This window comes from Emys orbicularis, chromosome 15, assembly GCF_028017835.1.
Source record: "Emys orbicularis isolate rEmyOrb1 chromosome 15, rEmyOrb1.hap1, whole genome shotgun sequence".
NCBI lineage: Eukaryota > Metazoa > Chordata > Testudines > Emydidae > Emys > Emys orbicularis.
This window is the reverse complement of record NC_088697.1, coordinates 1,344,596-1,480,729: the sequence shown is the minus strand read 5'-3', so window position 1 is coordinate 1,480,729 and position 136,134 is coordinate 1,344,596. Positions and strand designations below refer to the sequence as shown.

The following is a 136,134-nucleotide window of genomic DNA, read 5'->3' as shown; positions in this document are numbered from 1 at the left end:
CGAGGGGTCCCCGTGTCACCAGCCACCCCGCCCCAGAGGTGGCCGCATCTCAGCGCCAGGCGAGGGGTCCCCGTGTCACCAGCCGCCCCGCCCCAGAGGTGGCTGCGTCTCAGCGCCAGGCGAGGGGTCCCCGTGTCACCAGCCACCCCGCCCCAGAGGTGGCCGCATCTCAGCGCCGGGCGAGGGGTCCCAGGCATGTGTGGGGTGACAGGCAAACTCCCCTGTGAAACACGAGGTGGGAGGTGGCCGGAGGTGGAGGAGGGGGGACCCAGTGCTGTCGCTGTGGGGCGCTGCACTGGCCACAGCCCCTGTCGGGGGCACTCAGAACGGCCATGGGGCGCAGAACCATCGCTTTGTGCCAAGTTCGCTTTGCTTAAAGGTGGGGGCGTGGGGCGGGGCTAGGGCCTTTCATCCACCTGGGTAGGAGCTGCAGTGGTGGTGGGGAACCCCCAAAGCAGCCCCCCGACTGCCTTGTGTGCCCCCAGAACTCCTCCCCCTGGGCCAGGCAGACAGGGGCGAATGTACAGGGGGGACACGGGGAGGGCCTGGTCCCTCCTGGCTCTGTGTATATTTTGCTTTAATTATTTTTATTTTGTAACAATGATTCATTAACAAAGCACTTTAAAGCCCTGACTGCGTCTCATGGGGGGCTGGGAACGCCCCCCAGGGGCGGATTTGGGGTAATTCTCGAACTGACCCAGGAGAGTTGGTCCTAGGGTGGGGACTGGCTGGCTCGGGGGGCAAGGAATGGGGCAGGGACCTGTCCCCTCTAGGGGGCGCTGGCTCCCACCCGGCCCCATAGGAGCCCGGCTGCAGCAGCAGAGCAAGGGTTAAACAATGGGGGGGGCACGGAGCCAGCTGATTCCCCTCCCTGCCCCCCTGACGCTGCCTGGGGGCCCCCCGAGAGCCATATGGAGTGTGCGGGGGGGAGTTATGGAGTTCATGGGACCCCCCCAGTATTCAGTTTCCTCTGTACGTTGCTTGCATCTATCAAACCCCAGACTCCCCCTCCCGCGCCGTGGCCTTGAAATTTCATCTGTTAATAAAAAAACAAATTCTATGACTTTCCCCGCCTGGTCCGGCGTTCTTTACCCCCTGGGGGCAGGCAGGGGGCAGCCGGGGGCGGGCACCGAACAGCAGGAAGCCAGTGTCCCTGGGCGGAGTTGGCGGCACCCCGCTGAGCTCGGGCAGCTGGGGCATGGGCCGGGGGTGGGTGGGGACGACAGCCAGGGCACACTGAGGAAGTGGAGTTCCTGGGGCCCGTCCACACTATCCCGTCAGGACCCCGAGTGAACTCTCATCCTCATCCTGAGGGTCCTTATCACCCCAGTGCCTCCTACCTGTAGTAACCTCCAGACCAGTCCCCCGGAGACTCGGGCCGGTGCCGCAGAGAGTTTCGGCAGAACGGTGTCGGTGAGAAGTGGGGATTGTTTAAGAAAATCCCCCAAAGCCCCCAGGAAAGAGGTTAAGAAGCCAGCCTGGCATACAGGGGAAGTGACAGCAGTGTTGAATGTACGACCACCGGAAGCAGGGGGAAGTCGTGACACGTATAAACCAGAACTGTAGGGCACTGATGAGGAAAGCTAAAGGCCAGAGGGAGAACTGGGCAGCCGGCGCATTGTCATTGTATCGGGGACAAACCGAAGCCTGACAAGGGGTAAACACACATTTCAAGGGAGCGTTGGAGGTGAAGTGGCCGGTTAACACCCCTCCAGTCATGGGGGGGATGCTGCTGTCCGAAGCCATCAATCCGGCATGTCAGTCCCTGGTGTTTGGTGTCTGGCGGAGTGACAAGTTTCAGCTCCCGGCTCATCTCTGGGCGGTGGGGGGCAGGTTTGCTTTGCGGACCAGGCCCGAGAGCTCAGACGGGGGGCGATTGCTTTGGGAGAAGGGTTCGCCCACCGGTGACCGGGCGGTTTTTGTTTTTGATCGTTTTTCTGCGTGAGTTCAACCCTGGGGGCGCTGGCCTGGTTCCCCCCACGTAATGGCTGGTGGGGTATTCAGCGCCCTGGAGGCGGTACCCCAGGCGGATGTGGGACCCCGGATCTGGAAATGAAGGGGGGGGTTGTGCCCCTTGTTCCGGCAGGGGCTGGCACCCCTTGGAGTTGGTGGGTCCTGGTCTGCGGGGCGCTGGCGCCCGATGATGAGTCTGGAGAGGTTCGGGGGGGGGGCTTAAAGGCCAGAAGAGGGGGTTTGAGAGAGATTTATTTCCAGGACGTGGCCCCCATCGAGTCTGGGTTCTGTTGAATGATACAGCGACCCTAAGAACATCCCAATGCCCCCCAGCCCCCATGGCCACTTCGCCTCGAATGGTCCCTCGAAATGTGTGTTTAGCTGTGCGGCTGAGTCCCTCTCCCAGCCTGCAGAAAGGCTCTGGGGGGCGCGAAAGCTCGCCCCTCCCCCCCATAACACACATTCCCTCCCCCGCCTCGTCTCGCTAACGAGAGTTTCAAAAGAGCTCGCTGAGCCGGTCCTGTGGATCGTTGGCGACTCCCAGCACTGGGCAAGTTCCCGGCGACGGGACGAAACCCACCGATGTGCCGGTGTTTGAAAAGGGCCGACGGGCCGAGCCGAGTATTTCGAGCCCTGTCAGCCCGACCTCGATCGAGGGCAAGAGACTGGAGCGGCCCGGCGCAGCACTCGAGTCATACCGATGGTAATGTAATGAATGCACATGGGCATGGGGTCACGGCACAGAACCGGGCGAGCCGGCCTGAGCTCTGTTTCTGACGCGCACCCAAGCGGGGTCGCTAGAGGTGACCGTGGTGACGGATTAGACACGGACTCCCATGGTACTGCGGGGCGTTTTGATTAAAACACTCGCCCGATAGAAAAGTAACGCGGCCCGTATTGACCGAACGAAAGGCTGGTGACCGACAGGTCTCAAAGGTACCTGGAAATGCGGCATCATCAGCGAGCGGCTCGCCTTCGGCCGGGCTCCCGCCAGGCTCGGGTCTGGGAACAGTGCTACGTAACAGCTTTCCCGGTGATCTGCAAGAAAACATAAAATCACCCCGATAAAGTTTGCAGGTGACCCAAAAATTGGGGGAGTGGGAACGAGGGAGAGGCCGGGTCCCTGGTTCAGAGCGATGTGGATCACAACCCAATACTGTGGTTTGAATGTGGCTAAATGCCACCGTACACAACACGGAACGAGGCGCGTCAGCTGTACACGGGACGGGGAGTCTCTCCTGGGGAGCAGCGACTCTGAAGCAGATTTGGGGGGCGGGGAGGGTAATCAGCGGAACGTGAGCTCCCGGGGCGACGCTGTGACCAGAAGGGCGAACGGCATCCCGGGCTGCGTAAGCGGGAATCTCGCGTAGGGGCAGAGAGGCGATTTCACTGCTGGATCGGGCCCAGACGGTGCCCACAGTTCCGGCCGGAGGGTGATTACATCGGAGAGGGGTCAGAGAAGAGCCAGGAGAAGATTAAAAACCCTGCCTGCGAGTGAGAAACCCCAGGAGCTCAGTTAGCGTAACGAAGAGGCGGCGAAGGGGTGACGGATCCCGGTCTGTAAGTACCGACGCGGGGAGCGAATGTTTCACTAGCAGAGGCAGGTCTAACCCGGTCCAAGGGCCGGGAGTTGGAACCAGACGAATTCGGATTGGAAACAAGATGGAAAACGTCTAACAGTGAGGGGGGCTGGTGAGTGAGAGCAGGGGGGGCTGGGAGCCAGGACTCCTGGGTTCTCTCCCCGGCTCCGGGAGGGGAGTGGGGGCTGGTGGGTTAGAGCAGGGGGGGCTGGGAGCCGGGACTCCTGGGTTCTCTCCCCGGCTCTGGGAGGGGAGTGGGGGCTGGTGGGTTAGAGCAGGGGGGGCTGGGAGCCAGGACTCCTGGGTTCTCTCCCCGGCGCTGGGAGCGGAGTGGGGGCTGGTGAGTGAGAGCAGGGGGGGCTGGGAGCCAGGACTCCTGGGTTCTCTCCCCGGCTCCGGGAGGGGAGTGGGGGCTGGTGGGTTAGAGCAGGGGGGGCTGGGAGCCGGGACTCCTGGGTTCTCTCCCCGGCTCTGGGAGGGGAGTGGGGGCTGGTGGGTTAGAGCAGGGGGGGCTGGGAGCCAGGACTCCTGGGTTCTCTCCCCGGCTCTGGGAGGGGAGTGGGGGCTGGTGGGTTAGAGCGGGGGGGGGCTGGGAGCCAGGACTCCTGGGTTCTCTCCCCGGCTCTGGGAGGGGAGTGGGGGCTGGTGGGTTAGAGCAGGGGGGGCTGGGAGCCAGGACTCCTGGGTTCTCTCCCCGGCTCTGGGAGGGGGGTGGGGGCTGGTGGGTCGGGCTCTCTCTCTAACATGCTCTCTGGCCTGTCAGCCTCTGGGATGGGGGGGAACAGGTGCAGCGAGAGGGGGGGAGGTGAAAGTGACCTGATGCCGATGGATGCGGGGGGGTCAGGAGATCCAGTGTCCGTCCCACCCCGGAAGCCGGAATCAACCTCAAAATAACTTACCCCTATTTAATCAGCGGTGGCCGGGAGGGGGATTCGGCCGCGATGCAGGGCCTGGGGCTGCTGCTCTGCGCCCTACTGTGTGTGGGGGTCAGTGGTAAGTTGGGTGGCAGAAACCTGAGCCCTCTGGGGGCCCTGACATCTGTGGGGGGCCGATGGATCCAGGCCCTGGTTCCCCGACGGGGGGGGGAGGCTGGGGGATAATCGGGAGGGGTTAAACCAGGACTGGGGCAGGTGGGGGACACAAAGGTGGTGGGAGGGCAGGGCTGGGGGCAGCTGCTCCCCACACACCCGGGCCTGACCCCTGCCTGCCCCACAAGGGGCCCCGGGCGGGAATGAGGAGCTGCGGCTCTACGAGAAACTCTTCGCCAACTACGACAAGAACACGCGGCCAGTGATACGCCCCGACGACACGGTGCCCGTGCAGATAATGCTCACACTGACCAACCTCATCTCGCTGGTGAGACGCCCCCCGCGTCCGGCTGTAGAGAAATCTTTGAGTACAACACGGCCACCACCCCCTGCTCCCACCGCAGCACCCCTCACTCCCACTCCACCGTGCCCGGCCCAGCCGGCGTCCCCCGCTGCCACCACACTGGCCCCGCTGCCCCCCACTCCCACCCCAGCGCCCCTCACTCCCAACCTGCTCCCGCTGCCCCCACGTCCAGCCCGGCTGGCGCCCCCCACAACCCCCACATCTGGCCCGGCCGCCGCCCCCTGCTCCCGCCCCGCCGCCCCCTCCTCCGACCCGACCTGCAGCCCCCGCGTACATCCCTCGCTCCCACCCTGCTGCCCCCAAAACCACGCTGACTGTCTCCATCCTGTTGCAGAATGAAAAGGAGGAGACTCTGACCACCAATGTCTGGATAAAGTTTGTGAGTAACCCCTCGCCCCCACTGGGTCTCCTGCCCCACTCAGGCCCCCCCAGACTCCCTGTTGATGCCCTCAAGTGACCCCCGACTCTGAGCTCACCTGTCTCTCCCCCCCCCCCCATTGCACTTACGTCCTGAGGCTGAGGATAGAACCCAGGAGTCCTGGCTCCCAGCTGCTCCCTCCCCCCGCACTAATCCCCCCTTCTGGCGACTGACCTTGTCCTGCAGGGGGGCAGCTACTATCCCCTGCCCCCCATCTCTGCCAGTGCCCCTCACTCCCGACCCGCAGCCCCCGCTAGCCCAGCCCTGCCCCCCCCCAGCCCTGCCGGTGCCCCTCACTCCCGACCCGCAGCCCCTGCTAGCCCAGCCCTGCCCCCCCCAGCTCTGACGGTGTCCCTCACTCCCGACCCGCAGCCCCTGCTAGCCCGGCCCTGCCCCCCCCCCCAGCCCTGCCGGTGCCCCTCACTCCCGACCCGCAGCCCCTGCTAGCCCAGCCCTGCCCCCCCCCCAGCTCTGCCGGTGCCCCTCACTCCCGACCCACAGCCCCTGCCAGCCCAGCCCAGCCCCCCACCCCAGCTCTGCCGGTGCCCGTCACTCCCGACCCGCAGCCCCTGCTGTCCCAGCCCTGCCCCCCCCCAGCTCTGCCGGTGCCCCTCACTCCCGACCCACAGCCCCTGCTAGCCCGGCCCTGCCCCCCCCCCCCAGCCCTGCCGGTGCCCCTCACTCCCGACCCGCAGCCCCTGCTAGCCCAGCCCTGCCCCCCCCCAGCTCTGCCGGTTCCCCTCACTCCCAACCCGCAGCCCCTGCTAGCCCAGCCCAGCCCCCCACCCCAGCTCTGCCGGTGCCCGTCACTCCCGACCCGCAGCCCCTGCTAGCCCGGCCCTGCCCCCCCCCCCAGCCCTGCCGGTGCCCCTCACTCCCGACCCGCAGCCCCTGCTAGCCCAGCCCTGCCCCCCCCCAGCTCTGCCGGTTCCCCTCACTCCCAACCCGCAGCCCCTGCTAGCCCAGCCCAGCCCCCCACCCCAGCTCTGCCGGTGCCCGTCACTCCCGACCCACAGCCCCTGCTGTCCCAGCCCTGCCCCCCTCCAGCTCTGCCAGTGCCCCTCACTCCCAACCCGCAGCCCCTGCCAGCCCAGCCCTGCCCCCCCCAGCTCTGCCGGTGCCCGTCACTCCCGACCCGCAGCCCCTGCTGTCCCAGCCCTGGGCTCCTCACACACAGCTCTGTGGCGGGGGGTGCAGGGGGTCCCCCAGCCTCACCCCGTCTCTCTGCCCCCAGGAATGGGTGGACTATCGGCTGAATTATAGCAACAGTGAGTTTGAAGGGATCCGCTCCCTGCGCGTCCCCTCCGACATGGTCTGGCTGCCGGACATCGTCCTGGAGAACAAGTGAGACCCGGGAGGGGGGCCTGGCCGACGCCCCGAGGCTGTGGGGGGAGGGAGGCTGTGGGGGGAGCTGCATGACTTAGGGTCTCGGGGACCTTGAGAGATTCGGGGAGAGGGCCGGGAAACGTCCACCCTCCTGTCTCCGGTGGTCCCAGCTCCAGCTCCTCGAACCCGGGACAGGGCCGTGACTCGGAGAACCAGCGGTTAATCGTGAGCCGAGCCAGCATCTGGCCCCACTCGCTAACGGGTCGGTGGTCTTGGTGCAGGGGGGCCTGAGTGTGTTTGGCCCGCGCCTGACGTCACCGTTCGCAGAACGGCCTGACGAGGGGAAAGTGTTTCTGTTTTTTTTACGAATAATAAGTCCCCCCTCCCCTCCCTGCCCGGTTATAAAACACCGATTTATCTGCCTGGCCGGAGCTGTTGTTTTCCTCCTGCTCTCACCAGCTACCCGGCCAGTCCACGGAAATGCCGTCTGGGCCAGTCCCGCCGCTCCGGGGCAGGCCTGCAGCCTGGCTCAGCTGGATCGATCCGGGTGCTCGGAGGGCCCCCCATCCCCACCGCGAGCCCCCAAACCTCCGCCCGGCTGCTGCCCGGGGCCAGAGGCCACTTGGCAACCACACCTTTGTTCTGCAGGTGCCGCCGAGCCCGTGTCCCACTCCCTGGCACCAGCCACCCGGCGTGGGGCTCCTTTGGGTCCGGCTTCGAGAGCCCTCTAAGCTAGAGAGGGGCCAGGGACCGGACCCTGGATCCCCACAGCTCGGGCCTGGTGCTACCGGCAGCTTGGCTACTGATTGCTTGTGCCAGCGGCCGCTGCTTTCATTCAACGCTCTCGCTGCGATTCCCAAATGAGTTGAGACGAGGCCACTTTCTGGGCGCAGAGCGGTCGGCCTCCGTCCTTTGCAGTGGCTGCTTTCAGGTGACCCCACGGCCGATGTGGCCAGATTCCCACGGCTGGTATCTGGGCTGGTGCCATGCTTTGCCATTCGTTCGGTCGCAGCTTGTCGAATAGCTCAGACAGCCGCTTCCTCGGCTCTGTCACTTTCCGTCCACTTCCTTCGCTGCGGCTGCTAGTACGATCCCCACGGCCACACCGAAAGTCAAGCAGAACCGTCTCTGCAAGTGGCTCGTGTGCCACGGACATGTTCCCGTCTTTCTTTGCTGCTGTGTTGCGGGAGATACTGGTTACGTAGCTGTCCCATGGCTGAGGACTCTTCAGCCCCACTTCCCTGCATCCACCCCCGTGGAATTCATCCCATCTCACGGGCGGCGGCGGCAAATTCGTTTGGATTCCTTCCACTTAATCAACTGGGCTCTGCAATAGATTGCTTCATCGTACATGACCCCGGCCCTGTCTTGGCCCAGAGCGTGGGGCATAACTCAAAAAAGGGACCAGATGGCATTCACCCAAGAGTTCTGAAAGAACTCAAATGTGAAGTTGCGGAACTATTAACTAAGGTTTGTAACCTGTCCTTTAAATCGGCTTCGGTACCCAATGACTGGAAGTTAGCTAATGTAACGCCAATATTTAAAAAGGGCTCTAGGGGTGATCCCGGCAATTACAGACCGGTAAGTCTAACGTCGGTACCGGGCAAATTAGTTGAAACAATAGTAAAGAACAAAATTGTCAGACACATAGAAAAACATAAACTCTTGAGCAATAGTCAACATGGTTTCTGTAAAGGGAAATCGTGTCTTACTAATCTATTAGAGTTCTTTGAAGGGGTCAACAAACATGTGGACAAGGGGGATCCGGTGGACATAGTGTACTTAGATTTCCAGAAAGCCTTTGACAAGGTCCCTCACCAAAGGCTCTTACGTAAATTAAGCTGTCATGGGATAAAAGGGAAGGTCCTTTCATGGATTGAGAACTGGCTAAAGGACAGGGAACAAAGGGTAGGAATTAATGGTAAATTCTCAGAATGGAGAGGGGTAACTAGTGGTGTTCCCCAAGGGTCAGTCCTAGGACCTATCCTATTCAATTTATTCATAAATGATCTGGAGAAAGGGGTAAACAGTGAGGTGGCAAAGTTTGCAGATGATACTAAACTACTCAAGATAGTTAAGACCAAAGCAGATTGTGAAGAACTTCAAAAAGATCTCACAAAACTAAGTGATTGGGCAACAAAATGGCAAATGAAATTTAATGTGGATAAATGTAAAGTAATGCACATTGGAAAAAATAACCCCAACTATACATACAACATGATGGGGGCTAATTTAGCTACAACGAGTCAGGAAAAAGATCTTGGCGTCATCGTGGATAGTTCTCTAAAGATGTCCACGCAGTGTGCAGAGGCGGTCAAAAAAGCAAACAGGATGTTAGGAATCATTAAAAAGGGGATAGAGAATAAGACTGAGAATATATTATTGCCCTTATATAAATCCATGGTACGCCCACATCTCGAATACTGTGTACAGATGTGGTCTCTCACCTCAAAAAAGATATTCAAGCACTAGAAAAGGTTCAGAAAAGAGCAACTAAAATGATTAAGGGTTTAGAGAGGGTCCCATATGAGGAAAGATTAAAGAGGCTAGGACTCTTCAGTTTGGAAAAGAGAAGACTAAGGGGGGACATGATAGAGGTATATAAAATCATGAGTGATGTTGAGAAAGTGGATAAGGAAAAGTTATTTACTTATTCCCATAATACAAGAACTAGGGGTCACCAAATGAAATTAATAGGCAGCAGGTTTAAAACAAACAAAAGGAAGTTCTTCTTCACGCAGCGCACAGTCAACTTGTGGAACTCCTTACCTGAGGAGGTTGTGAAAGCTAGGACTATAACAATGTTTAAAAGGGGACTGGATAAATTCATGGTGGCTAAGTCCATAAATGGCTATTAGCCAGGATGGGTAAGAATGGTGTCCCTAGCCTCTGTTCGTCAGAGGATGGAGATGGATGGCAGGAGAGAGATCACTTGATCATTGCCTGTTAGGTTCACTCCCTCTGGGGCACCTGGCATTGGCCACTGTCGGTAGACAGATAGTGGGCTAGATGGACCTTTGGTCTGACCCAGTACGGCCTTTCTTATGTTCTTATGTTCTTATGAGTTCTACAAAAAGCAGAAACTCAGTCAAATTACCAAGGATGATTATTTAAAAAAAAAAAAAAAAAAAAAAACATAAACAGATAGGGACAAAATTAGAAAGGCCAAGGCACAAAACGAGACTCAACTAGCTAGGGAGATAAAGGACAACAAGAATGCATTTTACAACTACGTTACAAGCAAGAGGACTTCCTGCACTTAGGACGGAAGAATCCCATGCACAGCTACAGACTAGGGACCGAATGGCTAGGTAGCAGTTCTGCAGAAAAGGACCTAGGGGTCACAGTGGACGAGAAGCTGGATATGAGTCGACAGTGTGCCCTTGTTGCCGAGAAGGCTAACGGCATTTTGGGCTGTATAAGTAGGGGCATTGCCAGCAGATCGAGGGACGTGATCGTTCCCCTTTATTCGACATTGGTGAGGCCTCATCTGGAGTACTGTGTCCAGTTTTGGGCCCCACACTACAAGAAGGATGTGGAAAAATTGGAAAGAGTCCAGTGGAGGGCAACAAAAATTATTAGGGGTCTGGAGCACATGACTTACGAGGAGAGGCTGAGGGAACTGGGATTGTTTAGTCTCCAGAAGAGAAGAATGAGGGGGGATTTGATAGCTGCTTTCAACTACCTGAAAGGGGGATCCAAAGAGGATGGAGCTCGGCTGTTCTCAATGGTGGCAGATGACAGAACAAGGAGCAATGGTCTCAAGTTGCAGTGGGGGAGGTCTAGGTTGGATATTAGGAAACACTATTTCACTAGGAGGGTGGTGAAGCACTGCAATGGGTTCCCTAGGGAGGTGGTGGAATCTCCTTCCTTAGAGGTTTTTAAGGTCAGGCTTGACAAAGCCCTGGCTGGGATGATTCAGTTGGGAATTGGTCCTGCTTTGAGCAGGGGGTTGGACTAGATACCTCCTGAGGTCCCTTCCATCCCTGATATTCTATGATTCTATGAAGACCAAGGACAGGGTAGGCCCGTTACTCATTGAGGAGGGAAAGATAATGATAAAAAAACCGCAGCAGTGGCCGATGTGTTAAATGCCTTTTTTGTTTTTGTTTTCACCAAACAGTTAGCGGTGACCGGCCGACTAACACAGTGAACGTCGGTGTAAAGGAGGAAGGATCTGAGGCTAACATAAGGGCAGAACAAGTTAAAAATTAATTAGACAAGTCCGATATCTCCAAGTTGGCAGGGTCTGACAAAACACATCCTGGGATACTCAAGAAACGGGCTGAAGTGGTCTGAGCCGTCTGTGACGATCTTTGAGTACATGTGGCGGTGGGCGCACAACTGGTTGGAAAACCGTTCCCAGAGAGTAGTTATCAGCGGTTCACAGTCAAGCTGGAAGGGCATCACGAGCGGGGTCCCCCCGGGAATCTGTCCTGGGTCTGGTTCTGTTCAATATCTTCTTAAATGATTTCGTGTAGGTTGGACATTAGGAAAAAGTGGTTAAAGGCTGGAACAAATGACCTGGGGAGGTCGTGACGTCTCCATCGTTGGAGGTTTTTAAGAACAGGTTGGACCAACACCTGTGGTGGACGGTCTAGAAGATAATACTTTGTCCTGCCTCTGTGTAGAGGGCTGGACTAGATGTATTTAGACGTGTTCTGACGATTTGGGTTAAAGTCAGACTACGCCCTTTTTGCGATTGGGTTATGTCGGCAGAGGTGCGGCTGGTGTCCCCCTCCCTGGCGTTCCCGACCCCTTTTCGGTCTGTCCCTGCTTCAGTGGTTCAGCCTCACGCATCCCAGTCCACCCCTTTCAGGGTATCCCAAAAGCCAGCCCGGCCACAGAAAAGTCTTTCCGGGGATGTCGCCAAAAGTCAGGGTCTCCCCCAGCTGGATTCTCCACTGAGATGAAGGCTTCAGGCCACAGGGCAGGTTGGGGTGGGTGCCGATCTTTTGAGGTGCACAGGCTTTGGTGTGTCAATATATGAGGGTGTCTCATGGGCACCAAGGGAAGTGTGGGAAGTGTCTGGGCTGCAGGGACTTTGGGGGGGCCCCCTTGCTGATGCCCCCTTTCCCTTCTCACCCCCCCCACAGCATCGACGGGCAGTTTGAGATTGCCTACTACGCGAACGTGCTGGTGTACCCTGGGGGGGCCATGTACTGGCTGCCCCCCGCCATCTACCGCAGCACCTGTGCCATCGAAGTCACCTACTTCCCCTTCGACTGGCAGAACTGCTCCCTTGTCTTCCAGTGAGTGAGATACGCCCACCTCTGGGCAGGGCGGCCAGTTACACCGGGACCCCTTGCCCAGTGCTGAGACGCGCCCACCTCTGGGGCGGGGCGGCCGGTTACCCAGGGACCCCTCGCCCGGCACTGAGATGCGCCCACCTCTGGGGCAGGGCGGCTGGTTACACAGGGACCCCTCACCCGGCGCTGAGATGCAGCCACCTCTGGGGCGGGGCAGCCAGTTACCCAGAGACCCCTTGCCCGGCGCTGAGATGCGGCCACCTCTGGGGCGGGACGGCTGCTTACCCAGGGACCCCTCGCCCGGCGTTGAGACGCAGCCATCTCTGGGGCGGGACAGCCAGTTACACTGGGACCCCTCGCCCGGTGCTGAGACGCGCCCACCTCTGGGGCGGGACGGCTGGTTACCCAAAGACCCCTCTCCCGGCGCTGAGATGCGCCCACCTCTGGGGCGGGACGGCTGGTTACCCAAAGACCCCTCTCCCGGCGCTGAGACACGGCCACCTCTGGGGCGGGATGGCCAGTTACACTGGGACCCCTTGCCCAGTGCTGAGACGCGCCCACCTCTGGGGCGGGGCGGCCGGTTACCCAGGGCCCCCTCGCCCGGCGCTGAGACGCGGCCATCTCTGGGGCGGGGCGGCCGGTTACACAGGGACCCCTCACCCGGCACTGAGACGTGGCCACCTCTGGGGCGGTGCGGCCGGTTACCCAAAGACCCCTCGCCCGGCGTTGAGACGCGGCCATCTCTGGGGCGGGACAGCCGGTTACACTGGGACCCCTCGCCCGGTGCTGAGATGCGCCCACCTCTGGGTCGGGACGGCTGGTTACCCAAAGACCCCTCGCCCGGTGCTGAGACGCGGCCACCTCTGGGGCGGGACGGCCAGTTACACTTGGACCCCTTGCCCAGTGCTGAGACGCGCCCACCTCTGGGGCGGGGCGGCCGGTTACCCAGGGACCCCTCGCCCAGTGCCAGGGCTGACCCTAAGGAGAGGGCGCCCCTGCTGACCCCCCATGTGGCCGCAGGTCCCAGACGTACAGCGCCAACGAGGTTGAACTGCAGCTCTCAATCAATGAGGAGACGGCCCGCCCCTTTGACGAGATCGATATAGACCCCGCCGCCTTCACAGGTATGGGGGGGGTGGGAAAGAGGGTGTCTGCCAGCCCCCCCTGAACAGACCCCCAAGGGGGCAGGGGGTGTCTGCCACAGCTCCCCCCAGGGGCAAATGTCTGCCAGGTCCCCCCCCCAGTGGGGGTCTCCCCGAAGGGCAGGGGTGTGCTCCCCACAGCACCCGCTGCCTCCCGCTGCCTCCCGCCCTGCAGAGAACGGGGAGTGGGCGATCCGGCACCGGCCGGCCCGGAAGGTGCTGCACCCAGAGCTGGGCCGGGAGGCGCTCGGCTTCCAGGAGATCCGCTTCTCGCTCATCATCCAGCGCAAGCCCCTCTTCTACGTCATCAACATCATCGTGCCCTGCGTGCTCATCTCCTCCCTCGTCGTGCTGGTCTACTTCCTGCCCGCCCAAGGTGAGCCCGGCCACGGGAAACACCCCACCCGGCCACGGGGAAACCCTCCCAGCCACGGGGATGCCCTGCCTGGCCTCAAAGAGACCTAGCTGGCCACAGGGAAACCCCGCCCGGCCACAGGACAAGGAGAGATGCTCCCTACCACACCCACGTGGGGGACACATTTGCTAGCACTAGGAGCAAACGATAGGGGCATGAACCCCAATCTCTCCTGGCAGCCCCTCTCTGGGGGGCCCCAGGGCAGAAAGCCCCAGGCCCTGGGCAGGAGGGGGCATAGCAGGATATCGGAGGGAAGCCAAACGGCCCCATGTCACCCCTGTTCTCTGCCCCTGGCAGCCGGTGGCCAGAAATGCACCCTCTCCATCTCAGTGCTGCTGGCTCAAACTGTCTTCCTCTTCCTCATCGCCCAAAAAATCCCAGAGACCTCGCTCAGCGTCCCCCTCATTGGCAAGTGAGTGACACCCCCCATCCCGCTTCCCTGGGAACCAGGACTCCTGGGTTCTCTCCCCGGCTCTGGGAAGTCAGTGGGGGCTGGTGGGTTAGAGCAGGGAGGCTGGGAACCAGGACGCCTGGGTTCTATCCTCGGCTCTGGGAGGGGAGTGGGGGCTGGTGGTTAGAGCAGGGGGGGCTGGGAACCAGGACTCCTGGGTTCTCTCCCCAGCTCTGGGAGGGGTGTGGGGGCTGGTGGGTGAGAGCAGGGGGGGCTGGGAACCAGGACTCCTGGGTTCTCTCCCCAGCTCTGGGAGGGGTGTGGGGGCTGGTGGGTGAGAGCAGGGGGGCTGGGAGCCAGGACTCCCGAGATCTCTCCCCGGCAGGTACCTGATGTTCGTCATGGGGGTGGCGACGCTGATCGTGATGAATTGTGTCATTGTGCTGAATGTTTCCCTGCGAACGCCGAACACCCACTGCATGTCTGAGCAACTCAAACATGTGAGCGTTGGGGGCAGAGCACAGTGGGGAGATGAGGGGGATCTGGGGGGAAGTGTCAGGGGGCTGGGGGTGGAGGGAGTGCTCGGGGGGCGGTGGGGCTGGAGACCTGGGGATCGGTGCCAGGGGGAATGTGGGGTGAGGGGCACCAGCCTTGGAGGGAAATTGGAGAACCAAGAACCAACCAAAGGGGGAATAGGGATTGGGGAGAGGACCAATCCTGGCCGGGGGAGCGGGGGCTTAGGGCAGGGAAGAGTCCAAGGGCTAAGCCGGGACCCTTAGATCCAGTATCTTAGATGTCTGTAGACTAATGTGAGAAGGATGGGGAATAAGCAGGAAGAATGCGAAATGCTAGTCAATAAACACAACTATGACCTAGTTGGCGTCCCGGAGACTTGGTGAGATAATACGCACGACTGGAATATTGGTACAGATGGGTACAGCTTGCTCAGGGCCAGGCAGGGGGAAAAGGGAGGTGTTGCCGCCTTATATATTAAAAATGCGTACGCTTGGACTGAGGTTGAGCTGGAAATAGGAGACAGACTTGTTGAAAGTTTCTGGGTAAGGATGAAAGGGGTAAAAACCAAGGGTGATGTCATGGTAGGGGTCTACTACAGACCCCTAACCAGGAAGACGAGGTGGATGAGGCTTTTTTTTAAACTAATAAAATCATCCAAAGCACAGGACTGGGTGGTGATGGGGGACTTCAACTCCCCAGACATCTGTTGGGAAAACAACACAGCAGGGCACCGATTATCCAACAAGTTCTTGGAATGTATCGGAGACAATTTTTTCTTTCAGAAGGTGGAGACAGCTAGTAGGGGAGAGGCTGGTCTAGATTTGATTTTGACAAAGAAGGTGGGTTTGTTTAGTCTGGAGAAGAGAAGACTGAGAGGGGACATGAGAACAGTTTTCAAGTACATAAAAGGTTGTTAACAAGGAAGAGGGAGAAAAATTGTTCTTCTTAACCTCTGAGGACAGGGTAAGAAGCAATGGGCTTAAACTGCAGCCAGGGCGGTTTAGGTTGGATATTAGGAAAAACTTCCTGTCAGGGGGGTTACGCGCTGGAATAACTTGCCCAGGGAGGTTGTAGAATCTCCATCATTGGGGATTTTTAAGAGCCGGTTGGACAAACGCCTGTCAGGGCTGGTCTAGATAATACTTAGTCCTGCCACGAGTGCAGGGGACAGGACTAGACCTCTCGAGGTCCCTTCCAGTTCTATCTCTCCCCCTCCCCCCCCCCCGCCAGGTGTTCCTAGAGGTGCTGCCACGGTACCTGGGCTCAGCCCTGGAGCCCACGGGGGACCCCTGGGCTGCGCCCCCCACCCGGCGGCGCAGCTCCTTCGCCATCATGCTCAAAGCCGAGGAGTACATCCTCAAGAAGCCACGCAGTGAGATCCTCTTTGAGCGGCAGGGCCAGCGCCATGGGCTCAACAGGACCCCAGCCTGTGGTGAGAAACAACCCCCCGCTCCCCGCATGCTGGCTACTGGCACCCCACTGCCAGGGGAACGTGTTAGTGTTAATCCTCGGAGCCAGGACTCCTGGGTCCCTGACTCTGCCCCGCCCCCTCTCTCTGCAGACGGGGTGGACGTCGGCGTCACCAGCACCTTGTACAAGAACCTGGCCAGCGCAGCCCCTGAGATCCGGGCGTGCGTGGAGGCCTGCAACTTCATCACAGAGACCACGAGAGAGCAGAATGCCAGCAGCGCGGTGAGTCCCACACCAGCCTGCCCCAGCACCTGGGGGGCAGATTGGGTCTGGAGCCCCCTACAGGGGAAAATCCATGGGTCCTAGCTCCTATTCTGACTCTTAATCTATTCCACCAGCCCCCATGCCCCTCCCAGAGCCGGGGAGAGAACCCAGGAGTCCTGGCTCCCAGCCCCCCCTGCTCTAACCCACCAGGCCCCACTCCCCTCCCAGAGCCGGGGAGAGAACCCAGGCGTCCTGTCTCGCAGCCCCCCCTGCTCTAGCTACCAGACCCCACTCCCCTCCCAGCGCCGGGGAGAGAACCCAGGAGTCCTGGCTCCCAGCCCCCCCTGCTCTAACCCACCAGCCCCCGCTCCCCTCCCAGAGCCGGGGAGAGAACCCAGGAGTCCTGTCTCGCAGCCCCCCCTGCTCTAACCCACCAGCCCCCGCTCCCCTCCCAGAGCCGGGGAGAGAACCCAGGAGTCCTGTCTCGCAGCCCCCCCTGCTCTAGCCACCAGACCCCACTCCCCTCCCAGAGCCGGGGAGAGAACCCAGGCGTCCTGGCTCCCAGGCCCCGCCTCTCCTCTCCCCCCCCCCTCCAAGCGCAGGGGACCTAGGCGTCCTGACGCCCCTCTCTCTGCCGCGCAGGAGATGGAGAACTGGGTGCTGATCGGGAAGGTGATTGACAAGCTGTGCTTCTGTGCCGCCATCCTGCTCTTCACTATCGGCACCCTCGGCATTTTCCTCATGGGGCATTTCAACCAGGTGCCAGACAACCCCTTCCCCCTGCAGCCGGACCCGTAGCCGGGACCCGGCCCTGCCCTCACCCGCAGGGGTATCGACACACAATGAGGTAGCCATGCGGGCGAGTGCGATGTCTGGATGGGAGCCCCCTGCCCCACTCCCTGCAGCACAGCATCCCCTAGCGGCTTGTCCCAGGGCCAGACGTACCCTGGGGAAGTCACTCGACTTTTACCCACTGCCCCCTGTCCCAAGCAGCTGCAGGCACCGCTACAGAGCTGGGCTCAGAAATGCTGCTGGTACGGGGGAGGGACGCCCCACCCCAGACGCATCTCAGCACTGGGCGAGGGATCCCTGTATAAGCAGCTGCCCCGTCCCGCCCCAGACACAGAAGCATCTCAGCACTGGATCCCTGTATAAACAGCCGCCTCCCACCCCACACACAGACGCATCTCGGCACTATGTGAGGGATCCCTGTATGACCAGCCCCCCACATCCCACCCCAGAGACAGCTGCATCTCAGCCCTATGACTCTCCCCTCCAGACCAGCAAGGAGATTCTGGGGATACAGCTCTTTGGAAGTAGCTCTAGTCACAGCACCTGCTGGGCTAGTGTAGATGGGCCCTGTGGCTTCCTTGCTCCCAACTCCAGAGCAGGCCGCCCCCCCTCACCTTCCCGGCCTTGCTGCTTGTGTCTGGCGCCCTGGGTGTGTGAGATGAATGTGATCACACACCAGCTCAAAGTCAGCTGCTCCGGGCCGGGGGTTAACCTGCGTGCCACCTAGGGTCACCCGCAGTCTGCCGCTTGGTGCCAACCCCCTGGTGTCCATCCCCAGCACCTCCCTGAGGAAGCCACCCTCTGTTCCCTGTCTCCCTTCGCTGCTCGCTTCTCCGTCAGGATGGCCGTCAGCCAGCCCCACACGCGGCCCGAGGGGCAAAGCCCCCATGGGGTGCAGCCTACCGGCACTCAGTTCCACCGGCACAGGGTGAGGCGGTAGGGACCCGAGCCCTGCACGTTTCGTTAAAGCAAAGCAGAAGCTAGCAGAGGTAAATACAGAGCGTGCTTTGGTAGCCCGGTCCCAGCTGGTGCCATGGCTGGCTGAGGTTGCTCGGTCCTGGAAAGATGGGGCCAGCAATTTCACTTCCCTTTTGTCCACTCCAGCAAATAAAGTCACGCGTTTTAACCCAGCGGGCATTTCCAGGCATGCTTTTATGATTGCTATGCAGGGCAGTGCCCGACCTGACTGAGGATTGCTGGCCAGGGGGTGCCAAAGGGCTAAAAAGCTGCTGGAGATAGGAGGTGTCTCCCTCCTAACTCTCTGGGGCAGATCAAGGGAGGAGCCGGCAAGAACCTAACAAGAAGAAATTCCGCACTCAGGCGGAAGATGTGAACTCGGCAGGGGGCTCCGACATGAGGCTAGGATACAGACAGCCTTTGGAGAGAGACAGGTCTCACCTGGGACAGAGCGAGAGAACCAAGATGGCGTGGCCAAGACAGGCAGTGTCCGAACCTGCGCTTCTCTAGGCTATCGTCAGTAATAAACCCTGCTCTGCTCTGGGTCCCTGCAGAGCGGACACGGCTCTCACAGGGCAGAGCTCGCCAGGTGAAGCAGGCTGGAGCCCCGAGGCGCAGGTGACCCTTGGGGGTCTGACCCACTGAAGGCGTTCCTCCCAGGGACTGTTTATCCTGTAGATCCGCGAGACGCTGCTGCAGAGCGTTACCGAGGTGTCTTTCCTCCCCGCCCCCCAAAGCAAACGAGCCCGTAGGACCATGATCAGTTTACTGAGTTCAAAGCAAATAGAAGGGGGAGAGACAAGATAAAAACCTCGGCCCAACGCACAGACCTACACCTCGCACACGGGTCGGCCATTGCTACCCGAGGGGTTGCGTTCCAAGGTACTGGCCCAGTCTTGGCCCCCCCCCAATAAATAATCCAGAGCCTTCTGGAGCACCCCACCCCAGTCCAGACAGAAGCTGTGCCATCCTCCCCGCCGCTCCTTTCACGTGATTCGGGGAACAGGAAAGAACTGTGATGTGACTGACACCAAACACACAGGAAGGGGAGGGGCTCCAGCCAGATCCTTGCTTCGGACCCGGTGAGAGCCGGGTCTGGTTCCCCGGCAGAGGCGCTGCGGTTTGGGGAGGGGGCGCCCAGCCACAGCAGGGCAGGGCAGGGCCTTCTCTTAGGCACTGAGGAAGAACTTCTTGTAGAATTTGTTCATCTGCTCGAGGAAGATGAAGGTCAGGACCGTGTGGGGACCCAGGCGGGCGTAGTAGGGGGTGAAGCCCTTCCAGAGGCTGAAGAACCCCTCGTAGCGGATGACTTTCAGCAGCACATCCTGGAATTCAGAAAGCAGAGGTCAGTACACGGCGGACAGTACTCCAGGGCCACCCCGTGCCGGCTCCGGCTGGCTAACGCCCCTGCACCGGCTAGTCGCTCGAGCAAGCGGTGGGGAGGCAGGACTCCTGGGTTCTAGTTCTGCTTCTGTCACTGACTCTGTAGCCTCCAGAAAGCCACTTCTCAATCTCTCTCTCTCTGCCTCAGTTTCTTTCGCTGTACAACCATGCCTGAGCCTCCTTTAATGAATAGCAGCAGAGCACGGTCAGTCCCATCTCTGACAGGCCACTGCCCCCCAGTGGCCAGATGGATTCAGGACAGGTGAGGAGACGCCCGTCCCCCTCTCGCACGGCGCAGCCTGCGTATATTTAAGGAGGATGCCACGCTGAACGTGACCATCGTAGGCCTTCACTTGACTGTCATCCTGCGTCCCCTTTGCTTTCCCTAGACACGGGCATTTGGAGAAGTGTTTTCTCCCCCGCCCCAGTGACACCGATTCACACCCTGGGTCCACCAGGTGAGTGGCTCCGAGTTCAAAGCCTGATCCGAATGTTCCTCCACACCCATGTCCTGTTCTCCCTGGCAGCTGCAAGGCAAGGCGACCGGAGGGGCTCCCTGCCCAGCGGGAGACGCCGAGATGGGGCAGCAGTACGAATTCCTGAACTGACCACCACAGAGCGAGAGTTCACTGAGGGAAACGTCCTAGCCGCGCAGTAGGGGCTTAGAGCCCCCTGTATCTGGGCTGAGGCGATGGACTCCACGGGCCCGGGCCCACTCTCACCACCAAACATTTACACTTGAACTTCTACAGCTTCCAGCCCTCGGGCCAGGTTCGACCTTACTAAATATCTGTTCCCTGCGTCAGTACTTACAGACCGGGATCCGTCACCCCTTCGCCGCCTCTTCGTTACGCTAACTGAGCTCCTGGGGTTTCTCACTCACAGGCAGGGTTTTTAATCTTCTCCTGGCTCTTCTCTGACCCCTCTCCGATGTAATCACCCTCCGGCCGGAACTGTGGGCACCGTCTGGGCCCGATCCAGCAGTGAAATCGCCTCTCTGCCCCTACGCGAGATTCCCGCTTACGCAGCCCGGGATGCCGTTCGCCCTTCTGGTCACAGCGTCGATTATCCACCCCGCCCCCAATCTGACAGCCCCCGTCCATTTCCCCATGGCCGGGAGGGAAGCACAGCTGCGCTATCAATAGAAACCTGCCCATGGAGCGGCAGCGTGAACCCGCCCTCTGGACACAGGAATATTCATCAAGGGCCCAAGACGGCGGATCCTAGCACCTCCCCTGTCTCCAGCTGTCACTTACCAGCCCATTCTTGTACTCCGGCTTCCCATCTATCATCCGCATGTTCTGAATCCTGCGTGCCCGGGGGAAAGGGGGGAGGAAGCTTTAAGCCAGCAGCAGGCGCTCAGCAGGTGACTGCCACTTATTTATACACCGAGATCCGTTTCCACGTAGCTAGGGATCAAGGGTGGATCTGGGACACAGGGAAGCCTGCAGCCCAGACCAGCTTGCCCTGGGATCCCTGCAAGCTAAGCAAGTCAAGTCTTTGAGACCCGCCCCCAGAACTGGTGCACTATGGGTAATGCTCCCTATGTATGCATCCCTGCCCCTGGAGGGTGGGGGGGGGGGGGGGGGAAGAGTTCAAATCCCGTGGCCTGTTCGCTGCTGACGGGGCGATTCCCTCCCGTGGTGATGGGCACTGCGGTCCCGTTAGGGCTGAGAACTCACCAACTCAGCTCACAAAATACCCACAAGGCAGGGGTGGATTCCCCCCGGCCACACAACCCTCCACTCCCTATTCCTGACCATCGCCGTGCCCCCCTCAACCATCCCAGGCTGTGCCGAGGGCACACCCAGCGCTCCTGCAACTCGCCTGGTCTTGGCGATATCCACCGGCATCGAAGCAGCGGTGGTCACCAGCCCGCTGATCATACTGGCACAGAAATGGCAGAAGATGTTGTCTCGGAAGTAACCTGGAGAGGAGGGAGAGGGTGGATTTTAGGACCCCCCTGGAGGTCAGAGCTAAGCCGTTCGAACACCCGTCTCACTGAGGGTTAGAGCAGGGGGAGCTGGGAGCCAGGACTCCTGGGTTCTCTCCCCGGCTCTGGGAGAGGAGTGGGGGCTGGTGGGTCAGAGCAGGGGGAGCTGGGAGCCAGGACTCCTGGGTTCTCTCCCTGGCTCTTCCACTAAGATACTGGGAAGCAGCCCCGCCCCCAATCTGTGTTTCAGTCCAATGTGGGTAACACGTAACTACCTCCTGGGGGGCAGTCAGGACTGGTTAGCGGGGGACATGCACCAGCAAAGGGCATGTTGGTTGGCTGGAGTGCGGCGCTATCCCTCAGCCGTGCGTTTTATGTCAGACACAACGTGACCGGGACTTACCGGAGCCCAGCAAGAACTGCTTGGACTGAGAGTAGGAGGCCAACTGGGCAGCGTTCACAACTACCGCTCTGGCCATGGTGGGGACACAGCCCTGCGAGGCAAAGAGAGGAGGGGCAGTTAACGGGGGAGGGGGGGGGATGACACGGGAAACACCGTGCAGTCACGAGGATGGGGAATCTAAGCGCTTGCCTTGCATGAGCAGCAGATGCCTGCCACAGACTAACACCCCTTCGGCCCCCTGAACGTGTTTGCCCATCGGCTGTGTGGCATTACACCCCATAGTAATATGATGATAGGATTATGGCATATCTACGATGTATTTTATGCAAGATACGGCCTGTATAATGTCATTGAAACAGTTATGATTCACTGACTACGATTATCCTATTTGTATGCATGTATCATTTGAGTATCTGGAGTTAAGAATATTGTTTCTGCATCTATTACAAATGTGTTTGCACCTGGGGAACGCCCAGCAGACAGAATGCAATCAGGCAAGATGGCTGGCTGGGAACAAGTCACCGGACCATTCGGGAGAACAAAAGGTCTTAGAAGATGCTGATCTCCCCCTGGAGAGGTTTAGGGTTATGGTACTGGACTCCATCTTGGAATGCCAGTATTTTTCCACTGAGGGGCGTGGGAACCAAGTTTGAAAACAAAGGGGTTCCCGCCCTATGCAAAAGCAATTTAAGGCAAGGGAGTGGCATCCTCCTGGTTCTTCTTCACTGCCTCCCCTCCAAAGGAGACGCTCGGAAACACCTGAGGAACAAGGACTGGGCTGGGGGAGAAGGGAGGGGCCCAGGCGCGAGGGATTTCTAGCCTGTGAAAGGAATCCCTGGAGTTTTCAGCTGCAAGCAAGTGCCACTTGCCTTCAAGAATCTCTGCAATCCGCCTAAAACAGCATTTGCTAGACAGCTCCAATTTCTTCAGCATGTTCAGTTTAGATTGTTTGTGTTTATTTACTAGGTAATCTGCTTTGATCTGTTTGCTATCGCTTAAAATCCATCCTCTGTAGTTAATAAACCTATTTTTGTTTTGTCTAAAACCAGTGTGTGGCAGTCACAACAGGAGGCAAAAAGCTGTATATATTCCCCTCCACAGGGAGGGAGGGGGCGAATTTCATGAACTTAAGCTGTACAGTTCCCGGTGCAGCGCAAGACGCTATCATTTTGGGTTTACCCTCGGGGGGGGGGGGGTGCACTTGAGTATCTGGGCAGTCCCTTAGCTGAAGCCTTCCCCTGCAGAGCTGATCTCAGCGTCTGGGCCTGTTTCTGCAGCTGGTGTGTCCCTACCTGTGTGAATGCTGGTGAAAGTGTGAGACCAGGAGCATGTCTGCAGCTTGTCACAGCATTACAGGGTGAGTGGGAGCCCAGGCTGGTGGGTCAGGCAGGCTCGGAGGTACCCCGGGGGGGAACCCATCACAGGCTGATCCCACAAACCCAGCTGCCCCCCCATCTCCCAAACGAATTCTCCCGGGTGCATCTGCCGCCGGGCCTAGCCCTCCAATGAGCGCCGTACCCGCCAGAGTGTCAGCACGCCCTCTTCGCGGGTTATCCTCAGCAGCGCGTTGAAGACATTGCTGTAGCCTCTCCTCTGGTCGGGGGGCAGCCTGGGAACAGGAACAGAGGAGGGGAGCAAGGGGGCAGTTCAGAGGCCCAGACCCCTCGGAGCATGGCCTAGTGGGTTACAGCAGCAGCCTGGGGGCACCAGGTTTCTCATGGGGGCTAGCAGCACCGCCGCCAGGCGAGGAAACAGCCGCATTACTGCACCGCATGCAGTTCAACCCCGCTCACCTGCCGTCCGCCGTCATCCTGATGAGCGCCACCTCAGCCGGCGTGCCCACGAAGGCCCCGGTGGCCCCGGCCGTCATGCCGATCCCCGCCTTCATGAAGAAGTTGGGCGGCGTGCCGTCCGCCTTGGTGAGCTTCTCGAAGAGGATGGTGTAGATGCCCAGGCGGGTGGTGGTATAGGTCGCCTGTCTCAGAAGCCCTGCCGACAGCCTGCCAAGGGCAGGAGGGTTATGGGCCTGTGTGGTTGCTGGACACCTGGGAGTCAGGACGCTTGGGTCCTCGGCCCGGGTCCGCAGCAACCATGAGAATTAGGTGCGTTTGCTCACAGGGCCTGAGGCCGGCCAGTCCAGCGACACAAAACAGGCGTCTCCCGGCTGCACGCACAGCGATGGCTGCCCGCCAGCCCCACGCGTGCCCTGGCCCTCACGAGCACCCAGCGCACTGGGGAAAGGAGCAGAACTGACAGACGTTAACGCTCTGCCCATTTCCCACGGGGCCACTCAGCGCCCGCCGCAGGCAACGATCCCAGTCACTACAGAGCTGGGGCTGTGGTACAAGGTGTAGCCTAGAGGGGAAAGGCCCCATGTCCCATTCCCGGCCCCCCCTCAAAGCCGCCTGTCCCCTGCCTTGGGGACGGATCCGAGCCGGCGCCCCCTACCCTGCCTCCCATTCCCCACCTGCCTGAGCCAGCCAATCTCCCACCCTGGGGCTGACCCCCCTAGAGGGGAATGGCCCCATGTCCTGTTCGTCAACCCCCTGTGCCAGAACAAAGGCACCCCCAATCACCCATCCCCTCATACCCAGTGTAGATGCCGCGGACGCCTTCCTTCCTGAGGATGCTCCTGACGGCGTGAAAGCTGGTTTTGTACTCTTTGGTCTTGGCCCCTTCGCCACTCAGCTGCATGCGGTTCTTCACCAGGTCCAGGGGCTGCACGAAGACAGTCGCCCCCATGCTGTGGGGCCACAGAGAGTATTTGACAAAGGACAAAATGGAGGAGACCGGCCTACGCGGTGCAGTTAATGAGGATCTAAAGCGATCGTCTGTATTGGGATAGCGCCCTCATGGATCAGGACCCCACCGAAGAGCTGACAACCAAAGCTTTGGGGTAATATTCGCCTCCGTTTCTCACAGGGGCCCTGACAGTCAGTCCGCTCCACTAGCCACTCCTCACAAAGCCCCAGCTCTACCCACTACAAACACGCAAGTGGGAATAGCCAGCTTGCCAGGAAGCGACTGCCACAGCCGTCCACAGCCTTCAAATCATCAGGTCCAAAATTCAGACAGCCAAACAACTCTCGGACGCACGCTCCGCTTTGGACTCTGACCCGCGTGGAAGAGGGGGAGGAGACGGTGCTTATTTATTGACCCCACAACCCCCGATTTCGAGAAGAGATTTAGGAAGCAGTTACTAACAGAAAACACTCGCCTCGCTTGCTTTGGACAATCCAGAGATGGCACAGATTTACGGAGGATGGCATGAAGGGGCCCCCTCAGACGCGTGGGGTAGAAAACTCTAACCAGTGCCCTACTGAATATGAAAGATTTTAGCCCGTTCTCGGATTCCCCTGGGCTAGCTGGTCCCCATTCCCGAGAGGGAAGAGACCCTGTATCCTCCTGGAGCCAGCCACTCCCTAGAGGTGCAAGGGTCCCAGGCAGCCAGATGCTAATAGCACATTTGCTAGGCACATTCTGAGGAGGATTAAGAGAGAAATAGCAGCTAAGGAGGGGCCCCTTGTCCCTCTCAACCCTCCTAGTCAGGCTAAATCCCGGCCCCTCCTGCCCAAGGAAACCCTCAGGCCGCAGCAAGTGGATTAACATTTTTGGCCAGGGCAAAGTGGCCAACACCAGGCTTTGCTACACATGTAATCCCCATGCTGTGCCAGTGTGCCAAGTCCTGAGCACAGAACCCAGGCGTCCTGGCTCCCAGGCCCCCCGCTCTAACCCACCAGCCCCCACTCCCCTCCCAGAGCCGGGGAGAGAACCCAGGAGTCCTGGCTCCCAGGCCCCCCTGCTCTAACCCACCAGCCCCCACTCCCCTCCCAGAGCCAGGGAGAGAACCCAGGTGTCCTGGCTCCCAGCCCCCCTGCTCTAACCCACCAGCCCCCACTCCCCTCCCAGAGCCAGGGAGAGAACCCAGGAGTCCTGACTCCCAGCCCCCCCTGCTCTGACCCACCAGATCTTGCTCCCCTCCCAGAGGTCCTGTGTCTCCAGGGCCATGGGGTGTTTGAGAAGAAGTAGGAATTGAGGAGGAGGTTGCATTTGGAAAGGGGACATGGCCATGCAGGGCTCTAGGAGCACTCCCAGTCCCAGCAGGGAAGGAGATCGGGCAATCCCATCCCCACGGGGTATCTTCCCATCCCCAGGAGGACCCCATATTGAGAGACTAGGGCTCAGGAGGTGCAGTCGAGCACACTGTGGGTGTCTCTGATGGTGTGAGGGATGGGCTGTGGGGGGAGCTCTGGCAGGTGTAGGAGGGGTGGTGGGGAGGGGTCACAATGGATCAGGGCTGAAGGGGGTCTCTATGGGGAGATGGGAGAGAGATCACACAGGAGGTGGGGGAGGGGCTCTCAGGGGGTCTCTGAGAAGGACAGGGAAGCGGCTGTGGGGAGGAGCACTGTGGGGGAGGGGTCACATTGCAGGAGGGTCAGACTGAGGGGGTGGGGGAGGGGTCACACTGAGGGAGAGGCGTGCTGGGGGTGGGGGTCAGTGGGGGAGGGGCACGCTGGGGGGGGTCGGGGGGGAGGGACGCGCTGAGGGGGAGGGGTTGGTGGGGGAGGGACGGGCTGAGGGAGGGGTCGGTGGGGGGAGGGACGCGCTGAGGGGTCAGTGGGGGCGGGGTCACTGGGGCTGGGGGGGAGGGGCGCACTGAGGGGTCAGTGGGGGAGGGGGGGAGGGGCGCGCTGAGGGGGAGGGGCGCACTGGGGGGGTGTTGGTGGGGGGGGTCACTGGGGGAGGGGGGAAGCGGCGCGCTGAGGGGTCAGTGGGGGGGTCACTGGGGGAGGGGCGCGCTGAGGGGGGGAGGGGCGCTGAGGGGGGGTCACTGGGGGAGGGGTGCTGAGGGGGGGTTCGGCGGGGGGAGGGGCGCGCTGAGGGGGGGCCGGTGGGGGGTCCCTGGGGTAGGGGGGAGGGGTGCGCTGAGGGGGAGGAGTCGGTGGGGAGGAGGGGCGCACTGGGGGGGGGGTTGGTGGGGGGGTCACTGGGGGAGGGGCGCGCTGAGGGGGGGAGGGGCGCTGAGGGGGGGCGTGCTGTGGGGGAGGGTCACTGGGGGAGGGGCGCGCTGAGGGGGGGAGGGGCGCTGGGGGGGGTGGGGGAGGGGCGCGCTGGGGGGGTGGGGGAGGGGGGCGCGCTGAGGGGGTGGGGGAGGAGGTCAGTGAGAGGGAAGGGGTGGGGGGGAGGGGCGCTGGGGGGGTGGGGCGCGCTGGGGGGAAGGGGTGGGAGGTCACTGGGGGAGGGGCGCGCTGAGGGGGAGGGGTCGGTGGGGGGAGGGGCGAGCTGAGGGGCTGGGGGAGGGGTGCTGGGGGGGTGGGGGGGAAGGGGGCGCTGGGGGGGAGGTCGGTGATGGGGGTGGGGGAGGGGGGCGCGCTGAGGGGGTGGGGGGGAGGGGCGCACTGGGGGGGAAGGGGGGGGAGGGGCGCGCTGAGGGGGGTGGGGGAGGGGGCTGGGGGGGGTCGGCGGGGGGAGGTCGGTGAGGGGCGCTGGGGGGTGTGGGGGAGGGGCGCGCTGGGGGGGAGGGGCGCGCTGAGGGGGTGGGGGAGGGGGGCGCGCTGAGGGGGTGGGGGAGGAGGTCAGTGAGAGGGAAGGGGTGGGGGGGAGGGGCGCTGGGGGGGTGGGTGGGAGGGGCGCACTGGGGGGGAAGGGGTGGGGGGAGGGGCGCGCTGAGGGGGCGTGGGGGAGGGGGCTGGGGGGGGTCGGCGGGGGGAGGTCGGTGAGGGGCGCTGGGGGGGTGTGGGGGAGGGGCGCGCTGGGGGGGAGGGGCGCGCTGAGGGGGTGGGGGAGGGGGGGCGCGCTGAGGGGGTGGGGGAGGAGGTCAGTGAGAGGGAAGGGGTGGGGGGGAGGGGCGCTGGGGGGGTGGGGGGGAGGGGCGCACTGGGGGGGAAGGGGTGGAGGGAGGGGCGCGCTGAGGGGGCGTGGGGGAGGGGGCTGGGGGGGTCGGCGGGGGGAGGTCGGTGAGGGGCGCTGGGGGGTGTGGGGGGAGGTGCGCTTGGGGAGGGGCGCTGAGGGGGTGGGAGGAGGGGCGCACTGAGGGGCGCTGGGGGGGAGGGGCGCGCTGAGGGGGTGGGGGAGGGGCGCTGAGGGGCGTTGGGGGGGAGGGGCTGTGACGAAGTGGGACTGTTCTTAATGTTTCCTCTGAATACTGTGTGAGTGCCTCAGTTTCCCCTATGCATTTCTTAAGTCTCTAGGTGGTGGGGAAAGGCCAGTGTGCATAAATCACTGACACTCTGTCTCCGCGGCAACAAATGGCCAGGGCCCCTTCCCCCCCTGCAAGGAAATAGCTAAAGGTGAACAAAGAGATCAGGTGACCTCCTGGCCCAGGAAAGAGACAAAGCCGGGAGAAGGAGGGGCTGGAGGGGGTTTTCAGAGTTGGAGCTACCTGGGGACTAGGAGTGAAGGCAGGCGTGGGTGTCTGGCTCTCTGAACCCCATAATGGACCCAGCCGAAGGGTCCCGTTCGCCGCTGTACCTACAAGCTCTGTTTTAGACCATGTTCCTGTCATCTAATAAACCTCTGTTTTACTGGCTGGCTGAGAGTCACGTCTGACTGCGAAGTGGGGGGTGCAGAACCCTGTGGCTTCCCCAGGACCCCGCCAGGGTGGACTCGCTGTGGGAAGCGCATGGAGGGGCATATGCTGAATGCTCCCAGGAGAGACCCAGGAGGTGAAGCCGTGTGAGCTTCTTGCCCTGAAGACGGTCTGCTCCGAGGGAGAGGAGGCTCCCCAAAGTCCTGACTGGCTTTGTGGGGAGCAGTTCCAGAGCATCGCCCGGGGACTCCGCGACAACTGGTGGCAGCGGTGGGATGTACGGCACCCCGTGAATGGCGCTTCTTGCAGTAAGTGACTGGGGAGCAGTAAAACAGAGGGGGGACGGTTTCAGGGGTCGATTAACCCCTAGGAGTGTGTGACCAGCGAGGAGGACTGTTGGAGTAACGGGGTCCCCCTGAGGACTGCAGCGAGCAGTCTCAGGGGCGGAGGAGCTTGCCGCTCGACCCTGGGAGACAGAAGGACTTTTGCTGTAACAGGGTTCCCCTGGGGATTGCAGCGAGCAGTCTCAGGGGCGGAGGAGTCTGAAGCTCGACCCTGTCAAAGAGGTGGTGACCACGAGAAGGGCTGGCACACTAGGGGTTCTTCCTGGAAACCGTGGGGGAGCTGAGAGCACACAGGCCTGTGAGTCCAAAGCAACTTGGGATCAGCGGAGTGATGGCCTATCACCATCTCCTCAAGAAGGACATTGTGATCCTGTGCAAGAAGAGAGGGTTACGCATTGGGAAGTTCACCAAGGCCCAGTTAATCGTGCAGCTGGAGGACGAGGACCGCTCTAAGGAGCAGATTCCTGACCCAGACGGGGCTACAAGAGGATCTGGGAGCAGCTGGAGTGGTAGCCAGGCATCCCCAAGAGTCTGGTCCCCAACCAGACAGGGGTCTTCACGATCGGGTTCCCCATCAGGGGATCGGAGACGGATGGGACTGGAGCGGAGTCCGAGAGAGCGAGAGGACCGTGAGAGAGAGCAAGAGCCCGAGGAAAAGCTGCAGGAGAAGCAGCAGCAGCATGGACTGGCGATGGTGGAGCGGAGAGGCATAGGGGGCTCCCCAGGGGTGAGTGGGGATAGACCCCGGGCTGCCAGTTCCGCAGGGAGCCTCGACACTAAATTGCTGCCCCTGGTTAAGGAGGGAAGAGATGTGAATGCCCACCACACGGCCTTCACGCAGGCTGGCGATTCGAACCAGGGGGACCCTGCAGAAAAGCCCCGGTATCTAGCTCCCTTGCTGGGACCCAAGGCCATAGATGCTGTCAGCCAGATGGGTGGGGTGGTGGACAGGCTCCCACTCCTGGCCCAGGCCTATATGTCTGCGTGGAGTCTCCTGGGCTCAGGCCCCTCGGACCCCCAGTGGGAGCAGAAGGTGGCGGTCAATGGGGAGACATGCCCAGGGTGGCGAGACCCTGGGACAGAAAGAACTGTTGTCAGGCCCTGGGTGGTGCAGCCGCAGATGCTGAGGAGCTGTTAGTCTCTAAGGTGCCACAAGTACTCCTGTTTTTTTTGCGGATACAGACTAACACGGCTGCTACTCTGAAACCTGTATGACCTGGGTGAAGGTCCCCGGGATGAAGGCCCTCACCCTGTCTATGGCCCGGATCCCTGTGCAGACCCAGGAGGGGTCGGGCTGGCTGGTCATTGGGGTTCTCCAGGATATCGGCTGTGAGGTCCTGTTGGGGGGTGACTGTGTCTCTTTGGGACAAGATCCAGGCCCTGGCCCTGTAACGGCCGAGGATTTGAATTTGAATCCAGGGAACCAATTGGCTAAGAGGGAAATGGTCAGTGAAAATGCAAATGACCTGGCTGGCAGGAGGGAGGGGCTGCTGGGCTCAGAATACCTGCCTGCCTGTAACCAGACCCCTGGGGCTGAGTGGGAGGGAGAGATGCTTCCCGCCCCCCTGCACACCGGAGAGGGGGCTCACGCTGGCTCTGATGCTGTGACCAGAGCAGAGAGCTTGCTGCCTGCCCCCACTAGGACAACAAGGACAGTGCTGGGCATGGTGGGAGCTGAGACCCCAGCTGAGTGGGGGGACACACAGGCAGGGCAGGTCGGCTGCCAACCAGGCTTGCCTGGTCCAGACGTGCTGCTGGGAAGTGATTACACAGCAGGGAGGGAGCTACCAGGGACAGGGCTCAGGGGGGCTGTGACCCCAGGCCCAGCCAGCGAGAGGGAGCAGGTCCCACTCCCTTCCCCAGCAGCTGAATTCCAGACCGAGCTGCAGAAGGATCCCTCCTTGAAGAAGCTGAGGGAACTTGCTGGCCACAGAGCTGCAAACCCCCTTGGGGACGGCTGCAGGGACAGAGTCCGGTGGGAGAGGGGATTCCTGTTCCGGGAATGGGCTTCCCAAGGGGAAGTAGAACTGTGGGGAATCGGGAGGCAGCTGGTGGTGCCCCAGAAATCCACAGGGTTCTTCCCTTTCGAGCTGCTGTATCGGAGGAAAGTGAGGGGACCCCTGGACCTGAAAAGGGAGGATTGGGAGGAGAAGGGGGAAGACCCCTGGGTGGATCTCTTCCCTGAGGTGGGAGCCAATCTCCCCATCAGGTGTTCCCCGTTCAGAGTCACTGGGAAAGTAGCCCAGAACCTGGAGAGAGAGGTCAAGGACATGCTGGCTTTAGATGGGATCCAGCCGTTCTACAGTCCATGGGCCTCACCCGTGGGGCTGGTCCCCAAGGAAGACGGGATGATCTGGTTCTGCAGGGACTATTGGAAGCTTAAAGTCATCACAGTGTCCGATGCCCACCCCACGCCTAGGCCTGGGGAGATTCTAGACAAGCTGAGGGGGATAGAGGACTTGGCCCTGGCGAACATCGATGACGTGTGTCTTTAGCCAGACCTGGGAGGGACATGTGTCCCAGGTGAAGAGGGTGCTTGCCTGCCTCCAGGAGGCAGGACTGATGGTAAAAGCTGAAAAGTGCAAGGTGGAAATGATCAGAGATTGGCCCATTCCTCAGACCAAAAAACAAGTCCAGGCCTTTATCAGGATGGCGGGGTGCTACCAGAGGTTTGTACCCCACGTTAGATCCCTAGCTGGCCCCATCCCTGAGCTATGTGAGAAGAAGCCAGACGAGGTGGTCTGGACCGAGCAGGGCCAGAGGGCTCTCTGTATACTGAAGGAGGCTCTAATCCAGGGCCCAGTAAATCTGGTAAACCCAGGCTTTGCCAAGCCTTTTGCAGTGTTCACCAACGCCTCAGACGCAGGGCTGGGCACGGTGCTGATGCAAGCCGATGCTAAGGGCGGGAGACACCCCACCGGGTACCTGAGCAAGAAACGGCTGCCCTGGGAGCAGAACTATGCGGCCTCGGAGAAGAAATGCCCGGCCATGGTGCAGGCCCTTAGAAAGCTGCAGCTGCATCTATTTGGGCGGCGTCACATGCAAGGGGCTGATGCCGAGCTGCTGGAGACAGAGACACCTGTTCAGAGGGTGGCAAAGGTCAAGATGGCGGCTCTTAACCAAGGGAGCTCGAATTGCAGCCCTCCAAACTGGAGCGCTGGGAAAAGACCCAATCTCAGTGTAGACCCCAGGGGTATTGGGGTGGCAAAAGGGTACAGGCCGCATAAACCTTCCCACATGCAGCCTGCAAGCGCCATCAAGCACAACAGACCCATGGGTGGGCCTGAAACTGCAATGTCCTGGTGTAACTCCCACCAAGGAATGGGAGAGATGATGGGGCATCCATGGGAACGTTGGTGGGTTCGAACTTCCCCAGGTCACTGGCTAAAGTGACCTCGCTCAGTTCAGTCTCGAAGGGGGGAGAGATGTGACGAAGTGGGACTGTTCTTAATGTTTCCTCTGAATACTGTGTGAGTGCCTCAGTTTCCCCTATGCATTTCTTAAGTCTCTAGGTGGTGGGGAAAGGCCAGTGTGCATAAATCACTGACACTCTGTCTCCGCGGCAACAAATGGCCAGGGCCCCTTCCCCCCCTGCAAGGAAATAGCTAAAGGTGAACAAAGAGATCAGGTGACCTCCTGGCCCAGGAAAGAGACAAAGCCGGGAGAAGGAGGGGCTGGAGGGGGTTTTCAGAGTTGGAGCTACCTGGGGACTAGGAGTGAAGGCAGGCGTGGGTGTCTGGCTCTCTGAACCCCATAATGGACCCAGCCGAAGGGTCCCGTTCGCCGCTGTACCTACAAGCTCTGTTTTAGACCATGTTCCTGTCATCTAATAAACCTCTGTTTTACTGGCTGGCTGAGAGTCACGTCTGACTGCGAAGTGGGGGGTGCAGAACCCTCTGGCTTCCCCAGGACGCCGCCGGGGCGGACTCGCTGTGGGAAGCGCACGGAGGGGCATATGCTGAATGCTCCCAGGAGAGACCCAGGAGGTGAAGCCGTGTGAGCGTCTTGCCCTGAAGACGGTCTGCTCCGAGGGAGAGGAGGCTCCCCAAAGTCCTGACTGGCTTTGTGGGGAGCAGTTCCAGAGCATCGCCCGGGGACTCCGCGACAGGGGCGCGCTGGGGGGAGTGGGGGAGGGGCTCGGGGGGAGGGGCGCTGGGGGGGTGGGAGGAGGGGCTCGGGGGGAGGGGTGCTGGGGGGGTGGGAGGAGGGGCGCGCTGAGGGGCGCTGGGGGGGAGGGGCGCGCTGGGGGGGTGGGGGAGGGGCGCTGAGGGGGTGGGGGGAGGGGCGCGCTGAGGGGGGGTGGGGGAGGGGGCTGGGGGGGGTCGGCGGGGGGAGGTCGGTGAGGGGCGCTGGGGGAGGGTGGGGGAGGGGCGCGGGGGGAGGGGCGCTGAGGGGTGGGAGGAGGGGCGCGCTGAGGGGTGTTGGGGGGGAGGGGCGCGCTGGGGGGGGTGGGGGAGGGGCGCTGAGGGGGTGGGGGGGGGAGGGGGCTGGGGGGGTGGGGGAGGGGCGCTGGGGGGGTGGGGGGAGGGGCGCGCTGTGGGGTGGTGGGGGAGGGGCGCTGAGGGGCGTTGGGGGGGAGGGGCGCGCTGGGGGGGTGGGGGAGGGGGCTGAGGGGGTGGGGGGAGGGGCGCGCTGAGGGGGGTGGGGGAGGGGCGCTGGGGGGGGAGGGGCGCTGAGGGGCGCGCTGGGGGAGGGTGGGGGAGGGGCGCGGGGGGAGGGGCGCTGGGGGGTGGGGCGCGCTGGGGGGGGTGGGGGAGGGGGCTGGGGGGGTGGGGGAGGGGCGCTGGGGGGGGAGGGGCGCTGAGGGGCGCGCTGGGGGCGCGGGGGGAGGGGCGCTGGGGGGGTGGGGGGAGGGGCGCGCTGTGGGGGGGTGGGGGAGGGGCGCTGAGGGGCGTTGGGGGGGAGGGGCGCGCTGGGGGGGTGGGGGAGGGGGCTGGGGGGGGTGGGGGAGGGGCGCTGGGGGGGAGGGGCGCTGAGGGGCGCGCTGGGGGGGTGGGGGGAGGGGCGCGCTGGGGGGGGTGGGGGGAGGGGCCCTGGGGGAGGGTGGGGGAGGGGCGCGGGGGGAGGGGCGCGCTGAGGGGGGGTGGGGGGGCTGGGGGGGTGGAGATGGGGCGCGCTGGGGGGGTGGGGGGAGGGGCGCTGAGGGGCGTTGGGGGGGAGGGGCGCGCTGGGGGGGGAGGGGCGCTGGGGGGGAGGGGCGCTGAGGGGCGCGCTGGGGGCGCGGGGGGAGGGGCGCTGGGGGGAGGGTGGGGGGGAGGGGCCCGGTGGGGGGAGGGGCGCGCGGTCTCTCACCCGGCCAGGCCCCCGAACAGGAACTTCACGGCCTTGGGGGAGGTTTTGGGCCGCTCGGGCCCCGCTGCCGCCGCCATCGCCGGGTCCGGCCGGGCCGGGACCAAGGTGACTCCGGCGCCGGGACTGGAGCGAGCGAGCCTGGCTGCGCGCGCAGCCCACAGCGTTCCGGAGCGGGCGGGTGAGAGGGGAGGGTGCGCGCGCAGCCCACAGCGTTCCGGGGCGGGCGGGTGAGAGGGGAGGGTGCGCGCGCAGCCAGGCCCTCCCCTCCTCCCTCCGTCCTGAGGGGGTTTGCGCGCGTGGCGGCGGTGCAGCCGCTTTTGGCGGGAACGGCGGTTGGCGTTGGCGTTGCCCTTTGGGGCGCGCGGGGCCCCTGAGGAGGGGGAGGGTCCAGCAATAAATAATACTCGGGACGGGGAGGATAAATACTCCACCCCCCAGAAGTAATACTTTGGGGTCTTGCGCCTGCGCATAACACCCCAGGGGCAGTACTCCCCACGCTAGGGTTACCATACGTCCTCTTTTTCCCGGACATGTCCGGCTTTTCCGCACTCAAACGCCCGTCCGGGGGGAATTGCCAAAAAGCCGAACATGTCCGGGAAAATGGCGGCTCTGCTCCTCCCCGACTCTTCGGCTCTGTTTAAGAGCCGAGCGCTACGGGCTTCGGGCAGCCCCCATGCCTCCGGACCCTGCGCCGCCGGAGCCCGGGAGGGGAAGTGCCCGGCTGGGGGCGCAGGGTCCGGAGGCAAGGGGGCTGCCCGAAGCCCAAGTGCTACCGGCTTCACGGTTTGCCGGGCAGCCCCCAGACCCTGCGCCCCCGGCTGGGCGCTTCCCCTCCCGGGCTCTGCTGCGCTGGGGAAGCGCCGGCCGGGGGCGCAGGGTCTGGGGGCTGCCCGGCAAACCGTGAAGCCGGTAGCGCTCGGGCACCCCTTTCCCCGTGGCTGGGAGTGGGAGGGAGGAGGGGGCGGAGTTAGGGCGGGGAAAGGGGCGGGGCTGGGGGTGGGGAAATGGGCGGGGCCAGGGCCCGTGGAGGGTCCTCTTTTTTTATTTAACAGATATGGTAACCCTACCCCACGCACCCCCACCACCGCCAACAATACTCGAGTATTGGTACTCGGCACCTACTAACCTTTCCCGGTGATACTCTGGTTGGGGGGGATACTCCAGGGGCAGCACCACCCAGGAGTAATACTCGGGTGCGAAGATACATACTAAGGCAGTCATACCCCCCCCCACCCCCGAATAATACTGAGGTATCAACGTCCTTGTGACATGCTCAGCTCACAGTATTCTCTAGAAATAATATGCTTGACCAAAAAGTACTCTCCCCCCCTGATAATACTTGGGGTTCAATACTAGACACCCAATGTCCCTTACAACTAATACCCAGGGGGTACATATTCTGTGAACAGCACCACATGTGACTCATACTTGGGGGCGAGGGTACATACTACGGCCACCCAATACTCAGGGATCGATATCCCCATGGCATGCTCGGCTCATGGTGTCCCCAGGAAATAACACCCTGGTGAAAATAGTAAAATACTCCACACATATGAATAGTAAAGCACCCACTGTGGCCTAGAAATAATCCCCCCCTCCCCGGGATAAATACTCCAGGGAAGCACCACTCAAATACTACTTGTGGATCAATACTCTGCACATATTGCCCCTTACAAATAATACCCCAGGGGATAAATTCTCAGTGGACGGTACCACCCATAAATAATACTCTAGGATCAATCTTCAGCACAGTGTCCTCTACAAGTATCCAGGGAGGGAATAAATACTCCATACGCTCCCCAGAAATAATACTCAGGAATCAATCTTCAACCACTAACATCTCTTGAGAAATAACACTGAGGCTACATCTACACTACGGGGGGGGGGGGGGGTCGATTTAAGATACGCAAATTCAGCTACGCGAATAGCGTAGCTGAATTCGACGTATCGCAGCCGACTTACCCCGCTGTGAGGACGGCGGCAAAATCGACCTCCGCGGCTTCCCGTCGACGGCTCTTACTCCCACCTTCGCTGGTGGAGTAAGAGCGTCGATTCGGGGATCGATTGTCGCAATCGATCCCCGAGAGGTCGATTTCTACCCGCCGATTCCGGCAGGTAGTGTAGACCAGGCCTTAGAGGTCAAAGTCAATCTAAGGGTAGGCCTACACTTACCCGGTAGTTCGGCGGCAAGCAAATCGAACTTCTGGGTTCGACTTATCGCGTCTTGTCTGGACGCGATAAGTCGAACCCGGAAGTGCTCGCCGTCGACTGCGGTAATCCAGCTCGGCGAGAGGAGTACGCGAAGTCGACGGGGGAGCCTGCCTGCCGCGTCTGGACTGAGGTAAGTTCGAACTAAGGTACTTCAAACTTCAGCTACGTTATTCACGTAGCTGAAGTTGCGTACCTTAGTTCGAATTGGGGGGTTAGTGTAGACCTGCCCTTAAATTGCCAATGCTGGCACTTAGAAGTACCAGGAGATTAATACTCAATAACCAATGCTGCCCCCTCAGACATAATGGGAGATTAATATTCAACAACCACCATCACCCTCCTCAGAAATAGTACTTGGAGGTTGAGCCTCAATCATTGTGGATTAACACTCAACCAATACCACCTCTGCAGACATAATACTCGGCATTAATAATCAACTGCCAACATTGCTTCCTTCGGAAATAATACTTGGGGGAGTTGATCTTCAACTATCAATGCCCCCCCTCAGCAATAATACTCGGTGTGACGTTGCATTCAGGATGACCACACTCAGTAGATTATAAGCTTTGTAATGATACCTAACAAGAGACCTTTTGCATGAAGCAAATTCCAGTTACATTATATTCACACTCATTAGCATATTTTCATAACATCATACGGAGTGCAATGTCACACTCGGAATTAATCCACAACAGCTAATGGTGCTCCTTCCGAAATAATACTTGGCGATCAGTGCTCAACCACCAATGCTGTCCTCTCAGAAATAATACTCAGGGAATTAATACTCCTAATGCCTCGACATCCCTGATTTAACCACTAGACCCCCCCAACCCCAAGCTGGGGAGTGAACCCAGGAGTCCTGGTGCCCAGACCCCCTGCTTTTACCCCCTGTCTTGGAGTGTGGGGGGACACAAGGCCCTGCACCCCCGGCTTCCTGCAATTCACCATGACTCTCAGCCAGCCAGTAAAGCAGAAGGTTTATTTAGACAACAGGAACACAGTCCAAGACAGGTCTTGCAGGCACAGACAACAGAACCCCCTCAGTTAGGTCCATCTTGGGGTCCCAGGGGCACCACAGCCCCGTTGGGGGGTCAGAGCCCCGTCCGGGCTCCCCTCCATTACCAGCCAGCTCCTGAAACTCCAACTCCCTCCAGCGTCTCCTCCCACAGCCTTTGTCCAGTTTCCCGGGCCAAGGTGTCACCTGGCCTCTAACCCCTTCCTGGGTTCTCATGTTACATGCTCAGGTATTCTCCCTCATGGCCAGTCTCCCATCCCCCAATGCAGACCGTCCTAGCCACACTCCCCTGCAACCTTCCCAGCCAACGCTCCCCACTCAGCATTCACAGACCACATTAAGAACAGTCCCAGTTCGTCACATCTCTCCCCCTTTCGAGACCGAACTGAGCGGGGTCACTGCAGCCAGTGACCTGGGGAAGTTCGAACCTACCCACGTTCCCATGGATGCTCCAACATCCCTCCCGTTCCTTGGTGAGAATTACACTAGGCCCTTCCAGTTCCACGCTCCCCCTTAGGTCGGGGTGCTCGATGGCACTCGTAGTTTGCATGTGGGAAGGTGTATGCGGCCCGTGCCCTTTTCCCACCCCAATACCCCTGGGGTTCCAACTGGGCTGGGGTCTTCTCCCAGCGCTCCAGTCTGGAGGTCTGTGATTCGGGCTCTCTTGGTTCAGAGCCCCCCTTTTAACCTCGGCCACCCTCTGGAAAGGCTCCTCTATGCTGGGCAAGGGTCCTAAAGCCGTTTTCCCCTTGTCCCGGCCTTCCTCCCCCTCTGACAGGGGTCACAGGATCGGCAGTACTGCCGGACAGTAACAAAGACCCCAGGCCAGTAAAAGCTCCGTAGCAGCCTCTGCTGGGTACGCCAGGTTCCCTGGTGCCCTGAGAGGGGAATGTCATGGGCCCAGTACAGCAGCTGGCGGCGATACTTCTGGGGTACCACCAGCTACCTCCTGATCCCCCCTGACTCCATTTTCCCTGGGGGAGCCCATTCTCGGTACAGGAACCCCTTCTCCCACAGGAACCTTTTCCGGCCGCCTCTCCCCATGGTCTGTACCGCACTGAGGTCGGCCAGGTCCCTTATCTTCCGCAAGGAGGGATCTTTCTGCACCTCGGCCTGGAACTCAGCAGCTGGGACAGGGATGGCCACCTGCTCTCTCTCGCCGGCTGGGTCTGAATCCGCAGCCTCCCTGAGCCATGTCCCTGGGCGTTCCCTCTGTGACGAAGTGGGGGGTTTTGCACCCTCCCCACCAGGTTAGGGTCCTGCGCCTCGGGCAAGGTACCCTCCCCGTTGTCAGGGCGCAGTGCCCCTCGCCGGCTCTGGCTACGGGTCACGACCAAGGCACCCTGGAGGTTGCTTGGCCAGTCCTCCAGGTCCCTCCCCATTAGCAACTCAGTGGGCAAATACGGGTGTACCCCCACTTCCTTGGGGCCCTCCTTGGCCCCCCACTTCAGGTGTACCCTCACCACGGGCACCTTGAATGGGGTCCCGCCCACCCCCGTCAGGGTCAGGTAGCTGTTGGGCATCACCTGATCTGGAGCTACCACCTCGGGCCGGGCCAGCGTCACCTCAGCGCCCGTGTCCCAGTATCCATTGACCTTCCTCCCATCCACCTCCAGGGGAACAAGGCACTCACTCCGCAGGGACCACCCCGCGTCCACCCTGTAAATGGAGAACCTTGAGTCCGAAGCATCCAGCCCCCAAGAGGAGCTGGCCTGGGGCCCTCCTCCCTCCTGAGCCGTTGGGAAGCTGTCAGCCCCCCTTGCCTGGGAATGCTGCCCCTCGTCCGGCTGGTTCTCTACCCAGTCAACCCTCTGTGGGTTCGGTCTGCTCAGTCTGTCCCTGAGCCTGGGGCACTGGGTCCGTATGTGGCCTCTTTGGCCAGAGTAATAGCAGCCCATGTCCTGTGGGTCCCCTCGAGCCAGTCGGTTGGTCCTGATGCTGGATGTTCCCCTTGGGAGGGGGTTCTCCATGTTTCCCCTTTGGGAGGTCCCAGGGTCACTCTCTTCCTGCATCGTGGCGGGCCTGTTCTGTTGTACTTAAAGTACTGCACAGGATCTTTTCAGGGGGAATAAGGCAAAACGCCACATTTATTAGTAATACATGTATTCATTAACACTGTATCATATGCATATGATATCTATATATAGTACACTCACACACACATACACACACAAGCACACTCCGTCTTCTTGTTGTTACCAACTAGCTGCTCCCCTTAACTGCACTGGCCAGGTGAGTTAGATGGGGGAGGGGTGGAGCCGGGCTTCTGCCGATCCGGATCGATGCTCCATGTTGACAAGACGAGACCCGGGGTCCTGTGCGAGACACCTCACTTTTATAGCAGCTTCCCTCTCCTGCAAATCTGCACCAGCTCCAAACTCTGCATCTGTGTCCGTTGGTCCTTTGTGCTGCTTGTCTCTGGGTGTTGTCCCACTGCTGTTCAAAGAGGGTGTTTTCCAAAAGAAGGTGCTGGCTCCTAACCCCCGAGGCCGTCAGTATGTCTGATCTTCTTTCATGAGCCCACTTGACAGGTTTTATTGTCCTTGGGTTTGGCTTCCATCCCCTCTCCAAGGCCTTGGCTACACTTGGGAATTCACAGCGCTGCCGCGGCAGCGCTGTGAAGCGCGAGTGTAGTCGCGCCGCCAGCGCTGCGAGAGCTCTCTCACAGCGCTGTATGTACTCCACCTCTCCGAGGGGAATAGCTTGCAGCGCTGCGAGGGAGCGTGCAGCGCTGCAGACGCTGATTACACTGGCGCTTTACAGCGCTGCACTCGCTGCGCTCGAGGGGGGGGCGTTTTCACACCCCTGAGTGCAGCAAGTTGCAGCGCTGTCAGGGCCGGCTCTGGCTTTTTTGCCGCCCCAGGCAAAAAAAGCCTCCCGCCACCCCCCCTCCCGCACCCCGGCGGGGAGTGCGGCAGGAGAGGGCGCCGAGCCCGGCCGCGGCCCCGCTCTCCCCGACCGACCGGAGCGCCGGGAAGGGCGGCGAGCCCGGCCGCGGGCCCGCTCTCCCCGACCGACCGGAGCGCCGGGAAGGGCGGCGAGCCCGGCCGCGGGCCCGCTCTCCCCAGCAGCAGGAGCGCCTGGGGGAGGGCGGCAAGCCCGCCGCGGCTCCGCTCTCCCCGACCGGCCAGAGTGCCGGGAGGAGGGCGGCGAGCCCGGCCGCGGGCCCGCTCTCCCCGGCGGCAGGAGCGCTGCGGGGAGGGCGGTGACCCCGGCCGGGGCCCCGCTCTCCCCGACCGGCCGGAGCGCCAGGAGGAGGGCCAAGAGCCCGGCCGCGGTCCCGCTCTCCCCGGCTGGCCGGAGCGCCGGGGGAGGGCGGCCCCGCTCTCCCTGGCCGGCCGGAGCGCCGCGGGGAGGGCGGCATGCCCAGTCGCGGCCCCGCTCTAGGGGCCTGAGCACCGCCCCCCTCCAGGTGCCGCCCCAAGCACATGCCTGGTAGGCTGGTGCCTGGAGCCGGCCCTGAGCGCTGTACAGCGCCAGTGTAGCCAAGGCCCAATGGTTGCAGCTGTCTGGAGGTGCTGTCTTCCTCATTCACACCTCGTTCATTCAATAAGGCAATTGATTAAGGGAGTGGGGGGAAGATCTTATTCTACTGCTAGCAAAAAGACATTTTTCTTCTACTTTAACTATCCTTAGTGGCTATAATATTATATCAAGGCTTAACACAAAGTTTTCTATAAGTTTTTCTACATAGGGATCTGATACAAAGTGAAAATAGCGTCATACAGAGTTATACAAAATAGCCTAATACAGAGATTTATCTACATTGTCCCCCTTTTGACCTCTCAAGAACAATTCTTGAGTGGTCACAATTTAAATCTTGTGTGTCTGTTTTAAAGCTATGTATTGGGTACATTGACAAACAAAATGAGGCCCAAGTTTGATGCTGCAATAGCCATCAAACAATAAAAGTCACTGAGGTCAGGACCTTCTTAAGCACACACAACAAATAAGATTTTGTAGGAGTACCACAGTTGTCATGCAAGGTTAAGCTGATTTGGACTTAAACTAACATTCAGTTGCTAAAATGTTGCAGAATCCCCTATTCCTAACAGTTGTTCTCAAGAGGTCTCTGGGGACCTGAAAGATGGAGCCCTACAATTATGGGCCAAAGTCTTACAGGTTATGGGGGCCCAAGAACTACCTTATAGGGCTTGGGGAAGTAGAACCAGGGTGCATAGAGGAAAGTGTGGAATTAATAATACAAGCAAATGTAACTAACAATACAAATGTATCAATAACAAAAATCAACAACAAAATTATTATTAGAGAACCTAACAAAAAAAAAAACAAAAAATAAATAAACCTGATGCATTGGGGACCAAAGTCTTTCGGACAGAGGTGGATGTGATTGAGTATCCCCTCTTTCTCTGGACCCAATGCTAGCACAGGACACCCACCAGAGACAGACACAGAACATGCAACACAGACTTTGTCATGACACTATAACCATGGTATTTTATCACTCTTCAGCTGGTACCAGCTCTCCTGATGTTCTGGTTCAGAGCCTGAAAGATAGAAGCTTGGAGACAAATTAGCACAGTGCTTTCACCATGGCAGAACCTGCTCAGTCTCTGCTACAGTGTGTCCGGTTTTTGTTAGTAACGTTGGTATCTATAGCTTAGGAAACCAATTTTAGTTGCGAGACATGAACCCATTTTAGCTTTCCCTCTTTATCTATTCGGTACACCAAAGGACTAAGCCGGTCCACAATGGAATATGGACCTATCCATTTAGATTCCAAATTATGCTCCCTTCTACCCAATTTTAAATACATGACCAGATCCCCGGGCTCCCACAGCTGGGAGTTACCAGCTTTCTGCTTATGGAGCTTGTTATTCATTTTATCAATGGCCTCATTAATCCGGTATTGCAAGGTCAATTTGTCCCCTTGTAATTGTTTGAGCCACTGAAAAGAATCATGCTGTGGTGTTACCACATCCATTTCCCCTGATCCTAAACCCATCTGTGTAGGATCAATCATCAGCCTCATCGGTTCGTCCAAATAACATTTGAAATGGCTGTATTTTTGTTTTCAGGTGGTTGCTACTACAGATAGCTGCCAGAATTAAAGGCAGCTTATCAGACCAATTTTTCCCAGTATCACTTACCACTTTCCTTAGGGCTTCTTTAATAGTGTGATTCATGCGCTCTACTTGCCCTGATGATTGAGGGCGATAGGGGATGTGAAATTTTTGTTTAATGTCTAAGGCTTGTAGCAAGCTGGTAAACATTTCTCCTACAAATGCCCCTCCATTGTCGGAATCAATTATCTCAGGAGTCCCATAACGACAGACCACCTCAGTAAATAACTTTTTTGCAGCTTCTGTGGTGGTGTTTCTTCTAGTGGGGAATGCCTCCACCCAACCAGAGAAGGAATCTATGATTCCAGTAAATACCGGAATCCCTCTTGGCTCCATGGCAATTTATCTACGTAGTCAATTTGTATTCTATGCCAGGGACCTACTCGTCTCTGGTGCATAAGGGGCTGGTAATGTGGTGGCCGGGCTTTATCCTGAGCACACCGAATGCAATTTTGAACCCAAGTTTTAACATCATCTTCCATACCTCTTCACTGTGCTACCTCTCTTAGTCTCCTTAATGTTCCTTCCACTCCCTCATGCATGAATTGATGTGCAACATTAACCAGTTCCTGCTTCTCTATCTTTCCTGGGGTTCTGTTTGGAGAGTCTGGACAGTTATTATCATTAATAAGTTCATCAATTGACTGCGGGTCCCCCATTATCTTCCCTGCTTGGCTTCTGGTTACTACTGCAGCTATATCATACTGCCGTGCTTTAGCATCTACTTACTTATTCCAAAAAGCCTCCGGAGTATCCGGTCTGTTTTGTGCCTTTCCATGCCTGACCTTTAAACAGCCAGGATGTTGTATTACCCATTGGTGAATCCACTTCCATTCCTCTACATACGCAATACTTTTCCCATCTGCTGCCTTCCACCCATTCCTTTCCCAGTCATGCATCCAGTATTGTATTCCCTTGACACAGAAATCGCTATCTGCATAGATAAAGATGGGTCTGGGGTTGTTCTTATATTGCTGTAGTACCTGATATATGGCATGGAGTTCAGCATGCTGGGCTGATCCATGATCCAGATATCCCTGGAGTATTTCCTCTTCCAAGTTATTTGCTGCATATTTAATTTTCCTGATACCTTTTATTACCACTGAGCTCCCATCTGTGACCCACACGTGTCCCTGTATCCCGATGGTATCTAGTTCCTCTAAGGGGGGTGCCTGTATCAGGGCTATTCTTTGCTCTAATGTAACCTCGGGGCAGTCATGTTTGTTCCCTTTCTCAATTAGAGCGTGGGTCAGCATGTCAGGTCTAGACACGGTCTCCGGCGTGACTCCTCTGTTCGTCAATGTGAGGGTCCACTGAGCCATTGGAGTGTTTGAGACCTTGCCCCCAACCAGTTTCCCGGACAGAGTGTACTTTAAAGGGGTGTGGGTGCTTTGGATTGGTAGGGGAGCTGTGCCTGTCAGGGGTTCAAAGGACTGTACCGCCCATACCGCTGCCAAACATTCCCTTTCACAGGGATCGGAATTTAGCTCTGGTCCCTGTAACTTCCTAGACTCCTGAGCTCCCGGCACCACTTTATCGGCCTCATTCTTTTGCAGTAGAACAGCTGCTGATGCCAGGTTGTTTGCTGCTAGTCTGATCACGAACGGCCGGGACTCGTCTGGGAATCGCTCGGCGGGAGCTGTCAGAGCTTTTTGTTTAAGCACCTTTAGAGCCTCATCTTGCTCTGCTCCCCAGTCTCATTTTCCCTTTTTCTTAAGCAGTTTCCGTAAGGGCAATGTGATCTCCGCATGTTTGTAAACATGGGGTCTTAGAAAATGACAGCCTCCCACCAGGCCCCGTCGGGAATGTTGATCAGTAGGAGCCGGCATTTCTAGCAGGGCTCTTACTGTTCCTTGGTCTACCCGCCTCCCTTCCTTTCCTAGAACAATGCCTCCATAAGTCACTTGAGACTGGACCAACTGGGCTTTTAAGCTAACCTTAAAACCAGTCTCTTGAATCAGCCAAAACATTTTCAGTTAACTGTTGTACCTGTGCCTCAGTTTCCCCGAAAATTAAAATATCATCTACATAGGAAAACACAAAGGACTGGTCTTGTGGGCTAAGACGGTCTAGCATCTCCATAACATGTTTATGAGCTATAGCTGGGCTAGTATGAAATCCTTGGGGTAAACGCTGGAATGCCCATGAAGGCAAATCTATCCTGTGAATCTGGGTGCAATGGGATGGCAAAGAAACAATTAGCCACATCAGTGACTGAGAAGTACTTTGAGGTAGCCTGCACCTTTTGAATTACTTGTGTCATATCAGCTACTATAGGAGCCATAGGGACTGTGCCTTTGTTAACACGCCTATAGTCAATAGTTAAACGCCAAGATTTGCCCTCTGCCTTGAGGACTGGCCAGACGGGAGAGTTAAAAGGGGAGTTCGTTTTTTCGAATGCCCCCCTGTTGTTCTAAGTCCCGGACTGTTTGTTGCAACTGTGTTTCAGCCTCCTTAGGACAGGGGTATTGTTTTTGAGGGGGTACCATATCCGCAACAATTTGTACACACGCCTGTATTTTCCCAGTCAGTTTTCTTTTGAGTCCAGACAGTGGGGAATTTGGAGCGCCATAGCTCAGCTTGCTGAACTACTGTGGTGGCGGCTATCGGTCCGGTCCCCCTTTGGTTAGAGGGATCCTCTTTTCCCTTATGGGGAGGGGGTATGTCCAGTTTCCATAAAGTGCCCCATGGTAAGCCAATTATTATGCAATTTTTAAATAACCAGTCTGTGCCTAAAATCATTTCATCTGTCATGTCAGGGGTCTGAATCACATCTCCGTGGGTTCTAAACCCTTGCACGGAGAAAGACACTTGTGCCCATTCCCAGCCTGTCCTGGGCTTCCCTTGACAGGGCTGCAGTGTGACCTGTTTGATTTTAGTGCCAGCTTGTGGCTGAGTTCGGATTAGTGGGACTGCAGCTCCTCTGTCAATTAAAGCCAAGGTAGGAGCACATGTTCCCGGCTGGATATAAATACATGGTCGACCCACTGGGTCCCAAGCGATTTTACTGCTGAACCCCCAGCGTGGTGCTCCTACCTAGGGAGGAGGTTCAATATCCAGAGCGTCTCCCTATGCCGTATCCCCTGGGAATGGGAGGGGGTCTGAAAATACCGGAGGAGGAGGGGGAGGATCGCTACTCTCTGCGCCTTAGAAAGTGTTTGAAGTTTAAAAGCTTCTGCCAATAAGTCCCGTGTGGGTGCCCCATCCCACTTTTCTCTATCCGCCCCATGTTGCATTAACACCTTCCAGGCTATGCGGTGAGAGTCTCTTTCAGTTAACTCTTCCTTGCCTGGACCTGAGGCGTCTGTTTTAAATTGCTGGAGGTCTGGGTACAAGTTATCCCTTTGTCTTCCTCCATGATATCCTCTACCCCGAGATCTACCTCTAGTGTGTCCTCCCCGTGCCCCAGTTATGCCTTTATTGCCACTTTCATTAGCATAAGTAACTGCAGGTTTTAATGCTGCAACATATGCCACTCTTTCCTTTTTTATGGTAGGCGGCGGACCGGAATATGTAACTATTTGCCGGACCAGGTTTCTCAGTTCTTGTAATGTGGCAGACTCCCAGTCTTATTGCATAAAATGGTTGTAAGGAGGCAGCACATTCTCTTAAGGAGTCTACACTAAATGGCACCAGGTCCAGTTTGGTGGCACTATCACGTGTAACCAAGCCAACCATCATCTGCATTAAACCCCATCGAGTTAGAACAGTTTCAGGGTCCTCATCAGTTTCCTGTGAGATTGCAATGGCTTGGGCCAGGAAATGACGCCTGCCCATTAGTTCTGCACATTTTGTCAGGACATCCATTAGCTGGTAGTCCCTCTCAATCCTAAACCTGTCTATAAGTCCCCGCATATCTGGGGCTGCACAAATGCTCATTAAGCAGTGCAGCTCTCGCGAGTCCTCCCTTTCTCCTAGTAAAAGGGCATTAACACTCCACCTAGAAAAATTTTCCCGTTTTAAAATCCCCAGCCACTTTGCCATGGCCTGGAGATCTGAAGCAGAAACAGGCACTGTGGTGACTGTTTCACTCTCACCGCCCTCCCTCGTGGTGGGGACTGTTCTTTTTGTTACTGCTGCAATGGCATTTTGGCCCTGGGAGGAGGAATCTACCCAAATGTCCCCTTCCCAACCTCCAGGGGGGTCCCAAAAGTCTGCCCCTTCTGGGGTCTCCAATGTCCCTTCTCCTGAAGTTACTGCTGCAATTTGTCTATTTGCAAATCCCAATATTTGTTCCAGTTGTTTGATGAGGGATTTACAGTGGTTATGGTCAGCGGAGGCTCTCCCCTGTTCTAAAGGGAACGTTTTGACCATTCCCTGTAGTACCTGATTTTCTTTTTCAATGTTCTCCTTCTCTTTTGTATGCTCCTGTAGGATTTCAGAGTGCTGCTTTAACTCTCTGTCCCCATCCCTAAGGGCACCTAGCTGGGCTTGGTACTACTGGCCGTACATTTCCATTTCGCTGCTTCTGCAGCAGAGGCTTGCAAATCTCGGTGCAGCTCCTTGTTTTCATGTTTACATCCAGCCCATGGAAGGAATACCTCAGTACAGGTTTCCCATAGAAGCCAAACTGCAGCGGCTTCCTTTTTCATTTGAGTTGCGGGTTTATATGTATTGAGCCAATTCATCTTCTAGGTCTGAAATCGTATGGACCTCAGCTAACACTTGATCAGACCAAGGGCTGTGTCCGAATTTTTGCAAGATGTGTTCAAAAGGGGTAACATCTTTTACAAATGCCAATTTCTCAGTCTCCTCTCTGGGAGCCTTCTTAAAAGACTGTTTGCGTTTAAACATTTTTTTTTTTACTATGCCCAACCTCCTATTGGGTCTTAACACAGCAATGCTTCTCTTTACTCTTATTTACCAATACCTCTTTTCCTGGAGCGAGAAAGCTACTTCTCCTCCCTTCTTTCTATTGCCGGCGACTCTACAGACTGGGGGAGCGAGAAAGCTACTTCTCCTCCTCTCTTTACCCGGCCTTCTACCACCGGGGGGGTGCACACCTTAATAATTGATTACTTATTAACACTTTTCAAGATTTGTGATCACTTTTCCATACTTCTCAATATTTCATTACTCAATAAATGCTCGTGGTACCTTTCCCCCTTTCGCAATTCTCCACCAAAATATTGTACTTAAAGTACTGCACAGGATCTTTTCAGGGGGAATAAGGCAAAACGCCACATTTATTAGTAATACATGTATTCATTAACACTGTATCATATGCATATGATATCTATATATAGTACACTCACACACACATACACACACAAGCACACTCCGTCTTCTTGTTGTTACCAACTAGCTGCTCCCCTTAACTGCACTGGCCAGGTGAGTTAGATGGGGAGGGGTGGAGCCGGGCTTCTGCCGATCCGGATCGATGCTCCGATGTTGACAAGACGAGACCCGGGGTCCTGTGCGAGACACCTCACTTTTATAGCAGCTTCCCTCTCCTGCAAATCTGCACCAGCTGCAAACTCTGTGTCTGTGTCCGTTGGTCCTTTGTGCTGCTTGTCTCTGGGTGTTGTCCCACTGCTGTTCAAAGAGGGTGTTTTCCAAAAGAAGGTGCTGACTCCTAACCCCCGAGGCCGTCAATATGTCTGATCTTCTTTCATGAGCCCACTTGACAGGTTTTATTGTCCTTGGGTTTGGCTTCCATCCCCTCTCCAAGGGTTGCAGCTGTCTGGAGGTGCTGTCTTCCTCATTCACACCTCGTTCATTCAATAAGGCAATTGATGAAGGGAGTGGGGGGAAGATCTTATTCTACTGCTAGCAAAAAGACATTTTTCTTCTACTTTAACTATCCTTAGGGGCTATAATATTATATCAAGGCTTAACACAAAGTTTTCTATAAGTTTTTCTACATAGGGATCTGATACAAAGTGAAAATAGCGTCATACAGAGTTATACAAAATAGCCTAATATAGAGATTTATCTACAGTTCCTTTGGGACTCCTCCCTGTTATCCCCCGCCCGACTGTTCACAAACTCGTCGGCCAGCTGGCCTGCGTGCTGCAGGTTCTCTGGCTTTTGGTCCATCAACCATCGCCTCAGGTCGGGTGGGCACTGCTCATACAGGTGCTCCAGTATGAATAGGTCAAGCAGGTCTTCTTTAGTTTGGGCCCCAGCTGTCCACTTGCGGGAATACCCCTGTGCCCGGTTGGCTAGTTGTAGGTATGTGACCTCACGGGTTTTACGCTGACTCCGGAACCTTGTCCGGTACATCTCAGCCCAAACTCGCAGAGCAGGGCCTTTTTGAACCGTTCGTAGTCCCCTGTCTCCGCCCCTTTCAGTCGGCTGTACACCTCCCTGGCTGTGGAGTCCAGTGAGGGGATGAGAAACTGGAGCCTGTCTGCAGGGTCAACCTGGAGCAGCTCGCAGGTATTCTCAAAGGCCGTCAGGAAGGTATCCATGTCCTCCCCCTCCTTACGCTGGGCCAGGAAGCACTTATCAAAGCTCTTTGCAGTCTTGGGTCCCCCCTCGCTCACCGCAGCCGGGGCTCCACTGCTCCTCAGCCTGGCCAGTTCCAGCTCATGCTGACGTTGGTCCCGCTCATGCTGACGTTGTTTCTCCTTCTCTTCCCGCTCCTGCTTCAGTTCTTGCTGCCTTAACTCGAGCTCTTTCAGTCTCATCTCCCATTCATATTCCAGCCGCATCCGCTCCCGGGACAGGGAGCTCTGCCGGGACGATCCCCTGCTGGCCGCCGGGGTCAGGGTGCCCTCGGTATTCGCTGGGCTTCCCCCAACCCCTCCCCTAGGTATAGGTAGGCAGGATCTCGGGATGTCCTCGGCAGCAGTCTGACCCCTCCCAGCCATGTCAGGCCCCGGGGCCCACGCTGCATCCGCCGGGCGGCTTCTCTCAGGGACAGGGCTCGGTTCATCCAAGCGATCCCTCTCCTCCAGCTGGGCAATGAGCTGTTCTTTGGTGGACCTCCCAATGCGCAGCCCCCGCTGCCTGCACAGCTCCACCAGGTCGCTCTTAAGGCGTTTAGCATACATCCTCCTGCTCCCCACTCGCCGGCCTGTGCTCTTCGCTTTCCACCGTTCCAGGGGGACCCCTAGTGTGCCAGCCCCTCTTCAGGTCACCCCCTCTCTGCCAGGGTCGAGCTGCAGACTCCTCCGCCCCGGGACCGCTCGCTGCGATGCCCCGGGGGACCCTGTTACTGCAACAGTTCTTCTCACTGGTCACACACTCCCAGGGGTTAATCGCCCCTTGAAACTGTCTCTCTCTGACTCTTCAGTCCACCTGGTCCCCGTCGATCCCCCTTCGTTTTACTGCTCCCCAGTCACTTACTGCAGGAAGCGCCGTCCACGGGGTGCAGTAGATCCCACCGCTGCCACCAGTTGTCACGGCGTATGGGGGACTCAGGGCCCTGCACCCCCGGCTTCCTGCGATTCACCATGACTTGCAGCCAGTCAGCAAAGCAGAAGGTTTATTCTGACGACAGGAACACAGTCCAAGACAGGTCTTGCAGGCACAGACAACAGGACCCTCTCAGGTCCATCTTGGGGTCGCAGGGGCACCACAGCCCCGTTGGGGGGTCAGAGCCCCATCCGGGCTCCCCTCCATTACCAGCCAGCTCCTGAAACTCCAACTCCCTCCAGCGTCTCCTCCCCCAGCCTTTGTCCAGTTTCCTGGGCCAAGGTGTCACCTGGCCTCTAACCCCTTCCTGGGTTCTCATGTTACATGCTCAGGTATCCTCCCTCATGGCCAGTCTCCCATCCCCTCATGCAGACCATCCTAGCCACACTCCCCTGCAACCTTCCCAGCCAACACTCCCCACTCAGCAGTCACAGGCCACATTAAGAACAGTCCCAGTTCGTCACCCCCCCCAGACCCCACTCCCCTCCCGGGGCCAGGGAGAGAACCCAGGAATCCTGTGTAACCTATGTAGCGTAGAGGTGAGGCAATTACTGACCAGTTCTGTGCTATCGTTTTTCCACTCTCTGACAGTATTTGCCCAGACCAGGAATTCCCCTATCCTTGCGAAGAGACTACAGCTCGACATAGGCCCCTTCTCGATACTACACCTGGACATAATCCTAGGATTCACTTCCGAGCACTCCAGTACCTGTTGACCCACACACGCAATTCGTCAGGTCAAACGCCTGCGTGCGAATGACACGCCAAAGATAAACCTCTACGGCTCCGATCTGCTCCCTGCAGGGCCAGGCTGGATCAGACGGGTGCTCCAGAGGGCTGCCAGTTTTGTACCCGACAGCTACCGCTCACTACCGCTCGCTCACAACGAGCTTCCAACTTCTACCTACGAGGGCACGGCGTGCCCATGCAGGGACATCAGTCCTTCGTGTTTCCATACCAGCTTCAAAACAGCTGCTCAGCATGGTTACCAACCATGGGTGCTGCTGCACCCCCGGCTTGACGTGGTTTCCATCACATACAGAGCTTATAGTGTAGTTCAATGGGTCTCAGCACCCACACTGTACAAATTGTTCCAGCCCCCCTGTTACCAGCGTCCTGCATCCCCTCTAGCATGCCGAGTCAGCAGCTGCTTCCCTGCCGTTGCTCAAGGCTCTGGACCGCTACCCCATCGGAGAGTGATTAGAAACAGCAGCTGGAACGACAGTCCTCAGTGGTTTGGGGCTGACCACCGTGAAATAAGACAAAGAAAATGTGTGTGTGTGTGGGGGGGGGGGGGGACGCTGAGTCGCAGCCCCTCTGCTCTGCCCCGTGCGGGCTGGGGCAGTCACTCCAGGCTCAAAGCAATCTCTGGAAATGATTCCCATGCAAGCAAGCCCCAGCAGGGTCCTGCGGTGCCTTGTGCCACCCCTCACCCCCAGGCGTCGTCCCGCTTCCTCCGCCTCCGTGGGGCGGAGCGGCTCACTGGAGGGGAGACTTGCGTGGGGTCAGAATAGGGGATCCCCAGCTCCAGGTACCTGCCAAGGAGACACACACCCCAGCAAAGCTTCCAGGGAAGAGATGCAGGGCCTTCTGCTCCTGAATTGCCCAGCGCTTCCAGGAGTACGTCTACACGGAGCCCAGAGCCGTGGGGCCCATGCTGGAGCGTCCACACTGTCCTGTGAACCTGGCTGAACAATGGCTGGAGCTGGGTCTCACAGCCGTGTGAACGCGTCCACGCCTTCTGACCGGGGGCTGTGGCTCGAGCTGTGTCCACACTGCGAAATGCTTGGACCCGACTCACAGCAGGACTCAAGCCCTGAGCGCTCGCTGACCTGAGTCAGACTGATCGGCGTGTGGACGGAATGGGGGCTCGGGCGCAAACCGGAGTCGAAGCCCAGGCTTAGCGCGCAGTCTCTGTAGACATGCCCCAGGCGCCCTGCTCCCATGTGGCTTTGCAGCTGAGACAGGACAGCCTCCCCAAGGGAAGGAAAGTGCTCTCCTGTTACGAGGTGGGGCGTGAACTGCTGTAAGTGCGTCGCTCGCTAGATGGCAGCACGGCCCGTGCAAATAAAAAGGGCCCAACTGTCTAGGAAGAAGACACTCACTAACCCTCTCCTAGGACTCCTGGGAGAGAAGTGTGGTCTCCTGATTAGAGCAGGGGGGGTGGCGGGAGCCAGCACCCGTGGGTGGCAATCTTGGCACAGCGAGTTTTGCTCCTCGGGCTGAACCGCGCTGCATGCTGCTACAAGCTCCCAGAGTCACGTGCCTTCAGTTCTGTTTGCACCAACTTCTATCCTTTCTGTGAGCTGGTTGGAAGGGGCTGGGGGTGACATGGTACCGGGCCTTGGCAGAGCCATGGGGCAGGTGCGGGGGAACGAACTCCCAGTCTGGGATTCCTTTGCCTCCTTGTCTCAGACTTGGTTTCCCTTCTCCCCTGGCTGAGCCGAGAGGGGCCTTCCCCTGTCTCTTTGCTCCATGGGGCAGCCAGGCCTCAGGGGCTGAGACCCAGAGAAACGTGAACGTGCCGGAGTAACGCCGGATGGCCTGGCAGCAAGGCGCAGAACAGGGAGCAGGCACGGGGTGTCGTTACTGACACCAGGGGAGAGAGCGCCCCCTGCAGCACAGCACCCCCCAGCACCGTCTGGGGCATTGGGGTCAGGACTAGTGCCCCCTATGGAGCCCCCCACCCTGCAGATGGGTGCCCCCTAGAAATGTGAGACCTTGGGGGTGACAGCATCCCTGATTGAATCACCAATTCCATCTCCCAACAGCACCATGGGGTTATTTGCTTAGAGCAACCCGACCCAATCCTATTTAGACTAATTACGTGTAGAGAAATCTCTGTATTAACTATCTCTATAAATCTTTATGATGTTGCATTGTGTTATTTTGTATTAAGTATCTTTCTTTATGACATTTTGTATTAAGTATCTTTATGACATTGCATCTTGCATGATGTTATTTTGTATTTCATATGACTTGGCATTGTGCCTCTCTATTTTCATACAACTTTGTATTAGATCCCTATATAGAAAATTGGTAGAAAACTTTGTATCAAATGTTATAGCCCCTAAGGATAGTATAGTTAAAAGCCTTTTTGCTAGAAGTAGAATAAGATCTTCCCTCCACTCTGTAATCAATTGCCCTATTGACTGAGCGAGGTGTGAATGAGTGAGGCTTGGAAGACACCCACCTCCAGACAGCTACAACAGTTGCAGAGGGAATGAGAGCCAGAGCAAAGGACAATACAACTTGTCAAGTGGGCCCCACAAAGAAGAGCAGACATATTGACGGCCTCAGGGATTAGAAGCAAGCACCTTCTTTAGAAAACACCCTCTTTGAGCAGCATTGGGACAACACCCAGAGAAAAGCAGCACAAAGACCAACGGACACAGACCAATGGACACAGACCCAGATTTTGAATCTGGTCTAGATTTGCATAAGAGGGAAGCTGCTATAAATATGAGGTGTCTCGCACAGGACCCCGGGTCTCGTCTTGTCACCATCGGAGCATCGATCCGGATCGGCAGAAGCCCGGCTCCACCCCTCCCCATCTAACTCACCTGGCCAGTGCAGTTAAGGGGAGCAACTAGTTGGTAACAACAGCAAGACGGAGTGTGTTTGTATGTGTGTGTGTGTGAATGCATGACTGTGATATATATCTCATATGCATATTGTAGAGTATTAATTAATACCGGTATTACTAATAAATGTGGCGTCTTGCCTTAATCCCCCTGAAAAGATCCTGTATAGTACTTTGAGTACAACATACGTCATCTTATTATTGACTAGGTGCTTTATTGTAGCGCCCAGGAGCCCCGGTCACAGGCCAGCACCCCACGGCGCTAGGCGCTGTACAAACACACCCTGTCTGAAAGAGCTCCCAACCTACGTCTCAGAGGAGAGACAAAAGACGGCTTCAGACAGGCAGGGGAAACAATGAGACATTACCAGACAGGAAGTGATCTCAGCCCACCAGCAGCCCCACGGTGCTCGAGTTTTTCGCAGGCATGCGTGGCATCTATATTTTCATGATCTGCCCAATAAGCTCGTCGTGTTTCTCGAAGTGGCCCTGCAAACCGCAGGGCTCGGGCAGATTGGGTTTAAAACTAATGACCCGCAAGACAACATGTCAAATCACCAAGCAGCAGCCCAGAAATCCCGGCAGGCATTCGTGCGACATGCCAAGAGGGAGCAGCCCCTGTTAAACCAGGGAGCTTGGGGCGTCCCTGAGTGGCAAGCGCTCCGATCGGGCTCCATGGGGAACCCTGGCCCGGCTGCACGCCCGGGGCAGGGGCCTGTCCTGCAAGGCCCCACGATGACCCGACCAGGCCCAGGAGCATCTCAGCCCCGGAGGGATGCAGCCTCACCCTCGCCCAGCCCAGGGCTAAGGGGGGAAACCGAGGCACCGGGCGGGGACATAGCAAGTTAGTTTGCAGAGCTCCAGATGGAACCCAGGAGTCCTGACTCCCAGCCCCCCTGCTCTAACCCACCAGCCCCCACTCCCCTCCCAGAGCCGGGGAGAGAACCCAGGAGTCCTGGCTCCCAGCCCCCCCTGCTCTAACCCACCAGCCCCCACTCCCCTCCCAGCGCCGGGGAGAGAACCCAGGAGTCCTGGCTCCCAGCCCCCCCTGCTCTAACCCACCAGCCCCCACTCCCCTCCCAGAGCCGGGGAGAGAACCCAGGAGTCCTGGCTCCCAGCCCCCCCTGCTCTAGCTACCAGCCCCCACTCCCCTCCCAGCGCCGGGGAGAGAACTCAGGAGTCCTGGCTCCCGGCCCCCCCTGCTCTAATCCTCCAGCCCCCACTCCCCTCCCAGAGCCGGGGACAGAACCCAGGAGTCCGGGTTACTGGGGGGAGGGGAGGAAGGGTGGCTCCTCCTCCTCTCGCGAGAGCTGGCAGCTCCCATGTTCCCGAGAGGAGCTGTAAACAGAAAGAGCCGGAGGGGGACCCCGGTTCCTGACCCAGCTCTGCTCTAGGGGCAGAGCCCACTCCTGCATGAGCCCAGCCCGCCAGGTCAGCCACTCATACCCCAGCGAGATCAGGGGGGCTGCTGGGGAGGGGGGCTGAGAGGGGAGGGGGGTGCTGCTGGGGAGGGGGGCTGAGAGGGGAGGGGGGCTGCTGGGGGGGGGGCTGAGAGGGGAGGGGGGCTGAGAGGGGAGGGGGGTGCTGCTGGGGAGGGGGGCTGAGAGGGGAGGGGGGTGCTGAGAGGGGAGGGGGGGCTGAGAGGGGAGGGGGGTGCTGCTGGGGAGGGGGGCTGAGAGAAGGGATCCCCCATCTGGTGAGGGGGTGCTGCAGGGTTTTGGGGGGAGAGAGAAGGGATCCCCCATTTGGGGAGAGAGCCCTGTGGGGACTGGGGGCTCAGACAGAGGGGACCATACCCAGCCCAGCCAGGAGAGGGGGTAATGCCAAGGGTGCATCTCAGTGCCGGGCGAGGGGTCCCCGTGTAACCGGCCGCCCTGCCCCAGAGGTGGCTGCGTCTCAGCGCTGGGCGAGGGGTCCCTGTGTAACCGGCCGCCCCGCCCCAGAGGTGGGCGCATCTCAGCGCCGGGCGAGGGGTCCCCGGGTAACCGGCCGCCCTGCCCCAGAGGTGGGCGCGTCTCAGCGCCGGGTTGGTGAGCTAGTGGTGCTCCCAAGTGCTGTGTACACATCCCCTCTCCCCCTAAAGTGAGCAGTGCTGAGACAGCAGCCCAGGGAGCTCCCCCACCCCATGGCTCCCCACACACACAGCTCCCCTCACACCCCTGCCCTAGCTTAGGGAAAAGGGGGCTCAGTTTGCGTGACCCCTCCAGCCCTCGGGCTGGCAGCGTGGGCCAGCGGGCACAGCCTGAGATTCAGGATGCCCGGATTCTCTTCCCAGCTCAGCCACTGACCTGCTAGGCAAGTCCCGGCACCTCCGTGCCTCAGTTTCCCCTCCCCACCCGTGGTCCGACTCGCTGAGTTAGACCGTAAGCTTTCAGAGCAGGGACAGCCCCATGTGTCTGCTGTGCCCGGCCCCATGGGGGACCCCAGTCTTAGAACTGGACTGAGACCCTCTGAACTCATGTCCCCCGGGGAATTCCCCCTCGGGCCTGGCCCTGCCCACTTCCCAGCCCGCCTGGTGCCAGCTCTTCGCTCCCACCCCTGAACTTCGCTCCGTGCTTCGGTGCTGCTGGCACGGGGAGCCGCTGGCAGCCAGGCCGCTGCGCCCTGCGCCAGGCTGAGCCAAGCACCTCCCGGCCTGGGCCAGGACACCAAGAGCATCGGCCTCCGGTCCACGCCCAGACCTGTTCGGGCAGGGCTCCCACAGCTCCCGCCAGCCCCGCGTCGTACCATCTCATCAAGAGGGAGCTGGGAGCCAGGACTCCTGGGTTCTCTCCCCGGCTCTGGGAGGGCAGTGGGGGCTGGTGGTTAGAGCGGGGGGGGCTGGGACCCAGGACTCCTGGGTTCTCTCCCCGGCTCTTGGAGGGGAGTGGGGGCTGATGGGTTAGAGCAGGAGGGGTGGGAGCCAGGACTCCTGGGTTCTGTCCCAGAGGGGAGTCGGGTCTAGTGGGTTAGAGGAGGAGCGACCCCGGCCGGGATCCGGCCCCCTTGACCCCACGGGGCGACGGCCGATGGACCCTGGCTGGGATCTGGGCCTCTGCTTACCTCGGTGCCATTGTCAGGGGTTCGCTGCCGGTGCCTGTCTCCCGTCCGCCTGCCGCGGCGCTGCCTCGTGGCCGGTGAATGGGCCCTTTGTCCTGGCTACGAGCCCCGGGGCCGTCTCTCCGTGCGGCCGCCCTCCGGGGATGCGAGGCGGGGGGCAGCTCCGAGACTCCGACGGGGCTGGGCTGGGTGCTAGCCACCCTGCCCCTCTGGCACTTTGCAGGGACAGGGTCTGCTCCCAGCTCTGGCACTGACCGTGCCTCGGTTTACCCCCCGGGACGGTCTCTGACGGGGGGGTCTCACGCGCTGGGCTTCCCCCTCTCCCCCTTGCAGGGCTCTGCCGGCCGCGAGGATGCGGCCCGAGCGCGCCTCTCCGAGCCCCGTCGCCGCCCTCCTGCTCCGGGCCTGCCTGCTGCTCCCCCCCGCGGACGCCTACATCCACGCGGTGAGTGGCTGAGGGCTCAGCCTGGCCTGGCACTGGGCCCAGGGGGGAGGGGGGAGATTTTGGGGGCAGGGACCCAGGGAGCGGTCAGATGGGGTGGGGGGAACCGGAGCCTTCCTCGTGCCACCCTGATCCTTCTTCCCCCCCCCGCCCGCCCCGCACAGGTGACGGATCACAACTCCAGCATGGACTTCTCGGACCTGCCCGCCCTCTTCGGGGCCCTGCTGCCCAGGGAAGGACTTGTGGTGCGTAGCTGGCGCTTGGGCGGCAAGATCCAGGGGGCTGGTGGTTAGAGCAGGGGGGCTCCAGGACTCCTGGGTTCTCTCCCCGGCTCTGGGGGGCGAGTGGGGGCTGATGGGTTAGAGCAGGGGGGTGGGAGCCAGGACTCCTGGGTTCTCTCCCCGGCTCTGGGAGGGGAGTGGGGGCGGAGGGTTAGAGCAGGGGGGGCTGGGAGTCAGGACTCCTCGGTTCTCTCCCCGGCTCTGGGAGGGCAGTGGGGGCTGGTGGGTAGAGCAGGGGGAGCTGGGAGCCAGGACTCCTGGGTTCTCTCCCCGTCTCTGGGAGGGGAGTGGGGGCTGGTGGGTTAGAGCAGGGGGAGTTGGGAGCCAGGACTCCTGGGTTCTGTTCTTGGCTCATCCTGCCCGGCTGCAGGCCTGTGGGGTATTGACTCTGATGTCCTGCTTTGCTCCAGGGCTACCTGGTGGAGGCCAGGCCCAGCAACGCCTGTCAGCCCATCGAGGGCCCCCCTGACTCCAGCAACGCCACCCACTTCATCGCCCTCATCCGCAGATACGAGTGCAACTTCGACATCAAGGTGGGGGGGCCTAGGGGGCAGTGAGGGCTGGTGGGTTAGAGCGGGGGGGGGGGGGGGCTGGGAGCCAGGACTCCGGGGTTCCCTCCCCGGCTCTGGGAAGGGAGTGGGGGCTGGTGGGTTAGAGCAGGGGGGGCTGGGAGCCAGGATGCCTGGGTTCTCTCCCCAGCTCTGGGAGGGGAGTAGGGGCTAATGGGTTAGAGCAGGGGGGGGCTAGGAGCCCGGACTCCTGGGTTCTCTCCCTGGCTGTTGGAGGGTGCTGCCACCCCTGACCCGTTCCCTCCCTCCCCTCCCCCCCAGGTGTGGCACGCGCAGCAGGCCGGGTTCGACGCCGCCGTGGTCCATAACACGGACTCCGACAAACTGCTCAACATGGCCTGGAATGATGGTGAGTAGGGGAGGGGAGGGGCTTTCCCTTGGCTCCGCCCCCGAGTTCTGCCATGGGGCGGGGTTACTCTCCGGTCTCCCGCCCCCCCATTTGCAGGCTGGATTGTGGCAGCTCCTAGCAGCAGGGGGCAGGAGTGAGACCCCCCCATCTCCGCCCCCAATTGTCTCACCCTACTGCCAGGATCCCCCCCAGCCTGTGCTCCCCGTGCCACCCGCCTCCCCCAGGGAGAGCTCTGGGCAGAGGGAACCCAGTGTCCGAAGGGCGACCGTGCCCCGAGTGTGGGTCGGGGCGTCCCCTGTGGGGCTGGCTGAGCCCCTCTGCCGTCTCTCTGCCCCACAGAGAGGATCCGGGAGCAAATCGCCATCCCGTCAGTCTTCGTGGGGGAGACGGCCGCCGACTACCTGCGCTCCCTCTTCAGCTATGAGAAGGGGTAGGCACCTGCCCTCCGGCGCGGGGGCGCGGCCTGGCCCCCCCTCTTCCTCCTGTCCCCTCGCAGCCCCTGAGCCCGGAGGAACCCCAGCGCGGGCCTGGGCCCCCCCCCCCCCCCACTCGGGGCACATGTGTGTCACCCGCCTTGCTCTCCCTGGGTGCTCCGTCAGTAGGGAGGGGAGTGGGGTCGAGGGGTTAGAGCGGGGCTGGGGCTGGGAGCCAGGACTCCTGGGTTCTCTCCCCGGCTCTGGGAGAGAAGTGGGGGCTGGGGGGTCAGAGCAGGGGGTGGCTGGGAGCCAGGACTCCTGGGTTCTCTCCCCGGCTCTGGGAGAGAAGTGGGGGCTGGGGGGTCAGAACAGGGGGTGGCTGGGAGCCAGGACTCCTGGGTTCTCTCCCCGGCTCTGGGGGGCGAGTGGGGGCTGATGGGTTAGAGCAGGGGGGCTGGGAGCCAGGACTCCTGGGTTCTCTCCCCGGCTCTGGGAGGGGAGTGGGGGCTGGTGGGTTAGAGCAGGGGGGGCTGGGAGCCAGGACTCCTGGGTTCTCTCCCCGGCTCTGGGAGGGGAGTGGGGGCTGGTGGGTCAGAGCAGGGGGGCTGGGAGCCAGGACTCCTGGGTTCTCTCCCCGGCTCTGGGAGGGGAGTGGGGGCTGGTGGATTAGAGCAGGGGGGGGGCTGGGAGCCAGGACTCCTGGGTTCTCTCCCCGGCTCTGGGAGGGGAGTGGGGGCTGGTGGGTCAGAGCAGGGGGGCTGGGAGCCAGGACGCCTGGGTTCTGCTCTGGAGGCACAGTGGGGGCTAGCGGCCAGCGTCTCCGACCTGACTGACTCCACTGTCTCCGGTCCCTCAGCGCTCACGTTATCCTGATCCCCGAGTACATCTTCCCGCTGGGTTATTATCTCATCCCCTTCACCGGCGTGGTCGGTATCATCATCGCCGTGATGTGCACCATCCTGGTGAGTGACGCCCCACCCCACTGTGCGGGGCACAGGCTGGGAGCCAGGACTCCTGGGTTCTCTCCCCAGCTCTGGGAGGGGAGTGGGGGCTGGTGGGTTAGAGCAGGGGGGGCTGGGAGCCAGGACTCCTGGGTTCTCTCCCCAGCTCTGGGAGGGGAGGGGGGCTGAGGTGTCAGAGCAGGGGGGGCTGGGAGCCAGGACTCCTGGGTTCTCTCCCCGGCTCTGGGAGGGGAGTGGGGGCTGGTGGGTTAGAGCAGGGGGGGCTGGTAGCCAGGACTCCTGGGTTCTCTCCCGGCTCTGGGAGGGGAGCGGGGGCTGGTGGGTTAGAGCAGGGGGGGCTGGGAGCCAGGACTCCTGGGTTCTCTGCCCAGCTCTGGGAGGGGGGCTGGGGGGTCAGAGCATGGGGGGCTGGGAAGTCTTGGAGCCCCCCTGAAAGCCCCCCCGGTCTGTGCTGGCAGATCGTTCGCTGCGTGCAGCACCGGAAGAGGCTGCTGCGTAACCGGCTCTCCAGGGAGCAGCTGAAGAAAATCCCCGTCCACAAGTACAAGAAAGGTAACTGGCCACCAGGGGGCGCTGCCACCGGCCACAGGGACCCCCCGGCAGTCGCCCCTCTGGGAGTCAGGGCTGCCCCCGGGTGGCGCTAGGGGGCGCTGTGCTGCGGGGGGCGGGGAGCTCAGTGGAGGGCGCTCTCCCCCAGCGGGCGGGGCCCCCAGCATGATACTTCCAGATAAGCCGTGAGCTGATCCCCCAGAGGTGGCCACACGTGCAGTGTGGGGGGGCGGTTCTTGGGGGAGCAGGGGGGCTGACCCTGAGCCCTTTTTATCCTGGCACCTCCCCACCCCAGGGATGGCCTCTGGGGTAGCAGGGCGGGGCCCTTCCCAGCATGCAGTGGGCATGATGGAGGCAGAGCACTGCATGCTGGGAGGCCCTCCATCCTGCCCCTCACCCATCCAGACTGCAGCGCAGCCTCTCCCCAGCAGAGGGGCCCCTACCCCATGCCTGTCTCTGTCCTTCCGCAGCCCGCTTCGGATCGGGGGGGGCGGGCAGACCCCCCTCCCGCCTCAGACCCCATCCCCCCACACCATGGGGGGGGGGGGGGCGATCGAAGGAACAATCCGTCCAGCTCGGAGGCAGCCGGGAGGGATCTAAGGGTGCCCCTGGGGGGTGCAGGGGAAGGGAAGGGGGGGCTCTGGGTTTCTCCTCAGATGTGGGGTGCCTGTCTGAGTCCCAGCACGGGGCGCTGGAAAGTTCCAGGTTCAGCGGGTGGGGGGTGCGATCGGTTGCACCCCGACGCCTCCACCTGCCCCGTGTCACCAAACCCCAAGCGGAGGTGTCAGGCCGGGGAGCGAGCGGCTGTGACTCGGGGTGTGAGACTGGCTCTGAGCGCTTCCTCCCCTTGGCTCCCAGCCCCCTTTGCAGCCCCTGGGCTCACACATCTACTGTGTGTTTTGGGGGACCCCCGAGTCACCCCCTTTCCCCTCTGTCAGACCTGAGCTGGGGCTCCTTGCATGCAAACCGCAGGCTTACACGCTGGGAGCCAGGACGCCTGGGTTCTCTCCCCAGCGCTGGGAGGGAAGTGGGGGCTGGTGGGTAGAGCAGGGGGGGCCAGGAGCCAGGACTCCTGGGTTCTCTCCCCAGCGCTGGGAGGGGAGTGGGGGCTGGTGGGTTAGAGCAGGGGGGGCTGGGAGCCAGGATGCCTGGGTTCTCTCCCTGGCTCTGGGAGGGCAGTGGGGGCTGGTGGGTTAGAGCGGGGGGGATGGGAGCCAGGACTCCTGGGTTCTCACCCCGGCTCTGGGAGGGCAGTGGGGGCTGGTGGGTTAGAGCAGGGGGGGCTGGGAGCCAGGACACCTGGGTTCTCTCTCCCGCTGCGGTTCAGCCCTGTCCGAGCGCTGGAGGGGGGGCTGTGCTAACCGCAGTGACTCGAGGAGTTGTCACCTCACGCCTGTGAAATGTTTCGACAGGAGCCCCAGGCCGGCAGCCGGTGGGGAGGCTGACCGGCCTGTCGCAGGGGTGGGGGGTGGGGGCACTCTGGGGTCAGCCCGCCCACCCCCTCCCCCAGTCCCCATGGACGTGTCTGAGCTCCCCACGCAGTCTCTGGGGGCCCCCCCGGATCCAGTTGCTGCGGGGGCCTGTGCCGGGGGGAACGGGGCCAGGGGCTTCCTTGGCTGGTGCTTGTGGCTCTGGCTTCCTGCCAGCCCTTGCCCAGCCTCTGGGGGGGGGGGGGTCGCTCCTGCAGGGAACGGGGGGCGGGGGAGCAGCAGGGAGACACAAGGCTGCTGGAGCAGTGCATACTGGGAGCTGGGTCACGCAGCCCACACTTCCACCCCCTCCCTGACCCCTTCCCAGCAGTTTGCAGCTGCCCAGCCCCCTCCAGGCTCAGTGTGGGGTCTGGGGGGTCAGAGCAGGTGGAGCTGGGAGCCAGGACTCCTGGGTTTTCTCCCCGGCTCTGGGAGGGGAGTGGGGGCTGGTGGGTTAGAGCGGGGGGTCTGGGAGCCAGGACTCCTGGGTTTTCTCCCCGGCTCTGGGAGGGGAGTGGGGGCTGGTGGGTTAGAGCAGGGGGGGCTGGGAGCCAGGACTCCTGGGTTCTCTCCCCGGCTCTGGGAGGGGAGTGGGGGCTGGTGGGTTAGAGCAGGGGGGGCTGGGAGCCAGGACTCCTGGGTTTTCTCCCCGGCTCTGGGAGGGGAGTGGGGGCTGGTGGGTTAGAGCGGGGGGGGCTGGGAGCCAGGACTCCTGGGTCTATTTCTGCCATTTGAAGGGGGAAGGGATGCAAAAAATACCACCGTCCTCCCAGCCCCATCCCATCACCAGCCCCCACTTCCCTCCCAGAACTGGTGAGAGAACCCAGGAGTCCTGGCTCCCAGGTTCTATCCCTCAGTCTCCCCCTCCCCCTCGAGCTGCCAGTAGAACCCAGGCGTCCGGCTTCCCAGGGAGCTGTTGCAGCCGTTTCACCGCCTGGCGGGGCGCTGAGCGGGTGCTCTCGGGTTGAGTAAGCGCCGGGGAGGAAGCGGCAGGGGAGCGCTCGCATTTACCTTATAAGGGCTTGAGCCGGAGCGGCTGGGTTCACTTCGCAGCCCCCTCTGACCACTTCCCTCCCGGGCGGGCGCTGGGGGGGGGACGGAGCTTCCTGTTTTCGCTGACACGTTCGAGCCCTGCAGCTGAGCAGGCAAGAGCTAAACCTCGGGTCCCAGCCCTGGCCCTGTGTCATCAAACGCAGCCACCTCTGGGGTGGGGCAGCCAGTTCCCCAGGGACCCCTCGCCCGGTGCTGAGATGCAGCGACCTCTGGGGCGGGGCGGCTGGTTACCCGGGAACCCGGCGCTGAGATGCAGCCACCTCTGGGGCGGGGCGGCTGGTTACCCGGGGACCCCTCGCCCGGCGCTGAGATGCAGCCACTTCTGGGGCGGGGGCGGCTGGTTACCCAGGGACGCCTTGCCCGGTTCTGAGATGCGCCCACCTCTGGGGCGGGGATGTGGGTGGAAAGGAGAATTTTGACCTGACAGCTTCCTGTGAACCCATGACCCGAGGGAGACGTTGCCACGTGCATTTCATTGTTCTTCTTGCATCTGAAGAAGTGAGGTTCTTACCCACGAAAGCTTATGCTCCCAATACTTCTGTTAGTCTTAAAGGTGCCACAGGACCCTCTGTTGCTTTTTACAGATTCAGACTAACACGGCTACCCCTCTGATACTTCATTGTTCTTATGTCCCAACAGAATAAACACAGTTCTAGGCCTGTCTCTAGGACTCCTGGGTTCTCTCCCCGGCTCTGGGAGGGAAGTGGGGGCTGGGGGGTTAGAGCAGGGGGGGCTGGGAGCCAGGACTCCTGGGTTCTCTCCTTGGCTCTGGGAGGGCAGTGGGGGCTGGTGGGTTAGAGCGGGGGGGGGGCTGGGATGCAGGGCTGTTATCCTCTCACTGTATGAGCTTGCCCTGGTCCCGCCCCTTCTGTGTGCCTCAGTTTCCCCCATATGTCAGGGCTAACGCCCCCCTCTTGTGTCTCTTCCAGGGGACGAGTATGACGTCTGCGCCATCTGTCTGGATGAGTACGAGGAGGGCGACCGGCTGCGGATCCTGCCCTGTGCCCACGGTGAGGACTCCTGGGTTCTCTCCCCGGCCCTGGGAGGGGAGTGGGGGCTGGTGGGTTAGAGCAGGGGGGGCCCGGAGCTAGGACTCCTGGGTTCTCTCCCCGGCTCTGGGAGGGGAGTGGGGGCTGGTGGGTTAGAGCAGGGGGGGCTGGGAGCCAGGACTCCTGGGTTCTCTCCCCGGCCCTGGGAGGGGAGTGGGGGCTGGTGGGTTAGAGCGGGGGGGGCCCGGAGCTAGGACTCCTGGGTTCTCTCCCCGGCTTTGGGAGGGGAGTGGGGGCTGGTGGTTGCAGGGGTCAGGGAGCCGCCTGGATGCCTGGGTTCCACTCCCGGTGGCGGGGTGTAACTGCTCTCCCCCGCCCCCAGCCTATCACTGCCGGTGCGTGGACCCCTGGCTGACGCAGACCAAGAAGACCTGCCCGGTGTGTAAGCAGCGCGTGCTGCGGACGGCCGAGGACTCGGACTCAGAGGGCGAGGGGCACCCGCGGGGCGAGGAGGAGGAGGAGGAGGAGCAGCGCCATTCGGAGCGGACCCCGCTGCTGGGCCCCTCCTCCGCCGCCGGCACCCCCTCCTTCGGCAGCATGGCCGAGGCGCGGGGCCCGCCCTCTGGCGAGGAAGGCTCCGAGGAGGAGCAGGAGGGGTCCCTGGGTGCTCACAAGGGGCATCCCCCTGAGGGCCGGGGGGGCAGCATCCTTGTCTGAGACCCCGGATGGGGCAGCTGCTTGGACTCCCCGGGGGGCCTCAACCCCTGAGCTTTCTTGGTATTTTAAACCGTGCACAAAACAGGGGCCCCCGGTGGGGATCCGGGCTTGGACCCCCTTCCTGTGGAGTGGGGTGACCCCCAGCTCCCTTCGGGCCTGCAGCCCCTGCCCCAGGGGATTGATTATGTGCCAAGGCTCCAGGGCTGGGGGACTTGGGGTGTCACGGCTTTGCAGGGTGGGGTGGCCTTTTGCACAGCTCAGGGTGTGAGGGGCATGGAGGGGGGGACCAATTCTCTCCCCAGTCCCAGAGGGTAGTAGGGGCTAGTGGGTTAGAGCAGGGGTGGGGCTGGGAGCCAGGACTCCTGGGTTCTCTCCCCGGCTCTGGGAGGGGAGTGCGGGGCTGGTGGGTTAGAGCAGGGGGGGCTGGGAGCCAGGACTGCTGGGTTCTCTCCCCGGCTCTGGGAGGGGAGTGGGGGCTGGTGGTTAGAGCAGGCGCAGTGGGGGTGGGAGCCAGGACTCCTGGGTTCCCAGCAGGGCGGGGGAGCCCAGCACTGAAGCAAACCGGCCACCCTTCCCCCTCCGGGGCTCAGCCTTGAGCCGGCTCCGCAGCTGGTGCCTTCTGGCCGGCTGCGTGTAAACACCGCGGCCGGGCGACATTCCTGCCTGGGCCCCGCTCCTGGACTCCCCCCGGGAGCGCCCGCCCCACTTCGCACCCGCTGTTGGGATTTGGGACAGGGGGCTTCGGCCAGCCGCTGCCCCCTCGCCCCATTTCATGGCCCCGCAGCGGGACGCGGGGCAGGCCCACGCTGTCTAGGGCAAAGGTGGGGTAGAGACCGCGCTGCCCCCTCAGCTGCTGAGAGCTGCTCCCCTGTGGCTGGCCTCCCCCGGGCCAGGCTGGTGAAATTTAAGGGCTCTAAATCCCATTTTCACCTGAATCGCCCCCCAGCAGGCTCGGCCGGGCTAGCGCTTTGACCGCCCCATGGGGTCCCCCAGCCCCACTGGCTCAGCTGAAGAATGACATGAAGCTGGGGGCCTGTCACTCTCTGGGCTGGGCCAGAGAAATGGGGCTGACTTGCCCACGTGTAGCCCAGGCTAGGAGCATGTGGCTGCGACCTGGGAGCAGTGGGGAGACGTGGCTACCACAGCTGGGGGGGGCTTTACCCCTAACCCCGTAGGGTATAGCCCATCCGTCGGACTCAGCCCGAGGCCCGTGACTGTCCTGCCGAAGCCCCCCCCAGGCAGGGTGGCCCCAAAGCCAGACCCATCCTTGCCCCCCAGTGGCTACCCCCCCGGTTTGGAGGCTAGCAGGGGCCAGGGGCTGCTTTCTTTTAGGGACATGGGCCCCACTTCTGCAGGGCTCCCCGTCTCCTCCCCACAAACACACCCCTTTAACCTGAGAGCCGTTCCAGCTGTTCCTCCTTAGCCCTGGGGGCTGGCCCGACCCCAGCTCCTGCCTTTGATTTGCAGGCGTGGCTTAAAAACTGGGGGTGCAGCATGGTCCCCCCCCACACATTCTGCAGAGTCCTGGACCAAAATGGGGGGTGCCACTGCCCCCCTCCTGTCTGTGCTTTTAGCCCCCCAGATCACTAACGCCTTGTCGGTCTGTCCCTGCCCCAGTGGGGCGTGGGGCCTGTTCCCTTCACACTACGACCCATAACCCCTGGTGGGGTTTTACTGGAGGTCGTGCCTAGGCTGCTTTTTTGAACCAGTTGTGGGTGGGGCTGCCGGGGGTCACGCCAGGCACCCTGGCCCTGCACCCAGGTGTCAGCAGCACCCAGGGCCCGCCTGGCAGGTCAGGGCTCGGCTTTGAATAAAAGATACTGGCCCTGTATTGACTGGTGACTCTTTGGGGTTGTGTGCACTGGGCAGGGGGATAGGCTAGGGACATGCTGGGCTGTGCACACCCCCAGTACACTGTACATAACCCCCTGTCCCCCGGTGGATCCCCAGTCCAGAGGGGCTGCGACTTGGGGGGCACCATTTGGGATGAGGGGGAAGGACTCACTGGGGCCCAGGGCAGGCGCACTCCTGCATGGCTCGCTTACCAGCAGTGGGCACGGGCAGGCACACGCTCCTGTGTGGCTCGCTCACCGGCAGCGGGCGCGGGCTGGCGCACGCTCCTGCGTGGCTCGCTCACCGGCAGCGGGCGCGGGCAGGCCCACGCTCCTGCGTGGCTCGCTCACCGGCAGCGGGCGCGGGCAGGCACACGCTCCTGCGTGGCTCGCTCACCGGCAGCGGGCGCGGGCAGGCACACGCTCCTGCGTGGCTCGCTCACCGGCAGCGGGCGCGGGCAGGCACACGCTCCTGCGTGGCTCGCTCACCGGCAGCGGGCGCGGGCTGGCGCACGCTCCTGTGTGGCTCGCTCACCGGCAGCGGGTGCAGGGCTGGCGCACGCTCCTGTGTGGCTCGCTCACCAGCAGCGGGCGCGGGCAGGCACACGCTCCGGTGTGGCTCGCTCACCGGCAGCGGGTGCAGGGGTGGCGCGGGGGGGGGGGGCGGTTAAGAAGGGTTTGTTGGCAGCATCAAGGTTCTTCCCAGGAAGGTCGGGAGCTGCTCAGCTGTGGGTTGCCCCCCATGCCAGACACAGCACACACCCCCACCCCCACCCGCAGCTTTGCAGACCACCCCTCCCCCCACCTCAAGCACCTTAGACAGCTGGGAGGTGGGAAACCAGCCTCTCCCTGCACAAGGACCAGAAATAGAACCCAGGTGTCCTGACCCCCCAGCCCAGTGCCTGACCGACCCAGAGCCAGCCTCCATCTCCCTGCTGGTGGAACACATGGCTGCAGGGATGGGCAGGAAGCCAGTCCTGGGTGCCCCATTGCACTGGGGCCAGACCCCACCTCCCAACAGACAGGAGTAGAGGTGGGATTCCCCCCCCCCCCCCCAGGCAGGATCCCTGGGGCCGGAGCTCTGGCAGATCCCTGGCCAGCTGTTCATGCCCCTCCCTGCACCATGACTCAGACGCTGCTGTGTACTAAGAGGGTGCGCGACTGTGTGTGCATCTCTCCTGCCAGCCTGGAGTGTGTGCGCGCGGGGGGGGGGGGGGGGGAGAGAGAGAATCCAAGGGCAGGAACCTCCCAGGCTGCACCCTCCCCCAGCTGGGGAGAGAACCCAGGAGTCCTGGCTCCCAGCCCCCCTGCTCTAACCCACCAGCCCCCACTCCCCTCCCCCAGCTGGGGAGAGAACCCAGGAGTCCTGGCTCCCAGCCCCCCTGCTCTAACCCACCAGCCCCAGAACCCAGGCGTCCTGAGCACCCCCTGAGCAGACACTAGACACAGATACGCCTTGAGAATTATTCAAATTTCCTTTTTATTTCTTTTGTTCCAATATAGTTTTTTTTCTTCCCCCTTCCCCCCCCCCCCCCAAAAAAAAACCTACAACTTTTTTTTTGTTTTTTTGTTTTTAAAACAACCAGAAAAAATTTGGCAGCAACGAAGAGGATTTTTGTGATAGAAAAAGTGGCGGAGAGCCGGGGTGGGCCAGAGTGGAGATCCGAAAGCGAGGAATGGGGGGCTGATCCAGGCCCCGGGGCAGGGCGAACCCCTGCAGGGGGGAGGGGGCCTGGGTGGTCCCAGCCAGCGTGGGCATCAGTAGTACCGCAGTGGAGTGCCAGGCCGGCGTCAATACTGCGAGCGTCTCAAGTGATTGGCCATCTCGAAGCATTTCTTGTTCACGCAGCCCCCGTGAATGCCCTCTTTGCCCATGACCAGAACTATCGCTGCAGGGGGGAGAGAGAGAAAAGAGGGTTGAGGGGCCCCCCAGGCTACCCGCTGCCCCCTCCCCACCACGGGCCGGGGATGGAGGAAGACGCTGGTCTCATAGCAAAGGCCGCATGGGCCCCTGGGATCTGATCCACTCAGGTAACCCCTACCCCAACACCTACAGGGAACCCAGGAGTCCTGGCTCCCACCTCTAACCCCCATTAGACCCCCACTTCCCTCCCAGAGCTGGGGAGAGAACCCAGGAGTCCGGGCTCCCAGCCCCCCCTGCTCTAACCCACCAGCCCCCACTCCCCTCCCAGAGCTGGGGACAGAACCCAGGAGTCCTGGCTTCCATTCCCAGACAGCAGACCCCAATCCCCGATTCCCAGCGTGCCCCCCCACCCCCCAAGGGGAAGGGAGAGAACCCAGGAGTCCTGCTGCCCCCCCATCCCCACCCTTGCAGCTGTTCATGAAGCCTGGCCAGTTATCCAGGGATGCGGGGCTGAAGCAGCTAGATCCGGGGCCAGCTGCTGTGGGCCCCGGCGCGGGGAAAGGGGTCAGGCCTCGGGCTGCGCAGGCAGCAGCTGCTGGGAGGGAACGCAGCCCTGCTGGCTTTGGGGTGGGGGGGGGGAAGCGAGGGCCGGACAGGCAGCCCCAGCTGCAGGAGATGGGGAGGCTGGCTGAACCCCACTCCCCTCCCAGCGCCGGGGAGAGAACCCAGGAGTCCTGGCTCCTAGCCCCCCCTGCTCTAACCACCAGACCCCACTCCCCTCCCAGAGCCGGGGAGAGAACCCAGGAGTCCTGGCTCCCAGCCCCCCCTGCTCTAACCCCCCAGCCCCCACTCCCCTCCCAGAGCCGGGGAGAGAACCCAGGAATCCTGGCTCCCATTCCCAGGCAGCAGACCCCAGTCCCCGATTCCCAGTGCCCCCCCCGCCAGGGCAAGGGTGAGGACCCAGGCGTCCGGCACTCACTCTTGTTGGTCATGCAGACTGCAATGTTGTAGGTGGGGGTCCCGCCCGTGCTCTTGGTCCGCAGGTCCATGGTGAACTCCCCTTCCACGTGCAGACTGTCCCGAATCACCGAGCACTTCTGGCCCCCGAGCGTCAGCCCGTTGACGAACATGCTGCTACGGTCCTTGGCCACCAGCGCGTTCACCTCCGCCGGCTGGGGAGGGGGAGAGGTCAGGGGTCACACTGGACAGGCTAGGGGAGCCCTGCCCCCCACAAGCCCCACACCTCTTCTGGCACCAGGGAGAGAACCCAGGAGTCCTGGCTCCCAGCTCCCCCTGCTCTAACCCCCAAGCCCCCACTCCCCTCCCGGCACCGGGGAGAGAACCCAGGAGTCCTGGCTCCCAGCCCCCCTGCTCTAACCACCAAGCCCCCACTCCCCTCCCGGCACCGGGGAGAGAACCCAGGAGTCCGGGCTCCCAGCTCCCCCTGCTCTAACCCCCAAGCCCTCACTCCCCTCCCGGCACCGGGGAGAGAACCCAGGAGCCCCCAAGCAGCTGCTTTCCATGGGATGGGGGTGCAGCAGCTGGGCCCAGAACAGCTGTCCGATCTAACAAGCCCCCCTTCTATTCTCCACCAGGAGACATCTGCCCCCCCCACTCCCCCATCTGGGTCCAATCCAGCCATGCGGGGGGGGGGTGGGGGGGGAAAGAAATCAGCCCCACTGGGGGCAGAGTCTGGATTCACACTGGTCATTAATGGGCATTAAGGGCCCTGGATTCATGCCCCCAAATCTCCATCCCCCGCTGCAGCCTTGGGGGGGTGGCGGGGGAGGGGGGCAGGGGGAAGAACCAGATCCTCCTCCCACCCTCAGTCAAGCCCATCTCCTCCCCCCTGCCCTGCAGTAGGGGGGGCGGCAACCCCCCCATTCAACCAGGCCACATTTCTCCCCCCCCCCTAGATTTTCATAGTGCCCCCAGCAGTCTGGCCAGAGGCAGCTGGAAGGGGGGGGGGTGTTCCCCTCCTCCCCCAGTTTGTTGGGGGGGGGGAGAGGAGAGAATTGAACCCCCAATTTCACCCTCTTCCTCTAGGGGGCAGGTGGGCTGGGTCACCACCCCCCAAACTTCCCCTTCTTAAGAACTTCCTGTCTCAGACAGACACCCCCACAACCCCTCCCACCTGCAGTGTCAGCCCCCCCCAGATATCTAGGTTTCTTTCCCCTCCCCCCCCCCAATGAAGATCCTTATTTTCAGGGGGATGGGACAGGACAAGGACTTCCGCATTCTTGATTGATTTCCTCTATCGGCCTCCCAGCCCCTCCCCCCGCCTTACCAAACTTCCCTCCCGTCTGCACGCCGCCCCCCTCCCCCCTCAGTTTCCATAGGAAACCGACAGCCCTGTAATGGGGGTGTTGAGGTCTGAAACCTCTTCCTCCCCCCACCTCTGTCCCTAAGCCCGGGGGAGAGAGAGAGACACCCCCCCCAGGGGACACAATGGGGCAGGACCAGGAGGAGTTTCGGGAGGGGGACAGGGGATTGCTGAGCCCAAGAATAAGGGGGGGCTCATTGGATGTCCCCATCACCCCCGAGAATAGATATGGGGGGCAGCCCCACCTTGCAAACTGCGGGAAGGTCCAGAGCATAACCCACACCCCTCCCAGAGCCGGGGAGAGAACCCAGGAGTCCGGGAAGAGACAGGATATTAAGGGGGGGGGGGTTTCCCCCATGGATGTTACGGGCTTTGGCAAACCCCAGCCCTACTTTTATCAGCCCCCGCCCGGATACAAGACCGGCACCGCGCCCCACTGCACCTAGGCCCGGCCATGTGCCAGAATCCACCTGGATGAGCGCCTCTCCCTCCCGTACCGGTATAAAGTTCTGCAGACACTAGAGAAAAGGGGGGGTGCAGAGGGGTCCCAATACATGAGCAGCAGGTCCCTGGCCCAACCTAGGGGGCAGAGACTGGGGGTCCTGGGGGCAATGGGGAGGGAACGGAGGAAGGGGGGAAGCATCCGTCCCCCGTATTCTCCAACCTGGTGCTTTTCACCCCCTGCCAATCAGGGAGGCAGCCTCACACCCCGAATCAATTGCACAATTGCAGGAAGTGGGTTGGGGGGGGCACACCAATGAGCTGGGGGAGGAACTGCTTTGTACTAGCTCTGTGCTGACCCATAACCAAGTCACTTGGGGGGGGGGAGGACGGGGGGACACCCCCCAGGATCGGAGCCACTCAAGGGACCTGAATATCACATGTGGAGATCCAGCACCCGACTCCATCCCCTTTAGATAGGGACCTAGATGCTCTCCCAGGCAGGAGGCTGTGAATTCTGGGTGGGTTTCCAAACAGAAAGGGGGGGGGGGGGTCCGTTTTAGACACCAGTCCAGCCACCCCACTGAACAAGGCCGGTTTGAAGAGGGAAAATATTTTTCACACCCAACAAAACAAAACAAGTTTCTGCGAAGAGTGAGAAAGTCAGGCCCTGAAACGGACTTCGGTTTTTCAACAGAACTGGGTAAGCCAAAGATTTAGACCAGCCCCCTCCCCCCCCCCCCCCCCAGGCGAGAGAGGCGAGGCTGAACTAAAGAATGATTGTTGCAAAGCAAAGGGGGGGGGGGGGAAGAGAACAGGAAAAAGGAAAAGAAAAAGAAAAGATCTGGAAAGATTAGGAGGGAGACAGATTGAGGCCCGCAGCGGCAGGCAGAGGCAGAGACGTGGCAGTAAAAGGATAGATTAAATACAGACAGACGGCTTCCCGCCCCCACCCGTTTTATTAATCGAGGGGGGGTGGGAAGCCGGCTTTGCTTTCGAGAAGTTAGCAAAAGTTTCTTCTCCGCTCGCTGGTTGTTTTTTTTTGCATACACAGCAAATGCTGAATTTGCCTCCTAAGTCCCAGAGCCCAGACTGGCAGCCCCCCCATTTCTGGTTTTTCAGAGGGGGGGTCTCTATTGGGAGGGATGCCACACAAAGTTAGCCATTTTAAACTCGGTTACAGGGATGGAGAGGGCCAGCTGCAGCCATCTCTGGGGTGGGGCAACTCCCCTCACAGGGATCCCCAGCACTGAGATGCAGCCGCCTCTGGGGTTACGCGAACCGCCGCACAGAACCAGGGACTCCAATTCGTCCCCACAGTGCAGTAAAAAACTCAAGCGAAAAACTTTCACGCCCCCGAGCTGCTGGCAGATTCACGGTGATGGGAAACCAGCTCTGGACCTTCACGGGGGGGGGGGGGGGGGGGGGGAATATTAAAAAGCCTCCAAGATCCCGGAATTTGGAGCCTGGCTCCAGTTCGCCTTGCAGAGCCAGGGGCAGGTTTAGGCCGCACCCACCCCAGACCTACTCTCCCTCCCGCCTGGCCTTGAGTCATTTCCTCCTGGGAGCTGCCCGGGCCTTGTCGGCAGCAGCAGGGTGGGGCCTGGCCCGAAGGTGCCAGCCGGGCCCGACCCGCGCCCCGGGTGCGTGGGAAGCAGGGAGACATCCCCGCTGCCCCCCAGGAGCGGGGGGCAGCCCCCTGTTCGGAAGGGCAGCGGAGCAGAGGGAGGAACGGGGGGGGGTCACCCCCCCTCGCTGTCTGATGCTTTGCAAGAGGAAGTGGTTTTTTTGGTGTGCAAGCAGAGATCCCTGCCAGGGTGTTGGGGGAGGGGGCTGGCAGTACGGAAAAGGGGGGGGGGGTTGCTACAGAGCAGGAAGTAGTCGCCTGGGGCTGGGTTCTTTCCCCCCTCCCCACCTCCACTTTGCAAACTTTTGGTGTCTTCCAAGACAAGTCTCCCCCACCCTTCATGTGCTCCCATCACATGTCCCCGCCCGCCCGCCCCGTTCCTCTTCTTCGCCATGGGCAATCTAACCCCCCTTTGCCCCAAGCACCCCATTTCCGCCTCCCACGTGCTCCCCTTTATGCTCAGACACCCCCTAGGCCTCCTCAGAGCCCTCCTTGGGTGCTGCACCCCATAAGGGCCTCTGTTCACCCCCAGATCCCCTTCTCTCCAATGCACCCCTCACCTACTTACACCCCATAATCCCCTTCCAATGCACCCCCAGGGGTCCCCCCCTTTCTGAAAGGAGCCTCCCAAGGTGTCCCGGCTTTTTGCAATCCACTGTCCCCTCCATCCCAACCCCGCGTTTTTCAATGCACCCCCACCCCTCCTCCCTACCCCCCCTTTTGCAGTACAGCCAACCATGCACCCCACCCCCTTTTTGCAAGAACCCCAGCCCCTCCCATACACTCTTCACCCCCCCCCTTTTGCAATGCAGGCCCCATTACCCTTCCCCGCCCCCCTTCCAATGCAGCCCCCCCATGGCACTTCCGGCCGCCCTCTCTGCCAATCCAGCCCCCCTCTGTGCAATGCAATGCACTGAACTGCACACACTTCCCGCCGCCCCTCACCGTGATGTTGCCCAGGGTCTTGCCCGGGGCGGCGGCCCAGACGGACGGGGTGTCCTTGTAGCCCACGATGGCCGCGTCCTGGCAGGTGCCGTCCGCCATGAGGTTGTCGATGTAGGAGCTCCAGCCGCTCATGGCTGCTGCAGTTGCTGGGGAGGAGGCGGGAGCAAGGGGCGCGCGCGGCCCGGGGCTGGAGAATCCCGGGAAAAAAAAAAAAAAAGGGGGCGCGAGACGCCGGACGCAACCGAATCAACCTCGCCCTGGAACGCGGAGGCCGGCGGCGGGGCGTGCGGGGGGCGGCGCGTGCAGCTGGGCGCGCGGGGCGGGGGGAGGAGGAGGAGGAAGGCTCGCGCCGCTGCTGCTGCTCCTGCCCGGGGCGGGGATGCACCGAGCTCGCGCCGCTTCTGCACCACGCGTGGGGCTGCGGGGAGGCCTGGGGGTCGGCGGAGCAGACAGGCCCTGGAGCCGCGGCGCGGGGTGCAAAATCCGAGACGCGTGGGGGGCGCCCCGGGCCGGGTGCGCGGCTTTTACATAGGCCCACAGCCCCCCCCAACCCCGCCTGCTCCCGGGGGCGGGGCTAAGCGAGCCCCGGGATCCATCCGCGCCCCCCCCCGCGCCCAGCCGGGACTATTTCGCCTTCTCCCGTGCACCCCGCTTTGTAATACACCCCCCATGCATCGCTCCAGTGGTTCCCTTTTCACACTGCACCCCCTTCCCCCCATGCATCGCCCCACTGGTTCCCTTCCCCCCATGCACTCCCCCAGAGGTCCCCTTTTCACACTGCACCCCCTTCCCCCCATGCATCGCCCCAGTGGTTCCCTCCCCCCCCATGCATCCCCCCCAGAGGTCCCCTTTTCACACTGCACCCCCTTCCCCCCATGCACCCCCGTTTCCCCCCCATGCATCGCCCCAGTGGTTCCCTTCCCCCCATGCACCCCCCAGAGGTCCCCTTTTCACACTGCACCCCCCTTCCCCCCATGCATCGCCCCAGTGGTTCCCTTCCCCCCATGCACCCCCTTCCCCCCATGCATCGCCCCAGTGGTTCCCTTCCCCCCATGCACCCCCCAGAGGTCCCCTTTTCACACTGTACCCCCCCTTCCCCCAGGAGCCTTCCCTTTTGAATGCACCCCCCCACACTGCCCCAGTGGTTCCCTTTTCACCCTGCACCGAGGCACCCTGCTATCCCCCAAGCACCCCTTAAGGGGTCCCCTCTTTAAAGCATCCCCCTTTCCCTCATATACTCCCCAATGGTTCCCTTTGTAATTCACCCCCCATTTCCCCTCTTGCCTCCCCTAGGGGGGTCCCCTTTTCACCCTGCCCCTTCCCCCTTTTCCATCTCCTCTTTGCACCCCCTTTCCCCCCATGCACCCCCAATGGGGTCCACCGTCTTTAATGCACCCCGTTTCCCCTCATGCTCCGCCAGGGGTCCCCTTTTCACCCTGCACCTTTCCCCCCTCATGCGCACCCCTAGGGTCCCCTGTTTGCACCCCCTTTCTTCTCATGCACCCACTAAGGGTCCCTGTTCAAAACTGTGGCCCCCCAAGGGGTCCCCTTTTTGAATGCACCTCCCTTTCCTCCTATGCCCCCCCAAGAGTCCCTCCATCTCATTCAACCCCTCCCCTCGTCCTACCCCCCCCATCCCCACAGCAATCGGGGCGCTCCCCTCAGCGCATATGGTTCTGACCCCCCCCAAGATGGGGCTCCCCGAGGCATGCAGGGAAACTCACCTGTGTCCCCCTCCCACATGCACACATCCTACATGTCAACACGCGTGTGCACAAGAACACACACAAGCTGCATGCCCAGAGCCCGAGGAACCCTGGTAGAGCTCACGTGTTTGGGGGCACAGGCAAAGCACAGCCATGCATGGACACGTATGAACACGCACACGCCATTACACAGAGTCTCCCCCCCTCCCCTCCCACCCCACACGCATGGACAAGAACACGGGCCTACGCGGCAGCGTGCAAATGCTTGGCGTGTGCTGTACCCGGGTGCCAACCGTGCCAAAGCACACATGCATGTTGACACATGTTGAATACACACGTGTGGACATACATGTGAAACTACCCCCCCACCGCTGACATGCTAACACATGTGTGACTCCGCCCCTCCCCCCCATGTCCAATCACACACACCAGGCCACACAGCTCCCAAAACAGGCGGGGAAACCCCCGCCAGAGACGCGGGCTCCCATTGGCCCGTCCCGGCGCCTGCGTCAGAGGCCGGGCGGGACTATTTCGCGGAGGGATACAGTCTGCAAAACTTTTCGCTCCTTCTTCTTCGGCCAACTTTTTCCTGGGGGGAGGGGCGGAGAGTCTCACTTCCTGTCGGGGGGGAAGGGGATGGGTCGGCCCAATCAGGGCGAGCCAGGCCCCTTGCAATGGGGCCAGGGCCCTATGCGACCCCAACACCCCACAGCCCCATGCTGTCCCCCCTCCACCCCGGCCCAGCGCTGCCGAGATGCAGCCACCTCTGGGGCGGGGCAGCTGGTTACCCAGGGACCCCTCGCCCGGCGCTGAGACGCAGCCAGCTCTGGGGGGGGCAGCTGGTTACCCAGAGACCCCTCGCCCGGCACTGAGATGCGCCCACCTCTGGGGCGGGGCGGCCGGTTACCCAGGGACCCCTCGCCCGGCACTGAGATGTGGCCACCTCTGGGGCAGGGCAGCTGGTTACCCAGGGACCCCTCGCCCGGCACTGAGATGCGCCCACCTCTGGGGCGGGGCAGCTGGTTACCCAGGGACCCCTCGCCCGGCGCTGAGATGCGGCCACCTCTGGGGCGGGGTGGCCGGTTACAGGGCCCCTGGGCCGTGCTCTGGAGTTCTCAGCCAGGGAAATACAAGCTCAGTATCCCCTGAGCTCCTTATCTTATCAGTGGGCCAATTAGATTAGTCACCCTGAGCCCTGCCTGATTAGCTTTCCCGATAAGCATTTTATGCCCCCAGCCCTTTCTGCTGCGGGGGGGCCTCTGCGGCCGGACCCAGCCATTACACTGGGGCGTCCGCCTCAGGTCCCCTTCCTGGGGGGGCAGTAAAACCAGCTCCTGAGATTTGTGGATTCCTTGAGCCCTGATAGGAAAGACAGAGCTCTGGGGGGGGAGAGTGGGGGCTGGTGGGTTAGAGCAAGGGGTGGGGCTGGGAGCCAGGACTCCTGGGTTCTCTCCCTGGCTCTGGGAGGGGAGCGGGGGCTGGTGGGTTAGAGCACGGGGAGGGGGGGGGGGCTGGGAGCCAGGACTCCGGGGTTCTCTCCCCGGCTCTGGGAGGGGAGTGGGGTGCAGTGGGTTAGAGCAGGGGGGGCTGGGAGCCAGGACTCCTGGGTTCTCTCCCTGGCTCTGGGAGGGGAGTGGGGTCTGGTGGTTAGACCAGGGGGGGCTGGGAGCCAGGACTCCTGGGTTCTCTCCCAGGCTCTGGGAGGAGGGCGGCGAGTCCCAGCGGGGGCTCGGCTCTCCCCCCAGCGGCCAGAGCGCCGCGGCGCCCCCCTCCAGGTGCCGCCCCAAGCACAAGCTTGGTGGGCTGGTGCCTGGAGCCGGCCCTGACTGGGAGCCAGGACTCCTGGGTTCTCTCCCCAGCTCTGGGAGGGGAGTGGGGGCTGGTGGTTAGAGCAGGGGGGGTGGGAGCCAGGACTCCTGGGTTCTCTCCCCGGCTCTGGGAGGGGAGTGGGGGCTGAGGGGTTAGAGCAGGGGGGGCTCGGAGCCAGGACTCCTGGGTTCTCTCCCCAGCGCTGGGAACAGGTAATTATCCCCTTTCGAGTTTTCCCAGGACTCCGGGCTTCACTTCCTGATTGGTGTCACTGGGGCCTGTGCATTTGCAAGGACTGAGGGTTCATTTGAAAGCAGCCGCCTCTGTCCCCCCCGAGGAAAGCACGGGGGCCAGGGCTGACTGCCCGGGAAGAGCCCCCCCCCTCCACCTTTACTCTTGGCAACCTGGGCGCTCCCATCCAGACCTGGAGTCACACCCGCCCTGTCCACACCCCAGAGCCGGTTGGCAGCCCGGCCTGGTGCAATTGTGGGAGCCAGCGGGGGCCCAGCCTGGCCGTCAGGGGCTCAGGACACCCCACTCCAGGCTACGGGCCCCACCCCCCAGCATTGCATGGGGCGGGGCCGGGGGCATTCCCAGAGCCTGAGTCACCTAGAAATGGGAGCAGGATACAAAGAGACAGGCTGGAGCCAGCCAGTCCCCGCCCTGGGGCCGGGTGGGAGCCGGCGCCCCCTAGAGGGGACAGGCCCCTGCCCCATTCCCCGCCCCCCTGAGCCAGCCAGTCCCCTCCCTGGGGCCGGGTGGGAGCCGGCGCTCCCTAGAGGGGACAGGCCCCTGCCCCATTCCCTGCCCCCCTGAGCCAGCCAGTGCCTGTCCTGGGGCCGGGTGGGAGCCAGTGCCCCCTAGAGGGGACAGGCCCCAGCCCCATTCCCCGCCCCCCTGAGCCAGCCAGTCCCCGCCCTGGGGCCGGGTGGGAGCCGGCGCCCCCTAGAGGGGACAGGCCCCAGCCCCATTCCCCGCCCCCCCTGAGCCAGCCAGTGCCCCGCCCTGGGGCCGGGTGGGAGCCAGCGCCCCCTAGAGGAGACAGGCCCCAGCCCCATTCCCCGCCCCCCTGAGCCAGCCAGTCCCTGCCCTGGGGCCGGGTGGGAGCCGGCGCCCCCTAGAGGCGACAGGCCCCTGCCCCATTCCCCGCCCCCCTGAGCCAGCCAGTCCCTGCCCTGGGGCTGGGTGGGAGTCAGTGCCCCCTAGAGGGGACAGGCCCCAGCCCCATTCCCCGCCCCCCTGAGCCAGCCAGTCCCCGCCCTGGGGCCGGGTGGGAGCCGGCGCCCCCTAGAGGGGACAGGCCCCTGCCCCATTCCCCGCCCCCCTGAGCCAGCCAGTCCCCGCCCTGGGGCCGGGTGGGAGCCGGCGCCCCCTAGAGGGGACAGGCCCCTGCCCCATTCCCCGCCCCCCTGAGCCAGCCAGTCCCCGCCCTGGGGCCGGGTGGTAGCCGGCGCCCCCTAGAGGGGACAGGCCCCTGCCCCATTCCCCGCCCCCCTGAGCTAGCCAGTCCCTGCCCTGGGCCCGGGTGGGAGCCGGCGCCCCCTAGAGGGGACAGGCCCCAGCCCCATTCCCCGCCCCCCTGAGCCAGCCAGTCCCCGCCCTGGGGCTGGGTGGGAGCCGGCGCCCCCTAGAGGGGACAGGCCCCAGCCCCATTCCCCGCCCCCCTGAGCCAGCCAGTCCCCGCCCTGGGGCCGGGTGGGAGCCGGCGCCCCCTAGAGGGGACAGGCCCCTGCCCCATTCCCCGCCCCCCTGAGCCAGCCAGTCCCCGCCCTGGGGCCGGGTGGGAGCCGGCGCCCCCTAGAGAGGACAGGCCCCTGCCCCATTCCCCGCCCCCCTGAGCCAGCCAGTCCCTGCCCTGGGGCTGGGTGGGAGCCGGCGCCCCCTAGAGGGGACAGGCCCCTGCCCCATTCCCCGCCCCCCTGAGCCAGCCAGTCCCCGCCCTGGGGCCGGGTGGGAGCCGGCGCCCCCCTAGAGGGGACAGGCCCCTGCCCCATTCCCCACCCCCCCTGAGCCAGCCAGTCCCTGCCCCGGTATTAAGGAATTAATCTTGCCCGGGGATAATGCTTCTATCCTAAAAAGAAGCGGGTGGATTTCCAGACATGGCCACTAGGCAGTGCCCCTGCTCCTGAAAACCGGCTGGGGCGGATACACATTGCAGATATTCAATGAAATGGGCCCCAGGCCTGTGGTGGGAGAGAACCCAGGAGTCCTGGCTCCCAGCCCCCCCCCCTGCTCGAACCACCAGCCCCCACTCCCCTCCCAACACTGGGGAAAGAACCCAGGAGTCCTGGCTCACAGCCCCCCCCCCGCCCCCCCCGCTCTACCCACCAGCCCCCGCTCCTCTCCCAGAGCCGGGGAGAGAACCCAGGAGTCCTGGCTCCCAGCCCCCCCCCCCCCCGTGCTCTAACCCACCAGCCCCCGCTCCCCTCCCAGAGCCGGGGAGAGAACCCAGGAGTCCTGGCTCCCAGCCCCCACTGCTCTAACCCACCAGCCCCCACTCCCCTCCCAGAGCCAGGGAGAGAACCCAGGAGTCCTGGCTCTCAGCCCCCCCTGCTCTAACCCACCAAACAGGGCAGCGTGATGCATTCAGGGCGCAGGTTCTCAGTGGGGCTGGTGCGAATGGATGGAGACCCCTGGACCCCTGCATCCCAGCAACCCTGGGACAGGGACCCCCCCCACACGCGCTATGTGAGGAGAGGGTCTCAGGTTGCCTTGTCCTTTCCCCGCTGCTTGGAATGGGCGCCCTGGAGCTCTGACCTTTAGCGAACTCGCCGTGGGGCTAAATATAGGGCTGGAGAGAAAGTCCAAAGGGCCCCAGCTGTCTGGAGAGGTGGGGTGGGGGTGGGGATCCTCTTGCCCCCATAGGAGTGAGTAACGGGGAAAGACCAGCTCCTTGGGGGGGGGCTGGGTCATGCGAGGCCCCGTGGCCCATTCCTGCCCCCCCGAACCAGTCAGTCCCTGCCCTGGGGCCAGGTGGGAGCCGGCGCCCCCTAGAGGGGCCAGGCTGTGGGGTTCTGGCAGCTGCCCCAGTGGGCCCCAAGGGGTGTGTAGGGCAGAGCGGATGTGCGGAGGATGAGGGTCAAATCCCACCCGCTTCCTTGTCCGCACCAGGCCCCCTGCTCCCCCCAGCTGACCCACAGAATCTTGCCATGGTCGGCCGGGTACTGGGCGACCCCCGTCCCCACCCCCACTGCCCCACAAGGGAACCTCCCTGAGGGACCCATTGCTAATAACCTGTCACACAAGGTGGGGGGGGGAGTCCCCGAATGACCCAGTGCCTGATTCTCTCCCCGGCTCTGGGGGGCGAGTGGGGGCTGGTGGGTTAGAGCAGGGGGGGCTGGGAGCCAGGACTCCTGGGTTCTCTCCTCGGCTCTGGGAGGGGAGTGGGGGCTGGTGGGTTAGAGCAGGGGGGGGGCGGGAGCCAGGACTCCTGGGTTCTCTCCCCGGCTCTGGGAGGGGAGTGGGGGCTGCGGGGTTAGAGCGGGGGGGGGGCGGGAACCAGGACTCCTGGGTTCTCTCCCTGGCTCTGGCGTGGGGGGTGTGTGTGTGCTGTGCGTGAGGGACGCTGGGATTATTCACGCGACTGCATATTTGTGCAGGTGCCAATGTCCCGTCTGGGGGTTGGTCCGTCCCCACACAGGCAGGGCACTTACAGACAGTCCCTAACTGGCCCCGGGTGGGCGGAGGATGCCGGGGACCTCGGGTATAAAAGGGAGGGGGCAGCCACCACCTGGGCACTGTCAGCTGCCCACCCCCCACCGACAGCCACCGACCGGAGACGACACCCAATCAAGTGAGGGCCAGGGCCAGGGTGGTCTACTCTGGTTTGTTTCCCCTTTGGAGGGGCAGGAGTGAGGGGCACCAGCAGAGCTGGGTGGGGCAGGGCCGGGCTAGCAGGGGCTGCGGGTCGGGAGTGAGGGGCACCGGCAGAGCTGGGGGGGGGGGCAGGGCCGGGCTAGCAGGGGCTGCGGGTCGGGAGTGAGGGGCCCCGGCAGAGCTGGGGGGGCAGGGCTGGGCTGGCAGGGGCTGCGGGTCGGGAGTGAGGGGCACCGGCAGAGCTGGGGGGGCAGGGCTGGGCTAGCAGGGGCTGCGGGTCGGGAGTGAGGGGCACTGGCAGAGTTGGGGGTCAGGGAGGCCTGGGCCTGTCCCTGTCCGGGCCCCAGCTGCAGGCTATCAGGGGATGGGGTGACCTCTTCCTCCAGTGGCCAGCCCTCCGGATGTGCGTGAGTCTATTTTTAACCCTGGCAGCTGCCCAGGGTGTGTGTGTGGAGGTGTGAATGTTAAAGGGGTCGGACATGCTCTGGATTGGACAGAGGGTCCCGGGTGGGTGGGGCTGGGAGCCAGGACTCCTGGGTTCTCTCCCCCGCTCTGGGAGTGGGTGTCTGTGTATGAGGGGGACAAACCTTGGGCAGGTGCTGTTTCGAGCCCCCTCTTTTTTTCTCCCGCCAGCCATGTCCATCCAGAAGATCTACGCCCGCGAGATCCTGGACTCCCGTGGGAACCCCACAGTCGAGGTGGATCTGCACACGGCCAAGGGTGCGTGGGGGAGGGAAAGGGCAAGGTTGGGTTTGGGCCGGGGGGAGGGCTGGGGGCTGGAGGCGGGGGGTTCCCATGGGGACTGGGTGGGTTATCGCAAGGCTGGGGTTCAGGGGGATCCCGAGGCAAGATGGGAGGGGGGGCTGGCGGGGGTCAGGCTCTCCCGGCTGTGGGGGGAGCCCCAGGGTAGTTACTTCCCCTGCTTTCTCCCCCCCCCCCCCAGGTCGTTTCCGGGCCGCCGTCCCCAGTGGTGCCTCCACCGGCATCTATGAGGCCCTGGAGCTGCGGGACGGGGACAAGTCCCGATACCTGGGCAAAGGTGAGGGGCCATCAGGGGAGGGGGCTGACGCTAACCGGGGGTGGGAAGATTTATTCCTCCCTCCCCACAGACCTCGCCCTCCCGCCCTCCATCCCCACACATCCCTCCCTCCATCCACAGCCAGGGCTGGGCTAGTTCCCGGTGCTGCTGCGTGCTGGACAAATGCCCAGAGGTGATAAAAACCTTGACCCCATATTGGTGTGTGTGTGTGGGGCGCGTTTCCAGTCATCCCAGCAGGAGTTGTGGACACAAGCCCTGGGAGAGGCCCATGGATTCAGGGATGGGTTTCTGGACTTGTTCATAGGGTTGGCTGAGAGGTTGATTGGCTGGTTGGTTGGTTGGTAGGGTTGGCTGGTTGGCCAGGAGGTTCATTGGCTAGTTGTTGGTAGGGTTGGCTGAGAGGTTGATTGGCTGGTTGACTGGTTTGTTTGCTGGCCGTGAGGTTGATTGGCTGGTTGGTTGGCTGGTTGGCTGAGAGGTTGATTGGCTAGTTGTTGGTAGGGTTGGCTGAGAGGTTGATTGGCTGGTTGACTGGTTTGTTTGCTGGCCGTGAGGTTGATTGGCTGGTTGGTTGGCTGGTTGGCTGAGAGGTTGATTGGCTAGTTGTTGGTAGGGTTGGCTGAGAGGTTGATTGGCTGGTTGGTTGGCTGAGAGGTTGATTGGCTGGTTGGCCAGGAGGTTTATTGGCTGGTTGTTGGCAGGGTTGGCTGGTTGGCTGAGAGGTTGATTGATTGGCTGGTTGGTAGCCTTGACTGAGAGCTTCATTGGCTGGTTGGCTGAGGGGTTACTGGTTGGTTGGGTTGACCGGTTCATTCATTGGTTGACTGATTTAATTGCCTGGTTGGCTCATTGGCTGGTTAAAAGTGCTGGTTGGTGCATTCTTGGGTGGTTTGTTAGTTCGTTAGAATATAGTTAATTAATTTAAATAAAGCTCCTGATCTCAAACGAACTCCCAGGACACCCCGTGGAAACCAGAGCTTGTCCAAAGGCCTCTGGCCCCGGCGGCCGGGTCGGACGGGTGGGGGCAGTAGAGACCAGCTGGGTACCACATCTCTGTCCTTCTCCCCCCAGGGGTCCTGAAGGCTGTTGAGCACATAAACAAAACCATTGCGCCGGCCCTCCTGGAGAAGGTAATGACCCCCCACTCGTGCCTGTAGGGGGTGCTCATGTATTGGGGTCTGGGCAGTATATGGGCACGGAGGGGTACCTGGCAATGGGGGGTGCTAGAGGGTATCTGGCTATGGGGGGATGCCCAGAGGGCATGGGGGTACCTAGGGAGGGCATATCTGGGTATTAGAGGGAGGCCCAGGAGTGGGGTTAGCTGGGGGAGGGATCTAGATATGTTGCAGGGGGTCCCTGGGTAGAATAGGCTGGCTGTGTATAGGGTGGTGTCTGGGGGGCTGGTGCCTGGCAAAGTATGGGGGGGGGCACAGCGGTGTGAGGTGTCCTAGATGGAGGGGGGATGTGGGGGGCAGCTACCCATGGTGCCTGTGTGACCCCTCCCCCCATTGTCCCCCTGCACCTCAGAAACTCAGTGTGGTGGAGCAGGAGAAAATCGACAAATTCATGATCGACCTGGACGGGACAGAGAACAAATGTGAGTGAGAGACATCGCCACCGACCCTCTGGCCCCTTCCCCGCCAGCTCTTTCCCCAAACCGCTCCCCACATCTTCCCCGCCCCCCGCTGATCCCTCCCCATTACCTGACTGTAGGGTGTGTGGGGGGGCTAATCCCGTTTGTCTCCCCCCCCCACAGCCAAGTTTGGGGCCAATGCCATCCTGGGGGTGTCTCTGGCAGTTTGCAAGGCCGGGGCCGCGGAAATAGGGGGTGCCCCTCTACCGCCACATCGCCGACCTGGCTGGCAACGCGGAGCTCATACTGCCTGTCCCGGTGAGAGCCCCCGGATGCCGGGGTTCCTCTTGGAGGGGGATTGGTCTGATGGGTTAGAGCAGGGGGGCTGGGAGCCAGGACTCCTGGGTTCTCTTCCCGGCGCTAGGAGGGGAGTGGGGGCTGGTGGGTTAGAGCAGGGGGGGCTGGGAGCCAGGACTCCTGGGTTCTCTCCCCGGCTCTGGGAGGGGAGTGGGGGCTGGTGGGTTAGAGCGGGGGGGCTGGGAGCCAGGACTCCTGGGTTCTCTCCCCGGCTCTGGGAGGGGAGTGGGGGCTGGTGGGTTAGAGCGGGGGGGCTGGGGACCAGGACGCCTGGGTTCTATGCTGACCCCCACCCCCCTGGCAGGCGTTCAACGTGATCAACGGGGGCTCGCACGCGGGGAACAAGCTGGCCATGCAGGAGTTCATGATCCTGCCCGTGGGGGCGGCCAGTTTCAAGGAGGCCATGCGCATTGGGGCCGAGGTCTACCACAACCTGAAGGCCGTCATCAAGGCCAAGTACGGCAAGGACGCCACCAACGTGGGGGACGAGGGCGGCTTCGCCCCCAACATCCTGGAGAACAATGAAGGTACCGGACGCCTGGGTTCTCTCCCCGGCTCTGGGAGGGGAGTGGGGGCTGGTGGGTCAGAGCAGGGGGGCTGGGAGCCAGGACTCCTGGGTTCTCTCCCACTGCACTCCCTGGCTGCGGATTGACAGGAAGAGGGTAGCAGCTACTTTATAGGCCTGTGGTTGGGTTTCAAGACTTTGTCAGGCTGGGTTTTAGCCTCATCCCCCAATTCCCTCGTCAAATGTCGCAGCCATAATTAGTGCAGCTGCTGGTAACCTGAGCCACAGCAAGCACACTGAGCGTTGCTGGGCCAGGAAAGGTCACGGCCTGCTGGGGTCTCCTGCATTCACAGGGACCCCTCGCCCGGCGCTGAGATGCGGACCCCTCTGGGGCGGGGCGGCCGGTTATACAGGGACCCCTCGTCCGGCGCTGAGATGCGTCCACCTCTGGGGCAGGGCACCGCACCCGTGTCTCTAGGGCTGCCCCATGGTGTGCTCTCCTCCTCCCCAGCGCTGGAGCTGCTGAAGTCGGCCATTGAGAAGGCCGGGTACCCCGACAAGGTGGTGATCGGGATGGACGTCGCCGCCTCCGAGTTCTTCCGCAGCGGGAAATACGACCTGGACTTCAAATCCCCCGACGACCCCGCGCGCCACATCAGTGGGGAGAAGCTGGGCGAGCTCTACCAGAGCTTCATCAAGAATTACCCCGGTGAGGGGCCTGTCCCGGCTCCCACCCGGCCCCAGGGCGGGGACTGGCTAGCTCAGGGGGGCAGGGAATGGGGCAGGGACCTGTCCCCTCTGGGGGCACCGGCTCCCACCCGGCCCCAGGACAGGGACTGGCTGGCTCAGGGGGGTGGGGAATGGGGCAGGGGCCTGTCCCCTCTAGGGGGCGCCGGCTCCCACCCGGCCCCAGGGCGGGGACTGGCTGGCTCAGGGGGGCGGGGAATGGGGCAGGGGCCTGTCCCCTCTAGGGGGCACCGGCTCCCACCCGGCCCCAGGACAGGGACTGGCTGGCTCAGGGGGGTGGGGAATGGGGCAGGGGCCTGTCCCCTCTGGGGGGCTGTGGCTCACCCTGTCCCTGCCCCCCAGTGGTGTCCATCGAGGACCCCTTTGACCAGGACGACTGGGAGACGTGGCAGAAGTTCCTGACCCAGGTGCCCATCCAGATCGTGGGGGACGACCTGACGGTGACAAACCCCAAGCGCATCCGGACGGCCGCGGAGCTGAAAGCCTGCAACTGCCTGCTGCTCAAAGTCAACCAGATCGGCTCCGTCACCGAGTCCATCCAGGCGTGAGCAACGGCCGCCCGGCTCAAACCGGGGCCCGGACGCCTGGGTTCCACCCGGCGCTGGAGGGGGGGGGGGGGTTAGAGCGGGGGGGCTGGGAGCCAGGACTCCTGGGTTCTCTGCCCGGCTCGGGGGGGGGGGGGGGGGGCCTGGTGGGTTAGAGCGGGGGGGGGGGGTGGGAGCCAGGACTCCTGGGTTCTCTCCCAGGCTCGGGGGGGGGGGGGGGGGCTGGGAGCCGGACTCCTGGGTTCTCTCTCTGTGAGGTAGCACATGGGAGGACGGTTGCAGTGGGGGGGGGACGAGGTAAGATTTGGATTCCCCCCCCCCCCGCCGCAGCTGCACTCACGGACCCCCGGTTCCCTTCCAGGTGCAAACTGGCCCAGAGCAGCGGCTGGGGGGTGATGGTCAGTCACCGCTCCGGGGAGACTGAAGACACCTTCATCGCCGACCTGGTGGTGGGGGCTGTGCACTGGGCAGGTGAGCAGCGGGGGGGGGCTGCACCCCCCTTCCCCCTGCACACCCCTCAGCTCCTAACCCTGGTTCTGCCTCTCCCCACAGATCAAGACCGGGGCCCCCTGCAGATCCGAGCGCCTGGCTAAATACAATCAGCTAATGAGGTAACGGGCCAGGGCCTGTCCCCTCTAGGGTGCACTGGCTGGCTCCAGGGGGTGGGGAATGGGGCAGGGGCGTGTCCCCTCTAGGGAGCGCCGGCTCCCACCCGGCCCCAGGGCGGGGACTGGCTGGCTCCAGGGGGTGGGGAATGGGGCAGGGGCCTGTCCCCTCTAGGGGGCACCGGCTCCCACCCGGCCCCAGGGCAGAGACTGGCTGGCTCAGGGGGGCGGGGAATGGGGCAGGGGCCTGTCCCCTCTAGGGGGCACTGGCTCCCACCCGGCCCCAGGGCAGGCACTGGCTGGCTCAGGGGGGAAGGGAATGGGGCAGGGGCCTGTCCCCTCTGGGGGGCGCCGGTTCCCACCCGGCCCCAGGACAGGGACTGGCTGGCTCCAGGGGGTGGGGAATGGGGCAGGGGCCTGTCCCCTCTAGGGGGCGCCGGCTCCCACCCGGCCCCAGGGCAGGGACTGGCTGGCTCAGGGGGGCGGGAAATGGGACTCACCCCCCACCCTGTCTCCCCCCAGGATCGAGGAGGCGCTGGGCGACAAAGCTCACTTCGCTGGACGCAAGTTCAGGAATCCCCTGGCCAAGTGAGCCCCTCGGCCACCCCCCGGGCATCAGCATGGCCCTGTCCCACAGCCGGGGGCGGCACTGGAGGGACGGGGCGGGGCCTGGACCCTCAGCACCGGGGCTTTCCCCAGGGCACCGTGACGTGACCAGCGAGCGGCGCTGACACTCGGTCCAGCCCCATCTTCCCGCGGCGTCTGCGGGACCCAGTTCTGAATAAAGGCACCGGGGGACACAGCGGCTGGGTGTGGTTCTTTCCCGGGGGCCCAGATGCCTGGGTTCAGTCCCAGCTCATGGGGGGCTGGTGGGTCAGAGCAGGGGGGCTGGGAGCCAGGACTCCTGGGTTCTCTCCCTGGATCTGGGAGGGGAGTGGGGGCTGGTGGGTTAGAGCGGGGGGGCTGGGAGCCAGGACTCCTGGGTTCTCTCCCCGGCTCTGGAAGGGGAGTGGGGGCTGGGGGGTCAGAGCAGGGGGGCTGGGAGCCAGGACTCCTGGGTTCTCTTCCCGGCTCTGGGAGGGGAAGGGGATGCGAGGGGGAGTGACAGAGGAGTTCTGCCCACCCAAACGGGAGCAGTGGATGCTGGGGGGGATCAGGGGGTGTCTCCCGCAGAGCCCCCTGCGGGGGAAGGGGAATCTCTAATGGCTGCAGTACGGGGCACCTAACACACAGCTGCGCCCAGCTCCGGTCACACAGAGAGTTGCTCCACAACCCCAGCCAGGCAGGAGGAGCCAGGTCTATCGTGATTAAACAGAGACGGGTTTATTGGGGGCGATACAGCTGCTCTACGGCCCCCCCCCTCCTTACCACCCGCAACACATTGCTGGGGGTGGGGGGGATCCCCAGGGATCTGGCCACCCCCCTACTGCAGCTCTGGGGATTGATTCTATTTACACTTAAATAACGAGCAAATACCCCCCCCCCCAAATTAGCTGAGGGGCCTGGATCTCCCAGCAACAAGAACAGGTTAAAATCCCCCCCAGCCAGCCCCACCCCCACAGGCAGGGATCCCCCCACCCCAGAGACACCAGGGTGCCCTCCCCTTTCCCCTCCCCCGGATTCCCTATGGGGCCCCATCACCCCCCTTGTGGGGGGAGCTAAGACCTTTCCCCATAACCCTTTGAAAGGGGAAGGGGGGTGTAATTCCCCCAAAGATGGGGGAGGGAGGTAAAACGCGGGGGGGGGATGACCCCCCCCAATCTGGCAAGTGCCCTCTGGTGGCAGAAGTGGGATGCTGCAGCCAGTTGGGTGGCCCCAGGCGCCCTCTGGTGGGGGAAGGCGACAATGCACCCAGATCTCTATTCCCCACCTCCCACCGCAAAAATAGACTTTCTCCCCCCCCAGCCCCTGCTGGGGGCTCTCCCCTCCCCCTTCCCCCCCCCCCCCCCCGCGAACTAGAGAGAAAAAAACAATTCCAAACAAATCACTTAAAATATGTCCCCGCCCCCAACTGAAAACCTAAAATCACTCCTAGGCTACGGGGTAAATACAGAGGGGGGGGGTAACCTGGGTACGTGGGGGGCAGGGCCGCCCCCACCCCCGCCAGTCAGGACACCCCAAGCAAGGTTCACACACAGCAGCAGGTTTGGGGTCAGTCCCTGCGATCTGCTCCCTGCCCCACCTCTCTGGGCAGGACGCCCCCCCCAGCACTAGGAGGTCCCGGCCCCGCCCGGCCCCTCGTCTTCGCTCTGCCGCAGCCGCTTCTTCGCCCGGATCTCGTTCATGGCCTCCTCGATGGAGCGCGTGTCCCGCTTGTTGGCCACGGGAACTGGACGGAAGAGATGAGGGTGAACCCAGGAGTCCGGGCTCCCAGCCCCCCCTGCTGTCATCCACCAGCCCCCACTCCCCTCCCAGCGCCGGGGAGAGAACCCAGGCGTCCGGGCTCCCAGCTCCCCCTGCTCTAACCCACCAGCCCCCCACTCCCCTCCCAGCGCCGGGGAGAGAACCCAGGAGTCCTGGCTCCCAGCACCCCCTGCTCTAACCCACCAGCCCCCACTCCCCTCCCAGCGCCGGGGAGAGAACCCAGGAGTCCTGGCTCCCAGCCCCCCCTGCTCTAACCCACCAGCCCCCACTCCCCTCCCAGAGCCGGGGAGAGAACCCAGGCGTCCGGGCCGGTGCTCACCGCAGCCGTAGGCCTTGTTGGCCTGCATGGTGTGGGCGGCGTCCTTGGCGGCCTCCTTGCCGATGAGGTGACTGTATTTGTCCTTGTAGTCGGTGTTGGGGTTCACCACGGCGGGGCCCCTCAGCGCCTCCTGCTCCGCCTCCCTCTGAGCCAGCTCCTGGGCGGGTGGGGGGAAGTGGGTGTGTGAAACGGTGGCGGGGAGACACAAGGGGACAGGCCCCCCAGCCGCGCCCACCCATGCCGGTAGGCCCCACCCACCCAAAGACACGCCCCATACAGAGAGGAGGTGATACCTTGGTCCCGCCCACCCAGAGAAAGACACGCCCCCTACAGAGACGGAGGTGAGACCTCGGCCCTGCCCATGGGGAAGCCACCCCCTCCCCACAGTCCTGCCCACCCAAGGACAGACAGGGAACCCCCCAGTATACCCCCCAGCACAGCCCGGGGGGGGCCCCACGCACCTTGAGGCGGCGTTTCTCCTCGGCCCGCTGTGGGTCCCATTCCTCCCCGCAGCGATAGGCCTCCAGCTCCTCGTCCGACGGGGCGAACTCCTGGGGGGCAGGGGGCAGAGCGTGAGCCGGCCCCGAGGGCTTCCCGCACGCTGCCCCCACCCGAGCCCCAGCCCCACAGCGCGAGGGGGCCAGGACGCCTGGATTCTGTCCCTGGCTCTGGGAGAGGAGTGGGGGCTGGTGGGTTAGAGCAGGGGGGGGCTGGGAGCCAGGACTCCTGGGTTCTCTCCCCGGCTCTGGGAGGGGAGTGGGGGCTGGGGGGTTAGAGCAGGAGGGGCTGGGAGCCAGGACTCCTGGGTTCTCTCCCCCGCTCTGGGAGGGCGGGGGGGGGGCACTCACCTTCTTAAAGATCATGACGTAACGACTCTCCTCATCGTCACCGAAGGAGAAGGACGTCAGACCAGCCACTTCCACCACGTCGTGCCTGGGACGCGAGTGAGGGGAGAACTCGATTTACTGACTCACGGAGCAAACGTTCCAGGGGCCAGACCCACAGACCCGTCGCCCGGCGCTGAGATGCACCCACCTCTGGGGCGGTGCGGCCGGTTACACGGGGACCCCTCGCCCGGCGCTGAGATCCCCCCACCCCCTGCGCGGCTCCCCCCCCCCCGCCCGGAAGCTCACAGGATGCTGCGTTCAAGCTTGTTCATGGGCTGAAATTTCTTTTTGGTCTGCGCGCTGTCCTGGATGAAATCAGACACGTCCTTCTCCATCTGCAAGGGGAGATGGAAGGGAAAGCTCAGGGGGGCAGGGAATGGGGCAGGGGCCTGTCCCCTCTAGGGGGCACTGGCTCCCACCCAGACCCAGGGCTGCCTCTGTGGGTCACTCACCCTCTTTCTGAACTCCACCTTCTGCCGCTTCTCCTGCTCCTGCAGCTTCTTCAGCCGGGCGGCTTGTTCTGCCGGGGCGAGAGAATCAGCAGCTCAGGGTCTGGGAGGCACAGTGGGTGGGGCTGGGAGCCCGGACTCCTGGGTTCTCTGCCTGGCTCGGGGAGGGAAGTGGGGGCTGGTGGTTAGAGCAGGGGGGCTGGGAGCCAGGACTCCTGGGTTCTCTCCCCGGCTCGGGGAGGGGAGTGGGGGCTGGTGGGTTAGAGCAGGGGGGGGCTGGGAGCCAGGACTCCTGGGTTCTCTCCCCGGCTCGGGGAGGGGAGTGGGGGCTGGTGGGTTAGAGCAGGGGGGGGCTGGGAGCCAGGACTCCTGGGTTCTCTCCCCGGCTCGGGGGAGGGGAGTGGGGGCTGGTGGTTAGAGCAGGGGGGCTGGGAGCCAGGACTCCTGGGTTCTCTCCCCGGCTCGGGGAGGGGAGTGGGGGCTGGTGGTTAGAGCAGGAGGGCTGGGAGCCAGGACTCCTGGGTTCTCTCCCCGGCTCTGGGAGGGGAGTGGGGGCTGGTGGGTTAGAGCCGGGGGACTGGGAGCCAGGACTCCTGGGTTCTCTCCCCGGCTCTGGGAGGGGAGTGGGGGCTGGTGGGTTAGAGCGGGGGGACTGGGAGCCAGGATTCCTGGGTTCTCTCCCCGGCTCGGGGAGGGGAGTGGGGGCTGGTGGGTTAGAGCAGCGGGGGCTGGGAGTCAGGACGCCTGGGTTCTCTCCCCGGCTCTGGGAGGGGAGTGGGGGCTGGTGGGTTAGAGCAGCGGGGGCTGGGAGTCAGGACGCCTGGGTTCTCTCCCCGGCTCTGGGAGGGGAGTGGGGGCTGGGGGCTTAGAGGAGGGGGGCCTGCGGTCCCCTTGGAGAAGTGCCCTTCCCCCCTGTGCCCCCCCCCGTAAGACGGGGTTACCCCTGCCCTCTGGGGGGCGTGGGGTCCCCTGCTGATGTTGAGAGCTCCGGCCCCAGAGCGCGGCAGGGCAGGGTCTGTCTCTCCTGCCTCGCTCCGTCCATAAGGCCCCCCATAGCGATCGGTGGGGTCCTGGGCCTGACGCCGGCTCTGCAGCGGGGTCCTGGGGCACCAGGGTCGGCGCAGAGCCGGGAACATTCAGCGCTGCCGGCCTGACCGTGAGCACCAGGTGGGTCGGGTCCTATGTACGGCCCGGTCTGTACAGCGCCCCTCCCCTGTCTATTTATAGCCCAGTCTGTACAGCGCCCCTCCCCCATCCCCCATCTATTTATAGCCCAGTCTGTACAGCGCCCATCCCCCGTCTATTTATAGCCCGGTCTGTACAGCGCCCCTCCCCCATCCCCCATCTATTTATAGCCCGGTCTGTACAGCGCCCCTCCCCCAGCTCCGTGTCTATTTATAGCCAGGGGTGGGGCTCTGTCCCGGTGGGCGGGGCCATGAGGCTCTGGGCGGGGTTTAGCACCGGGGGGGGGGGTACAGGGCGGGGTTCTGTCCTGGGGGCGGGGCCAGGGCGGTTGGAGGGCGGGACCGTGTCCTGGTGGGCGGGGCTAGGGGCGGGGCTTAGCACGGGAGGGGCTACAGGGCGGGGCTCTGTTCCGGTGGGCGGGGCTAGGGGGCGGGGCTTAGCACCGGGGAGCTAAAGGGCGGGGTTCTGTCCTGGGGGCGGGGCTCTGTCCCGGTGGGCGGGGCCATGAGGCTCTGGGCGGGGCTTAGCACCGGGGGGGGGTACAGCGCGGGGTTCTGTCCTGGGGGCGGGGCCAGGGCGGTTGCAGGGCGGGACCGTGTCCTGGTGGGCGGGGCTAGGGGCGGGGCTTAGCACAGGAGGGGCTACAGGGCGGGGCTCTGTCGCGGTGGGCGGGGCTAGGGGGCGGGGCTTAGCACCGGGGAGCTAAAGGGCGGGGTTCTGTCCTGGGGGCGGGGCCAGGGCGGTTGGAGGGCGGGACCGTGTCCTGGTGGGCGGGGCTAGGGGCGGGGCTTAGCACAGGAGGGGCTACAGGGCGGGGCTCTGTCCCGGTGGGCGGGGCGATAGGGGGCTCGGGCTCCCGCTCCCCCCCGGCCCGGCCCGGCCCCGCCCCCGTGACCCCTGACCTCGCGCGCGGCGCCGCGTCTCCTGGTCGCCCAGCCCGGGCGGCCGCTCCATGGCGCTCAGGATGGAGCCCAGCAAGTCCAGCTCCGCCATGGCGCCGCGCCCCGCCCCTTCCGCCGCGTCACGCCGCGTCACCGCCGCACCCGGAAGCGCCCGGCCCGGCCCGCCTTAAAGGGGCGGGGCGCGGCGCGCGCGCTGTCGGGGGGCAGAAAACCGCCCCCGCCTCCCCGGCTTCTTAAAGGGAGGGGCTTAAAGGGGCGCGTCGGAGGCGGGGAATTAATACCCGGCGGCCTTAAAGGGGAAGGAGGGAAGCCCCGCCCCCCAGGCCAGTAATGACAGGGGAGGCGGAGGGGCCGCGTCGGCGGACAAATAATAGCATGGGCATTAAAGGGGCGGTTCAAGCCCCTCCTCCCCCCGCCCACTTAAAGGGGAGGCGCAGGGCACACGGCGGGACGGGTTAGAGGGTGGAAGGACGCAGCCCCTCCCCCTCCCGGACTCCTGGGTCCCCAGGTTGAAGACCCCTCCCCCCCATTGGCCCATCAGTTCCCGGGGTGGGATTACATGTCCCCCCCGGCAGCAAACCCCTCCCCCTCGTTAACCCCCGGTCCTGCGGCGGCGAGTCCCCCGGGGTAACGAGGCGCCCGGCCGCCCCCCCCCGGGCTCCGTGTCCGTCCCGCGGCGGCGAGTCCCCCGGGGTAACGAGGCGCCCGGCCGCCCCCCCCCCCCCGGGCTCCGTGTCCGTCCCGCGGCGGCGAGTCCCCCGGGGTAACGAGGCGCCCGGCCGCCCCCCCCCCCCCGGGCTCCGTGTCCGTCCCGCGACGGCGAGTCCCCCGGGGTAACGAGGCGCCCGGCCGCCCCCCCCCCCCCCGGGCTCCGTGTCCGTCCCGCGGCGGCGAGTCCCCCGGGGTAACGAGGCGCCCGGCCGCCCCCCCCCCCCCGGGCTCCGTGTCCGTCCCGCGGCGGCGAGTCCCCCGGGGTAACGAGGCGCCCGGCCGCGCCCCCCCCGGGCTCCGTGTCCGTCCCGCGGCGGCGAGTCCCCCGGGGTAACGAGGCGCCCGGCCGCGCCCCCCCCGGGCTCCGTGTCCGTCCCGCGGCGGCGAGTCCCCCGGGGTAACGAGGCGCCCGGCCGCCCCCCCCCCCCCCGGGCTCCGTGTCCGTCCCGCGGCGGCGAGTCCCCCGGGGTAACGAGGCGCCCGGCCGCCCCCCCCCCCCCGGGCTCCGTGTCCGTCCCGCGGCGGCGAGTCCCCCGGGGTAACGAGGCGCCCGGCCGCGCCCCCCCCGGGCTCCGTGTCCGTCCCGCGGCGGCGAGTCCCCCGGGGTAACGAGGCGCCCGGCCGCGCCCCCCCCCCGGGCTCCGTGTCCGTCCCGCGGCGGCGAGTCCCCCGGGGTAACGAGGCGCCCGGCCGCGCCCCCCCCGGGCTCCGTGTCCGTCCCGCGGCGGCGAGTCCCCCGGGGTAACGAGGCGCCCGGCCGCCGCCCCCCCCCCCGGGCTCCGTGTCCGTCCCGCGGCGGCGAGTCCCCCGGGGTAACGAGGCGCCCGGCCGCCCCCCCCCCCCCCCCCGGGCTCCGTGTCCGTCCCGCGGCGGCGAGTCCCCAGGGGTAACGAGGCGCCCGGCCGCCCCCCACATCACATTGACTTCTTTTTTTTTTTTTTCCTTTTTAATGTAAATTTGTACAAACAAACCCATGCAAAAGGTAGAAATGTGGGGTCGGACATTTCAGGGAGAGTGGGGGAGGGGCAGGGTGAACACTGGGGGGGGTTTAATTGTTACCAGCATGCAGCTCTTCCCCCCCCCCCCCACGCCGTGGTGAGCCCGAGCGGCTTTAAGATTTGTTTTTAAATATATTCTTCAGTATAATTTTTAAATTGTTTAGGGTTCTCCCCCCCCAATATATTACAACTATGTACACGAGGTGTGTGTGTCTGTGTGTGTGAGGGGGCGGCCAGGGGTGGGTGGGGACACGCAGGCTTTATACAGCAAGCAGGGAGCATGGGGGGCAGCCTGGGAGGCTCGACCCCCCCTGCTCCCCCACCCCCAATAACACATCTGTAATATATACACAGCTGCCCCAGCGAGGGGGAAATGACCGACTGACGTGCTCCCGGGGGCCGACACAGACCAGCGGGAGGGTCTGCCGAGGGCAGGGATAGGGGGTGCGGGGGCATTAGGAGGGCTGGGCTCAGGGTCCCTTTAAGAAGAGGCCCAGCAAGGCTGTGGGGAGCAGGGACCCAGAGGTTGGGCACTGCAATGCCCCATGGGATGTGTAGTTCTCAGCCCCACCCCCGGCCCTATCTGGGGGGGCAGGGGGTGTGAAGACCCTGCAGCTGGGGACAGGCCAAGCACAGGGGGCTGAATGCAAACAGGGCCCTTTAAGTACTGAGGGGGGTGGGAATGAGCCAGCAAGAGAACCCAGGAGTGCTGGCTTCCTGCCCCCCCTCCTCTAACCCACCAGCCCCCACTCCCCCCCCCGCCCCGAGCTAGGGAGAGAACCCAGGAGTTCTGGCTCCCAGCCCCCCCTCTCCAACCCCCCAGCCCCCACTCCCCTCCCAGCGCCAGGGAGAGAACCCAGGAATCCTGGCTCCCAGCCTGGGCGAGGAGTAACTTGGCACAAAGATCTGGTGAAATGAAGGGGGCAGGGGAGGGATATGGGGGTACAACAGATGGTACCTCAGTTCTAAAGAGACCCCGCCCAGCATGGCTGCACCATCCCCTTCAGGCCAACTCAGGGGAGCCCCCTTGGCGTGAGGAGCGAGCCAGGACCCCCCCCCAATCTGCTTCCCTCCAGCCACTCTCTATTGCACAATCGTTAAGACGGGGGGGCCCCGGACACCCCCCCAGGGGAGGCCACGCTCCGTCACCGCCGGGGGTTAAGACTACGTTGTCACAGTTTCAGAAGGGGAGCGAAGGTGGGGGCAGCCGGTCCCAGATGCCTTGGTTCCCGACGTGGCTGCCCCAGGCTTTGGCGGGCCGCGGGGGGGGGGGGACACGCAAGGGGGGGCGGCGCTAAGTGGCCAGACCTCGCTTCTGTAAACTTTCCACCTCTTTGCTTTGCTTTAGTTCCTTCATCCTGCGGGGGGCACAGAGAAATGGGCGGTAAGGTGGGGGGGTTCCCGATGACCCCCCCAAACTCCAATCCCACCCCATGGGGTGTCCCCCACACCCCGATTCCATCCCTGGGAGCATGGACGCCCATGCGCCCTCCTACCTTTCATCCCACCTCACCCACCAGCCCCTCCAATGAGCCAGATTCCCACACCCAGCTCATCCTGCCCCATCCCTCTGCCGGGGGCACTCCCACCCCCATCCTCGGATGCCCCCGCGCCTCCCCCCCGGCCGCCATACCTGTGCCGGCAGCGACGCAGGAACCGCATGATCTTACGGGCGGCCTGGTCCTGTTTCTTCGTGAGGAAAGTGCCCCTGGGCAGAGACAAAAGAAGAAGCGAAGGTGGAGCAGGGCAGATGGTCATAGAGAGACCCCTTGCTGATGCGGCCACCTCTGGGGCGGGGCGGCCGGGTACCCAGGGACCCCTCGCCCGGCGCTGAGATGTGGCCACCTCTGGGGTGAGGTGTCCCGAGCCAATGCCAACTAGATCTGTGGGATCTTTTCATAGCCAGAGAGGTGACAGGAGCCAGTAGGGATGGGGGAGCAGCCCCCCCTGCTCTAACCCACCAGCCCCCACCCCCTTCCCAGAGCCAGTGGGAGAACCCAGGAGTCCGGGCCCCTACTTCATCTTCTGCTGCATGGTGGCGGAGGCCCGGTGGCCCTGTTTCAGCTTCTCGTACTCCTTGTAGCTGCGGTAGTACTGCTGGATCAGCACCGCGGCCCGGCGGCTCTGCTGGAACTTCTTCTGCTCGTAGTAGCTGCGGAACTTGCTCTGGATCAGGATGGCCGCCTGCGTCATCTTCTTATACAGGGCGTACTGCGGGGGAGCAGCGGGGTCAGCGGGGAAACCCGGAGCCCTCCCCTCCCAGAGCCGGGGAGAGAACCCAGGAGTCCTGGCTCCCAGCCCCCCCTGCTCTAACCCACCAGCCCCCACTCCCCTCCCAGAGCCGGGGAGAGAACCCAGGAGTCCTGGCTCCCAGCCCCCCCTGCTCTAACCCACCAGCCCCCACTCCCCTCCCAGAGCCGGGGAGAGAACCCAGGAGTCCTGGCTCCCAGCCCCCCCTGCTCTAACCCACCAGCCCTCACTCCCCTCCCAGAGCCGGGGAGAGAACCCAGGAGTCCTGGCTCCCAGCCCCCCCTGCTCTAACCCACCAGCCCCCACTCCCCTCCCAGAGCCGGGGAGAGAACCCAGGAGTCCTGGCTCCCAGCCCCCCCTGCTCTAACCACCAGCCCCCACTCCCCTCCCAGCGCCAGGAGAGAACCCAGGAGTCCTGGCTCCCAGAACCCTCTGCTCTAACCCACCAGCCCCCACTCCCCTCCCAGAGCCGGGGAGAGAACCCAGGAGTCCTGGCTCCCAGCCCCCCTGCTCCAATCCACCAACCCCCACTCCCCTCCCAGAGCCGGGGAGAGAACCCAGGAGTCCTGGCTCCCAGCCCCCCCTGCTCTAACCCACTAGCCCCCACTCCCCTCCCAGAGCCGGGGAGAGAACCCAGGAGTCCTGTCTGCCAGCCCCCCCTGCTCTAACCCACCAGCCCCCACTCCCCTCCCAGAGCCGGGGAGAGAACCCAGGAGTCCTGGCTCCCAGAACCCTCTGCTCTAACCCACCAGCCCCCACTCCCCTCCCAGAGCCGGGGAGAGAACCCAGGAGTCCTGGCTCCCAGCCCCCCCGCTTGCTTGCATATATATATTTGGTTTATTTTAACAGGTTTACAGATTTATATTAACGTAAATTCAGCTGTAATGCAAGGCCATATGCTGTATGTTAAGCTAAGGCAAAGTCAGCATCTATGTCAGGGATCTCTCCCCTAGACAGATAACGGCATGTCTGTACCCTCAGATTTAACCAGTACCCCACCAGGAAAGAACCGAAAGAACCGGGAGAACAATAATAGTGTGTGTGTATGATCGACTAGTCATTAATAGGTCTGTACGTGTCAGCAACACGCCAGCCTACGGCGTAAGGGGACCCTGACATTTCTGTGGGTGGGGAGCGGAGGAGTGGAGGAGGAAGGATTTCCGGCCCCTGTGGGGACCCACCTCGCAAGAGAGGCTGGATTGGTTTTTCTTAAGCTCCCTACGTTCCAAGGGGCCGCGGCTGCGCTTGGCTTCCCAGAGCTTTTGCTCTTCGTTTTGGGGGTTCGGTTTGGACCTTACGGTGAAGCGAGTTAAATAAACTCGACGTTCGCGTCACTAGCTCTGAGCTCCAGCTCCTCCTCCGCTCTGCGCCTCTCGCTCAGGAACGGAGGACGCTGAACGGCCAGGGGCGAGGCTGGGCCTGTCTCTCCCCACCGGGTGACCAGGGAAGGGGGTGAGTCGATGAACCAAAGCTTTGGAGCCTATAATAGCCTAGTCTAACATAGACCTTCTGACTAGCAGGAAAACAACGGTAACTTTGTAACTGGGAGTATTTCCCCATTTCGTTACTACTTAATTTTATCTGACTCAAAAGTCTTTAAGGCCGTATCGGTCTCAGTGGGAGCTTCCTGGCACACCCCCGCGGGCTCCTTTGTAAACTCTGTGGAGCCTGATTCGGGACAAGAACCTTATTATCTTCAAATCAAACGGATTGGCGAGCCCAAAACCCGTATTATCCAAATTAGTATTATTAACCGTATAAATCAGGCAACACCTCCCAGAGCCGGTGAGAGAATCCAGGAGTCGTGGCTCTCAGCCCCCCCTGCTCTAACCCACCAGCCCCCATTCCCCTCCCAGAGTCAAGGAGAGAACCCAGGAGTCCTGGCTCTCAGCCCCCCTTGCTCTGACCCCCCAGCCCCCACTCCTCTCCCAGAGCCAGGGAGAGAACCCAGGAGTCCTGGCTCCCAGCCCCCCCTGCTCTAACCCACCAGCCCCCATTCCCCTCCCAGAGTCAAGGAGAGAACCCAGGAGTCCTGGCTCCCAGCCCCCCCTGCTCTGACCCCCCAGCCCCCACTCCTCTCCCAGAGCCAGGGAGAGAACCCAGGAGTCCTGGCTCCCAGCCCCCACTCCTCTCCCAGAGCCAGGGAGAGAACCCAGGAGTCCTGGCTCCCAGCCCCCCCGCTCTACCCACCAGCCCCCACTCCCCTCCCAGAGCCGGGCAGAGAACCCAGGAGTCCTGGCTCCCAGCCACCCCTGCTCTAACCCACCAGCCCCCACTCCCCTCCCAGCGCCGGGGAGAGAACTAGCAGCTCACACCCCTCCCTGCAATCAGCGTCCCCCCACATCCACACACCAGCTTGGAGATCCCACCCCACCCCAGCCCCCTATTCCCCACAGGGTCACCCGAGCCCCCCCCGCTTGTTACCTTCAAAGCAATCCATGTGAGCTTGCGAGACAGAGAGAGAAGAGGCGGGTTAGCGGGACGGAGGGGGGGGGTGCTCCCGGGCCGAGACCCGATGGACTTGGCTCACATGGGCACCAGGCTACAGCCCAGCTCGGAGTGGGCGGGGGGGTGACGTGGCCAGCTGGCCCGTAGCTCCCAGGGCAGCCCCCCACCTTGGCACCTTGGGGCCCCTGGAAGGGCAGCATGGGGGGGGGGGGGCCCAGCTAGGAGTTACCTGCTTATACTTGCGGTAACATCGCTGGATCACAGCCGCCGCCGTCTCCTGTTGCTCCTTCAGCCGGCGGCCCTGGGGGGAGAGGGGAGTGAGGGGGGGGCAGGTCCCTGGCACCCGGGGACGGTGGGATGGGGGGAGAGGGTGTGACGAACTGGGACTGTTCTGACTGTGATCTGTAAGTGCTGACAGGGGAGTGTGGCTGGGATGGTCTCCATTGGGGGATGGGAGAATGACTGAAGGGAAATACCTGAGCCTGTAACATGAGAACCCAGGAGGGGGCTGGGGCCAGGTGACACCTTTGCCCGGGAAACTGAACAAAGGCTGTGGGAGGGGTCGCTGAAGAGAGAGTCGGGGGAAGCTGGCTGGTGAGGTGGCTGGAGGCAGACAGGGCTCTGACCTCTGGAGGGGGCCTGGGGTACCCGAGGACCCCAAGATGGACCTAACTGAGGGGTATCCTGTTGTCTGTGCCTGCACGACCTGTCTCGGACTGTATTCCCGTCGTCTAAATAAACCTTCTGCTTTACTGGCTGGCTGAGAGTCATGGTGAATCGCAGGGAGCCGGGGGTGCAGGGCCCTGAGTCCCCCCTTACTCCGTGACAACTGGTGGCAGCGGTGGGATCTACTGCACCCCGTGGACGGCACTTCCTGCAGTAAGTGACTGGGGAGCAGTAAAACGAAGGGGGATTGACAGGGACCAGGCGTGCTGAGGAGTCAGAGAGAGACGGTTATCACCCCTGGGAGTGTGTGACCAGCGAGAAGGACTTTTGCAGTAACAGGGTCCCCCGGGGGATCGCAGCGAGCGGTCCCAGGGGCGGAGGAGTCTGCAGCTCGACCCTGGCAGAGAGGTGGTGACCTCGAGAAGGGCTGGCACACTAGGGGTCTCCCTGGAGACTGTGGGGAGCGGTGAGCACACAGGCCTGTGAGTGGCCAGCAGGAAGATGTATGCCAAGCGGCTTAAGAGCGACCTGGTGGAGCTGTGCAAGCAGAGGGGGGTGCGCATTGGGAGGCTCACCAAAGAACAGCTCATTGCCCAGCTGGAGAAGGGAGATCGCGCGAATAAACTGATCCCTGTCTCTGAGGGAAGCAGCCTGGCAGATGCAGCGCAGGCCCCAGTGTCTGTCCCAGCTGGGAGTGGTCAGCCGGCTGCTGAGGGCTTCCCAAGACCCCTCCTTCCTATGCCTAAGGGAAGGGTGGGGAGGAGCCCAGCAAATACCGAGGGCACCGTGACCCCCCCGGCCAGCAGGGGATCCTCCCGGCAACGCTCGCCGGCCAGCAGGGGATCCTCCCGGCCACGCGCAGCATCCGTGGAGCGGAATGGGCTGGGATGGGAGATAGAGCTAAAACTGAGAGAGCTGGAGGATCGTGAACACCAGAGACAGCATGAAGAGAAACTGAGGCAGCATGAACGGAAGGAGAAAGAGAAACTGAGGCATCATGAACGGGAGGAGAATGAGAGACAAAGGCATCATGAACTGGAGCTGGCGAGGCTGAAGGGCCGCGAGCCCCCGGCTGCGGTGAGTGAGGGGGGACCCAGGACTGCACGAAGCTTTGATAAGTGCATCCTGGCCCCACGTAAGGAGGGGGAGGACATGGATGACTTCCTGGATGCCTTTGAGACGGCCTGCGAGCTGCACCAGGTTGATCCTGCAGACAAACTCCGGGCTCTCACCCCCTTACTGGACCCCAAAGCCTTGGCCTTGTACCGCCAACTGGAAGAGGCGGAAAAAGGGGACTATGAACTATTCAAAAAGGCCCTGCTACGTGAGTTTGGGCTGACTTCTGAGATGTACCGGGAAAGGTTCCGGAGTCAGGATAAAACCCCGGAGATCTCATATCTGCAACTAGCCGTCCGCATGGAAGGATACGCCAGCAAGTGGGCTGCTGGGGCCCAGACAAAGGAGGACCTGGTTAAACTGCTGGTACTGGAGCAACTGTATGAGCGGTGCCCATCCGACCTGAGGCTGTGGTTGAGGGACAAAAAGCCAGAGAACCCGCGACATGCAGGCCGGCTGGCCGATGAGTTTGTGAAGAGCCGGTCAGGGGCTGGCAGGGAGGAGTCCCAAAGGAACAGTCCCACCTCAACGCAGAGCGAGAGTCACCATGGGCCATCCCAGCGGGAAAATGCGGAGAAACCCCACCAAAGGGGAAGATCCAGCGTCAGGTCCATCCAACCCACTCGAGGGGACCCCGGGACATGGTCTGCTATCACTGTGACCAAAGAGGTCACATACGGGCCCAGTGCCCCAGGCTCAGGGACAGACTGAGCAGACCAAACCCACAGAGGGTTGACTGGGTAGAGACCCAGCCGGGCGAGAGGCAGCACTCCCAGGGAAGCGGGGCTGGCAGAGTACCACCTGCTAAGGAGGGAGGAGAGCTCCAGGCCAGCTCCTCTGCGGGGCGGGATGCTCCAGACTCAGGGTTTTTGGTTTATACGGTGGGCGCGGGGCGGTCCCTCCGGAAAGAGTACCTCGTTCCCCTGGAGGTGGATGGGAGGAAGGTCGATGGATACTGGGATACGGGCGCAGAGGTTACGCTGGTCCGGCCCGAGGTGGTGCCCCCAGATCAGGTGGTGCCCAACACCTACCTGACCCTGACGGGGGTGGGCGGAACACCAGTCAAAGTGCCCGTGGCAAGGGTACACCTGAAGTGGGGGGCCAAGGAGGGCCCCAAGGATGTGGGGGTGCACCCGTATTTGCCCACTGAGGTGTTGATGGGGGGGGACCTGGAGGAAAGGTCAAGCAACCCACCAAGTGCACTGGTTGTGACCCGCAGTCAGAGCCGGCGAGGGGCACTGCGCCCTGGCCTTGGGGAGGGTGCCTTGCCCGAGGCGCAGGACCCTAACCTGGTGGGGAGGGAACGCCCAGGGACACGGCTCAGGGAGGCTGCGGCTTCAGACCCAGCCGGCGAGAGAGAGCAGGTGGCCATCCCTGTCCCAGCTGCTGAGTTCCAGGCCGAGGTGCAGAAAGATCCCTCCTTGCGGAAGATAAGGGACCTGGCCGACCTCGGTGCGGTACAGGCCATGGGGAGAGGTGGCCGGAAAAGGTTCCTGTGGGAGAAGGGGTTCCTGTACCGAGAATGGGCTCCCCCAGGGGAAATGGAGTCGGGGGGATCAGGAGGCAGCTGGTGGTACCCCAGAAGTATCGCCGCCAGCTGCTGTACCGGGCCCATAACACCCCCCTCTCAGGGCACCAGGGAACCTGGCGTACCCAGCAGAGGCTGCTACGGAGCTTTTACTGGCCTGGGGTCTTTGTTACTGTCCGGCAGTACTGCCGATCCTGTGACCCCTGTCAGAGGGGGAGGAAGGCCCGGGACAAGGGGAAAACGGCTTTAGGACCCTTGCCCAGCATAGAGGAGCCTTTCCAGAGGGTGGCCAAGATTAAAAGGGGGGCTCTGAACCAAGAGAGCCCGAAGCACAGACCTCCAGACTGGAACGCTGGGAGAAGACCCCAGCCCAGTTGGAACCCCAGGGGTATTGGGGTGGGAAAAGGGCACAGGCCGCATAACCCTTCCCACATGCGAACTGCAAATGCCCTCGAGCACCCCCGACCTAAGGGGGGGAGTGAAACTGGAGGGGCCTGGTGTAATTCTCACCCAGGAATGGGAGGGATGCTGGGGCATCCATGGGAACGGGGGTAGGTTCGAACTTCCCCGGGTCACTGGCTAAAGTGACCCCGCTCAGTTCGGTCTCGAAGGGGGGAGATGTGACGAACTGGGACTGTTCTTACTGTGATCTGTAAGTGCTGACAGGGGAGTGTGGCTGGGATGGTCTGCGTTGGGGGATGGGAGAATGACTGAAGGGAAATACCTGAGCCTGTAACATGAGAACCCAGGAGGGGGCTGGGGCCAGGTGACACCTTTGCCCGGGAAACTGAACAAAGGCTGTGGGAGGGGTCGCTGAAGAGAGAGTCGGGGGAAGCTGGCTGGTGAGGAGGCTGGAGGCAGGGAGGGCTCTGACCTCTGGAGGGGGGCTGGGATGCCCGAGGACCCCAAGATGGACCTAACTGAGGGGTATCCTGTTGTCTGTGCCTGCACGACCTGTCTCGGACTGTATTCCCGTCGTCTAAATAAACCTTCTGCTTTACTGGCTGGCTGAGAGTCATGGTGAATCGCAGGGAGCCGGGGGTGCAGGGCCCTGAGTCCCCCCATACTCCGTGACAGAGGGCTATCCTGTTGCTGGGCAGGGTGGTAAGGTGGGTGATGCTTGTTGCCATGGGGAATTCCCAGTTGCCAGGGGACCGTACATGGAGATGCCTGTTGCCATGGGGAATTCCCAGTTGCCAGAGGACCGTACATGGAGATGCCTGTTGCCGTGGGGAATTCCCAGTTGCCAGGGGACCGTACATGGAGATGCCTGTTGCCATGGGGAATTCCCAGTTGCCGGGGAACCGGGCAGCAGCCTGGGGGAAAGTGCAGGATTCCCATAGGCAGAGGAGGATGGAGGGAGAGGGCGGACGCCCGTCGCCGGGGGGCCCGGGGGTACCTTGTACTTGCGGAAGGCGGTCTGGATGACGCGGGCGGCCTCGTAGAGCTCCCGCTGCTCGTGGTCGGACAGTGTCAGCAGCGCGAACTCGCTCTCCATCTTCCTGTTGGCCGAGGCGTTGAGGAACTCGGCCCAGCTGGCGGCTGTGGGGGGCGGGGGCAGCCGGTCGAAGGGCAGCTCACCCAGCGGGGCCTGCAGGGGGCTGAGACACACCCGGGACAAGGACATCGGCCTGGAGGGGGGCGGGGGGGCCATGAGACAGACCCCAGCCACCCTGGCGCCCCCTAGAGGGGACAGGCCCCAGCCTCATTCCCCGCCCCCCCCCGAACCAGCCAGTCCCCGCCCTGGAGCCGGGTGGGAGCCGGCGCCCCCTAGAGGGGACAGGCCCCTGCCCCATTCCCCGCCCCCCTAAGCCAGCCAGTCCCCGCCCTGGGGCCGGGTGGGAGCCGGCGCCCCCTAGAGGGGACAGGCCCCTGCCCCATTCCCCGCCACCCTGAGCCAGCCAGTCCCCGCCCTGGGGCCGGGTGGGAGCCGGCACCCCCTAGAGGGGACAGGCCCCAGCCCCATTCCCCGCCCCCCCCCGAACCAGCCAGTCCCTGCCCTGGGGCCGGGTTACCTGGTGCCCCCTAGAGGGGACAGGCCCCTGCCCCCTTCCCCGCCCCCGTGAGCCGGCCAGGCAGGTACCTGTGCTGGGAGCCGCTAGGCAGCTGGTCCACGTTCTCCAGGTAGCCGGCCAGCCAGGACATGGTCTCGCTCAGGCCCATGTTCCCGCTTCGCTCCCGCAGCGGCACCTCAGCCGCGGAGCTGAAACCCTCCTGCTTGATGTGCTCCGGCGTCGCCTCGATGATCTGCTTCGCCAGCGTGATCATGTCCACCTGTGGGGGGGGGAGCCCGGACGCCTGGGTTCTCTCCCCAGCTCTGGGAGGGGAGTGGGGGCTGGTGGGTCAGAGCAGGGGGGGCTGGGAACCAGGACTCCTGGGTTCTCTCCCTGGGCTCTACCACTGCTAGTGACTTGGGGCCAGTCAATTTGCCTCTGTTTCTTTCTTTACCATAGGGAGAAGGAGTGGCCCCCCAATAACAGCCCATCGCCCCGCATAGTCCCCAAGCCTTTCACCCCCACCCCCCAGCCATCCCGTCCGCCAGCCCCCCGGTACCTGGAGCACGTCAGGGGCCGGCAGGTACCCCTCGTTCTCCGCGTTCTCCCCGTAAGCCAGCAGCTCCGTTTCGGGGGGGCCCTCGTAGTCCATGAAGAAGGGGGGGGGAGCAGCACAGGCCGGGCGGGCTGGGGGGGGCCGGCAGGTTCCAGCCCTCGGGGGGCGGGCCAAAGTCCATGGCTGCCTCGGGTTCGGGGCTGCCAGCGGGCGAGTCGCGCAGGGCTGAGGCGCTGGAGTAGGCCGAGGTGACGGAGCCGGAGCCGTCCGACAGCTCCGAGGGTGAGGAGACGCTGCTCACCGTGCTGAGCCCTGGGGCGAGGGACGGGGGGGGGGGTCAGCGAGCGGGGGGGAACCAGCCCCCTCCCCCCCCCCCCCGGCCCCCCACGCCCTCGGGGGCAGCGCGGTACCTGTGTCGGGGCTGGCGGAGAGCGGGGAGGGGATGCGCAGACCCTCGGCTGGGCGGGGCGGCCCCCAGCCCTTGTCCCCGGCGCCCCCGGGGGTCGGCTCCTGACACTGCAGCTCCTCCAGGCGGGCGGCGAGGGCCACGTGGCCCCGGGAGCGGGCCACGGCCAGGGGCAGCCGGCCCAGCGAGTCCGGGATGGAGAGGGCTCGGCCGTCCCAGCGGTACAGCAGCAGGGCCGCGTCCAGGTGGCCCAGGGCGCAGGCCCACATCTGGGGGGAGGAGAGAGCAGAGTGCTAGGGGGCGCTATGGGGCAGGGAGCAGGGCAGGGGCTCAACGGGGGGCGCTCTCCCCTGGCAGGCGGGGCTGGCCCCAGGGCGGCGCTAGGGGGCGCTGTGGGGCAGGGGGCTCAGCAGGGGGCGCTCTCCCCTGGCAGGTGGGGCTGGCCCCAGGGCGGCGCTAGGGGGCGCTGGGGGCAGGGGGCGCTCTCTCCCGGCAGGCGGGGCTAGTGGCGCTGTGGGGCAGGGGGGTCAGCGGGGTCACCCACCCCACCCTCGAGACTACATCTCTGGGATCCCTCCCCTCGGGGCCTGTCCCCCCAAATCCTCCCCTCACCAAGGGGGTGCAGGAAAAGTGGTCGACGTTCAGGGGGTCGACTTCCTGCTCCAGATCGAGGCTCTCGGCACGGAGGTTCCTGCAGAGAAATCCCAAGCGTTAGGGGGCGGAGAACGGGTCGGGGCTCCACCCTCCCCGGCCCCGCGTCAGCCTGGGGAACTCACCGCCACTTGATGAGCGTCTCGATGAGCCGGGCATAGCCCTGGGCGGCTGCCAGGTGCAGCAGGGTCATGCCCCGGAAGCTGATGTCATGGATCAGGGTGTCGGAGTGGAGCCAGGAGGAGCGAGACATCATCTTCTCGCACAGGGCCACGATGCGCTCCTCGAAGGAGTCCGACGCGGCCTGTGGGGAGAGTGCAGGGTCCCTGGAACCGGTTGCCCCGCCCCAGAGGTGGCTGCATCTCAGCGCCGGGTGAGGGGTCCCTGGAACCGGCCGCCCCGCCCCAGAGGTGGCCGCATCTCAGCACCGGGCGAGGGGTCCCCAGGTAACCGGCCGCCCCGCCCCAGAGGCGGGCGCGTCTCAGCGCCGGGTGAGGGGTCCCTGGAACCGGCCGCCCCGCCCCAGAGGTGGGCACATCTCAGGGCCGGGCGAGCGAGGGGTCCCCGTGTAACCAGCCGCCCCGCCCCAGAGGTGGGCACATCTCAGCGCCGGGCGAAGGGTCTCTATGGCCATCTGCCACACACCCCCCCCACGAGCCACTTGTGGCCCCCCCCGTCTCGATTTCCCCCTCGCTCAGGCTGGAAAGAATGCCTGGCCTGTCCTGGCCCGGCGGGCTGGAAAATGCCTCTGTAATCCCCCCGCCCCAGAGCGAGCCGAGCCAGCGACACCCGAGCCGCCACTGCCCTCGGGACGGGGCCCCAAAATAGCAACACAGATAAAGGCTTAAGGGGGGAGTGACGTCAGGCTGGGCAGAGCGGGGGGGGGGGGGGGGAGCAAGGGCTGATGGGAGATGGTGGAGGCCAAGCAGGACCCTGGGGACATGTGGGGGTGAGTGTAGGGAGGGTGCAGGGGGACCTGGCTCCCAGCCCCCCCTGCTCTAACCCACCAGCCCCCACTCTCCTCCCAGCGCCGGGGAGGGAACCCAGGAGTCCGGGCTCCCAGCCCCCCTGCTCTACCCGCCAGCCCCGCCCCTCCCAGAGCCAGGGAGAGAACCCAGGCATCCGGGCTCCCAGCCCCTGGAACTCCCGGGCGTTTTGCACAGTAACTGACACGAGCTATTCCAACCCCAGCCTCCCCCAGGACACCTGACAATAACCAATCTGCACCAGTACCCGTGAGAGACCCTACAATAACAAACAAAGCAAAATACCTCCCAGGAGACCCTACGATAACAACCCAGGCCCAGCGGCTCTCTCCAGGGAGAATCCGGGACCCGGGCGTCTCACCTGCGTGTGGGGGGTCTCCCCCGCGGCCCCCCGTTGCTGCTGGGAGGAAGCCGTCATCTCTGCCATCTGCTTCTCCATCTGCTCCAGGCGCTCCAGGATCGACATCCTGAACTGGTTATCTGGGGGCAGGGGGCGTGTGTGAGACACGACACTCCCTCCCCCTGCCAGAGCCGGAACCCAGGAGTCCTGACTCCCAGCCCCCCCTGCTCTCACCCACCAGCCCCCACTCCCCTCCCAGCGCTGGGGAGAGAACCCAGGAGTCCTGACTCCCAGCCCCCCTGCTCTAACCCACCAGCCCCCACTCCCCTCCCAGAGCCGGGGAGAGAACCCAGGAGTCCTGACTCCCAGCCCCCCCTGCTCTAACCCACCAGCCCCCACTCCCCTCCCAGAGCCGGGGAGAGAACCCAGGAGTCCTGGCTCCCAGCCCCCCCCCTGCTCTAACCCACCAGCCCCCACTCCCCTCCCAGAGCCGGGGAGAGAACCCAGGAGTCCTGGCTCCCAGCCCCCCCCCTGCTCTAACCCACCAGCCCCCACTCCCCTCCCAGAGCCGGGGAGAGAACCCAGGAGTCCTGGCTCCCAACCCCCCCTGCTCTAACCCACCAGCCCCCACTACCCTCCCAGAGCCGGGGAGAGAACCCAGGAGTTCTGGCTCCCAGCCCCCCCTGCTCTAACCCACCAGCCCCCACTCCCCTCCCAGCACCGGGGAAAACCCAGGAGTCCGGGCGGGCGGCTGAGCAGAGCACCCTGCTGTGCGTCGGGATTAGCTGGTTAATTTCCGGGGCCAGTGGAATGAGGCCGGGCAGCTAATCAGGGTGGCGGGTGAATTAGCCTGTCCGCCCCCCCCCTCCCGGTCCCCCACCCCAGCCCTGCGCTGAGACCCACCCCCAGGGCGGAGCCCAGTCACCCCCCAGCTGGGAGTGGAGCGGGGGGGGGGGGGGGCGCTGTTCTGGAGGGGGGCATTCCCGGCATGCGGCTCTGTCCTCAGGTACCTCCATCCAGCCTGCCCCCCGCGCCCCACCATGTGCCCCCTCCCAGCCCCCCACTGTGCCCCCATCCCTCTCCCCTGCACCCCACAATCCAGCCCATCCCTCCCACTGCTGCACCCCACCCCCCCACTGCACCCCAGTCTAGCCCAATCCTCCCCCATTGCAGCCCACAATCCAGCCCCATCCCTGCCCCGCTGCCCCCAACAATCCAGCCCCATCTCTCCCCTGCTGCCCCCCACAATCCAGCCCCATACTCCCCTTCCCAACCCACCCTGCTACTCCCCAGACACCTCCCCTCCCCGCAGTGGGGGCATTGGGGTTCGCTGGTGCCCTGTGCCCCACGGACCCCCAGCCCCCCACCCCGGTACCTTCCTTCTCCATAGGTCTGGGCAGAGGGGCCGGGAGCGCCAACTCCTTGCAGGAACAGGAATTTCCTGGCAGGGATCGGGGGGGGGCTCCCCCCACCCACCCACGTGCGTGCGGGGCTGGGGGGGGGGCAAGCAGGGAGCGGGGTGGAATTACCGGCCAGGACTCCTGGGTCTCCACGGCACGGGAGAGAACCAACCACTCCCCCAAAACTTCCCCAAGAGGCGGTGACATCTTGGGGGGGGGGCCAGGCAGGGGATCCCCCCCCCCCAAGCCCCTGGGCGTCTGCCTGTCTCCCGCCCGCAGCCCAGCCGGCCGTGCTCTGCCCCCCTCCCCCCTGTCAATGGGACCGAAATAGCTACGGGGAGGGGGGGCTGCCCCCCCAACAGCCACCGTCCCTGAACTCACCAGGGCGGCTGTTAACCCCGTCCTGCCCGGCTGGGGGCGGGGCACGGGGAGAGGTGGAGATGTCATGGGGTGCGACTGTGTGTGCGGGGGTAGGTGTGATATTGTGCCGTGTGCGACTGTGTGCGCGGTGTAGTGGGGTGGGTGTATGATTGTGCGGGGGTAGGGTGTGTGACTGTATGTGGGTGTCTGGCGGTAGGGTGTACGACTCTGTGTGTGGGTAGAGCGTGATATTGTGCGGTGTGGGACTGTGCGCGCACGGGAGTCCGGGGAAGGACGTGGTATTGAGTGCATGCGGCTGTGTGGGTGGGGGGGGTAGGGTGTGACGATGTGCGTGGCTGTCCAGGAGTAGGGTCTGCGATTGTGCGGTGTGTGACTGTGCGCGCAGGTGTCGGAGGGGGAGGGGGAAAGAAGGACGTGGTACTGGGCATCTGCGATCTCAGGGACCCCTCGCCCGGCGCTGAGATGCAGCCAGCTCTGGGGCGGGGCGGCTGGTTACCCAGGGACCCCTCGCCCGGTGCTGAGATGCAGCCACCTCTGGGGTGGGGTGGCCAGTTACTCAGGGACCCCTCGCCTGGGGTGAAACTGCAACTCATTCTGGGGTGGAGCATGGCTGCTATTTCAGAAGCCGGTCTCCATTCCCAGGGTGGGGTTCCAGGGAGCTCAGCCCGGATGCCGGGGTTCACACCTCAGGAGGACAGGGCCGTGGCCCCGGGACGCTGCATGCGGGGGATTCTCCAGAAACGCCCCCCCAGCCCCACCGCATCACAGACAGCGTCGGAACAAAGCCAGGTGTCTCCTTACAGCCGGCCGGGGTATTCTGGGGCTGCTGACTCACGGCCCTGGAAACCGGTCCCCGGTCCCACCCCCACTGGAAATCCCACCCCAAAGGCAGGCGCCCGGCCACCGCATCGGGGTTCCTTCCACTGACCAGGGAGTGGGGCAGAGTCAGGGGTCTGGGGGCCAGGACTCCTGGGTTCTCTCCCCGGCTCTGGGAGGGGAGTGGGGACTGGTGGGTTAGAGCAGGGGGGGCTGGGAGCCAGGACTCCTGGGTTCTCTCCCCGGCTCTGGGAGGGGATGGGGGCTGGTGGGTCAGAGCAGGGGGGTCTGGGAGCCAGGACTCCTGGGTTCTCTCCCCAGACAGCAGGGGGAGGCAGGGGGCCTGTACCAGACCTCCTCCCGTCTGCCCCATGGTGATGTAAATTTGCTCCGGGGGGGGGGGGGGGTCAGTCCCCTGGCTTCCCTGTCACCCCCATACACACCCCATGGCCCAGCACCCACCTGCCCCCTCCCTCAGGCTCCCTCCCTCCCCAGTGCAATCCCAAAGCCACCCACCCCGCACCGCCCAGCAGGGGCAGAAGAGGGACCACAGGGGGCGCTGTGGGGCAGGGGAAGGGGGCTCAGCAGGGGGCGCTCTCCTCATACTTGGTGCCAACCCCATCGCCCCAGGACTTCCCTCCAGAGCTAAAAATAAATCCAGGCATCCCGAGGAACTCCCAGTGGCAGTTTCACTCACACAGAGTCCTCGCCTTCAGTTCCTGTCCTAAACTCTGGTGCACCGCTGCTGTCAGAAACTGGCCCCACCTTGCCCCAGAGGTGGGCGCATCTCAGTGCCGGGCGAGGGGTCCCTGGGTAAACGGCCGCCCCGCCCCAGAGGTGGGCGCATCTCAGTGCCGGGCGAGGGGTCCCTGGGTAAACGGCCACCCCGCCCCAGAGGTGGCGCATCTCAGCGCCGGGAAGGGATCTCTCCCTGTTTTGGAGGTGGGGCGGGGAATTCTGTCTGGGGCTGTTACATCCAACCCAGCTGCTCTATTCACACATTCCCAGAGTGTCATGTTTGTGATCGGCTCCCTTCCCACCCACCCCCCAAAAAACACCCCACACCCCACCCTCCCCCACTGCATACACCAGCTGGCTGAGATCCGCTACGCAGGGCAGCAGTGCTGCCCCCTGCTGGCCCTACCTGGACGAGCTCTCACCTTCTGGCTGGCACTTGGGGGGAGGGGGGACCCCATGATTCTCGGCTCAGCTCCTGCCCTGACCCACCAGCCCCCACTCCCCTCCCAGAGCAGGGGAGAGAACCCAGGAGTCCTGGCTCCCAGCCCCCCTGCTCTAACCTACCAGCCCCCACTCCCCTCCCAGAGCCAGGGAGAGAACCCAGGAGTCGTAGCTCCCAGCCTTGCCCCCTCCCTCCAACCCTCTGGAAACTGGTGGGGGAGGTGACAGGCTGCTGCCCTGGGCCCCAAGGCCCCCACCCCACAATCTTTCCTCCCCCCTTACTGCTCCCCCAACACCCTGAAAACTCTCCGCACTGGCTCCCAGCCCCATGGTCTCCCCCTCCCCACACGAACCCAGAGCAGCCCCCCCCCCCATCCGGCACCCCACTCACCGTCCAGGGAGAGCCAGTCCAGCTGGGTGCTGGGCAGTGCCAGGAACTCACGGCCCCGGTACTCGAACAGCACCGAGGCGGAGACCAGCCTGGCGTCGCGGGCCACCTGCAGGGCCACCAGCCCGGCCTCGTGGGCTACGGGAGGAGGGGGGCAGTGAGAGGGGGCAGCACGAGCCAGTGCCCGCCCTGGGGCCGGGTGGGAGCCAGCGCCCCCTAGAGGGGACAGGCCCCTGCCCCATTCCCCGCCCCCCTGAGCCAGCCAGTCCCCGCCCTGGAGCCGGCGCCCCCTAGAGGGGACAGGCCCCTGCCCCATTCCCCGCCCCCCTGAGCCAGCCAGTCCCTGCCCTGGGGCCGGGTGGGAGCCGGCGCCCCCTAGTGGGGACAAGGCCCCTGCCCCATTCCCCGCCCCCCTGAGCCAGCCAGTCCCTGCCCTGGGGCCGGGTGGGAGCCGGCGCCCCCTAGTGGGGACAAGGCCCCTGCCCCATTCCCCGCCCCCCTGAGCCAGCCAGTCCCCGCCCTGGGGCCGGGTGGGAGCCGGCGCCCCCTAGTGGGGACAAGGCCCCTGCCCCATTCCCCGCCCCCCTGAGCCAGCCAGTCCCTGCCCTGGGGCTGGGTGGGAGCCGGCGCCCCCTAGTGGGGACAAGGCCCCTGCCCCATTCCCCACCCCCCTGAGCCAGCCAGTCCCCGCCCTGGGGCCGGGTGGGAGCTGGCGCCCCCTAGAGGGGACAGGCCCCTGCCCCATTCCCCGCCCCCCTGAGCCAGCCAGTCCCTGCCCTGGGGCCGGGTGGGAGCCAGCGCCCCCTAGTGGGGACAAGGCCCCTGCCCCATTCCCCGCCCCCCTGAGCCAGCCAGTCCCTGCCCTGGGGCCGGGTGGGAGCCGGCGCCCCCTAGAGGGGACAGGCCCCTGCCCTGCTCTCTGCCCCCCGTCCTGTACCGGGGCAGTAGCAGCGCAGGACCCCCGACTGGATCAGCGCGGCCGGCACGGCCAGCCGGTCGAAGAGGCAGGTATACGAATCCGTCTCCTCCGTCCATGGCCCCGTGATCAGCACCTTGACGCCGCCCTGCGGTGAAGCGAGGGGTTAACGGGGGGGGACGGGACGGATGCCCCACTGGCTGGTGCGGAGGGAGGGGCAGGACCCCCGATCCCAGCCCCCCACCCACGCCCCGCTCACCTCAGGGTAGGACCAGTCTGGCGAGAAGTCGGTGATGGCGACCAGCGTCTCTGGTGCTGCCGCGCCCCCCGGGGGGGCGGCCTCGCCGGGGGCGTCGGGCAGGGCCGGGCGCGGGGGGCTGCTCCCCTCCCCGGCCCCCTCCGTCATGAGCTCGGAGATGAGGCTGTCCAGGGAGAGGCCGAAGGGCAGGTCCGGCCCCCCTGCGGCCCCCGTCTGGATGATGGAGTACAGGTCGTCCGGCAGCTGCTCGCTGGCCCCGCCGCAGGGCCGGGCCCCCCCCGTCTCCATGGGCGTCTCCCCGGCGGGGGGCCGGCTGCCCCCCCGCCCCGGCGCCCCCCCATCGTCCTGGATGAAGAAGCGGTTGCCGGCCGGGGGCGGCTCTGGGGCCCGGCGCCCGTAGGTCTGGCCCCGGGTGGGGCTGTTGAGGAAGCAGTCGGGGTCGAAGGCGGCCGAGCCGGCCTCCCCGGTCTCCATGCTGGCCTCCAGGTTCTGGGACAGGACCAGGCCGGGGCCCGGTAGCAGGGCCAGGCCCGGCGGGTCGCCCGCCACCAGGTGCTGGCTGGGCGTGAGGGCCAGTGGCTTCTCCAGGCCGGTCATCACCAGGACGGTGCTGCCGGGCAGCCCCACGGACAGGGCCACGGCGGACGAGGGCTGGGGGGCGTCCGGGGAGGAGGAGGGGGGCTCGGCGGCGGGCGCCGGGGGCTCCTTCCGGTCAGGCTTGGCCAGCTCCGGCTCCGGCTTGGGCTCGGCCAGGCGCGGTGGGTCGGGAAGGGCCGGGGCCGGGCAGGGCCGCGCCTCCACCTTCGGGGAGATGATGCGGTGCTTGGTGCTGCTGCATTTGTGCGGGACATGCCCCGGGCTGCCTGTGGGACGGACAGACACGCACGTGAGGGGGGACGGGCGGGCGGGTCGCCGGGGGGAAGGACACAGGGACAGACAGACATTGGGGTCATGGGGGGACGGACGGACAGACAGACAGCGGGGCCACAGGGGGTCGGACAGAGGGACTGAGACAACGGGGCCACGGGGGGGGGAGAGACAGAGGGAATGACAGACAGCGGGGTCACGGGGGGGGGACGGACAGAGGGACGGACACACAGCGGGGTCACGGGGGGGGGGGACAGACAACGGGGTCATGGGGGAACAGAGGGATGGACAGACAGCTGGGCCGCGGGGGGGGGGAGGGAGGGGGAGGACAGTGGGACGGACAGACAGCGGGACCGGACGGACAGACAGAGGGACGGACACACAGCGGGGTCACGGGGGGGGGGAGGAGACAGACTACGGGGTCATGGGGGAACAGAGGAACGGACAGACAGCTGGGCCGCGGGGGGGGGGGGGGGGAGGACAGAGGGACGGACAGACAGCGGGGTCATGGGGGGGGACGACAGACTACGGGGTCATGGGGGAACAGAGGGATGGACAGACAGCTGGGGCGGGGGGGGGGGGGGAAGGACAGAGGGACGGACAGACAGCGGGGACGGACGGACTGACAGACACACAGCGGGGTCACGGGGGGGGGGGGGAAACAGACAACGGGGTCATGGGGGAACAGAGGGATGGACAGACAGCTGGGCCGCAGGGGGGGGGAGGACAGAGGGACGGACAGACATTGGGGTCACGGGAGGGGGGGGTGAGGGAGACAGACAGCAGGGCCACAGGGGGGTCGGACAGAGGGACGGACAGACAGCGGGGTCACGGGGGGGGGGGCAGACAACGGGGTCATGGGGGAACACAGGGACAGACAGACAGCTGGGCCGCGGGGGGGGGAGGGTAGGACAGAGGGACGGACAGACAGCGGGGCCACGGGGGGACGGACAGATGGACAGACGGATAGAGGCTGCGAGTCTCCAGCTTGTACCCCCCCGGACGCCAGCCTCTGCTCCCCCCCCCGCCGACGGGACCCCAGGGGAGCTGCCCCGGACGGGGAAGGGGAGGGCAGATCTGGGCACATGGGGGGACAGAGATGGAGCAGTTCCTGCGTTCATGGCAGCAGTGCCACCCATCCGCCACTAGGGAGTGCTGGCAGCCCCTGAGGAGCCAAAGGGAGAGATGGGATCTCAGCGAGGGACAGCACTGGGAGGGGAGTGGGGGCTGGGAGCCAGGACTCCTGGGTTCTCTCCCCAGCTCTGGGAGGGGAGTGGGGGCTGGTGGGTGAGAGCAGGGGGGGCTGGGAGCCAGGACTCCTGGGTTCTCTCCCCGGCTCGGGGAGGGGGGGCTGGTGGGTGAGAGCAGGGGGGGCTGGGAGCCAGGACTCCTGGGTTCTGTCCCCGGCTCGGGGAGGGGAGTGGGGGCTGGTGGGTGAGAGCAGGGGGGGCTGGGAGCCAGGACTCCTGGGTTCTCTCCCCGGCTCGGGGAGGGGAGTGGGGGCTGGTGGGTGAGAGCAGGGGGGGCTGGGAGCCAGGACTCCTGGGTTCTGTCCCCGGCTCGGGGAGGGGAGTGGGGGCTGGTGGGTGAGAGCAGGGGGGGCTGGGAGCCAGGACTCCTGGGTTCTGTCCCCGGCTCGGGGAGGGGAGTGGGGGCTGGTGGGTGAGAGCAGGGGGGCTGGGTGCCAGGACTCCTGGGTTCTCTCCCCGGCTCTGGGAGGGGAGTAGGGGCTGGTGGGTTAGAGCGGGGGGGGGGCTGGGAGCCAGGACTCCTGGGTTCTGTCCCCGGCTCGGGGAGGGGAGTGGGGCTAGTGGGTTAGAGCGGGGGGGCTGGGAGCCAGGACTCCTGGGTTCTCTCCCCGGCTCTGGGAGGGGAGCGGGGGCTGGGAGCCCGGACACCTGGGTTCTCTGGGCGCTCGGGGGGGGGGGGGGGGCACTGACCGAGGGTGCTGCTGCAGAGGCAGGCGTGGGTGCGGGGCGGGGGCTTCGCCTGGTGGCTCTCGAGGATCTGCTGCACCAGCTGCTCGATGGAGAACTCCGTGGTCCCGTTCCCGTTGCTGCAGGTCCACTTTATCCCGTGAACTGGGGGGGAGCACACAGAGACTTGGGGGGGGGGGAACGAGCCAGCCAGGCCCCCCCCCCCAGCGCACTAGGGGCTGGCCTGCACCCTGCCTGCCCCACAGCCGCCCCGCTGGGGCCTTTCCCCCCCCCGCCCCCCCCAGCAGCCCCCCCACTCCCCCCTCCCCCCCCCCGCGCCTCCTCCTTACACATGGGCTTGAGCTGGCTCACCAGCTCCTCCTTCGACCACTTGAGCCACTCCTTGCGGTCGCTGTTGATGGAGCAGAGGATGGGCCCGCAGACCTTCGCGCAGTCCTCCAGCGCCGGCACGTTCAGGTAGTGCACCAGCACGATGTCGGGGTTCTGCGGGGGCGGGGGGGCGTCAGGACGCCGGGGTTCCCGCCCCCGGGACGGGAGGGGAGGGGGGGACTGGGAGCCAGGACTCCTGGGTTCTCTCCCCGGCTCTGGGAGGGGAGTGGGGCCTGGTGGGTTAGAGCAGGGGGGGCTGGGAGCCAGGACTCCTGGGTTCTCTCCCCGGCTCTGGGAGGGGAGCGGGGCCTGGTGGGTTAGAGCAGGGGGGGCTGGGAGCCAGGACACCTGGGTTCTCTCCCCGGCTCTGGGAGGGGAGTGGGGGCTGGTGGGTGAGAGAAGGGGGAGCTGGGAGCCAGGACTCCTGGGTTCTCTCCCCGGCTCTGGGAGGGGAGCGGGGGCTGGTGGGTTAGAGCCGGGGGGGCTGGGAGCCAGGACACCTGGGTTCTCTCCCCGGCTCTGGGAGGGGAGTGGGGGCTGGTGGGTTAGAGCAGGGGGAGCTGGGAGCCAGGACTCCTGGGTTCTCTCCCCGCCCTCGCAGTTTGGTTTTAGGTGCTTTAATAGTGACCCTTGAGCCTGGCCCCCACAAAACCAGGCCCCCCTGTACCTGCAGCAGCCAGTAGCAGCGGCGGTGGAATGTGGGGACGATGGACGAGTGGACGTAGCAGCCGTAGAGACACTGTGGGGAAATGGGGGGATGCTCAGCACTGGGGAGGGGGAGCTGGGGCCCCCCAACGCGCAGTGGGTCCTGCTCAAACCAGCGCCCCATTGCCCCGCTCCCGAGGGGCAGCTAGCCCCCCCCGCTCCTCCCCCCTAGACTCCAGCCTGCCCCACAGGCCCCCTGCCCTGTTCCAGGACCCCGCCCCCTACAGCTGTGACCCGCCCCCGGGGTTCCTCTCCTCGCCCCCTGCCCCCAAGCCCCGCCCCCAGGCCTACCTCCATCCCTTGCACCTTCAGCTTCATGTGGTCCTCCCGCGTGGTCTTCCCGTCCTTGCGTTTCTTCCAGCAGTACCCGTCCTTGCGGTACTTCACCTTCTTCCGGTTGTACAGGATGATGGAGCCGTTCTGGGGGCTGGCACCGGGGAGGGGTGTCACCGCAAGGAGCCACAGAGCCCCCCCAAACACACACACACACACAACAGTTCTCCCGGGGAACAGCCCCCCAGCCTCTCCCTCCCCTGCCCCCAGCTCCTCCCAGCCCCCTTCCCCGCCAGCCGCTCACCGGGTCTTGGGGGAGCAGGACAGCCACTCCTCGTGCCGCTCGAAGGTGATGAGATAGGAGGCGATTTCCTGCAACGCACCAGCACCCGCGGGTCAGGGTCGGGGGTGGCCCCACAGTCGGCCCCCCCTTCCTGTGCCCCCCAGCCCAGCCCAGCCCATGGGGCGGAGACAGGGCTGCTGGCCGGCAACTCACTTCAAATGGGACAGGCCCCTGCCCCATTCCCAGCCCCCCTGAGCCAGCCAGTCCCTGCCCTGGGGCCGGGTGGGAGCCGGCACCCCCTAGAGGGGACAGGCCCCTTCCCCATTCCCCGCCCCCCTGAGCCAGCCAGTCCCCGCCCTGGGGCCGAGTGGGAGCCGGCGCCCCCTAGAGGGGACAGGCCCCTGCCCCATTCCCCACCCCCCCGAGCCAGCCAGTCCCTGCCCTGGGGCCGAGTGGGAGCCGGCGCCCCCTAGAGGGGACAGGCCCCTGCCCCATTCCCCGCCCCCCCGAGCCAGCCAGTCCCTGCCCTGGGGCCGGGTGGGAGCCGGCGCCCCCTAGAGGGGACAGGCCCCTGCCCCATTCCCCGCCCCCCTGAGCCAGCCAGTCCCCGCCCTGGGGCTGGGTGGGAGCCGGCGCCCCCTAGAGGGGACAGGCCCCTGCCCCATTCCCCGCCCCCCTGAGCCAGCCAGTCCCTGCCCTGGGGCCGGGTGGGAGCCGGCGCCCCCTAGAGGGGACAGGCCCCTGCCCCATTCCCCGCCCCCCTGAGCCAGCCAGTCCCCGCCCTGGGGCCGGGTGGGAGCCGGCGCCCCCTAGAGGGGACAGGCCCCTGCCCCATTCCCCGCCCCCCCGAGCCAGCCAGTCCCCGCCCTGGGGCCGGGTGGGAGCCAGTGCCCCCTAGAGAGGACAGGCCCCTGCCCCATTCCCCGCCCCCCTGAGCCAGCCAGTCCCCGCCCTGGGGCCGGGTGGGAGCCGGCGCCCCCTAGAGGGGACAGGCCCCTGCCCCATTCCCCGCCCCCCTGAGCCAGCCAGTCCCCGCCCTGGGGCCGGGTGGTAGCCGGCGCCCCCTAGAGGGGACAGGCCCCTGCCCCATTCCCCGCCCCCCTGAGCCAGCCAGTCCCCGCCCTGGGGCCGGGTGGGAGCCGGCGCCCCCTAGAGGGGACAGGCCCCTGCCCCATTCCCCACCCCCCTGAGCCAGCCAGTCCCCGCCCTGGGGCCGGGTGGGAGCCGGCGCCCCCTAGAGGGGACAGGCCCCTGCCCCATTCCCTGCCCCCCCGAGCCAGCCAGTCCCCGCCCTGGGGCCGGGTGGGAGCCGGCGCCCCCTAGAGGGGACAGGCCCCAGCCCCATTCCCCGCCCCCCTGAGCCAGCCAGTCCCCGCCCTGGGGCCGGGTGGGAGCCGGCGCCCCCTAGAGGGGACAGCCCCCTGCCCCATTCCCCGCCCCCCTGAGCCAGCCAGTCCCCGCCCTGGGGCCGGGTGGGAGCCGGCGCCCCCTAGAGGGGACAGGCCCCTGCCCCATTCCCTGCCCCCCTGAGCCAGCCAGTCCCCGTCCTGGGGCCGAGTGGGAGCCGGCGCCCCCTAGAGGGGACAGACCCCTGCCCCATTCCCCACCTCGTTGGTATTCCAGCGGAGTCGCTCCTTGGGGAGCGCAGGGCAGTGGGGCAGAGACTCCACCAGCTTCTTCGGCAGGAAAAGCTTCAAGTGGCTCTTCTCTGCAGAGACGGAGAGTTACAATCAGGTATCGGAGACGGTGCTGGAGCCAGGACGCCTGGGTTCTCCCCGGCTCTGGGAGGGGAGTGGGGGCTGGTGGGTCAGAGCAGGGGGGGCTGGGAGCCAGGACTCCTGGGTTCTCCCCGGCTCTGGGAGGGGAGTGGGGGCTGGTGGGTCAGAGCAGGGGGGGCTGGGAGCCAGGACTCCTGGGTTCTCTCCCCGGCTCTGGGAGGGGAGTGGGGGCTGGTGGGTTAGAGCGGGGGGGGGGCTGGGAGCCAGGACTCCTGGGTTCTCTCCCCGGCTCTGGGAGGGGAGTGGGGGCTGGTGGGTTAGAGCAGGGGGGGGCTGGGAGCCAGGACTCCTGGGTTCTCTCCCCGGCTCTGGGAGGGGAGTGGGGGCTAGTGGGGGTCCCACCACACGCGGACTAACCGGAGAGCTCTGTGGTTTCCTTGTTATTCATGGTCGGGGCCTGGCGCTGGACGACTAGAGCTCCGGGCCTGGGGGGCTCATCTCATGGCACGCAGGGGAACGGCTCAGACCTGGGAATGGAAGAGCAGCAGGACTCAGATTCACCCGCAGCCAGGGCACAACCCGTCCCCCCACCAGCCACTCACCAGCCCAGCGCCACGGGCCCATCCGGCCTGGCCTCCGCTGCCTCCCCACATCCCCTCCGAGCCGTCACCTCCCTACCTCCCTCCACACCACGGCACCTAGTGCTCGTTTCTCCAAGTACTGCCACATGAAAGGCGACCACCTCTGGGGCAGGGCGGCTGGTTACACAGGGACCCCTCGCCCAGGGCTGAGATGCAACCACCTCTGGGGCGGAGCGGCTGGGAAAACTGGTGGGGGGAACCCTTAACACCACAGGGCAGGACCCAGTAGATGAGAGACCCTAGAAAAATAAACCTCCACCGTATCACTGCTCCTCACAAGTAGCCGGGGGAAACATAAAACACTCCCAGAGTGCGGTCGAGTGGGTCAGAGCAGGGGGGCTGGGAGCCAGGACTCCTGGGTTCTCTCCTCGGCTCTGGGAGGGGAGTGGGGGCTGGTGGGTTAGAGCAGGGGGGGCTGGGAGCCAGGACTCCTGGGTTCTCTCCTCGGCTCTGGGAGGGGAGTGGGGGCTGGTGGGTTAGAGCAGGGGGGGCTGGGAGCCAGGACTCCTGGGTTCTCTCCTCGGCTCTGGGAGGGGAGTGGGGGCTGGTGGGTTAGAGCAGGGGGGCTGGGAGCCAGGACACCTGGGTTCTCTCCCCGGCTCTGGGAGGGCAGTGGGGACTGGTGGTTAGAGCAGGGGGGCCTGGGAGCCAGGACTCCTGGGTTCTCTCCTCGGCTCTGGGAGGGCAGTGGGGGCTGGTGGTTAGAGCAGGGGGGGGCTGGGAGCCAGGACTCCTGGGTTCTCTCCCCAGCTGTGGGAGGGGAGTGGGGGCTGGTGGGTTAGAGCGGGCGGGGGGGGGGGGGGGGGGGGCTGGGAGCCAGGACCCCTGTACAAGGAGAAGCCTTGTGCTTTGAGATCCTAGAGAGGGTTTAGAGGGACAGACTCTTCCCTCAGCCCCGTGCAGTTGCCCTTTTAATGAGCCGCCAGCCACAGGCTGCAGCCCAGCCCCTCCCCGGCCCAAGTGCAAGGAGGTTCCTGCCCCCCCTTCCCCCCCCCCCCAGGAGCAGAGCCAAGGGGAAGTGACTCGGGCTGGGTCACCGAGGCACCCTGGGAACCCCGGGGAAGCCACTCGACAACAGGCCAGGAAGAGGAAAGCCCCTCCCAGCGCCGGGGAGAGAACCCAGGAGTCCGGGCTCCCAGCCCCCTCATCTCTAACCCACCAGCCCCCACTCCCCTCCCAGAGCCAGGAGAGAATCCAGGAGTCCTGGCTCCCAGCCGCCCCCCCCCCCCGGTCTAACCCACCAGCCCCCACACCCCTCCTAAAGCTCAGCGCCGGGCGAGGGGTCCCTGGGTAACCAGCCGCCCCGCCCCAAAGGTGGCCGCATCTCCACGCCGGGCGAGGGTCTCTCTGGAGGGTTTGCGGGGGGGGGGGGGGGGGCGCGAGGGCTCTTGCAGGGCAGCATCCCCTGGCGTTTCCCCCACGCGCTCCCCGATCTCGGCTGGGGGGTCCGTGCCCAAAACATGGCTCCAATGCCCCCCACCTCCAGCCCCACAGACGTCCACTGCCCAGCATCCCCTCCCTTCCACCCCCTGCCCTCCACCAACAGCTGCAGACCCCCAGCATCCACCTGCCCCCAATCCCCCCACCCCTCCAGTGCACCTCCAACCCAGCACCCACTCCCTGCCCCCCACTCCCTCTGCCTACCCCACACAAGCCCTCCACACCTCTAATGTCCCCCACAATGCACCTGCCATCACACCCCAGCATCCACCTCCCCCCCACAACCCCAGCAGCCCCTCCCTGCCTCACAGACCCCCCACACCCATAGCATGCAGCTGCCCCCACACAGCCAACCCCTCCCTGCCCCACACACTGCCACACCCCCAATGTCCACCTGCCCCCCACAGCCCCAGCAGGCTCTTACTGTCTGACAGACACCCTCACAACCCCCCAATGCACCTGCCCCCCACGCCCCTACCAGCCCCTCCCTGCCCCACAGAACCCCCTGCACACCCAGCGTCCGCCTGCCCCCCCACCCCAGCAACCCCTCCCTGCCCCAGACCCCCACAAGCCCCAAATGCATCTGCCCCCACACCCCCAGCAGCCCCTCCCTTCCCCACAGAACCCCCAACCTCCAGCATGCACCTGCCCCCCACACTCTGTCCCACATCCGCAGCATGCACCTGCCCCCCACCAGCCCCTCCCTGCCCCCCACACCCCCTCCAATCCCTCTCTGCCCCACAGACCCCATTCGCACCCCCACCCCCTCTCCCTGCCCCACAGACCCTCCACATCCCCAGCATGCACCAGTCCCCCCCACCCTCTCCCTGCCCCACAGCCGGAGCATGCACCAGTCCCCCCACACCGTCTTCCTGCCCCACCCCCCCAGCAGCCCCTCCCTGCCCCACAGACCCCTCCGCACCCCGAGCATGCACCAGCCCCCCCACACCCTGTCCCTGCCCCCCCCCCGCAGCGTGCACCAGCCCCCCCACACCCTATCCCTGCCCCACAGACCCCCCCCCCGCATGCACCCTGTCCCTGCCCCCCCGCATGCACCAGCTCCCCCGCGCGCGGGGATCGGGCTCCGCGCTGGGACCCCCCGGGCCGGTACCTGCCGGGGCGCCGCCGCCGGCCGCCATCGCCCCGCGCAGCCCCAGGCCCGGCCCCGCCGCCCGCTGCGTGTGAGCGCAGCGCGCACGGGGGGGCGGGGCGCCGTGCGCCGGGGGCGGGGCCGAGCGGCGGGGCGGGCGCTATAGCGTCGTATGGACCGCGAGGCGGGGGGTCTCTGTGGGGCCCAGCCCTATAGACCGCGGCGCCTTGTTCTCTATGGGGCCCGGCCATATGGACCGTGGCGCGTGGTTCTCTATGGTGCCCGCCTTTTCGACCGCGGTATGTGGTTCTCTATGGGGCCCGACCGTATGGACCGTGGCGCGTGGTTCTCTATGGTGCCCGCCTTTTCGACCGCGGTATGTGGTTCTCTATGGGGCCTGGCCGTATGGACCACAGTATATGATTTTCTATGGGGCTCGCCTTATGGACCGCGGCGCATGGTTCTCCATGGAGCCTGGCCATATGGACCACGGCATGTGGGTCTCCATGGGGCCTGGCCATATGGACCGCGGCATGTGGTTCTCTGTGGGACCCAGCCATATGGACCGCGGCATGTGGTTCTCTGTGGGACCCAGCCATATGGACCGCGGCGCGTGGGTCTCTATGGGGCCCAGCCGTATGGACCGCGGCGCGTGGGTCTCTGTGGGGCCCAGTCATATGGACCACGGTGCGTGGGTCTCTATGGGGCCCAGCCGTATGGACCGCAGCATATGGTTCTCTATGGGGAATTTGCACCTCTCCGCATGGATTGAGCTGGAAGGCTGAGTCGGATGATGTAATCTGCACTTTTACCAGGCATGCCAGGCCTTCCCGGGGCTGCTCAGTGCCTGGTTTTCATCCCCGTGTGTGTTTCCTTGGGGGGTTTGGTGTGTTTGGTTTTTTCCTTCTTGCTGGTCGACAAGCCAAAAAGGCTTGTGCTGCCTGGAGGAAATGACTGCAAACCTGGAGTAATTGGCAACCCTTTGTGCCCCTTACCATGTGTTGGCAGCGCTGCCCAGACCCCGACTGAGATCGGGGACGCCCTTGTGCCGGGCATGGCACAGACACCTAGCAAGGAACAGACCCTGCCTGGAAGACCGGGATGCGGATGAGCAAGGCAGGGGAGAACAGAAGGATTATCGTTTTAAGGTGGGGAACGGATGGCTGGCGGCGTTTTCAAAGCCACACCAGTGATTTAGGAGTCCGAGTCCTCCCGGAAAGTCAACGTGGCCCGGGATGGTCCGTTCTCGCCACACCCTGCCGCCTGGAAACCAAAGCGGCCCTCCTGTTCAAATCCCCCACCCTTGCGGCCAGCAGGGAGAGGCGGATCTTCCAGGCGAACGTTGCACTGGAGCCCGAGGAGGAACAAGAGGATGCTGATCTGAGTTACCCCAGGGTAAATCCATTATAGCATTGAAAACCGGTATCTCCACCACTCGTAAATGTAATCGGAACCCTCCTTTGATGCTGGGATCACTTTCTCTATCCCTGCAGAGCAGCGTGGGAGACAGCAAGGCCTTGTGAACGTGATGGGGAGAAATCTCGGGCTATTCTCATTCGCAGCCCCGAGGAGAAACCCAGCCCTGCTCTTTCGCACTCGGGCCAGGTTCTGAAAGGGTCACTCACCCCGGGGCCTCCGCACCACGTCCACCTTCACCTCGGAGCTGAAGCGCAGGCTCCTCCGCGAAGGAGGGACTTGGACCCTGAGCAAGCGGAAAGCAAGAGCGGGGAGACAGGCTGGGGAAGAGGCAGTGTGGCCGAGTGGGTAGCGACACTGGCTTGGTAGTCAGGCTGCCGGGTTTCTGCCACTGAACTGCTGTGTGACCTGAAACAAGTCCCTTCCCCTCTATTTCCCTGCTCACCTTTTGTCTATTTAGACGGCGACGAGCTCCCGCTCTGTGTCTCCGCAGCACCCGGCGCATCGGGGCCCCCGAGAGGTGCTACCAGTGTGGCAGAAATTTGGCTCTGTCCTATTACAGCTTCTTTCCACAACGCTCTTTTGAGGGGGGGAAAATGTAAACACGGCCAAGTGTTTCCACTTCGTTTAATAGTGCGGATTATAAATAAGCTGCATTTCCCATAATGAATACAGGAGAGGACAACCACTGTCTGAAGAACCTTTCGAGAGAAGAACCTGAGGCATCGAAAAGCAGCAAAATCGATACAAGAATTCTAGCACAAATTTCGCCTAGGGTCACTCTACCGTGAGATAAACGAAGGACTTGTCCAGTAAACCTTTAGGGTCACTTCTCCTATAGTTGAACAACAGATCTCTCTTGTTAACTTCAAAAAATACACATTAAATGCTGTGGAACAGTAAAAACATGAATCATTTGGGCGTGGATCCATCTAGGTATTTACACTCATGGCTGGACATCGACAGGCTTATGCGTCCGCTTCAAATTAAGCGTGGGCTTCTGTTCTTTACTGCACAACATGAGCGAATGACATAGGGCCAGACAGCAAACCCCTCACTCGAATACACGCTCGCCAAACATCTGATACCTCCAGAGATACTAGCCACAGCAGGCTAGGATGTGACGCCTTCAAAAGCCCAATGCTCATTTTGCAGTGAGAACAGACGGTCTGAACGTTGCCGAGAACCTGTGCTTTTATCCTGCAGCACTGGAAGAGTCAGGTGCCAATATTGGCTGAACCTCACCCAGCCACAGTCGTTGCCCAAAGCAGGAGTACTTTCCTGGGCCCAGGTTAGAAAAGAAGATAGCTTGTTTTCTTAACAAAAACCCCAAATAGATGGTATGATTAAAAGTTTGCCGTGGGGTTTTCCAAATGACCGACGTCCCTTTGGAAAAGAGAGCCAGCCATCGGAACTGTCAATCGGGTAAGAACCCTGATTGTTCTGGCGGGGAAATTCACCGGGACCAACTGAATTTCACCCTCGCTGTTTTCATTCACATCGGCCTTCCGAAATGAGCCAGGAGGGGGGCTTGGGTTTTCCAAAGAGCACTGGAGGGTCAGGCGTTTGGCTCCTGTGGGCTCACGGTATTTCCTCAAGGGTGATTTATAATTCATTACCCCGAAACTAGGCACAGGGGAACTGGCCGGAGCAGAACTGGTTCCAGATTCGCACCCTGCTCTCCCTGACACGAAGGTTTGGGGAAAGCCAGCGGTATCGCCTCTCCCCTCGGTGCCCCACTCCACACTTACCTCACCTGGACGGCTCTTGCTGGGGAGAAGAGAAGAGTATCCGAGTGTCCTGGGACCGTGCCACCCATGGCTTTTGCCTTTCCCCGCTGTCTCCCACGAGACCGGCACTCATCAGAGGCTCCCACTAGCCAACACAGCCTTCCACCCGGGGCAGAGACGGATCCAAACTTCAGCTCAGGTTCTGACAAGGTCCCAGGCTGGAGGCTTATCTGAATATTTTTGGTGGGGAGGGCGGCCAGGGGACATGGCTTCAAGACCGTTTCATCGCGTGTCAGGACTACTCATCGTTCCCAGGCGCGGAAGGCAGCAGATTCCTTAGGACCGTTGCCTGGGCTGCTTTGCTCTCTAAGCGTTTGCTAACTAAAACACCCCTCCGATATGTAGGAGTGGGGTGCGGGCGAATACAGGCAGCCTCCTCTTCTTTTCTACTCGCGCTGAATCACTATGGAAACAATCCTGAAGTCTCTGCTGGTGTCTTTCTGGCTACGGAGCCGTGTCCCGAAAGCACACAGAGAGCGTCAAGAAGGAAGCGGTTGCTTTCCTTGCCAAAAAAACCAACAAAACCCAAACCAAAATCCAAGGCATGAAACAGTCAATAACCAGGAACCAAGCAGGCACTCGGGGAGTTCGCTTTCTCGACGCCCGATGTCAGGAGAGGAGAGTTAATCCACTTTCAATATAAGGCCTGCTGCAAGCGTGCATGGGTGATAGCCCCCTCCATCCCCCACGCTGAGCACTTCAAGATCACTCTTCCGGCTGGTGCCCAAAGCCCCAGAAGGTTTCCTGAGGCAGGCACCTGACCGGCGGCTGGGGTCGGTCTGCCGTGGCCACAAGGGAGGAGACCACCTCTGCGATCCCTTGCTGCTCTCCCATGCTGCAGCTCCACTGAGGACCAAGGAATGAAAATAGAAAAGGTTACCAGCAAAATCGTTCTTAGCCCAGACGTCCTACGCCCGAGTCCTGTACCTTATCCATCACACCGGACTCTCCTCGGTGGGTAAACAGATAATCCATCCCTCTCCCCGCCCATGCTGAGGCAGTATGAAGGCCGCCCTCCCATTTACTTCTGCACAAGGACCCGATTTCCAGAGAACTTTTGCTCGTTCTATGAGTCAAGGTGTTCGCGACGGCTTTAATCACCAACCATTGCCTGGGATGTGAAAGCCCAGCTCGGTTTGTTCTGCCTCTGACATCATCAGGGTAAAGATTTGCCAAGTGGGACTGAGCGGACAGTTCTGTCGTTGATGTCAGAGGCAGAAAGGGATGCGGCTTGCTCTTTTCTAGCTGCGCTGGCCCTGCAGTTCTAAGGGGTGTGAGGGCTTGAGAGCAGGTGAAGTCATCCACAGAGGAGAGAGAGGACTATATTTACAAAACTACTTGAAAAGATCGTGAGAGGAATCGTGAGAGGCATGATTACACCTGGCTGATTTAAAAAAAAAATTTTTTTTGGTGGAAAATGCCAATTAATTGAAATTGAAACTTTCCTGCAAAAAGTTTCAACAAATATTCCTGTTCTGAAAAAAAAAATTGGGGGGGAAAAAAGCTTTGAAATTGTGAAAACCTGCTGTTTTGACATTTTAAAAAGGAAGGTTTGAAATGACTTTTTATTTCGAAATTTACGTTAGTTTGTCATTTAAAAAATGTTACCAAAAAAAAAGGGAAAATCAAAATGAAAAATTTCAGAATGATTGAAAGGACAGATTTCGATTGAACTGATCCAAACTGATTTTTTTCCCCCCAGATGTTCCGTTCGCAAACATTTTGACTTTTTGTCCTGATTTGGGACAGGGAAAATTTACAAAATCTCAAAGATTCTCACAGGACGGGAAAACCATTTCCCACCCTGCGCTAGAGGTAATAAAGTTAGACAAAATGATAAATGGGAATTAGGGTCGAACCCTTCCATTCATTTATCCATAACACAAGAACGAGGGCGCTATTCAATTCAACTGGAAGGCAGCAAATTAAAAACCGATCAGAGGAAAAACTTCTCCACACAAGGCACAATTAGCCTATGTAACTCACTGCCACAATATCTCATTGAGGACAAGGGTTTATGGTTGTGTGCAAGATAGGGAGGTAATCGTTCTGGTTTATTTGGCACTGGCGAGGCCTCAGGTGGAATACCGAGTCCAGTTTTGAGCATAACACTTTAAGAAAAACGTGGCGAAATTGGAGAGACCCCAGAGGAGAACCACAAAAATGATACAAGTTTTAGAAAACCTGACCTATGAGGAAAAGTTCAAAGAACGGGGCACCTTTAGGCTGAGGGGGGACCAGATAACAATCTTCAAATATGTTATAAAGAGGGATCGTGATCAATTGTTCTCCATGTCCACGGAGAACAGGACAAGAAGGACGTGGCTTAGTTTTCAGCAAAGGAGATTTAGGTTAGATATTCGGAAGAACTTTCTGACTCTAAGGATAGTTAAGCACAGGAACGGGTTACTTAGGGAGGTTGTGGATTACCCATCCCTGGAGGTTATTAAGAACAGGTTAGACAAACACCAGTCAGCAAAATGGTCCAGGTTTACTACTTCTTGCCTCAGCGCAGGTCCCTTCCAGCCTGACATTTCTATGATTAGCAGGATTCGGGTGGGTAACGAGAACATCCAGGGTGAGACTAATCAGGATTTCCAACTAAGCAAGAGGTTTGGAAGGGATATGACTCCTCCTGCTTTAAGGCATGAGTCAATCCCCAAGTAATAGGATTTCTTGTTCCACCATTGGAAACAGGATATAGGACTGGCTGGACCATGAATTTCCCTATGTTCTGAGCATGATGACACTTTTGGGGGCCACCGTTTTCCATCTGAACAAAAACCGAGATGTGCACCTCACACAGTGAACAGGAAAGGTTTAGGAAAAAAAAACCCAAGCCCATTCATTCACCCATCTTTGTGATCCACACACCCCACTCACCTGCCCGCTGCTGCTGCAGCTAACAAAAGAGTCCTCTTCACAGAGCCAGGAAGGTCTTGGCTTGGTCAAACGGCTCAGCAGGTCTCTTCCGCTTTGCAATTCTTCTGCTAGAGAGACAGCGGCGCCTTCGAGCCCTTCAGAGTTGGCTGGGGATCCGTATCCACCCCATTTCAGCCGCTTCAGCCTGTACAGTGCCATGCACACAGCACAGTGGTTGCAAACACTTGAATATGCCCCAGGAGTAGCTAGAGGCCAGAACTGAGATTGGGAGCCCTGTACAGTAGGACCTCAGAGTGACGAACTGACCACCCCAACGACAGTTTCATAGATTCCAACGCCGGGGGGGACCATTGTATAACCCAGGCCAGAGACCTGCCCCAAAATATTCCCGAGAGCAGATATTTTAGGAAAACATCCAATCTTGATTTAAAAATGGACAGTGATGAAGAATCCACCATGACCCTGGGTCAACGGTTCCAACGGGTAATTCCACTCACTGTTAAAAATGTATGCCTTCTTTCCAGTCTGAATTTGTCTAGCTTCCACTTCCAGCCATGGGACCGTGTTCGACCTTTCTCTGCTAGATTGAAGAGCTCGTTATTAAATATCGGTTCCCCCCTTGTAGGTACTTATAGACTGCAATCAAGTCACCCCGTAACTTTAATTACTCAGGTTGGAAGTTGGCCGGGACAACGAGATTAACACCTGACTTAAAAACTACTATTATTTAATTATTACAAACATCCGGGAAGACAGTTCCCCACAGCAGAACGCCCCCTAGCACCACACGGGGGGATCATAGTCCGCCCGGCCTGCCAGGGGAGGGCGCCCCCTGCTGAGCCCCCACCCCCTGCAGCACAGCGCCCCTTAGCAGCATATTGCAGCGAGCACACCAACATTACCTCCTGACGCATTATAAGTTGGGTGGCCAACCCTCCAGGATTGGCCTAGAGTCTCCAGGAATTAAACATTAACCTTGAATTAAAGATTATGTCGTGATGAAATCTCCAACCAAAACTGGCAACCCGAATTATAAGGGAAAACTGAAGCCCAACCCCTCCAAATGCCCAACCTGGCCAAACCTGCTTAGCTTGCAAGATTTAAAACCCACAGCAATCAATAGTTAATCAAATCAATTTAATTATAATAATCAAAAGATTAAATGACAGCCTCGAAATCAACAGCAACAAATGCACCTTGCCAACGGCACGAAGGAGGGTTTGGGACTTCTGACAGAAAGAGATGCAGTCCTCCAAATCTTTCTGCCCCACCACTTTGGTCTCTTAGATCAGTGGTTCTCAACCAGGGGTACGCGACATAAAAAGCACTAGCAAAGTCAGGACAAACTAAAATTTCATGCAGACAACGACTTGTTTATACCGCTCCATAGACTATACCCTGAAATGTACGTCCAGTCGTTATATGCCAGTTGATTGGTTTTATAAGTGTATGGTACAAACGAGGATGTCAGCTGTTTTTCAGTCCCAGTGTGGCTGGGACACTTGTATTTTTAGGTCTCATTTTGTAAGCGCGGCGTTTTGAAGTGAGGTGTAAGTTGGGGGTACGCAAGACAGATCAGACTCCTGCAAGGGCTACAGTAGTCTGGAAAGACTGACAGCCACTTAGTCAGGGGGTTGTATTGGTTTAACGTATAGTGAGAGACGCCAGGAGCTCAACTGATTTACTTTAAGAAAGGGAAGGTACTCGATCACAGTCTATCGTGGGGAACAGAAATTCAATGCTGCAAAGTGAAGCTAGACAGATCCAGACAAGGTATGAGACTTTGATCACTTTACTCGGCTGTGTACACGGCCCTCCGTCTTAATGCCATTAGGGTTTCGCTGCATTGACCGATGCTGTGCAATGCAGAAATAGAGAAACAACACCAAATCCCACTCATTCCCCTCCCACAGACGCCCGCCCGACCAATAAATTCAGCTCCATACTGATCAATGCTGCTTTGCCTTTTCTTCAGGTCCTCCAGGTGGGAACAGACCGACATCACGCCACCGTTCTCCAGTCTCTTTCGTTTCAGCCGGCCGCTTCTCCTCCGACATAGCTCCCGAGGAGAGGGGAGCGCCTGCGGGACGGCCAGCACTGGCCAGGAGCCTGCGTCTGTCTGAGCATCGGGCCGGTGGACAGCAGAGCTAGACCTCTAAGAGGTAAAGAGAACATAGGAACTGCCAGACTGGATCAGACCCCAGTATCCTCTTTAAGAGGAAGATACAAGAACCCCTCGTGGGCTACTTTGCCCCTATATTAGGTCTAAGAGAGATTGGCTTGAACAATGAAACACGAGGTCTAATATCCCTCAGCATTAGCTATCATAACTCTGAATAGTCTCACCCATATAAATGGCCAGCCCCTCTTTGAATCTTGCTGCCTTCTCTGCCTCGGTAACTTCAAGTGGCGGGGTGTTCCACAGGCTAGCAATGCATTGTCTGGGAAATGATTTCTTTTGAACCATTTTGAATCCACAGGGATGGTGTCCCTAGGCTCTGTTTGCCAGAAGCTGAGAATGGGCGACAGGGGATGGGTCACTTGATTCCCTGTTCGGTTCATTCCCTCTGGGGCACCTGACACTGGCCACTGTCGGAAGACAGGATACTGGGCTAGATGGACCTTTGGTCTGACCCATAGGGCCGTTCTTATTGCTTCCTTTCTCTCGTGAACAGTGCCAATCTTTTCAGTCTCTCTCCATAGGAGAGTTTGACCAGGCCTTAACCAATATCATGCCTAGAGCTGGGCAGGAAACGGTTTTCTCCTCTTGTGAGACTTTTTGAGATTTCCCCCCCAAAAAATGCTCCCATTCCGCATCAGGATAAAATCGAGACTTTTTGAAATGTTTCACAAAAAAAGAAAGAGAGAGAGAGACCCTGGCCATTGGATCCTACACCTTACAACCAGGAACCACCCAGAAACTGAAGCTATTAAGAAACACATTTAAGTTGTGGGAGTGCCTAGAAGGCAGGCAGGTGGGAGCCTCCTAGTGCTAGGCCCTGTACAGACATATAGTCCCTGACCCCAAGCTAAAAGACATCACAGGTGGATGAGACGAAAAAGCAGGTCATGGTGGGAGGCAGTGTAGTGTAACACAGATAATACAACATGTGCATTTTTTAGCCAATCGGGAGCAGCGTTTTCAGGCCGCAGTTGTTCTCGTATGGAAGAGGTGAGTTTTGAGGAGGGACTTTTATGGGCATGGTGGCACATGGAGGATCTGTCTGCCAGGGTATTCAACCAGTGCTCCATGAACGGCACTGGCTGGGTTTCCAGAATCACTGTAAGGTCTGGTCTACACTGCAGACCTACATCGGTATCACTCTGTCGCTCAGGGGTATCCACACCAGAACCAAAACCAGAGAGAGACAAAGCAGGCTGCTCCCTAAGTCAGAGGCACAACTCACTCCACCTCGGCAGGATGACTACTCAGGACACAGATTGCATGCTGCCCTACAGAGGCCCCTGGCCTGCAAGCAGGACCAGGCAACCCCTTAGGTGTCCATTTTTACAGTTTTCAATCCACCACAGTTACCTGAAATCATCCTGCCCCAGCTGAGATCAGCAGATGAGATCACCATAAGAAAGGATTGCTGCTGGCCAAGAGTTTCCTGGTACGGGCCCACTGCTGGGGCACCTAAATGGTACCCGAATGTAGGTACACAGGAATATACCCCATCCTTGTCCCGAAGAATCAGGCCGCTTGTGGTCTTCTCCCTTTGCCTTGGCCCCTGAGTCCCACCAAGATTTTTCTGGCCTCTCCTAATAAGCATGCCGGTTGCAAATCGGCTCTTAGCACCAGCTACACCCTCAATCTCACCCCTAATGAGCTAATTAACAGCCGTCAGTGCTAAGTAGGGAACTATAACAACACTTGGAGATGCACTGGGTGCCCTACAAAGATAATTAATCAAAGGAGCTAGTCGGGGTGGGGAACGGGGCAGAGGAGAAACACAGCTGACATTTTTAATGGTTTTTTTAAGGGAGATTTACTTGTACACCTCCTCGCCGCTTTGCAGGTGGGTGGTAGATTTAACCGTCATCAGAAATGTCTCAAGGACTCGTAATCATCCAGATTGTTTTGGGGCTTGAAATCTCCTGGCCTGGAGATCAGACTAGTTCATCTATCGATCCCTTCTGGCTTTAAACTCAGTGAAGCTACGAAGCCACTTGTGGTTTCCCAGGTCAGCCATCAACCTGGGTTCTGTCACTTCCCCGCTTTGTGCCTGTGTCCACCCCCACCTCTTTTGTCCGTCTTCTCTGTTATGCAGGCACCACGTTGCTAAAATGAAGGTGAGTTTTGCACTTAAAGCTGGGATCCGACCTTTTTTATTACGTCTGCAACATATGGCTATGCCCTGCCGTCTTCTCTGTTATGCAGGCACCACGTTGCTAAAATGAAGGTGAGTTTTGCACTTAAAGCTGGGATCCGACCTTTTTTATTACGTCTGCAACATATGGCTATGCCCTGCCTAAAATTCCAGCCCTTATTCTTCGAGTGTGCAGTGAAGTGGTTGAAAATTTTCAGGCAAGTCTGTTAATTAGTTTAGGAGTTATCAATTAATTAAAACAGTGTCCTTTCAGAAATGGAAGCAGCTTGTCTCAGACTCCCTTTTGTGTGTTCCTAATGATCTCTTAGGGCACGTCTACACTGGCAGAGTTACGGCGCCGCTCAGAGAGTGCGGCAGGGAAAACGCTGTTGTGTGTTCACATTGTCAGCTGCCTGCGCAGTAGCGTGTTCACACTTACGGCGGTATTCGGAGCGGTGCATTCTGGGCAGCCATCCCACAGAACATCTCTTCCTCTTCTGCCGCTAAGAGTTGTGGGAAGGCGGAGGGGGTCGCGGAGCATCCTGGGTCCTGTCCCAATGCCTTGTCATGCATTGCTTCGCATCCCAGCAATCCCTGTGCTTTCATCTGCATTTGGCGCCATCTTTCAACCGTTTGTGTACTGCGCGTCCTGCCTCTTCGGGCTGCAGGAATGGATCCCACCCTGTTGACCAACATGCTGCTCGCTCTGACCAACACATCACGAGTGGCACTGGAGTTATTCCTTAAACTACAAAGGCAAGAGGAGTGTGACATTGATCTCGCCACGTGTAGTAGCTATGACACGAGATTGCTTGTAAAAAGCAACAGAGGGTCCTGTGGCACCTTTAAGACTAACAGAAGTATTGGGAGCATAAGCTTTCGTGGGTAAGAACCTCACTTCTTCAGATGCAAGTAATGGAAATCTCCAGAGGCAGGTATAAATCAGTATGGAGATAACGAGGTTAGTTCAATCAGGGAGGGTGAGGTGCTCTGCTAGCAGTTGAGGTGTGAACACCAAAGGAGGAGAAACTGCTTCTGTAGTTGGATAGCCATTCACAGTCTTTGTTTAATCCTGATCTGATGGTGTCAAATTTGCAAATGAACTGGAGCTCAGCAGTTTCTCTTTGGAGTCTGGTCCTGAAGTTTTTTGCTGTAAGATGGCTACCTTTACATCTGCTATTGTGTGGCCAGGGAGGTTGAAGTGTTCTCCTACAGGTTTTTGTATATTGCCATTCCTGATATCTGACTTGTGTCCATTTATCCTCTTGCGTAGTGACTGTCCAGTTTGGCCAATGTACATAGCAGAGGGGCATTGCTGGCACATGATGGCATATATAACATTGGTGGACGTGCAGGTGAATGAGCCGGTGATGTTGTAGCTGATCTGGTTAGGTCCTGTGCTGGTGTTGCTGGTGTAGATATGTGGGCAGAGTTGGCATCGAGGTTTGTTGCATGGGTTGGTTCCTGAGTTAGAGTTGTTATGGTGCGGTGCGTGGTTCCTGGTGAGAATATGCAACCCACCGACCGCTACGCCTACCTTCATGCCTCCAGCTTCCACCCCGGACACACCACACGATCCATCGTCTACAGCCAAGCACTGAGGTACAATCGCATCTGCTCCAACCCCTCAGACAGAGACCAACACCTACAAGATCTTCACCAAGCATTCTCAAAACTACGACACCCACACAAGGAAATAAAGAAACAAATCAACAGAGCCAGACGTGTACCCAGAAGCCTCCTGCTACAAGACAGGCCCAAAAATGAAACCAACAGAACTCCACTGGCCACCACCTACAGTCCTCAGCTTAAACCTCTCCAACGCATCATCAGTGATCTACAACCCATCCTGGACAATGATCCCTCACTTTCACAGACCTTGGGAGGCTGGCCAGTCCTCGCCCACAGACAACCCGCCAACCTTAAGCATATTCTCACCAGCAACCACGCACCGCACCATAACAACTCCAACTCAGGAACCAACCCATGCAACAAACCTCGATGCCAACTCTGCCCACATATCTACACCAGCAACACCATCACAGGACCTAACCAGATCAGCTACAACATCACCGGCTCATTCACCTGCACGTCCACCAATGTTATATATGCCATCATGTGCCAGCAATGCCCCTCTGCTATGTACATTGGCCAAACTGGACAGTCACTACGCAAGAGGATAAATGGACACAAGTCAGATATCAGGAATGGCAATATACAAAAACCTGTAGGAGAACACTTCAACCTCCCTGGCCACACAATAGCAGATGTAAAGGTAGCCATCTTACAGCTAAAAAACTTCAGGACCAGACTCCAAAGAGAAACTGCTGAGCTCCAGTTCATTTGCAAATTTGACACCATCAGATCAGGATTAAACAAAAACTGTGAATGGCTATCCAACTACAGAAGCAGTTTCTCCTCCCTTGGTGTTCACACCTCAACTGCTAGCAGAGCACCTCACCCTCCCTGATTGAACTAACCTCGTTATCTCCATACTGATTTATACCTGCCTCTGGAGATTTCCATTACTTGCATCTGAAGAAGTGAGGTTCTTACCCACGAAAGCTTATGCTCCCAATACTTCTGTTAGTCTTAAAGGTGCCACAGGACCCTCTGTTGCTTTTTACAGATTCAGAAGTCACGGCTACCCCTCTGATACTTGAGATTGCTTGTGGCATTCACGGAGGTGCTGACCACAGTGGAACGCTGCTTTTGGGCTCGGGAAACAAGCACTGAGTGGTGGGATCACATTGTCATGCACGTCTGGGATGATGAGCAGTGGCTGCAGAACTTTCGCATGAGGAAAGCCACATTTATGGGATTGTGTGATGAGCTCGCCCCAGCCCCACGGCGCAAGGACACGAGAATGAGAGCTGCCCTGCCGCTGGAGAAGCGCGTGGCGATTGCACTGTGGAAGCTTGCTGCTACTCCAGGCTGCTACCGATCGGTCGCTAACCAGTTCGGAGTGGGAGAGTCGACCGTTGGAGTCATGTTGACGGAAGTGTGCAGGGCCATTAATCGCATCCTGCTCCAAAAGACCGTCACTCTGGGCAACGTGCATGACATTGTGGCTGGCTTTGCACAAATGGGCTTCCCTAACTGCGGAGGGGCGAACGATGGCATGCATATTCCAATTCTGGCACCAGACCACCTAGCCACATTAATCGCAAGGGCTATTTCTCTATGGTTCTCCAGGCGCTTGTGGATCACCGTGGGCGTTTCACAGACATTAACGCAGGCTGGTCCGGAAAGGTGCATGACGCACGCATCTTTCAGAACACTGGCCTGTTCAGGAAGCTGCAAGCCAGGACTTTCTTCCTGGACAAGAAGATCACCGTGGGGGAAGTCAAAATGCCCATTGTGATCCTGGGAGACCCCGCCTACCCCTTAATGCCGCGGCTTATGAAGCCATACACGGGGCACCTTGACAGCAGCAAGGAGCGGTTCAACAACAGGCTGAGCAAGTGCAAGAATGACTGTTGTGTGCTTTTGGCCGTTTAAAGGCCCGCTGGCGCTGCCTATAGGGGAGGCTGGACCTGGCCGATGACAATAATCCTATGCTTATAGGTGCGTGCTGTGCGCTCTATTATATTTGTGAAGGGAAGGGTGAAAGCGTCACTCAAGGTGGGACCACTGAGGCTTAGCTCCCAGAGGCTGAATTTGAACAGCCAGAGACCAGGGCTATTAGAGGGGCGCAGTGTGGGACCATAAGGATCAGGGATGCCTTGAGGCAGCAATTTGAAGCTGAAAGCCGCTAATATGTGTTGCTATGCTCAGGAGTGCAGTGCTTGTAATGCTAGGAGGTGACTGTGATTGGTGCAGACGATGCACTGTGAAGGTTTAAGAAAATTGCCTGTTGCTTTGCAGGGCTCTGTTTGCTTTCAATTAATGGCATAAAGATGGCTTTCAAACCAACACAATTATTTTATTAAAAAACAACAACCGGAGGAGAGAAACAAACAAAAAAACCCATCAGCACTGAGCGGGATGGGGGAAGGGAGGGTTGCAGGAGGAAGTGGTGTCCCGGGACGGTTAAAGATTTGTGTATGTCCAGGTATCATATGCAAGCTTCTCCTTTGGAGTACCGTGCAGCGGGTGCTGTACTTCAGCAGGGCTAAGCTGCAGAGGGACGGGTGTTGAGTGCAGTGGGTACTGGGAGTCCGCGGTGTTGGGAGGACTGGAATGCCGCGGGTACCGACTGGAGCCAGGAGGTTGACAAGAGTGGGTTGGTGGTGTGTGTCTGGGGGGCGCATGGGAAAGAGTTTTGCAACAGCAGCTGCAGGGGAGGGTGGGCGCGGAGCTGCTCGGTTTGCAGAGCTAGTATCTCCTGGAGCGTGTCCGCTTGGCGCCCCATAACGTTTAAGATCCGCTCCGTGGCTTCGTTCTGGTGCGCCGCATTCTCCTTTCAGTCCCTCTTCTCACTGTCCCGCCACTCCTTCAATTCCTGTTTCTCGGCGGCGGAGTGCATGATAACCTCACGCAGAAAGTCCTCCTTAGTTCTTGATGGCTGCTTTCTAATTCTGCGCAGCCGCTCAGCCGGCGATAACAAAGAGGGAGGCTGGGCTCCCAAGGTCAGATCTGTGAAGACAAAATGCAACGTTTTACAGAACCAGTATTGTTTGCAACACAGAGACCACTGATTTAAAACACAGCCACTATTTACACACCTGTCACTAACTGGCTGACCCCAGGCAAGCACACGTGAGCCACAAGACCTCCAGAATGGTGAGTAACCGCGGGGGCAGGGGAAACCAGTGTTCCAGGACCGCACTGTACACTGGGCACTTGGCTCTTGGGGAGAGCC

General features: G+C 62.1%; 7 protein-coding genes across 7 annotated transcripts; 3 read left to right on the top strand and 4 right to left on the bottom strand.

Annotated features, from left to right (window-relative positions):
• The first annotated feature begins 4,474 nt into the window (after positions 1 to 4,474).
• On the top strand, positions 4,475 to 16,854 carry CHRNE (cholinergic receptor nicotinic epsilon subunit). The gene is given in 14 exon segments (XM_065416951.1): positions 4,475 to 4,526; positions 4,750 to 4,889; positions 5,260 to 5,304; positions 6,578 to 6,687; positions 11,766 to 11,921; positions 12,939 to 13,047; positions 13,049 to 13,153; positions 13,156 to 13,212; positions 13,214 to 13,436; positions 13,773 to 13,887; positions 14,252 to 14,366; positions 15,613 to 15,814; positions 15,944 to 16,074; positions 16,699 to 16,854. Coding segments are annotated over 14 exon segments (1,716 nt in total).
• Positions 16,855 to 18,555: 1,701 nt separating this feature from the next.
• SLC25A11 (solute carrier family 25 member 11) lies at positions 18,556 to 33,766 on the bottom strand. The gene is made up of 8 exons (XM_065416954.1): positions 33,690 to 33,766; positions 24,115 to 24,267; positions 23,318 to 23,524; positions 23,043 to 23,133; positions 21,525 to 21,615; positions 21,016 to 21,115; positions 20,445 to 20,496; positions 18,556 to 19,130 (listed from the first exon to the last, which is right to left on the bottom strand). The coding sequence occupies exons 1-8, from the start codon at positions 33,764 to 33,766 to the stop codon at positions 18,975 to 18,977; spliced, it is 927 nt and encodes a 308-aa protein (XP_065273026.1). The 3' UTR covers positions 18,556 to 18,974.
• Positions 33,767 to 56,367: 22,601 nt separating this feature from the next.
• RNF167 (ring finger protein 167) lies at positions 56,368 to 63,779 on the top strand. Its single transcript, XM_065417353.1, has 9 exons — positions 56,368 to 56,428; positions 56,590 to 56,670; positions 57,117 to 57,239; positions 57,537 to 57,624; positions 57,964 to 58,054; positions 58,897 to 59,002; positions 59,461 to 59,554; positions 63,003 to 63,083; positions 63,445 to 63,779. Exons 2-9 carry the CDS (start codon positions 56,611 to 56,613, stop codon positions 63,777 to 63,779), a joined length of 978 nt encoding a protein of 325 aa, XP_065273425.1. The 5' UTR covers positions 56,368 to 56,428; positions 56,590 to 56,610.
• A 3,288-nt stretch (positions 63,780 to 67,067) lies between these two features.
• PFN1 (profilin 1) lies at positions 67,068 to 73,120 on the bottom strand. Its single transcript, XM_065416956.1, has 3 exons — positions 72,812 to 73,120; positions 68,455 to 68,647; positions 67,068 to 67,500 (listed from the first exon to the last, which is right to left on the bottom strand). The coding sequence occupies exons 1-3, from the start codon at positions 72,941 to 72,943 to the stop codon at positions 67,403 to 67,405; spliced, it is 423 nt and encodes a 140-aa protein (XP_065273028.1). The 5' UTR covers positions 72,944 to 73,120; the 3' UTR covers positions 67,068 to 67,402.
• A 7,657-nt stretch (positions 73,121 to 80,777) lies between these two features.
• Positions 80,778 to 86,105, top strand: ENO3 (enolase 3). Its single transcript, XM_065416952.1, is given in 13 exon segments — positions 80,778 to 80,862; positions 81,086 to 81,181; positions 82,253 to 82,311; positions 82,709 to 82,778; positions 82,938 to 83,005; positions 83,007 to 83,072; positions 83,416 to 83,638; positions 84,128 to 84,325; positions 84,706 to 84,907; positions 85,270 to 85,360; positions 85,362 to 85,379; positions 85,461 to 85,519; positions 86,036 to 86,105. Coding segments are annotated over 13 exon segments (1,305 nt in total).
• Positions 86,106 to 87,723: 1,618 nt separating this feature from the next.
• SPAG7 (sperm associated antigen 7) lies at positions 87,724 to 91,720 on the bottom strand. Its single transcript, XM_065416955.1, has 7 exons — positions 91,620 to 91,720; positions 89,536 to 89,603; positions 89,330 to 89,418; positions 89,045 to 89,129; positions 88,658 to 88,747; positions 88,197 to 88,353; positions 87,724 to 87,842 (listed from the first exon to the last, which is right to left on the bottom strand). Exons 1-7 carry the CDS (start codon positions 91,708 to 91,710, stop codon positions 87,724 to 87,726), a joined length of 699 nt encoding a protein of 232 aa, XP_065273027.1. The 5' UTR covers positions 91,711 to 91,720.
• A 2,902-nt stretch (positions 91,721 to 94,622) lies between these two features.
• On the bottom strand, positions 94,623 to 118,281 carry CAMTA2 (calmodulin binding transcription activator 2). The gene is given in 23 exon segments (XM_065416950.1): positions 94,623 to 94,686; positions 94,962 to 95,036; positions 95,346 to 95,539; positions 98,003 to 98,023; positions 98,256 to 98,327; positions 102,736 to 102,967; positions 103,420 to 103,610; positions 103,890 to 103,994; positions 103,996 to 104,198; positions 104,297 to 104,561; positions 104,905 to 104,983; positions 105,069 to 105,247; positions 106,291 to 106,409; positions 110,437 to 110,571; positions 111,371 to 111,497; positions 111,609 to 112,471; positions 114,416 to 114,556; positions 114,742 to 114,895; positions 115,449 to 115,520; positions 115,778 to 115,913; positions 116,064 to 116,131; positions 117,650 to 117,750; positions 118,178 to 118,281. Coding segments are annotated over 23 exon segments (3,627 nt in total). The 5' UTR covers positions 118,209 to 118,281.
• Positions 118,282 to 136,134: the final 17,853 nt, after the last annotated feature.

Bases quoted from the DNA above. Each gene is read 5' to 3' on its own strand.
- SLC25A11 (XM_065416954.1), bottom strand. From the start codon at position 33,766: ATGGCGGCGGCAGCGGGGCCCGAGCGGCCCAAAACCTCCCCCAAGGCC. The intron at 24,268-33,689 runs GTGAGAGACCGC...GTGGCCCCACAG, and splicing joins CTGTTCGGGGGCCTGGCCGG to CATGGGGGCGACTGTCTTCG. The intron at 21,616-23,042 runs GTACGGCGCTCA...TTTGCCTCGCAG, and splicing joins GCGTGCTGACACTCTGGCGG to GGCTGTGTCCCCACCATGGC.
- RNF167 (XM_065417353.1), top strand. From the start codon at position 56,611: ATGGACTTCTCGGACCTGCCCGCCCTCTTCGGGGCCCTGCTGCCCAGG. The intron at 56,671-57,116 runs GTGCGTAGCTGG...GCTTTGCTCCAG, and splicing joins TGCCCAGGGAAGGACTTGTG to GGCTACCTGGTGGAGGCCAG. The intron at 59,555-63,002 runs GTAACTGGCCAC...TGTCTCTTCCAG, and splicing joins CGTCCACAAGTACAAGAAAG to GGGACGAGTATGACGTCTGC.
- PFN1 (XM_065416956.1), bottom strand. From the start codon at position 72,943: ATGAGCGGCTGGAGCTCCTACATCGACAACCTCATGGCGGACGGCACC. The intron at 68,648-72,811 runs GTGAGGGGCGGC...CCCCCTCCCCAG, and splicing joins AGACCCTGGGCAACATCACG to CCGGCGGAGGTGAACGCGCT. The intron at 67,501-68,454 runs GTGAGTGCCGGA...TCCCCCCTGCAG, and splicing joins AGTCTGCATGACCAACAAGA to CGATAGTTCTGGTCATGGGC.
- SPAG7 (XM_065416955.1), bottom strand. From the start codon at position 91,710: ATGGCGGAGCTGGACTTGCTGGGCTCCATCCTGAGCGCCATGGAGCGG. The intron at 89,419-89,535 runs GTGAGTGACCCA...CTCCCCTTGCAG, and splicing joins AGGTGGAGTTCAGAAAGAGG to ATGGAGAAGGACGTGTCTGA. The intron at 87,843-88,196 runs GTGAGCACCGGC...TCTTCCGTCCAG, and splicing joins CAACAAGGCCTACGGCTGCG to TTCCCGTGGCCAACAAGCGG.